We start from the raw sequence: 144179 nt of genomic DNA, 5'->3' as shown, positions 1-144179 counted from the left end.
TCACTTCAATGCTGGTGGTCTTTGCTTCTTCCAGCACTCCGACATTTGTCCACCTGTCTTCTTCCCAGGAGAATTGCAGGATTTTTCGGAGGCAACGCTGATCAAATCATTTCAGGAGTTGACAGTGACATCTGTAAACAGTCCATGTTTCACAGGCTTATAACAGGGTTGGGAAGACAATAGCTTTATAAACAAGCACCTTGGTATCCCTATAGATGTCCTGATCCTCAAACACTCCCTACTTCATTCAGAAAAATGCTGCACTCACAGAGCTTAGTCAATTGTTGCAACTCAGGGTAGCTTTCACCTTGCTCCAGACACCACCACACCAAAGCTGTAGGTTTTGTAGTTTATTGAGAAAAAGGCAAAATCAAAACAAAGTATAAGAAATGCATAAATTCCATAGGCAGGACAAAGGCTTAAATGCAAAAACAAAGTTCCCAAGATCCAAAGGCAAAAACATGAAGCATAATCCTTTAGCAGTGGTCAAACAAGAGTCCATGGAAAACAGTTGAAAACAAGGTCCAAATCCCAGAGTCAGGAAGCTAGAAGCGTGCTGCTAAAAGCCAAAGTTAATCCACAGAAGTTTGCATGGAAAGAGCTACATTGAACTGACAACCCCTGCTTGTCAGCTACAAGGCAAAATACCCTTTGCAGACATGAATGCATTGCGTTGACCTTTGGCACCCTTGGCTTCTCACTTGCTAGCCAAGCGAGTGCTTCTCCGGAGCCTTAATTGCAGACGATCTTGTCTGCTCATTAATTCATTATCTTCAATGCTATGTAACCCCTTATCTTGGTCCAGCAGGACTGGATCACTGTGGGGAGGAAAAGACGTCTCCACCTGGCCGTGTGGGAATTCACTCTCATTATCAGTCTCGCTAACATTCCTTTCCCCTGGGAACTGACTTGCTGTTTCTCCTTCAGCAGCCCCACCGTCAGCCCTGTCTGAAGCATGTGCAGAAATCTGTAACCCATCAGCCTCCTCATCATCCTGTAGAAATTCTGGCTCAGAAGACCCAACGAACTCAGCTTCAGACTCAGAGTCAAGCTGAGTCACAACATCAGTGTTGTATTTCAGTGTCAATGTTGACTTTTGTGGAGAGGTGGCTGCCAAGGTAGCGAAAATAGCGAACCTTTTCCAATGTTACACCATTAAGCTGCATTTCTAGCATTGCAGAGGAATTGACTGGTGATTGCTGAAAGAGCACTTAGGTTTTTTTTAATGTTCAATAACAGGATGAGCTTCTCATATGCTTCTGCAAAGTTTTTAGAGGGGCTTATAGTGTCTTCTTCTGAATGCGCACAGACTACATTATCATCAGCATATTGGAGTTCTATAGCAGATGTTGCTGTGACCTTGGTTTTGGCTTTCAGTCTGCTGAGGTTAAATAGCTTGCCATATGTCTGATTATTTCTGCTGTACATATAAAGCAATCTTCTCTGACCAGTCACTCTTATGATGTGTTGGGGAGCAAAGACTGCGTTTCCAAGATAAATTAGTCATTATGCCTGGAAGTGATCGAAGCTATAGTATGACTGGATTTCATAAGGTTTTCTTAGACAAGGAACATTCAGAAGCGGTTTGCCATTGCTTTCTTCAGAAAGCTAGCCTACAGCAGCAGATATTCATTAGTAGTCTCCCATACAAGTGCTGACCAGAGCTTACCCTACTTCGCTTCCAATATAACACAGGCTCTGGTGCCTTTAGGGCTCAGAAATCCCTGAAAGACACACATGTTGGTAGGGTGAGACCTTTTGCTTTCCATAACTGTTTGTTTTAATCTTCCCCAGCACTGTCTAGACACCCTTGGCATAAGCCAGATTGCTTCCAGTGTGTTTGGTTTGGGTCACGCCAGCTAAAATAAAAAGTGATTACCTTATTATTCAAACAACTCTTAATTGTGAAAATCCAGCCATGGTATCAAGTTGGGAAAATATTGACTCAAATTCTTTTCTGTATTTTTGAAAGGGATTAAAGGCTCAGCTGTACTTGACCGCTCAGCCACTTTCAAATAAGGGACTTTGCGCCCCTTTGGCATCATCACTCGGTGCCTAAACCTGTGGGCAACAACTCCCTGGCTCAGACTTTTGCCATAAACTCAGTAGGTGACTCAAGATAAACAATTATGTATCAGATGTGCAGGGATACACTATGAAGTGTGGGCATCCATTTCAGTAGTCCTTATGCCCACATCTCTAGAACATTTCTTCATTCTCCCACTAAAAATATTGCAGCCATATAAATAACACCCTTTCTGAAACTTTCATGTCATAGAATCATAGAATCAAAGAGTTGGAAGAAACCTCCTGGGCCATCCAGTCCAACCCCCTGCCAAGAAGCAGGAATATTGCATTCAAATCACCCCTGACAGATGGCCATCCAGCCCCTGTTTAAAAGCTTCCAAAGAAGGAGCCTCCACCACACTCCGGGGCAGAGAGTTCCACTGCTGAACGGCTCTCACAGTCAGGAAGTTCTTCCTCATGTTCAGATGGAATCTCCTCTCTTGTAGTTTGAAGCCATCGTTCTGCGTCCTAGTCTCTAGGGAAGCAGAAAACAAGCTTGCTCCCTCCTCCCTGTGGCTTCCTCTCACATATTTATACATGGCTATCATATCCCCTCTCAGCCTTCTCTTCTTCAGGCTAAACAGCTCCTTAAACCGCTCCTCATAGGGCTTGTTCTCCAGACCTTTTATCATTTTAGTCACCCTCCTCTGGACACATTCCAGCTTGTCAATATCTCTCTTGAATTGTGGTGCCCAGAATTGGAAACAATATTCCAGATGTGGTCTAACCAAAACAGAATAGAGGGGTAGCATTACTTCCCTAGATCTAGACACTAGGCTCCTATTGATGCAGGCCAAAATCCCATTGGCTTTTTTTGCCGCCACATCACATTGTTGGATCACGCTTAACTTGTTGTCCACAAGGACTCCAAGATCTTTTTCACACGTACTGCTCTCGAGCCAGGCATTGTCCCCCATTCTGTATCTTTGTATTTCGTTTTTTCTGCCTAAGTGGAGTATCTTGCATTTGTCCCTGTTGAACTTCATTTTGTTAGTTTTGGCCCATCATCTCTCTAATCTGTCAAGATGGTTTTGAATCCTGCTCCTGTCCTCTGGAGTATTGGCTCTCCCTCCCAATTTGGTGTTGTCTGCAAACTTGATGCCTTCTAGCCCTTCATCTAAATCATTAATAAAGATGTTGAACAGGACCGGGCCCAGGACGGAACCCTGCGGCCCTCCGCTCGTCACTTCTTTCCAGGATGAAGAGGAAGCATTGGACAGCACCTCCTGTCCTTCAGGAGTGGGTGTTTTGCAAAGTCATAGGTCCTTAATTGTCCATACAACACCAAGTCACCAGCAATACTTTACACAATTGAGTGCTTGGGAGATAATATTAATCTCACCCCAACCATGCCAAAGTCTATTCCTACGCACATCTCCAAGTTCTGCCTTCCATAGCATGGTTTACTTGCAAAACAAAAAGCGAAAGCGTGTGTCACCCTGAAAAATAGTACAAAAGGTTTGCATAACATTTGTAAATTATCTCATGGCGACAAGGTGTCCTGGATGCCCACTGCCCAGATGCTAACTGTTGTTTGGCAACTTGAAATGTCAGGCTATATCTTAAAGAAGCCATAATCTAGCCAGGATCATGTTGTCGAAGGTTTTCATGGCTGGAATCACTGGGTTGTTGTAGGTTTTTTCGGGCTGTATGGCCATGGTCTAGAGGCATTCTCTCCTGACGTTTCGCCTGCATCTAGGGCAAGCATCTTCAGAGGTAGTGAGGTCTGTTGGAACTAGGGTTTATATATCTGTGGAATGACCAGGGTGGGACAAAGGACTCTTGTCTGCTGGAGCTAGTTGTGAATGTTTCAACTGACCACCTTGATTAGCATACAATGGGCTGACTGTGCCTGGAGCAAACTTTTGTTGAGAGGTAATTAGATGTCCCTGCCTGCTTCCTCTCTGTTGTTGTGCTGTTGCAATTTTTGAGTTTTTTAATACTGGTAGCCAGACTTTGTTCATTTTCATGGTTTCCTCCTTTCTGTTGAAATTGTCCACATGCTTGTGGATTTCAGTGGCTTCTCTGTGTAGTCTGACATGGTGGTTGTGAGAGTGGTCCAGCACTTCTGTGTTCTCAAATAAAATGCTGTGTCCAGGTTGGTTCATCAGGTGCTCTGCTATTGCTGACTTCTCTGGCTGAAGTAGATCTGGCTACCAGTATTAAAAAACTCTAAAATTGCAACAGCACAACAACAGAGAGGAAGCAGGCAGGGACATCTAATTACCTCTCAACCCTGGTCATTCCACAGATATATAAACCCATTTTCCTGGTTCCAACAGACCTCACTACCTCTGAGGATGCTTGCCATAGATGCAGGCAAAACGTCAGGAGAGAATGCCTCTAGACCTTGGCCATACAGCCTGAAAAAACCCGCAACAACCCAGGATCATGTTAGTGACATTCCAGTTGTCAGCTGCATTATTCTGATAGGGCATTTTTATTAAACTTTCTGCAACCTTCATATCTGGTAGAAAGGAATTAAGCCCTAACTAGTGGTGGCATGGAACAACAGACTGGCCATGGAACAACAGACTGGTTCAAGATTGGGAAAGGCGTATGGCAGGGTTGTATCCTCTCACCCAACCTATTCAACTTGTATGCAGAACACATCGTGCGATGTGCGGGGCTTGACGAATCCAAGGCTGGGGTGAAAATTGCTGGAAGAAACATTAACAATCTTAGATATGCAGATGACACCACTTTGATGGCTGAAAGTGAGGAGGAGCTGAGGAGCCTTCTAATCAAGGTGAAAGAAGAAAGCGCAAAATCTGGGTTGCAGCTAAACGTAAAAAAAACCAAGATTATGGCAACAGGAATGACTGACAACTGGGAGATAGAGGGAGAAAATGTGGAGGCCGTGACAGACTTTGTATTTCTAGATGCAAAGATGAGTGCAGATGCAGACTGTGGCCAGGAAATCAGGAGACGCTTACTTCTTGGGAGGAGAGCAATGCCCAATCTCGATAAAATAGTGAAGAGTAGAGACATCAAACTGGCAACAAAGATCCACATAGTCAAAGCATGGTCACCTATGGATGTGAGAGCTGGACCAGAAGGAAGGCTGAGCAAAGGAAGATCGATGCTTTTGAACTGTGGTGCTGGAGGAAAGTGCTGAGAGTGCCTTGGACTGCAAGAAGATCCAACCAGTCCATCCTCCAGGAAATAATGACCGACTGCTCATTGGAGGGAAGGATGGTAGAGGCCAAGATGAAGTACTTTGGCCACATCATGAGAAGAAAAGAAAGCTTAGAGAAGGCAATGATGCTGGGGAAAATTGAAGGAAAAAGGAAAAGTAAGATGAATGGATGGGATCCTTGAAGTGACTGGATTGACCTTGAAGGAGCAACAAGTTATGTGTTAATTTTGACTATATTGGCTTATGTCTAGCAGATGCTGAAATGCAATTAAGTAGAACAAGGAAGATATGTAATTGTTTGATAGTTGCCTTTGCTTGAGGAACAAAATGTTTATAATGTTTTACTTTTTTAAAAAAAAAAAACCAGGGTAGTGTTTAATTGTTGGCTTTAGTTGACAGGAATGGAGGCCTGTAATAAGGTGGGAATATTATGGGATTATGGGGGATATTATGGGAGCCCCCAGTGGCGCAGTGGATTAAAGCACTGAGCTGCTGAGCTTGTTGATCGAAAGGTCGCAGGTTCGATTCCGGGGAGCAGCGTGAGCTTCCGCTGTCAGCCCTAGCTTCTGCCAACCTAGCAGTTCGAAAACATGCAAATGTGAGTAGATCAATAGGTACCGCTCCGGCGGGAAGGTAACGGTGCTCCATGCAGTCATGCCGGCCACATGACCCTGGAGGTGTCTACAGACAATGCTGGCTCTTCGGCTTAGAAATGGAGATGAGCACCACACCCCTGAGTCAGACATGACTGGACTTAATGTCAGGGGACTACCTTTACCTTATTATGGGATTGTTTTGTATTGTTTTTTTATTTCAGTGTCTGTGTTTATTTGGTGGTTTTATTTTTAATTTGTTGTAAAAAATGAATTAAAAAACAGAGGGCTGTGAAATTAAGGACACTTGTCCCCTTCCCTGAATATAGCTACAATATGGGGATAAAATGAGGACATTGCTTTCCAAACAAGAATTGTTTTTCCTTATGAAATTTCCCTGCACTTCCCGCATTTCTGGCATTGCAGTGTAGCATTTTGTCCTTTCCACCAAAAATGGTGAAGAGTGATAGTTCTTGCATTTACTCTAATACACATGTTTAAAGAATGTTTAAAAAATGGTTCCTGGGCATTTTCTGGTTAATTGGCAGGCCTGCAGCAAAAACAATAATGATGCAGATTTCCATACCTGCAGCTTTTCTAGAAGGCTGTGCAAGATGGGTTCATGCTGGAGCAATAGATAAGGATTATTTCCATTTAGAATGCCTGGGAAAATGTTCCTTGTTAATTAGAATGGAGTGATTTCTCCAAAACAGGCCTGGGATGGCATCGGCACTTTCTAGAACAAATTTAGCCCCAAGTCTCCCGTTTTCAAGGGTTGCATGAATTTTCCGCAGAATAGTTCTCATGCCTCACCAAACTACAAATTCCATTATTCCACAAAAAACAGCCATAGCAACTGAAGGGGAATCAAAAAGGTGTAACTGAGTAGTGCATGGGACTCTCCCTAGGCTGACATGCTAGCCATTACACTACAACTCTTCCTCGGATCAACTGAGCCAATACTTACCATATAAAGTCTTGCTTTATTCAGTGCTGTGCATATACCTTCAAGTTGCCTGTTGATGTATGGTGACCCCATGGATTTCATAGGGTCTTGTGCTGGTACAGCTGTACCAGAAGCTCCCACTTTATTTGCCTTGTATTGTTTGCTTGCAGCCCAAGGCTTGGGATTCTGCAGAAGGGTGGCTTCCTGATAAAGTTTGCAGTTATAGGGTAGGCCCTCTGTCCATCATCGTTAAGTTTGATTCCGCCCCCTGTTCAGGACAATTGTGAAGGGAAGGGAGCCATTTTCAGTTAGTCCCAGCAAAGAAAGTCAATGTACAGGACGTGTTCAGACTTTCTCCTGTACAAAGGCTTCAACCCTTAAGACCTCCCGGGGGAGAACAGTCTTAAGAGCTTCTAAAGATTCCCAAAGGTTCCCAGGGAAACAGCCTTACAGCCCCGAGGAATTTCGGAGGGAATAACAGGTTTAAACATCAAGAACTCCAGCTAAGTGACTACAGGCCTACTGGTAGGTCCACTCGGTTCTGAGACGCAGTTCAGTCCGGTAGTGGATCCACATCAGTTAGGTTTAGGTTCACAGTTAGCCCGGGAGAAGTTTGGAAAGGGATTTTCCTTTAGAGTAAAAGTAACAGTTAGAAGTCACCAGTTGCACAAAGCCTGGAAGCATTTGTTTAACCTTTTGAAGACAAAAGAAGTTTCTGTTGATTGTTCACCAATAAAAGACTTTGTTATATTTTACAAGCCCTCTAGAGACTGTTTATGGTGAAAATCCTTACAAATTTCTCTTCTGACCCCCTGGCTTCCCGCTGGGCTAAAGTTGCACGTCCTGTTTTAAAGGCAATTCGTTTCAAGCCTAGCGCGCAACAGAACAGGTCTTCTTAGGCAAGAAAGGCTCAAGGGTGGTTTAGCCTTTTCCTTCCTCCAAAATACAGGCTACAGAACCTTTGGTGAGCTCCCATTCAAATACTAACAAGAACCATGGATTTCACAGGTGGCACAATGGGTTAAACCCTTATGCCGGCAGGACCAGACGGAAAGGTCAGAGGTTTGAATCCGGGGAGAGTGCAGATGAGCTCCCTCTATCAACTCCAGCTCCCCGTGCAGAGACATGAGAGAAGCCTCCCACAAGGATGATAAAACATCAAAACATCTCCTGGGCAACATCCTTGTAGACGACCAATTCTCTCACACCAGAAGCAACTTACAGTTTCTCAAGTTGCTCCTGACATGAAAAAAAGTTGGGCAAGGAAGGCTCAAAGGTGGTTTAGCCATTTCCTTCCTCCAAAATAGAGCCCACATAACCTGGTATCATTGGTGGTCTCCCATCCAAGTACTAACCAAGTATTAACTAAGAAGACCGCATGAACTGCATATGGCCTTCTTAGGGTAGGAAGATTCAGAGATAGTTTTGCCATATCTTCCTCCAAAACAGGGCCTACAGAACCTGGCATTCATTGGTAGTCTCCCATCCAAGTACTACCCAAGTACTAACTAAGAAGATTCCATGAATTTCATAGGGTCTTCTTAGGTAAGGAAGACTCAGAGATGGTTTAGCTATTTCCTTCCTCTGAAATGGAGCCTATAGCATCTGGTATTTATTGGTGGTCTCCCATCCAAGTACAGAGGCGATCCTTCTCAACTTCCAAGATAACACGGGATCTGGTGCCTTTAATACATTTAGGCCCCTTTCAAGTTTAGAGAGATGTATATATAGGGAGAGCCAGTAAGGTATGGTGATGATAACTATTGAAACCAGAGCTCAGTTCTGCATTTGACCATGAAAGCTCACTGGGTGACCTTGGGCAAGTTGTACACTTTCAAACCCAGAAAATCCTGTGATAGAGCTATAATGATTTCTAAACAACTTGAAGGCACACAACAACACTCACATAGGGAAAGATACTCCTTCAATTATCCAAGTCCCAAGCCAATCTGCTAAATATCATCAACATATTGGTGGGACCTTATGTATCACTGCATTGAGTCAAGCTTCTTCCAGCAATTTATTTGAGCAACCTAGCTTCTCTCTTTCACTCTTTCCTGCCAACCATAGGGTTGTGTCACATTGACGCATTAGCTTTCGGGATCCTTACGAGTGAAGCTGAGGAAAAATTGATTCAAATAATGGTTTTGGAAGGCTACACTAATGACTTAATGTCTCAGCTCAGCTGACAGATAGTAAACAACACTGGCAAACAATGTCACCGTGAATCTCCGTCCCGCTCTTTTGCTCAGTCAGTCTGCCAATGTTTTTGTATTGATGCGCAGTGTGTCATCAGCGCTCCGACTGCTCTGATCCTGTTCCCATCTTCTTAATGGCATCCTTGCATCGACCAACAGAGTAACTTTTAGAAAAGCTGAAGCCAAGTTATTAAAGGGGTAGTAGAGATGATAAAGTATGTCTCCTTTTCTGCTAATGGAGCAGCTATATCGTGTGCCACAAGGTTCTGGCGGAGTAACAAAAAAGAAGAGTTGGGAAGGACTCACACAAGATAATAGATGATTGAGGAAGAAGTGGTGGGAACTGAAAGGAATATGATGTGCAGAAAGACTGGCTAATATATAGAAGAAGAAGGAAAAGAAAGAGAAGAAGAGGAAGGGGGGAAGAAAGAGGAGGAGGAAATTTAGTTATAAGATAGACACTCGCTGGAACACCTCAGTAAGCGAGAGTCCAAAAGTGGCAGGCTCAAACCCAGAATCTCAATTCATGGCTGATACCAAATGAGAGACTCCCTCCTGGGCACACAGAAGACTGGGCGACTTGGAAGGCACTGAACAGACTGCACTCTGGCATCACGAGATGCAGAGCCAACCTTAAGAAATGGGGCTACAAAGTGGAATCCTCGACATGCGAGTGCGGAGAAGAGCAAACCACTGACCACCTGCTGCAATGCAACCTGAGCCCTGCCACATGCACAATGGAGGACCTTCTTGAAGCAACACCAGAAGCACTCCAAGTGGCCAGATACTGGTCAAAGGACATTTAATCAACTACCAAACTCACAAATTCTGTATTTTGTCTGTTTGTTGTTCTGTTAGAAATGTAATATAATTGACTGGTTGCCCTGACACGACAAATAAATATCAGAATCATTGACACTATGACTCTGAGATTTCAGCTGAGTCACAACAAAGACTGTGATTTGGCCAGTATCCCCTGGTGGGTTTCAAAACCTATTTTTCAGAGTTGTAGTCCAATGTTAAACCCCGGCATCATGTTCTCTCTCCAGCTCTGTAATAAGCAAAAAAATATATGAAGGCATAAGGTATACTTAAACAGACATGTGCCGCTGACAGGATACTGACCAACATGTGTTCACTCTCCTCATTGCAAAACAAATGTCTCCTTAAAGAGAAAGGCAGTTGTGCCATGGAAATATGAGTCACCAGGAACCATGGTGAAAAGAAAGGAACCGAAAGAATGCTTCTCACTTTATTGCAGTAGACACCTTCATGGGGACATTAAAGTCAATAGAAAAAATGTAATGCAGTTAAATGTTAACAACCTTAAAAATCTAATTTAGTTAAATTTAATTTGAAGGAGAAGGTTCACTGTTCTGCTGATTACCAGCACCGTGCAACCAATGATGTGTCAATTAAGATGCTAGCGGTTTCTGCAACCCCACTGAATGAAGGCCTTGAGATACACACCATCCAAGACTACACAACTATGTGTCTATACCAGTTACTTTACAGAACTCCACATACACAACTGTGAACTGAAGACAGATATTAGATAATGGCCAAAAGAATTGCACCGGGTGTGTATTAGCAGTTACTATGCTATTAAGTTGTTGTTTATTACTGTCAGGTTGACTTCGATTTATGGAGGCCTCATGAAAGAGAGGCCTCTGTATTCTGTCACGCGCTAGGCCTGTAATGAATTGCTTTTAAAATAGGACGTGCAACTTTTGCCCAGCGGGAAGCCAGGGGGCCCTGAAGAGAAGTTCTCAAGGATTTTCCACCACAAATGGTCTTTAGATGGCTTGTGAAGTATAACAAAGTCCTTTATTAATGAACAATCAAACAGAAACTTCTCCTGTCTTCAATAAAGTTAAATAAATTCTTCCAGGCCTTTATGCAACTGGTGGCTTCCTAATCATGTCCACGAGGGACAGGCAACTGTCTTCAATAACTGTTTCTTTACTTTAAGGAAAATCCCTTTTTTACTTCTCCCAGGCTGACTGTAATCTAAGCCTTACTGATGTGGGCTCCGCTACCGGGTTGAACTGCATCTCGAGCACTGAGTGGACCTACCAGTAAGGCCAGTAGATTCTCCAGCTGGAGTTCTTTGGTCTTCCAAACTGTTTACCCTCCGAAATTCCTTGAAGCTTTAGGGCTGTTTCCCTGGAAATCTTTGGATGCTCTTAAGACTGTTCTCCCCTGGAAAGTCTTACGGGTTGAAGCTTTTGTACATGAGAAGCTTGCGCACGTCCTCTAAATTAGCTTTTCTTACTGAGACTTAACTAGAAAAAGCTCCCTTCCCTTTCCAATTGCCCTGAACAAGGGGCGGAACCAAAACTTAACGATGATGGACAGGTTACTTGCCCTACGACTGCAACCAAAGGAAGCCACCTTTCTGCAGAATCCCTGAAACCTAGGACTGCAAGCAAACATTTAATACAAAGCAAATAAAGTTGGAGCTCCTGGTACAGCCGTACCAGCACACTCTGAGTCCGCCTCTCTTCAACAGCCTTGTTTAGGTATTGTAAATTGAGGGAAGTCGTGGCCTCCTTAATTGAGTCTCTCCATCTAGATCATGGTCTTCCATTTTTTTGTACTGCCATCTATTATTATTGTTATTATTGTTGTTGTTGTTATTTTACTGACACAGAAACACAGTGTTTCACAGCAAATGAGATATATATGCTGGATTTCATATCACAAAATCACAAGCGGAACACTTCCCAAGCATCTAGGAATGTGCAATATATTTTCGAATGATGTGCGCAGATACAAGTCAGGTGGCCTTTTGCAGTTGACAGATTGTGATTTTGTCAATGTTTATTGTTTCCAAATGCTGGCTGAGATCTTTTGGCATGGCACCCAGTGTGCCCATGACCACTGGGACCACTTGTACTGGTTTATGCCAGAGCCTTTGCAGTTTGATTTTGAGGTCTTGATAACGGCTGAGTTTTTCCTGTTGTTTTTCCTCTATGTTTGTTGTTGTTGTTGTTGTTGTTGTTGTTGTTGTTGTTGTGTGCCTTCAAATTCTACCTGGCTTATGATGACACTAAGGTGAATCTATCATGTTTCTTTTTTCCTGGCAAGATTTGTTCAGAGGAATTTCCCTTTCTTTCTTCCCTTATAATATCAGATCATTAACCTCCTATTTTCTATATCTTACTGATATGGAGTCTAGTAAATGTTCCAGGATTAAAACTTCAGAATTCTGTTTCCTGCAACAATTGAAGAACCTCAATATGTTGAACATTGAAGAATTCCCTGGAAACAAAGAAGACCTTCATCTACTTCTATGACCCCTTCCACACAGTTGTAGAAAATCCACATTGAACTGGATTATATGGCAATGTAGACTCAGATAACCCAGTTCAAAGCTGATATTGTGGATTATATGCCATGTTATTCTGGGTTATATGGCTGTGTGGAAGGGCCCTAAGATATCCTTCCTGTTTGTTGGGTTAAAGTCTTTTATGCCAGGAAGTGACCACAAACAAACAAGAATAAGACTATGCTATCATATTCTAAACATGAACAAGAAATAAGAAAAGCTTTCTATGGCTATTTGCATTTACTAAAGTGCCAACTTGGAAAAGTAAAAAACGTGTTAGTTTCTCACTTAATTTAATTACTAACTTAATCAATAACTTAATTACATTAAAATTCATTAAGTTGACCTTCCTTGTTTGAAAATATCTGGATTGATAACGTAATTGATTTTAATTAGTTCTTCTAACCACCTACCCCAGTGTGTCCCAATAGTACCTTATTTCTTACTCCTGCCTTGTGTCTTCAGCAGCTATTGATGTTTTGGCTTCCTTAAAGTTATTCAGAGTCAAGTATTAAGTTTAAAAGGATAAAATTCCTGTAAAATGGAAATTCCTCTGAACAAATCTTGCCAGGAAAACATGATGGGTTTACCTTAGTGTCATTATATGCCACATAGAATTTGAAGGCACACAATCATCATCATCATCATTGTGATTTTGTGATCATTGTGAATTTGTGATACAAAATCCATCATATAGATCTCATTTGCTGTGACATACTGTGGTTTTGTGTCAGTAAAAAAATAATAACAACAACAAAAACAACAACTTTATTTGTATCCTATCTCATTTTCCCTCTGGGGACTCAGGAGAGCTCACGACAAAAATGGCAGCCATCTGATGCCAAAAGTACATAATAAATAAACCAAATAATTAATATAACGCAAGTAAGCAAACTAAACAATAACAAATCAATAAAACACAATAGCAAAACAAACAACAACCTCAATAGTCCATGAAGCCCCTTCCAATCTGATTCTGTGTCTGCATGTGAGAAAGACAGAGAAAGATTTAAATGTACTATCACAATTAATAGAGAAAAGACAGTATATAGCCCAAAAGCTGCAATATCATTACTAGGCTTGTGCAATCCAGGTAAACTGCTATCCGTTTCAGTTTCCCAGATTCTGGTAGGGGTCCCAATCCATTTTTCGGGAGCTTCCTGAATTCAGGAGGACATAAATCTGTTTTCTATCTGGGAAGCCGAAATATTCATTTTCTTTCCAGCCCATTATGAGGTGGACATCCCAGACTCCCCTTCCCGTCATTGTAAGCATTGTTTGTCCTTATGGTCTTCATTAACACCTGGATTAAAAATATCTGAGTTAAGATACCACTCTTTCTGCAATCCTTTCCCTTTTGTTTGTAGAGGAGACCTGGATTTAATGCTCTATTAAAGCTGTTCCTACTCCAGAGTGGTGTGCAAATGTGCACACCACGCAGCTCTCCCTGCTGGAGGCAGTTTTCCAAGATATTTCCCAATTTTTTCCCAGGAAAGGAAGAGGGATTGACCTGGAAGGATCCTATCCCGAGCTTCCTGTCTCATTGCTAGGGCTCTACCTTGTTTAGGTAGAGATGAATCAAAACTTCCAGTTTTAACAAACAGTTAAATTAAAACAGCACTTACTTGCTGGCTGTTTTTATAGTCCAAAATATAAAACACAAAGATAGCACGCAGCTACAGAATAAACAAAAACTGATAGCAAAAACAACTGCGTAGTCAAAAGGGACCAGTCAAATGCCGAGAGTTCAATAAACTAAGTCCAGGGATCAAGAGTCTATACCACAGTCAAAAGCCAGTCCAAAGGTTCAAGCTTCCAGGATTCCAAGATTACAGGAGGCAGGTCAGGATACCGAAAAATCAAACAAACCTGGGGGGAAACCCACAGCATCCACCACCAAAATACAACAGATACTTTTCTCCCCAAAAATCAGTCTCAAGGTTAGCTCCTTAAATCCAGTAATACCCAGCTGCAACCCATCTCCTGCACACCTCCACCCTTAATTGTTTTCACCCATGAACTCCCACTCACAGATTACCAAACCCTCTAGAACTAATACTCACATTAATCCTTCCATCACCAATCATCAACTGCAGAACATATGACACTTCCTTTAAAAAGTCCTCTTTTCTCTCTTGATTTGGAGGCCCCAGAAAAGAGAACTAACACCTTACCCCCTTGCACTTCAATCTCCTTTCTGCTTCCAAATCAAGAGAGAAGGGAGTGCTTAAGAAACCTCATTTCCTGGGATCCTTTTCCTTCTACTGGCAACCTCCCTCCCGAACTCCTGAAAAAAACCAAAAGGAGGTGGTTTTCAACAGCCACATTCTGTTTTGACTGGTAGAAAAATGGCTGCAGAGCCCATGCCATTATGGGCTTCCGAACAAGCCAAAGGCAAATATCCAAAACGAATCTGTGCACAAGCCTAATCATTGCTACTGAATTCTAAACTGTAAAGCGGAGTGCTCATTTCTGCCCTGACTTTCTACGAATCTGCATTCATACATGATTTGTTCCATGTTTCTGAATGAGTTTCATCTTTTCTGTGCCAAGCCATCTGTATTCTCATGGCATTTCCCACCAAAACCATACAAACAAAATGTACTCTTCCACTCTTTTGCCAACTACATTCTCACTAGGGACTTCATCACATGGCAGTCCCTGATGCAGGGGACAGTGGGGTGAATCCATCACCCAGTACCCCACATTGCCCACACCACCTGCTTGCCCATTGCACACTGAAAAGCAAACTTTTCTGGCATGCTCCCGCGCTGTCCCCAAGATTTTAAATCTGAATATGAGTAGTTTCCCATGTTCAGATTTCCCACTCCTAGCACACTTTGCTAACTCAGGCGGCACAGAGCCCCAATAGAAGGTGCATCAGGTGCATCAGGTGATGAGTCTGGTTGGTTTGGCCAAAAACAGAGAGGCCATAGTATCCAATCTGGAAGAGTCACCATAGATTCCAGAGTCGTCATCATCTCACTTTGCAGGCTTTTCTCCATCTCTACTTTCCTCTGCCCAAGTGAGCCCTCAAGCATTTGGCCTCCAGGCACAAGCATTTCTCCTTCCACTTCTCAAAATAATGAATTGGATAGACTGAATTGAAGCCTGCTGGCTTTCAAAGGAGCTGCCAGATCTGACACACAAAGCTTTCATGCCAGGCTGGTGTTTGAAAATGACCATGTTTTGAGATATGACTTTCCCAGTGTGATGACCAGCCTTGATAATGCTTTGTCCTAAACACATTATCACTGGAAGGATGCACCAAAAGAGAGGGCAGAACTGACGAGTGAACCTCCACCTCCAAGGAGCTGATTTGCAGGAGATATATTTGCTTGCCCAGCAGGTAAAGTAGACTGTGAATGAAAGCAGACCTCAGTCCTGCTTGGATTTACCATCATGCAGTGCTGCCTATTATCTTTTGTTGGGGACTCATTGCTCTGACCAGCAGTGTTGAGCATCTCTCATACTGTTTTGTCAATAGCAACCTGCAGGAAGCAATTGGAGAATGTGACGGCGCGAGTGGCGCCACCTATATATAAAACTGTTAATTGTAAGATGTAAACTGTTGTATCATGTTTAATCCTGCCCCTTTTGCCATGTTTTTGTATATCTGTATGCATTGGTTACTTGTAGCTGTCAATCAGCACTGTTTGGCTCCACCTCTTCCTGCAAGAGGGGAGAACTTCCTCTTTCTTTTCATTCTACCAAGAGAGTTTCTGCAACATGGACGTGAGTAACAGACTTCATCTTTATGGGACCCTGTAAAGTTACCTCTTAGCAGCAATTCTAAGGTTTCACCCCTGGGACTCATGCTGTATGTCCAGATCATCCTGGACGACTACTGAGGAGACCCAGGCGCCTTCAAGCCAGTTCTTTTGGCATTAGAGGAAGATCCTGCATCTTCAAAATAGGCCATTTGAACTGGGGCTGCGATTTTGCTCCGGCATCGCCAGCCATTGAGGAAGAGGAAACCTGGTGAGGCTTCTCAGCTTCTAAACCCTTGGACTCAGGACTAAGAGAGACCATACAGTGTGTTTTCCTTCACCCCCCCTAGAGTTTTCCAGTTTATTGCATTGAAGAAATGACTTTGTGACAAATAAAACTTGTTTTGAGTTATTTACATCGTTTTGGGTTCTTGGGAGTTCCAGTTTCCTAAAGGAGGGCAAGAAGCACTCCCCTGGGGGAAAAAAGTCACGTCCATCCCTCCATTTGTTGAGAATAATAGCCCCAGGCGCGACGGCACACTGCTAAGAGAAGCCTTCTTTTCCAGAAGTGCAAAAAGGGAAAAGAAGGAGCCAAAGGGTCTTATTTTTGCCAAGCTTATAGTTTTCTAAAGAAAAAATAGAGTCAAAAGGAAGCCTGCCTTTGCCTTCAGAGGGGAAGCCCAGCTTTGCAAAGTGGATACATTTCCCTGGGGTTCCCGCCTTTTTTGCTTCTCAAGCAAGTCACAGCAATTGCAAAGCAACCAGCTTTTGTACCAGCCTCTGCAGCTCTGTGCAAAATTGATACTTTTGCAGGGTTTCCACCAGCTCCTTGCAAACTTCTGCAGAAGTGGGTAAATTGTAACAACCTGCCTTTGCAGCTGCAGCAAACAAACCTGCAAAGCTACTGTTATTTCTGCACAGCCTCCAGCTCTCTGCAGGATTGATACTTTTGCAGGGTTTTTTCAGCCATCTTCTGCAAGCTACTGTTTCTTCTAAAGATTCCCGCCCTTTTCCAGAAGCAAGCCTTCTACAGTAATTGCAACATCCAGCCAGAAGCAAGCAAGCCTTTGCAAAGTCTCCAGCCTTCTGCACTTCCCGCCTTTTTTGCAGAGCCAGCCTTCAGCCCTCCAGGGTTGAGGGGTGGGAGGAGCCAGCCTTCACTTGAAGTCTGCCCAGCAACAGTTCCTGAGAGCCTTCAATAGGCTAAACAAAGCAAGGTTTACCTTTTAAAGAAAGCAACTAATGTGATTGTCTTTTCAAGAATTGCATTGCCTTTTTGTGTGCTTTTTTCATTGTATGCTTAAATTGTATTGCATTTGTACTGTTTAAAGTGTGGGTTAAGTTTCCTTTGAATTTTGCATTATGGCAAATCAAAACTTTGAGGTCCCACAAGTTAGAGTCAAATCCCCCCACCCTGTCAGAGAAAGGCATCCCACAGAGAAGGCCATGTTCGGTTTTTTGCAGCAGGAAAGCCAACTTACACAAAGGTTTAAAAGGGCTTGGCGAAACTTACCCACTTTATATGAGTCAATTAAGGCTTCTCTTTGCCCAAAGGAAAAAGAAGTTCTTAAACAAGAATTTTTGAAGGCCTTCCATGATGGAAGTGCTATTGCAGAGGAAATAATTTATGTACTGAACAAAATTAATACCCCAGAGTCTTTGGATAGAGCTAAAGAAATTTCTTTTACCCTACAGGAAGAGAGGAGGCGCTACAGCGCGGTTCTATTTGAACCAGAGCCTAGTTCCTTATCCAAAGGTGCAGAGGAAAGGGTTCAAGGCTCCTCATGTGTAAGCCTTAGATCCAGTCTGCTTAAGCGTTCCTCTAAGGCTGCCAGCATTAAATCCAAACATTCATCTAGGCATAGCAGTTCGTCCCAATCTGCACATTCATTTATTAGTACATCTTCCAAAGCAGCCTATTATAGCAGAGAGGCTATTCGTTTAGAAATTAGGAAGGAGGTGTTAGAAGCAGAGGCGTCTGCGGAGATGGCTAAGCAAGGCCTCGCCTTCGAAGAGGAGGAGCTCCTCCTTCAACAGGCTAAGGCCCAGCAGGAACTGCTTTTGGCACAGACGAGAGCCCAACAGGAAGCTGAGTTAGCACAGGCTAAAGCCCAAAAGGAAGCTGAGTTAGCACAGGCTAAGGCCCAGAGAGAAATTGAGTTTGCAGTGGCAAAGGCCAAGCAGGATACGCTACAGCGGGACCTAGATCTGCTCCAAGCGAAAAGAGACACAGCTCAAAAGATAGCCAGGGCCAACGTTTTAGCCAAAGCTCTATCACAGGAGCTAACACAAGAAAACCTTAGCCTCCTGCCATCACAAGAGCCCATAGCAAAGGTCTCAGCACACCTGCATCTGGAACCACCTGTAGTACAGGGTCATGTTTCTTTAGACCATCCGGAAGATAGTTCACCTGTTCCAGTGTTCGCGGCTCCAAAGCCAGCCTATTCCCCCAAAGTGCGGCAAAGTATGGCCGGGAGGGTGCCATCGTCTCTGTCAGAGTCCATCCCTGCAATTAAGCCTCAAAAATACCACCTGTCCGCGTGGGAACCAAAGAATGACATCTTTCTACAGGATCCAGTGCCCATCGGACTCAATCCAGTCATCCCCTCAGATTGGCAGGGCATGGCCGGGAGTGAACCACCACATCCATCCCTACATGCCAAGCCAACTGTCCCTAGCAGGACGAAAGCTTCAGAGGTGCTGCCTGCCAGCAATCTTCTGAACCCAGCATCTCCTACCATCATGACGAGACGTGTTCAACCAAAGAACATTGACTTTGTCACACCACAGCAGACTCCTCAGATGTACCCCTACACACCGGATTCACAATTGGGATCCCTCCTGCGGAATCCAAGAAGAGACATCAGAGACAAAGGGGTCCAGAAATTCACTGACCGGCCAGAAGACTACCTTCTGTGGAAAATTACCTTCAAGAGGGCCATCCGAGATTTCAAGCTAGAAGCGGACGAAGAATTGTCCCTTCTTATGGCGTGGCTTGGACCCAGCTCAGCCGAGCAAATAAAGAGACTTTATGCTGCTCATGTGGCAGACCCCCAAAGAGCATTGTCCACAGCGTGGTCTCGTTTGGACCAGCGCTATGGTGCGAGCACCGAAATAGAGGCATCTCTCATGGATCGACTCAACAAATTCCCGTCGCTAAAGATGAAAGATTGTAAACAGCTTTGGGACTTCAGTGATCTTTTGTTAGAGCTATCTTCAGCCAAAGGAAATCCAGAGCTGCCAGGATTGGCATGTCTGGACCAGCACACGTCGCAAAGTCCCATTCTCTGCAAACTCCCCTTTCCCCTTCGAGAAGCTTGGGGGAAAGAGGTGTTCAAATACAAGGAGGCAAATGCAAATATATACCCGCCCTTCAACTTTTTAGTGGATTTTGTTACCAAAGCAGCTCGTGAGAGGAATGACCCTCAAACAGGTCTTCCTGCTTTGTACCAAGGCCTAAAGCCTGAAAAGACCTCCAAAGAAGACAAAGTGCAGGGCAAAGAACTTAAAAGGAATTTGAGTGTCAAGATGACGGACACTACTCCTCCAGCTTCTGCTCAACCAGTCAGCAACAACAGCATCACCTGTCCCATTCATCAACGGCCACACAGCCTAGCTGAATGTAGAGAGTTCGCGAAGAAGCCCTATAAAGAACGGCTCCAAATAGTCCAAAAGGCCAAGGTGTGCTATAGATGTTGCGGCTCCACTATTCACTTCTCCAAAGACTGCAAGGAGAAGGTGAAATGTCAACACTGTAATAGCCTCAAGCATTGCTCTGCAATGCACAACTTCGACTCTACTCAATTCAAAGCAAAATCAAAGTCTTCTGTCAAAGAAGAAACTAAAGATGATCAAAGGCCTGCAGAACCTCAGGTAGCTCTCAAGGCTCCTGCTGTTGCCTGCACCAAGCTATGCCAAAATAGCAACAAGCCCAGGATTTGCCACCCAATCTGCCTGGCAGAGGTGTATCCAGACAAGCAGCCGTGGAACAGAAAAAAGGTCTACGTCGCCTTGGACGCCCAAAGTGATGCTTCTCTTGCAACCCCAGAGTTCTTTGACATGTTTGACCTTCACAGCAAGACAGTGGAGTACACCATATCCACTTGTTCAGGAAAGAATAAAATGTATGGCAGGGTTGCGACAAAGTTCAAAATTTCGCCTTTTGGACAAAAGGCCAGTTATGAACTTCCTGACCTTATAGAATGCAGCCTGATCCCCAGAAACAAAGAACAAATAGCCACAAAGGAGGTGGTACAAGCCCATCCTCATCTCAAAGGCATCCAAGATCTAATTCCAGCTTTAGACTTGGAAACAGACATCGTCATGCTTATCGGCGCAGACTGTCCCATGCTGTTCCGTGTTAGCAACCAGATTGAAGGTCCTAAGGGATCCCCCATAGCTCAGCAGTTGCCTTTAGGATGGACGGTGTTAGGTCCGGTCTGCCTGAACAAGATGTTCCAGCCTGTCACAAAAAGGCCTTCACTGATGCAAGGATGTGCCAGCCACATTTCAGTTTGTTGCCAGGGAGTAATGCCTGATTACTCTTCCATCTTCGAAGTCACAGAGAGAGATGAGCAAACAGCCTTCTCTAAAGATGAACAGAAGTTCCTTGAGATGATGAACAACCAAGTCACTCAAGACCCTCAAGGTAATTGGATTGCGCCTCTACCTTTCAAGCCAGAAAGACCGTCTCTACCCAACAACAGAGATGTTGCCCTTCATCGTCTTCAGTCCTTAAAAAAAAGGATGTTAAAGGATCCCAAGGTGAAAACCCAGATCACCCAGTTTGTGGAAGACCTCTTCAGCAGTAACTACGCTGAGCCAGCTAGTGCATGTGCGGAGGGAGAAGAACAGTGGTTCCTGCCGTACCACAAAGTGACACATCCTCAGAAACCCGACAAAGTCCGCATTGTTTTTGATGCTAGTGCTGAATGTCAAGGCAAAGCTTTAAACCATGTTCTTCTTAAAGGCCCCGACTTGTTTAACAGCCTGCTTGGAGTTCTTTTAAGGTTCAGAGAAAAGAAGTATGCAGTAATAGCCGACATACACAAAATGTTTTATGCATTTTTAGTTTGCCCAGAACATCGAAAGTTCTTGAAGTTTTTATGGTTTAGAGATACTGAATCCCTCTCTGACGTGACCGAATACCAGATGAGGGTCCACGTGTTTGGTAACACTCCGTCTCCGGCAGTTGCCAATTATTGTTTAAAAAAGACTGCAGACAAATTTGGCCATTTGTTTAGCCAATCAACATCAGTGATTGTCAACCAGAACTTTTACGTCGATGATCTTCTTACGTCCTTTGATTCTGCGCAACAAGCTTCAAAGACAGTTAAAGAAATTCAAGAAATGCTGAGCAAGGCCAACATCCGTCTTCACAAGATAAATTCAAATAGTCCACAGATACTTCAGGCCTTCCCACCAGAAGACTTGGTGGAAAAGGATGCATCAAAGTTGTTTCAAGACTTGAATGCTCAAACCAGTCTAGGTTTGTTATGGAACGTAACTACAGACTGTTTTACTTTAAGAGCCCCCAAATTGGGCGGAGTCACCTCCAAAAGACTTATGTTGTCTGCCATCAATGGCATTTACGATCCATTGGGTATAGTGTCTCCAGTGGTCATCGCAGCCAAATTGCTTTTCAAACAAGCAATTCAGCGCAAGCTCACCTGGGACCAAGAGCTTCCCCAAGATCTCATGTCACAATGGAAAAATTGGACTTGCCAAGCACAAGGCTTAGAAAACATACAACTGCCAAGACAGTACATAGCAAACAGTTCCTCACCTTCAAAGATCATGGAACTGCACATATTCTGCGATGCATCCACCAAGGCCATCGCTGCAGTCGCATATGCCAGACAGAGAGGCATCAGTACCTGCTCTCCAGGATTTGTGATGTCAAAAACTAAAGTAGTACCCATGGACTTTTCAGTGCCCAGAAGAGAACTCTGTGCCGCTGTCTTAGCCACTCAGTTGAGTCAAACTATCAGAGAAGAAATAACTTAAAGAAAAGGACACTCCCAGACACCAATTGGGTTAAGGGTTTTGTTTTTTAAGTTATATCTAGCTTGGACAATAGAGTGCGCAAGGCCCAAGTTAAGGTTGTTTCCAACAAAAGGGTTGCCTTGCCCAAAAAAGTTGTTTAAAAGACTTGTACCCCTTCCTAGACTATGAGGGTCTCCTTAGGGTTGGAGGTAGACTAAAGAGAGCAAAGATTAGATCCTGTGTTTATAAATCCTGTTATTTTCTCAAGACCTACAGTCTTAGAGTTATAAAAGTTAAAGGTGTTTAACTTCATTTTTGTTTAGATTTTCGAAAGTCCGAAAATCTAGGCCGGGAGTGTGACGGCGCGAGTGGCGCCACCTATATATAAAACTGTTAATTGTAAGATGTAAACTGTTGTATCATGTTTAATCCTGCCCCTTTTGCCATGTTTTTGTATATCTGTATGCATTGGTTACTTGTAGCTGTCAATCAGCACTGTTTGGCTCCACCTCTTCCTGCAAGAGGGGAGAACTTCCTCTTTCTTTTCATTCTACCAAGAGAGTTTCTGCAACATGGACGTGAGTAACAGACTTCATCTTTATGGGACCCTGTAAAGTTACCTCTTAGCAGCAATTCTAAGGTTTCACCCCTGGGACTCATGCTGTATGTCCAGATCATCCTGGACGACTACTGAGGAGACCCAGGCGCCTTCAAGCCAGTTCTTTTGGCATTAGAGGAAGATCCTGCATCTTCAAAATAGGCCATTTGAACTGGGGCTGCGATTTTGCTCCGGCATCGCCAGCCATTGAGGAAGAGGAAACCTGGTGAGGCTTCTCAGCTTCTAAACCCTTGGACTCAGGACTAAGAGAGACCATACAGTGTGTTTTCCTTCACCCCCCCCTAGAGTTTTCCAGTTTATTGCATTGAAGAAATGACTTTGTGACAAATAAAACTTGTTTTGAGTTATTTACATCGTTTTGGGTTCTTGGGAGTTCCAGTTTCCTAAAGGAGGGCAAGAAGCACTCCCCTGGGGGAAAAAAGTCACGTCCATCCCTCCATTTGTTGAGAATAATAGCCCCAGGCGCGACGGCACAGAGAAGCTTTCAAACATTGGCTTGGCTTCATTAGGTCACAGCTTACTTAATTGTGGAGAAATAATTCTTGGAATGGCAGCTCTCACAGCTAGCATTGCCACTGGAATTTCATGCATTCCTGGTCCCATCTGTGCAAGAAGGAAAACATGTTACATGCATAAAGCAAATTCAGAATCATAGTGGACTAGCTGTTCCATGTGGTCTCTTTCAAATCTATGAGGGTTGAATGAAAAGTAATACCTTCACCTTTGTTACTTTGGGTTTGGGGGGGAATATTTTAATAAATCAAACGCAGAAATAATCTTTAGAATGTGCTCTTTAACTACCACTATTCACTTTTCCACATAATCAACACTCTGTTTCCACAACCAGCATCTCACAGTTCTTTCAACGTCTTCATCAGAAGCATAATGATGTCCCTGCAGATCTTCTTTCATTTTCGGGAGCAGATGGTGGTAAATCTGGATTGAATGGAGTATGTTATACGGTGATGAGATCCCATCTCTGAAGTTTCAAGTCTGTGCGCTTTCATTTCAGGCGTCAGCATCCTGGGTACCCATCATGCATAGATCTTCCGATAGCCAAGCATAGCAATAATGTGACCCACACATTCTTGTGAAATGCCGATAATGCTTGAAATTTATCTCTGAGTGATATGACGATTGTCCTAAATCAATCTATCAACCTTTCACTTGTGAAACTCGGTGGTTGCTGTCACAGGATATCCAACTCTTTGTTTGTCACACAAGTCAGATGTCCCCACCTCAACATCTTTAAACTTACTCGCCCAATGAGACACTGTACTCACATCAACACAATCACCATAAACAGCTTGCATTTTCTGATGAATCTCCTTTGGGGTGACACCTGCTGTCAAGAATTCAATGACTGCACATTGCTTAAGTCACATTGACTGACCATCTGAGCAGGGTTCCATACTTCACACTTTAACAACACAACCATTCAATGCTGAGGCTTCTCGCCAAAATGAACTGTAGAGGAGAGTCCACTGAACAAGCTAGTATCTGCCGCATACTAGTACTGCCATCTGTTGAGGAGTTACAAAGATGGAGGCATTACTTTTCATTCAACCCTCGTATTATTCTATGATTTTGTGGAATAGATCATAAAGGTTTTCTGATCCAACTTTCTGCAAAGCTAGAATACCAAATTACAGCACTCCTGAGAGATGTCCATCAAACCGAGGCATGGGCTGTTAGAAATTGTGGGAATTGGAGTCCAAAACACCTGGAGGGCTGAAGTTTACCCAAGCCTGATCTAACCTCTTCTTAAAGATCTTCAAAGATGGAGAGTCCACCACACACCTATTCTACTGTTATTGGGTGACTTCAGTTCCCAGAAGCCTCATTTGTCATGGTCAATGGCCAGGGATTTGGGTTGTTGTAGTACGGGCGCAGCTTGTGCGCCAGCTGCTCCTTGGGAAGTCTGACTTGGCCACGGTAGTCCACGCTCTGGTTACATCTCGTTTAGACTACTGCAACGCTCTCTACGTGGGGTTGACTTTGAAGACGGCTCGGAAGCTCCAACTAGTCCAACGCTCGGCAGCCATGATCTTAACAGGAGCGGAGCGCAGAGAGCATACAACCCCCCTGTTGCGCCAACTCCACTGGCTACCGATCTGCTACCGGGCTCAATTCAAAGTGCTGGCGTTGGCCTTTAAAGCCCTAAACGGTTCCGGCCCAAGCTACCTATCCGACCACATCTCGGCCTATGAACCCACCAGGACTTTGAGATCTTCCGGGGAGGCCCTGCTCTCGATCCCGCCTGCTTCTCAAGCTCGGCTGGCAGGGACGAGAGATAGGGCCTTCTCGGTGGTGGCTCCTCGGCTGTGGAACGCCCTTCCTACGGACATTAGACTAGCACCATCTCTAATGGTATTCCGCAAAAAAGTGAAGACCTGGCTGTTTGAGCAGGCGTTCGAATAATTAGTGCAATGATTGGTTAATGAACACTGGAATGGAACAATGGATGACGAATCTGGAACATGTTTTTGATGACGAGACGATAATGAATGGTTATTGTAGTAATTGTTATTAGTTATGTAATGTGTTAGGTTATTAACTGTTTTTTATACTGTAGCATTGAATTTTTGCTGTTCTTATTTGTTGTGAACCGCTGTGAGTCCCCTTCGGGCTGAGAACAGCGGTATACAAGTAAGGTAAATAAATAAAATAGTCCAGCAACACTGAAAACAACCCAGTTTGCTAACCTCTGGTATAAAGGCTCTGTTTGTTCATGAAATTACACACAATCCTCCCTGGCCATGTTAGCTGGAGAAATGTGAAAGTTGTAGTTCTAACTATAATATCCTCAAGTTCCAGGTAGGATTGCTATCTTAACTACCTTTTCATTAATGGAAGAACTTGTTGAATCAGGTTTATCCTGAAATCCACTTATTATACTATGGTTTAATCCGGTCCCCTGCTAGTTTATGTAGAAATTGCATGGGAAGCTGCAACAGCGGAGGTTCAAAGTGGATGCACTGGCTCCCAAATAGAAATTCTTCCCCCGGGAAAATTTCCTTCCAACCCCTAAATTTCTAGCACTGCAGCGAGTGAGATACTGAAAATTGTTCACAGCAAGAACTCCTACGTGTGTTGTGTTAGCATTCCCTGAGTCACTTTGCCTGCCCTTTTCTTTGGATGCCTGGATTGCATTTCTACATGGTCATCTGCTATTTTAAATAATTGCAAGGCTCAACTCAAATTTCAAGTTGCTGTTATTTCATGGGGAGCAGGGAAGAATTCTCATTTGGCAGCAATGTTCTCATATTGGTGGGTGGGCAGTAGTTAAGGACCCCTGCTGTGAATACAAAGTGAATGTGCAAGCTCTGCATTGCCTTACTTACACAGTTAACAGGGGTGAAAGTAAATAAAATGCATGACATTTCTAAATTTCGGGTAGGCTTTGTATCAGACTCGGGAAAGGAGCTTATAACCAATTCCGTTAGTGCTGATGACAAAAAAAAATCCTCCTCTGTTATTTAGCAAGACTATTCCTGGCCCATCTGGACTGACCATTTAATGTAGTTTCAAACTGGCATTGAAGAAAGTGAACTCGCTGTGGAGATTTTTGTTTTAATCATGTCAGAAAGTGCAAGTCTCTTCTAGTGTGAGAGAATTGGCTGCCTGCAGAGACGTTGCCCAGGGCACACCTGGATGTGTTACCATCCTGTGGGAGGCTTCTCTCATGTCCCCACATGGGAAGCTAGAGCTGACAGATAGGAGCTCACCCCATCTTGTGATTCGAACCACCAACCTTCAGGTCTTCAGGTCAGCAGTTCAGCTGGCACAAGGGTCACATAGGAAATCCTGGAACCAGTCTGAGATCCGGATGGGGATTGCACAAACCACAGACATTGGTGATTTATGCATTAAGGGCTTCCTTTTGTGCGCTTTTTGTGGGAGTTTGTTGTCTGGCACTGTCATTTTAAACTAGTTTCAGACTGCATTAAATGGTCAGTGTGGATGGGGCCATTGTGACAAGAGGATGGTATTGGTAGAAATAATTAAAACTTTGTGTTTTGCTTTTTAATAAAAGTTATAAAACATGTTATTTATGTGTCAAGAGACTATGAGATAAATTACTCTGTGCTGGCATGATTTTTTGTATTTCAGGACTTATTGTATGCAAAAATGTACAGTATAGATTTGTGCAGGAAATGCTATTACCTATGCAAAACGAGCATGGGTTAATTTTGCACAGGACAAGTTCAAAATTGTGAGTTGGTTTCAAAAATGCTGCAGTTTTTGAAGATTTCTTCAAACTCTATAATTAAAACTTTGCATGGGATGACCACAATTTCCTTAATCAATTATACCATTCTCCTTGCCTTTAGTTTGTGTTGTATTCATTCAAGCCATTCCCAACCTAAAGCAAACCTATCACAAGATATTCTGGGGTTGAGAGAGTGTGACCCAGTGGAATTCCATGGCCAAGGTGGGATTCAAACTCAAGTCTCTAGAAACATAGTTGTGACGGTGCAACTGGCGCCACCTGTATGTAAAACTTTAAGTTGCAAAAGTTTGAACTGTTGTAACATGTCCAGACTTGCCTGTTTACCTTGTAAATGTATAGTTCAATTGATTGGTTATCTAGAGCTGTCAGTCCATTGGCTTGCTCCCCCAGCTCAATTGTTTGGCTCCACCCATTCCTAGGGAGGAGGGCAGTGCTTTCTTTTTCATTCCACCACCAAATAGCTCAACAGATGGACATGCAAAAGGCTTGCCCCAAAGCCCTTGGTCAAGTCATTTCTTACCATCAATTCTCATGTTTATACCCTTAAGATTCATACTTCATGCCCAGCTCATCTGGATGATGCTGAGGAATCTTAAGCGCCTATGTAATGATTCTTACCTCATAGGCCGAAGGAGAAGTCTGGAATATCAGTAAGCCGGCCTCCATTTTGGGAGTGTCGGCAAAGGAAGCAGACATCTTGGGAGTATAAAAGGAGAAGAGGGGAGGAGCTGAAGCTCTCTTTTGATTGGTTAGGACAGATGGGAGGAGCTTAGTGCTGAGAGGGGAAAGTGTCAGCTTGAGAGAGAGGAGGGAGATTGATTTTGGGAACAGAAGAGAAGAGGATTTTTGAGAGCTTAGATTTTTTTCTGTCAGAGAGCATTTGTAATAGGCAAGGCTGCATTATTGGCCAGGAGGGTCAAAGTAGTCGCCTGGGTGCTTGTGTGGGCTTTTACACAAGTGGTTTGCTCTTGTTGCTACTAAGAGGTTGCAACGTAATTTATCTAAGTTGTTGTAAGGATCAATGTTGTTTGTGCTATAACTTTAAGTTGCTGTAAGGTTCAAGGCTGTTTGTGCTACAGCTGTTTCAGTTAATTGAGAGTATTATTTTCATGTGTATAAAGATAGCTACTGTGTGTTTAGTTCTTTGCCATTGTGCCTTTATGCTATTGTGCATCTATGCCTCTGTGCCATTCTGCCTTGTGTAAGCCGGGGACTATCCTGCAAAGACACAGCCATGAGAAGAGGACAAGGATTCCTGCTTATCTCAGCTGAGTAGTGATATCTCTCAGAAGATATTGTTTCATGTTACTTTTGTGGAAACAGTAATCCTGCTACTTTGTTTTTGTATGCTGCCAATACTACAATATTTTCTTTTCTACTTTAAGCCGAAGTCTCGTGTGTTTTTCTTTTATGAGCCAATTCATCACACACACAGTTACCTGGGCTAGAGTCAATCTGCATGCTACTCATGCTAACGCATGACATAGGTTATGGGCCCAGCACGCTTCCGCTGGGTTAGAGTAGATTAGCTTTTAGAGGACTCTTCTTAGAGTGTAGCTAATTGCTCTGTAGACAACCTGGTTAGGTTAGTCTGGGGAACTCACTCCTACTGTGTTATTGTAGAGTGAGGAGTTTTACTCATATCTAAGTCTAATAACCCTCACTACCTCTGAGGATGCTTGCCATAGATGCAGGCGAAACGTCAGGAGAAATGCCTCTAGAATATGGCCATATAGCCTGAAAAAGCCTACAAGAATCTAATAACCTGTTTGAAATAACCATCAAGATTATTGTACCTCAGTAACCATTCAAGCTTGTGCGCCTCATTAAAGAAGATAGTTGTTTGTTCAATATTATAAAGAAACATTTTCTCTAGTTCAACCTTTAAAGAAGCCTCAGTAGTGATTCATTCCTGTGGGAATAGTTCTATCTGTTTTAACATCTTTACATCACAGCCATCTTAAGGAGCTAAGGGAGAGCTGGTGGGCAGGAAGAAGTTTACCTCAGGGGAATCATCCTTAATTTCCTAAAATAAATTAGGTGGTGGCAGCGAATCTACCGAAGTACATACACGTTACCTCATGCACGTATAAACGCTCCATGCCAGAATCATATTCCATCGTATTAGCATACAGCTGTGAGATCAGCAATTAAGATCCTTTAAAGTGGTGACAGCAGTGTGGTTTAGAATAGCACACTTATAGTAACATCATTGTTGGGATCCTTTATAGCCTACAATCCAGTCCTTTGGCATCAAGAGGAAGACTTTGTGTATTCAATATAGGCGATTGGACTGGGGCTGTGAGTATTCCGACCTCATAGCTATTGAGATAGAGGGAACTTGGAAGCTACTCAGCTGGAAAACTCCTTGGACCCAAGACAACCAGAGACTGTAATGTATATTTTCTTTACCCTTTTTGGAACATCAAGTTTAATGCCTCAGAAAGATAACTCTTTGTAAACAATAATGCCTTTTTCGAGTTATCTATAGTGTTTGTTGGTCCTTGAGAGTTCCAGTTCTCTAAAGCAGTGGTTCTCAACCTGGGGGTCCCCAGATGTTTTTGGCCTACAACTCTCAGAAATCCTAACAGCTGATAAACTGGCTGAGATTTCTGGGAGTTGTAGGCCAAAAACATCTGGGGACCCCAGGTTGAGAACCACTGCAGGAAGGCAAGAAGCAATCCCCTGGGGAAAAGTTGCCACGTCCTTGTTTTTTCACTAAGAACTACAGCCCCCAGGCAGCGATGGCTCAATAGTCCTGTACTCAAACTACTGGACTGCAATGCCTTTAAGCCACTGCTGGCATCAATGCTAGGCAAACTTTGGCCCTCCAGGTGTTTTGGACTTCAACTCCCACAATTCCTAACAGCCGGTAGGCTGTTAGGAATTGTGGGAGTTGGAGTCCAAAACACCTGGAGGGCCAAAGTTTGCCCATGCCTGGGATAGACTTTTCAGTTGGCATCCTGCCTGATGAATCTGAATGACAGAGTACGTATATCTATATATATAAATTTGTTAGGGGCATCCAACGAGGAAACAAAACTCAAAAAAACCCCAACGAAACTTAACCAAAATTCCCATGCCCATAACACAACCCACAAGGTACAAACATATCTACTCAAAATGAAAAACAACACAACAACACACTCACAAAACGGCAAAACAACAAAACTCAAAAATCCCCCAACGAAACTTAACCAAAATTCCCATGTCCATAACACAACCCACAAGGTACAAACATATCTACTCAAAATGAAAAACAACACAACAACACACTCACAAAACGGCAAAACAACAAAACTCAAAAATCCCCCAATGAAACTTAACCAAAATTCCCATGCCCATAACACAACCCACAAGGTACAAACATATCTACTCAAAATGAAAAACAACACAACAACACACTCACAAAACGGCAAAAGGATAAAACTCTAAAAAAAACCAACGAAACTTAACCAAAATTCCCATGCCCATAACACAACCCACAAGGTACAAACGTATCTACTCAAAATGAAAAACAACACAACAACACACTCACAAAATGGCAAAACAACTGAGCATGCACATTGGCGCCCAGCCGCAAGTTCCCTGGCGTGTGCACATGCCCTTCCGGCCAACGTTCCCTCTGCGGAAACCATGCCCACTCCAAGCCCCGCCGCGCCGCTTCCCGCACACACACACACCCCTGCCGCACATACACACACAACCCCACACTCCATTACTCCCCCCGCCGCCGCACACACACATGCAACCCCACTCCCCCCGCCACCGCACACACACATGCAACCCCACACTCCATCACTTCCCCCGCTGCCGCACGCACACACGCAACCCCACTCCCCCCGCCGCCGCACACACACACACAACCCCACGCTCCATCACTCCCCCCGCCGCCGCACGCACACACGCAACCCCACTCCCCCCGCCGCCGCACACACACACACAACCCCACGCTCCATCACTCCCCCCCCGCCGCCGCACACACACGCAACTCCATGCTCCATCACTCCCCCCGCTGCTGCACACACACACACAACCCCACGCTCCATCACTCCCCCACCCCAATCTTACCTCCTTTTACTTCACGCCACCTCCAAACCCCACCCCGCCCCTTCCCGCCCTGTCAAAATCTAGGAAAGACAGGAAGGAAGGAAAGAAGGAAGAAAGAGAAAGGGAGGTAAAGAAAAAGGGGGAAGGAAGGAAAGTTAGAGAAAGAAGGAAGAAGAAAAGGAAAGAAAAGGAAAGATGGAAGGAAAGGAAAGAGAGACAGCAGAAAAGAAAGAAAAGGGGGGAAGGAAGGAAAGAGATAGAGAAAGAAGAGGAGAAGGAAAGATGGGAGGGAAGGAAGGAAGGAGGGAAAGAAGGAAAGAGGGAAGATTGGCCACAGCAACACATGGCGGGTAAAGGTTGTTATTTCTATTATTATTATTATTATTATTATTATTATTATTATTATTATTATTATTATGCTATTGTTCCTATGAGACCCTGGAGGAATGGGAGAGGTGTCAGGTCCCAGAGGCAATGCATTGCATTATTGTTATTGTTATGATGGTGGTAAAATAAAAGGAAATAAAAAGTGAAAGAAGGAAGCAAACAGGGAGGGAAGAAAGGCAAAGGAAGAAAGGGGGAGGGAATGAAGGAAAGAGAGAAGGATGAAATCAAGTAGTGAAAGAAAGAAAGAAAGAAAGAGGTAGAGAAGGAAGAAAGGAGAGAAAGGGGGAGGAAAAGGGGGAAGGAATAGGTAGGTACCTCTCTTTCATAATAGTCCAGATATCTACCTCAACTTTGATAAGTTTTACTATAGGCCACAGCAACGCGTGGCAGGGCACAGCTAGTAATATATATAATTGTGTACAAAAATAACCATTCTTGTCAACATCCTGTATCTCTCTGTTCTATTACTTACGAGAGCATATGGAGACTTCAGATGGTGGCAATTTGATCAAATGCATGCGAGGCGCAAACACAAACACAGAGGCATAAACGGAGCCTAAAATTAAAACCAAACAGACCCGCTTCTCTGCATTAACTTCTTAGAGCAAAATAAAGATATGAAATACGCCTGACAAAAGGATATTAGGATGCAGCAAGCGGGAGGGGGAGCTATCACTTGCCAATGAAAGGTTATTTCAGGCCTAGCATTTTAAGCTGCTTGAAAATTTAGCTGCAAAGTTACATAGGAAGCTGCTTTACACTGAGTCATATCATAGGTCCATGTGGCTTGGTACTGAGTCTTAATAGAATCATCTATATAAATAAAAATGTAATGTTTGTTTGTGGGATTAACATAACTCAAAAACCACAGGACCAATTCACACCAAATTTGGACACAAGACACCTAACAACCCAATGAATAACCATCACACACAAAAATTGAGTTTGTCATTTGGGAGTTGTAGTTGCTACGATTTCTAGTTCACCTATAATCAAAGAGCATTCTGAACTCCACTAACGATGGAATTGAACCAAACGTGGCACACAGAACTTCCAATACCAACAGAAAACCGTAGGAGAGTTTGATGGGCATTGACCTTGAGTTTTAGAGTTCTAGTTTACCTACATCCAGAGAGCACTGTGGATTCAAACAATGATAGATCTGGACCAAACTTTGCACCAATATTCCATATGCCCAATGAAAGGGTTAACAGAACTTAGAAATATTGAAATGTTGAAATGCAAACCTAAAGAGGGGTTTGTCCCTCTCCTCTGGCCTGCAGAAGACCAAAAGTCAAGAGGAGATAATGTATCTAGAAGACACAAGATGCTCTATTGTCAAGTACGCCCAGGGAGTACCCAGGGTGGGTTAACACCCGAAATGCTTATCTGTAACAATAATGTGTGTGTTTACGTAGTTTGTAGAGGGTTATCAGTTAAAGACACTGAAGTATGAGAAAAACATGTTTTTGAATGGTTGATCCGATAAGAGGGGTGTGTGCCCATGACACAGTGAAAAGATATGTATATAAGGAGACTGAAAGATCCAAATGGCAGAGACAGCTCTCTTTGAAGACACTGGTCTGTCTTGGCTGTTTCTCCCTGTGTGGCCACACTTGAAATAAAGAGATTTTTGCTTCACCTACGGAGACTGCTTGCCATCTGTCGCCAGCCTTGGGGTGCCTAACTAAAGGGGTACCCTTCACCAACAAGGACACAGATGGAGTTTGGGGAAATAAACCTTGACATTTGGTAGTTGTCGTTTCTGGGATTTATAGTTCACCTACAATCAAAGAACCCCACAAATGACAGAATTGGGGCAAACTTCCCACACAGAACCCCCATGACCAACAGAAATTACTTAAGACCATCCAGTCCAACTCCCTTCACCAGGGCAAGAAAACGTAATCAAAGCCCTCCTGACAGCCATCCAGCCATAGATATAGATACAGAGAGAGAGAGAGAGATAGCATCACAGATTTGAAAGGGACTCCTAAAGAAGGACAATTCTATGTTGCCTGTTCCAGAGTAGGCAAACCAGACAATCTCCACATCGACACTGACAGCAAGAAATACTTTAACCCACAAGCATAAAGAAATTATATATATTAGAAATCAACACTTTTTCATTACTTTATTTTCCAGATCACCAGACTGTGCCACAGCAACGCCTGGCAGGGGACGGCTAGTCTATATAAATAAAGATGTAATGTTAGTTTGTGGGATTAACATAACTCAAAACCCACTGGGCAAATTGACATCAAATTTGGACACCTGTCAGGCCAACCAGTGACCATCAGTCATAGAAACACAGAAAAACACAATGGAAGGGACTTAAAAAGCCTATATATATAACAACGCATGCACATAACCACATACACAAACACACATATATACACAAATATATACACACAGACTGGGCCACAGCAATGTGTGACAGCGGGTGGTAGTAGAGTCATAGAATTGGATGAGACCCCAAAAGCTATCCAATCTGACCCCCCATTCTGCCATGCAGGAACCACACCACCAAAACACTCCTGACAGATAGTCTCTGCTTAAAAATCTCCACAGAAGGAAATTCCCCTTGACTCTCAGGCAGCATGAACAGTTCTGACCATCAAAAGGTTCTTCCTGAGGCTTAAGTGGAATCTCTTGTTCTATAAATTGATTCCATTGCTCTGTTGTGTCCTAGTCTCTAGAGCAGTGGTTCCCAACCTTTTGGGGAGGTTTTTCAGGTTGTATGGCCATATTCTAGAAACATTCTCTCCTGACGTTTCACCTGTATCTATGGCAGGCATCCTTAGAGGTTGTGAGGTTTGTTGGAAACTGGAAAGTTGGGTTTAAATATCTGTGTAAGTTCCAGGGTGGGAGAAAGAACTCTTGTCTGTTGGAGCTAGGTGTGAATGCTTGCCACAGATGCAGGCAAAACGTCAGGAGGAAATGCTTCTAGAACAGTGGTTCTCAACCTTCCGAATGCCGCGACCCCTTAATACCGTTCCTCATGTTGTGGTGACCCCCAATCATAACATTATTTTTGTTGCTACTTCATTACTGTAATTTTGCTACTGTTACAAGTCATAATGTAGAGATCTGATATGCAGGATGTATTTTCATTCACTTGACCAAATTTGGCATTTGGGAGTTGTAGTTGATTTTTGCCATTTGGGAGTTGTAGTTGCTGGGATTTATAGTCCACCTACAATTAAAGAGCATTCTGAACTCCACCAATGATGTAATGGAAACAGTTTTAGCACACAGAACTCCCACAACCAACAGAAAATACTAGAAGAGTTTGGTGGGCACTGACCATGAATTTTAGAGCTGTAGTTCACCTACATCCAGAGAGCACTGTAGACTCAAACAATGATGGATCTGGACCAAACTTGGCAGGAATACTCAATGTGCCTAATTGTGAACACTAGTGGAGTTTGGGGGAAATAGACTGTGACATTTGGGAGTTGTAGTTACTGGGATTTATAATTCACCTACAATCAAAGAGCATTCTGAACCCCAAGAAGGATAGAATTGGGCCAAACTTCCCACACTGAACCCCCATGACCAAGAGAACATACTGTGTTTTCTGATGGTCTTTGGTGACCCCTCTGACACCCCCTGGCGACCCCTCCAGGGGTCCTGACCCCCAGGTTGAGAAATGCTGTTCTAGAACATGGCCATACAACCCAAAAAACTTACAACAACCCATGGAATTATTGCCTATCTGTAAGCCGCCTTGTGTACCTTTCAGGGTAGAGAAAGGCAGGATATAAATATAGTAAATAAATAAATACTTGTAGCAATTTTAACTGGAGGGTTCCTCCCCAGGTTGGCTGAGACATCACAATGTATTAGACTTTATTAAGCAGCTGAAATCATCACAGTGGGGTCACTTGCCAACTATGCATTTACTATACCACAGACTGCCAAAAAGACAATGAATGGATATTAGAGCAAATCAAGCCTGAATTGTCCCTAGATGCCAAGAGGATTAAATTGAGACTGCCATATGTTTGTTTATTTAGGGCATTTATATCCCATCCATGGCGGAAAGCGAGAAGGAGCTGAGGAGCCTTCTAACCAAGGTGAAGGAAGAAAGTGCAAAAGCTGGGTTACAGTTAAACATCACAAACACCAAGACGATGGCAACCAGACAGACTGAGAACTGACAAATTGAGAAAACGTGGAGGCTGTGACAGACTTTGTATTTCTAGGTGCAAAGATTACTACAGACGCAGACTGCAGCCAGGAAATAAGAAAACGTTTACTTCTTGGGAGGAGAGCAATGACCAATCTCAATAAAATAGTGAAGCGTAGAGACATCACACGGGCAACAAAGATCCGCATAGTTAAAGAAATGGTATTCCCTGTAGTAACCTATGGACATGAGAGCTGGACCATAAGGAAGACAGAGCGAAGGAAGAGAGATGCTTTTGAGCTGTGGTGTTGGAGGAAAGTTCTGAGAGTGCCGTGGACTGCGAGAAGATCCAACCAGTCCATACTTCAGGAAATAAAGCCCGACCGCTCATTGGAGGAAAGGATATTAGAGGCAAAGATTAAGTATTTTGGCCACATCATGAGAAGACAGAAAAGCTTAGAGAAGACAATGATGCTTGGGAAAATTGAAGGAAAAAGGAAGAGTGGCCGACCAAGGGCAAGATGAATGGATGGCATCCTTGAAGTGACTGGATTGGTCTTGAAGGAGCTGGGGGTGGCGATGGCTGACAGGGAGCTCTGGCCTGGGCTGGTCCAGGAGGTCACAAAGAGTCGGAAGTGACTGAACAAATAAACAACAACAACAACAACAACAACAACATGGCATCCAACAAGACATTCAATGGGACAAGCTTGGATTAGTCCTATCAGCCTGCATGAGCCCTGAGATCATCAGGAGAAGCCCTTCTCTTGGTCCCACCACGTCACAAGTACAGTTGCGGGAACGAGAGACGGGGTCTCCTCAGTGGTGACCCCATGGCTCTGGAACTCCTTCTCCAAAGAGATGCATTTGGCCCTCTCATTACTAGCTTTTCACTCACAGGTTAAAACCTTCTATGGAAGCAGGCCTTCCTCGGCAACCCATAACAAGCAGGCTATTTCACTCTGGCAAGGCTCACACGGCCAAAGATTTGGAGCTTCGAGATTTTTTAGTGCTATGTTTTAAGGATAACCTCAGTGGCCTAAGGCTCAAGGACTTTTAATGCTAATGATAAATGTAATTATTTATTATGCTTATTTTATATGGTTTATGTAATATATTTATACAATGTCTTGGTTTACTGTTTATTTGCTTAGGTTGGGGGGGTGTGATGTCGTGTTTTTGTATTAACCATTTGTTCTCTGCTTTGAGTAACACTCATGTCCCAAGCAGAATATAAACAAATAAATAATATAAGGGAATATTTTGTAAATTTGCAGTATTTCCACATTCATGAGGGTCTTGTGTCTCCAGTCCCAATGAATCTGGAGCATTATACAATACTATCAGTACCGAATTGCTACTGTAATTATCCAGTACATCTCACTATAGAAAGGAAGAAGTCTCTTCTCGCAGTCTCTCTTAAACACAACCGCTTAGGGACTTAGTGCATCTTAATTAGGTCATGATCCGCCTCCTTCCCTTCCTAATTAGCACTGCTGTGAGGCAACGGCAATCCCGATTTGAACAGATCTTGCCAAGGAAACCCCAGGATAGGACCGCCTTAGGGTTGCCATAAATCAGAAGTGATCTAAAAACACACAAGAGCAACAACAAGAAATGAATCTGCAGCGACAAAAGGATTTAACAGCCCTCCTTCGACATTATATCCCAACATCTCCTCCTGCTGCAGCCACAGAAGGCTACTATGGGAATTTAGTGAGACAGTTTTCATTGGAGAAGTGGAGGAGATCAAAATGGAGAGGCAGACGGCTTTGGGTATCCATCACCATAAACGACATTTCTGCGGAAAACATTTTCATAGGTAATAACAACAATAACTCCCAGTAATGTTTTTACTTTGAAAGCTCTGTTGTGAAGCTTCCTCCTGCTTAGAAACCCCCTTGATAGGTTCATTTTATGGTCACCATAAATCTGAAATGTCTTGAAGACACACAACAACAAACATGGAGAACGTTGTCTTGTTGATTTGCCATTTTGTGAACACTTGGCTAATATCTGGCTACCAGTATTAAAAAACTCTAAAATTACAACAGCAAAACAGCAGAGAGGAAACAACCAGGCACATCTTAACACCTCTCAACAAAAGATTTTCCCAGGCTCAGCCAGGCCTTCAAATCCTAATGAAGGTGGTCAGTTGAAACATTAACACCTAGCTCCAGCAGGGAAGAGCTCTTGGCCCCACCCCAGCCATTCCACAGATATATAAACCCATTGTCCTAATTCCAATAGACCTCACTACCTCTGAGGATGCTTGCCATAGATGCAGGCGAAACGTCAGGAGAAATGCCTCTAGAACATGGCCCTATAGCCCGAAAAAACCCACAAGAACCTACTTGACTGATAATTTCTAAACCAGCTATACATGTGTTTGATAAAGAAGGCTTTCCTTCTTGTGCTTCCTTCTTCGTTCATCATTGCCTTTTCTAATGAGCCACACCTTCACATGATGTCCAACATGGTTCCAGCCCAGCTTACTTATCCAAACGTATCTCCCTCTATGATCCATCTTGGAGTTTAAGATTGTCACGGGAGGCCCTGCTCTCAATCCCACCTCCTTCACAAGTGCATTTGATGGGGACGAAGGACACGGCCTTCTCGGCGGTAACCCCCCCCCCCCCCCATCTGTGGAACACACTCCCTAACAAAATCAGGTCAGCTCCCTCATTCCTGTTCTTCAAGAAGAAATTGAAATCATGGCTGTGGGGTCAAGCTTTCGAGCAGAATTCGCATCAGTAACAATTATAAATGAATCATGTGATTGACAATGGATGGATTTTGGATTATGATTCTGGGCTTGGACTTGGATTTGTCTCTTTTAAATGGTCTTTTAACTTATGGTGATGTTTTAATTAATGTTTAGCTGTCTTTTTGTTGTTGTTGGCATCTCATGGTTGCCGGTTTTAAGCCACCCTGAGTCCCCTCCGGGAGTGAGAAGGACGAGATATTTTGTTGTTATTTATTTATTCAGTTGCTTCCGACTCTTCATGACCTCCTGGACCAGCCCACGCCAGAGATCCCTTGGTCGGCCCCTCTTCCCTTTTCATGGCTACCATGTCCCCTCTTCACCTTCTCTTCTCCAGGCAAAATGTCTAGCTCTCCACAGGTTGATTGTTGTTTATTGATTCCATTGCTTCTGACTCTTCGTGACCTCCTGGACCAGCCCACGCCAGAGTTCCCTGTCAGCCATCACCACCCCCAGCTCCTTCAAAGTTAAATCAGTCCCTTCAAGGATACTATCCATCTATCTTGCCCTTGGTTGGCCCCTATTCCTTCTTCTCTCCATTTTCCCCAGCATCATTGTCTTCTCCAAGCTTTCCTGTCTTCTCAGGATATGGCCAAAGGACTTCATCTTTGCCTCTAATATCCTTCGTTCCAGTGAGCAGTCAGGCTTTATTCCCTGGAGTATGGACTGGTTGGATCTTCTTGCAGTCCAAGGCATTCTCCAAATTTTCTTCCAACACCACAGTTCAAAAGCATTTTCCTTCACTCAACCTTCCTTATGATCCAGCTCTCGCATCCAGAGGTTACTACAGGGAATAGCATTGCTTTGACTATGTGGATCTTCACTGCCAGTGTGATGTCTCTACTCTTCACTATCTTACTGAGATTGGTCATTGCTCTCCTCCCAAGGAGTAAATGTCTTCTGATTTCCTGGCTGCAGTCTACGTCTGCAGTAATCTTCGCTCCTAGAAATACAAACTGTCACTGCCTCCATGTTTTCTTCCTCTATTTGCCAGTTATCAATCAGTCTGGTTGCCATCATCTTGGGTTTTTGTGATATTTAACTGCAACCCAGCTTTTGCACTTTCTTCTTTCACCTTAGTTCTAAGGCTGTTCAGTTCTTCCTCTCTTTCAGCCATCAAAGTGGTATCATCTGCATATCTAAGATTGTTAATGCTTTGTCCAGCAATTTTGACTCCAACCTTGGATTCATCAAGCCCCACACATTGCATGATATGTTCTGCATACAAGTTGAATGGGTCAGGTGAGAGTATATAGGTATATTTATTTGTCGTGTCAGGGCAACCAGTCAAATATATTACATATATTACATTTCTAACAGAACAAAGCAAACAAACAGACAAAATACAAAATATGTGAAATTTGGTAGTTGATTAAATGTCCTTTGACCAGTATCTGGCCACTTGGAGTGCTTCTGGTGTTGCTGCAAGAAGGTCCTCCACTGTGCATTGCAGCAGGTGGTCAGTGGTTTGCTCCTCTCCACACTCGCATGTCGAGGATTCCACTTTGTAGCCCCATTTCTGAAGGTTGGCTCTGCATCTTGTGGTGCCAGAGCACAGTCTGTTCAGCACCTTCCAAGTCGCCCAGTTTTCTGTGTGCCCAGGGGGGAGTCTCTCATTTAGTATCAGCCATTGGTTGAGGTTCTGGGTTTGAGCCTGCCACTTTTGGACTCTGGCTTGCTGAGGTGTTCCAGCGAGTGTCTCTGTAGATCTTAGAAAACTATTTCTAGATTTAAGTCATTGACGTGCTGGCTGATACCCAAACAGGGGATGAACTGGAGATGTCTCTGTCTTGGTCCTTTCACTATTGGCTGCTACTTCCCGGCAGATGTCAAGTGGTGCAATACCGGCTAAGCAGTGTAATTTCTCCAGTGGTGTAGGGCACAGACACCCTGTGATAATGCGGCATGTCTCATTAAGAGCCACATCCACTGTTTTAGTGTGGTGGGATGTTCCACACTGGGCATGCATACTCAGCAGCAGAGTAGCATAGCGTAAGGGCAGATGTCTTCACTGTATCTAGTTGTGATCCCCAGGTTGTGCCAGTCAGCTTTCGTATGATATTGTAGCACCCACTTTTTGCTTGATGTTCAGGCAGTGCTTCTTGTAGGTCAGAGCACGGTCCAGAGTGACTCCCAGGTATTTGGGTGTGCTGCAATGCTCCAGTGGGATTCCTTCCCAGGTGATCTTCAAAGCTCGGGATGCTCTTCTGTTCTTAAGGTGAAAGGCAGATGTCTGTGTTTTAGATGGGTTGAGGGTCAGCTGGTTTTCCCTGTAATAGGCAGTAAGAGCACCTAATATATAGGTAAATTTAAATGATTCAATAGTCTCCTCAGGATTAATAAAGTCAGCCTCCACATTAGTGGGTTTCTTTTTTATGGATTTATTTATTCCCAGATGTAATTAATATGTTTTGTCTATGAATTCTTAGGTTCTCCAGGGCAACTCTGATAGAAGTTAGCCATAAACTTGCACTGAAGAACCTAGAGATAACACTTTCTGGGCATTTGTAGATCCTTCTATGTGAATCTATGGTCAATTTCATGAATCTCTAGGTTCTCCAGCCTAACTCTGTGGTCAGCTTCTGCTAGAAGTTGGCCATAGAGTTGGGCTGGTGGACCTAGTGATTCATAAAGAGGTGTTCTCTCAATTAAAAGAAATAGTGGTTTTTTTATTTATGTCTTTCCCACCTTCATATTGGGGGGGGGGGGGGTCCTTTGGCACAGATTTCAAGTGAAGCCCATTCATGCAAAATAAACATGCATCCTTATTCTCAAGGCGCGTGAAATCAAGATTTCTTGCATCACTGGCTAGATCGAGTGTATGATTCCCCATCGGAAGAACACCCTCTGGCAAGAAGGATCCTTTCAAAGGCTTAACGGTGCTTTAAATGGGTTTTGAAGCTCTGGTGGTGGATGTCGCCCCAAGGGGACCAGGCAGCAGCCACTGGCAGGAAAGATGCCTCATTCGAAGAAGAAAAAACCCACTATTAGCTGGCTTTGCTTTCTGTCTGTGGGAAAGAGACCTAATTGTGTAAACAAGGCTTAGCTAGACATGCCAAAGCGCTTGCAATTCCAATCTGTCATAACAAAGCCATGGAAGTAACTTTTTCGTTTACTCCTAGCTTGTTTTCAGACTGTTAATGGTCCTATGAATCCTACACATGTGCTGTACTGTGACTCCCATCATCCACAGCCAGCATGGGGCTAGCCAGTGTGGTAGGATCTGGGATTAGAGAACAGAAGGGAAAAGTACTTGGGAGGAAGTGTTTATGTGGGAAGAAGGATTGCTTTATCTTGGGGTGATGGGAACAGTAATACCAGGAGATTTCTAGACTGGATCAGACCGATCTAATATTCAAGAAGGAAAGAAAGATGGCTCTTGGTGTTAAGAGACAGAAAGGTGACCTTGGAGACATTGATAGTAGAGTGAATATGGGGGGGATCATGGCAATACTATACCATGCAGGAACATGAGATAATGGAGTCCCTGGTGGCGCAATGGGTTAGAAAGCAAAACTGAAGACCCAGAGATTTCAGGTTCGAATCTGGGGAGAGAGCATATGAGCTCCCTCTGTCAGCTCCAGCTCCCCATGTGGGGACATGAGAGAAGCCTTCCACAAGGATGGTAAAGCATCAGAATATTCAGGTGTCCCCTGGACAATGTCCTTGCAGACAGCCAATTCTCTCACACCAGAAGTGACTTGTAGTTTCTTAAGTCACTCCTGACACAAAAAGAAAAAAAGAATGGCAATACTAGATTTTACCCAATCTGGAATCATACTCCAAATAAAGAATCCTGGTTTTGCTTTAGAGTCGTGGCTACATTTTGCTTAACAAAAACAATAGTTGGTGGATCCCTGAGTTGAAGAGCAAAGCTGTTACAGGTTTTAGGCTGAATATTAAAGAAGCCACTCAAGGTGCTGAAATAATTTTGAGAATGGGATCCAGCATGTTGGATAGTTCCTTTGATGTGTGTACCAAAACCCAGGATTAATTGATCACCTAATTCACAGGGAAGCCCACAACCACCTCTGCCCAGAAATCTGAACATGCCAACCATGTCATCGCAGATGCCCAAAGACATTTCCAAGAGTCCCTTTTCTTTGAAGCCCAGATTGGAGAGGGGAATTCACTCCAAACTTTATTTATCGTGTCAGTATCAACCAGACAATTGTATTAAATTTTTAACAATTTTTTAACAAACAGACAAAACAGAGTTTGCAAACTTGGTAGTTGATTAAATGTCCTTTGACCAGTAGCTGGCCACTTGGAGTGCCTCTGGTGTTGCCGCAAGAAGGTCCTCCATTGTGCATGTAGCAGGGCTCAGGTTGCATTGCAGCAGGTGGTCAGTGGTTGGCTCTTCTCCACACTCGCATGTCGTGGATTCCACTTTGTGGCCCCATTTCTTAAGATTGGCTCTGCATCTCGTGGTGCCAGGATGCAGTCTGTTCAGCACCTTCCAAGTTGCCCAGTTTTCTGTGTGCCCGGGGGGGTGGGGGAGTCTCTCATTTGGTATCAGCCATTGGTTGAGATTCTGGGTTTGAGCCTGCCACTTTTGGACTCTTGCTTGCTGAGGTGTTCCAGCGAGTGTCTCTGTAGATCTTAGAAAACTATTTCTTGATTTAAGTCATTGATGTGCTGGCTGATACCCAAACAAGGGATGAGCTGGAGATGTCTCTGCCTTGGTCCTTTCACTATTGGCTGCTACTTCCTGGCGGATGTCAGGTGGTGCAATACCGGCTAAGCAGTGTAATTGCAGACACCCCATGATAATGCAGCATGTCTCATTAAGAGCCACATCCACTGTTTTAACATGGTGAGATGTGTTCCACACAGGGCATGCGTACTCAGCAGCAGAGTAGCATAGTGCAAGGGCAGATGTCTTCACTGTGTCTGGTTGTGTTCCCCAGGTTGTGCCAGTCAGCTTTCGTATGATGTTGTTTCTAGCACCCACTTTTTGCTTGATGTTCAGGGAGTGCTTCTTGTAGGTCAGAGCATGGTCCAGAGTGACTCCCAGGTATTTGGGTGCGCTGCAATGCTGAAATGCACACCAAACTGAAAAGAGGCTACTTTTGCCTGTGATCTACAAAAGCATTTTGGAAGGAAATGCAGTGGTCCTACTTTCCAAAGGAAAGTGAATACTGGGAAGGGGACAACTGAGGACAAGCTAATGGACATTGTTGTTGACTATTGCCTTCCATTCATTTCTGACTTATGGCAACCCTAAAGTGTCATCTTGACCACACATTGATGTATGGCTAAGTGTGTTCCCATTTTCACCTATGAAACATTTGATGCCACCCCGTTGTGAGTTCTATGTGGCCATGTTCCAGAAGCATTCTCTCCTGATGTTTTGCCCACATCTATGGTAGGCATCCTCAGAGGTTGTGAGACCTCACAACCTCTGAGAATATCTGCCATAGGTGTGGGCAAAATATCAGGAGAGAATGCTTCTGGAATGTGGCCATACAGCCCAGAAAACTCACAGCAACCCATTATTATTATTATTATTATTATTATTATTATTATTATTATCGCCTCTCCTCACAGCTCAAGGTGGGTTACAAAACAAGTAAAACACATTTAAAATATACTATAAAAATACATAAATAAAAAACTTAAATACATATATTAAAATACATCAATGCTGGGTGCACAGCCATAGCAAAGTAAGTGTCTCATGAGACCTGGGGATGAAGCAGGGAGAGAAGGCGAATTGCTAATAGCAAAACAGGATGAAACGTAGCTTTAATATCTGAAAGCCTTGTATACAAAAGTACCTTGGCATTCTGAGTCACAAGATCCTCTGGGGAATTGTCCCCAAAGACTTGCACAGCTTTGTTCCTCCTTTTCTAAAAACAAAACAAAGCAACAAATGGTACACAAACGATTAATCTTCACCTACACAATTTTGAAGACATGTTGAAAAGGGGAGCTCGAGTTTCCTTTTTAGACGTGGCTTCTCCATGTCCCTTCCATCTAATATGCAGTCCTCTGCCTGTTTGGAAACTAACATTTCCATCATTCTTCACCACTGGCTATGTTGGCTAAGAATGATGGGATCCAAAGGGTGATGCCACCCAGCAGCAGCCAAGGACAAGGTGGTCATCATCCCCACCCCAGAAATGATGATGATTCTTTGATATCCTGCTCCTCCCCCCCCCCCCCCAATTATGCAGTTCAAAGTGGCTTACAAATACGTGTCCAGAGGAGGGCGACTAAAATGATCAAGGGTCTGGAGAACAAGCCCTATGAGGAGCGGCTTAAGGAGATGGGCATGTTTAGCCTGAAGAAGAGAAGGCTGAGAGGAGATATGATAGCCATGTATAAATATGTGAGAGGAAGCCACAGGGAGGAGGGAGCAAGCTTGTTTACTGCTTCCCTGGAGACTAGGACGCGAAACAATGGCTTCAAACTACAAGAAAGGAGATTCCATCTGAACATGAGGAAGAACTTCCTGACTGTGAGAGCCGTTCAGCAGTGGAACTCTCTGCCCCGGAGTGTGGTGGAGGCTCCTTCTTTGGAAGCTTTTAAACAGAGGCTGGATGGCCATCTGTCAGAGGTGATTTGTATGCAATATTCCTGCTTCTTGGCAGAATGGGGTTGGACGGGATGGCCCATGAGGTCTCTTCCAACTCTTTGATTCTATGATTAAAACTAATACAGATTACAGCCATGCAAAAACATTGCTACATGCATGTATACAGGTTATCCCAAAAATGTATAACCCTTTAACAACCAATCATAGTTATGGTGGTTATTTGAAGGCTATGTTTGTAAAATGAAAACTTACATATTTACTTCCTTAGGTGATCCCTCATTGTTGAAGTGTAGCATCTTTGTGGTGGATCCATAGGTCCATAGGTGGCTGTGGAGCCCTATTCTTAATCCTCATGTTCTCCCGCAGTGAGGGCATCGGTTTCCAGGTAGAAGGCAGTCCCAGTCAGGGTTGGCTTGACACACCTTACTCTTGGCATGTTTCTCCCTTTCACCCTCCATTTGTGCCTCTTCAAATTCCACAGCACTGCTAGTCAGAGCTGACCTCCAGCTAGAGCACTCAAGGGCCAGGGTTTCTCAGTTCTTCATATCTATGCCACAGTTTTTAAGATTAGCTTTAAGCCCATATTTAAATCTCTTTTCCTGTCCAGCAACTTTCAGTTTTCCATTCTTTAGTTGTATAGTAACTGCTTTGGGAGACGGTGATCAGACATTCGGACAATGTGGCCAGTCTAGTGGAATTGATGGTGTAGGAGCATCTCTTCAATGCTGGTGGTCTTTGCTTCTTCCAGCATGCTGACATTTGTCTGCCTGTCTTCCCAAGAGATTTGCAGGATTTTCCAGAAGCAACGTTGATGGAATCGTTCCAGGAGTTGGGTGTGACGTCTGTAGACAGTTCATGTTTTGCAGGCATATAGCAGGGTTGGGAGGACAATAGCTTTATAAACAAGCACCTTGGTATCCCTATGGATGTCCCAATCCTCAAATACTTTCAGCTTCATTCTGAGAAATGCTGCACTCGCAGAGCTCAGGTGGTATTATATTTCAGTGTCAATGTTGACTTTTGTGGAGAGTTGGCTGCCAAGAGAGTGGAAATGCTCAATATTTTCTAACGTTACACCATTAAGCTGTATTTTTGGCATTGTGGAGGGATTGGCTGGTGAGTGCTGGAACAGCACTTTGGTTTTCTCAATGTTCAATGAGAAGTTGAGCTTCTGCAAAGGTGTTTAGAGTGACTTACAGGTCTTCTTCTGAATGTGCACAGACTACATTATCATCAGCATATTGCAAAATGAATATTATAATAATAATTTAATCAGAGTAAAAAATTCTATTTGTAAGGGGTTCAAAGTATCGTTCCTGTGCAGCAATGTCTGGCTCACTGGATGCCCCCCTTTGATTGTGTATCTTTTCTAAAGTATTTTTATGTAATGCTTTTGGCTGTATATTCCAGTGTTGGACTTAATGGCTCTTTTGCTCTCTTCTACAATGTGATTCTACAATTTCCCCCTCCAGCCCACCTTAAGAGACAGCAGTCAGTTCAGTGTTAGAGGTTTATTTAGCTTCTAACTGTGGGCACAAGGAAGATGATTGTTTGTTGTAGGTTTTTTCAGGCTATATGGCCATGTTCTAGAGGCATTCTCTCCTGATGCTTCGCCTGCATCTATGGCAAGCATCCTCACAGGTAGTGAGGATGCTTGCCATAGATGCAGGTGAAACGTCAGGAGAGAATGCCTCTAGAACATGGCCATATAGCCCAAAAAAACCCTACAACAACCCAGTGATTCTGGCCATGAAAGCCTTCGACAATACAAGGAAAATGATGTTCTCACCTCCTCTCATCAGCGATCAAAGGTGTGACATGGGGTGGTGACAAAGGCCGTGTTGTGATTGTTACAGCTGCGTTCGATGAGAAAATAGGGTGAAAACAGTGTCCTTCTTCAGCTCTAATCAGAGTCTGAACAGATCTCCTTTGCCTGATCTGGCTGTAGGCTGTTAAAGCGGTCCGGAGTGGCATTTATGTAATTTTACAGTAAGATTATGTAGTCTTGCTAAATAGAGGGCATCTAAGGATCTGCAATCCTAGGTTATGAATCCCTAAATGCAATATTGGATGCCAGACCAAAATTTTATGATGACGATGATAATAATAATAACAATAACAATAATAATAACAATAACAACAACTTTATTTTTATACCCTGCCTCCATCTCCCCGAAGGGACTTGGGGCAGCTTACATAGGGCCAGGCCCAACAATACATTTAAAACATAGTGCATTAACATGTAAAACAACAGTATAAAATAAAACAAAATAAGAACAACATTATAACAAAAAAATAAAACAATGAACAAACCAACAACCAATAGCAGAGTTGAATCATAGAATCAAAGAGTTGGAAGAGACTTCATGGGCCATCCAGTCCAACCCCATTCTGCCAAGAAGCAGGAATATTGCATTCAAATCACCCCTGACAGATGGCCATCCAGCCTCTGTTTAAAAGCTTCCAAAGAAGGACCGTCCACCACACTCCCTCTGGGGCAGAGAGTTCCACTGCTGAACGGCTCTCACAGTCAGGAAGTTCTTCCTCATGTTCAGATGGAATCTCCTCTCTTGTAGTTTGAAGCCATTGTTCTGCGTCTTAGTCTCATCATGGGTGGGCGAACTGGTGCCACAACATTTCAGAGGATAGGGTTAGTGAGTAAAGTCATATAGCATCTGCAAGGATAAGATTAATATAAAATAGGTCCTCTCACCTCTGCAGGAGTTTACCGTGTACCATGCAGCTATGGACAAGTCTACATAGGGACCACCAAACGCAGCGCCCAAACATGAATCGAGGAACATGAAAGGCACTGCAGACTGCTTCAACCAGAGAAGTCAGCCATAGCAGCCATATGCTGGACACAGCATAGTATTTGAGAACACAGAAAGGCTGGACCACTCTCACAACCACCATGTCAGACTACACAGAGAAGCCATTGAAATACACAAGCATGTGGACAATTTCAACAGAAAGGAGGAAACCATGAAAATGGACAAAATCTGGTTACCAGTATTTTAAAAAACTCTAAAATTATAACAGCAAAACAGCAGAGGGAAAACAATCAGGGACATCTAATCACCTCTCAACAAACTATTGCTCCAGGCAATGCTAATCAAGGTGGTCAGTTGAAACATTCACACCTAGCTCCAGCAGACAAGAGTCCTTTGTCCCACCCTGGTCTTTCCACAGATATATAACCAATTTTCCTAGTTCCAACAGGCCTCACTACCTCTGAGGATGCTTGCCATATAGATGCAGGCAGGCCCGTAGCCAGGATTTCGATTCCGGGGGGGGGGGGGGGGGCTGAGTTTGTTTTGGGGGGGAGCTGAGTCCGAGTGAAAGAAGGTCTACCCTAGCAAACCTTTTGTATTGTTACCCCAATATCCCCATGCATATGGGATATAATGAGTAGGGTGATAAGATCATGATATGAATAAACAGAATAAACAGTTTAAATAATGCACCAGTAAGGCCTTTTCGCGAACCACCATGAGAATTTCGGGGGGGGGGGGCTGAAGCCCCCCAAGCCCCCCCCCCCCGCTACATGCCTGGATGCAGGCGAAACGTCAGAAGAGAATGCTTCTAGAACATGGCCATATTGCCCGAAAAAACCTACAACAACCTAGTGATTCTGGCCTTCAACAATACATAAAATATTTCATTATAACTTTGGGTGCAAAGGGCACAATGTACAACTATACTAGAGGATTGTGAATTTGCACAACAAGGGAATTGCACAAAATACCCATTTGTGCAACAAGGCTCCTGTTGTGAAACTAGACACATTGCGCAATGATATACATTGTGCATCAAGGGTGCATTGTGCATTCGATAGTGTTGTGCATTGAGATAGTTGCACTATGGCTGGACTGCCATTGCTGTGTGTGCTTTCACTCCATTCATACCAACACAAATATTGAACAAAGGCACAATTCTACTTTGAGCAACTGTATTTTGGTTAACACTGACACGGCATCCCTTCCAGTTTGTTTTTGTTTTCTTTGGAATGATTTAGGCTGATGCAGAGTTCTGCCGAACTCCAAAGCCTGCACCATCCTGGAGATTTTTTGTCAGTCCTGATAAACATGTTGCCCACTTGTGTATTCAGGGCTTGTTCTGTTGTAGCAGACCTTTCTTTTTATAGCTGCTCCCCAGTATTTACTTGCGAAATAGAAGGACTGAGTTTATGTCGGTGCAATCTGTTGTCCCCCTCCACCAAAGTGTAAACAAATCAAACGGTTTCCGGTTAGCACTGCAGGGCTGACCAGTCTTCTTTAATCAACCATCAAAAGAGGGTGGCAATTGGGGGATAGGGGGGTTCTTGGGGAATCTTGTCTCAGAAGTATGTCATTTCCCCAGGCTTCCTTTGCAGTCAGGCTTGACGCCTTCTGTCCCTGAAAACCTACACTTACTAAATCACCAGACTCTAGCAAATCCAAATCCACTCAAAGATAATGTTCTCAGCTAACATCCCATCCTCCTTACCCCTCCTTTCATAGCTGATTCCTCCTGCAAAACTGCTAGACCTCAAGAAGCCCACCTTCTCTGCCCCAGACCCCAGATAGTGAAGCAGGGCAGAGGGAGACAGGAAAGGACCTCATCACACTATTTTTATTTATTAAAATATTTACACAGTTCTTGTGGGTTTTTTCGGGCTATATGGACATGTTCTAGAGGCATTTCTCCTGACGTTTCGCCTGCAACTATGGCAAGCTTCCTCAGAGGTGAGGTCTGAGGTCAGACCTCACCTCTGAGGAAGCTTGCCATAGTTGCAGGCGAAACGTCAGGAGAAATGCCTCTAGAACATGGCCATATAGCCTGAAAAAACCCACAAGAACTGAGTGATTCCGGCCATGAAAGCCTTCGACAATACAAAATATTTACAGCTTTTATATTCCATCCTTCTCACTCCGCAGGGGACTCAGGGCAGATTACATGATAGCCATGTATAAATATGTGAGAGGAAGCCACAGGGAGGAGGGAGCAAGCTTGTTTTCTGCTGCCCTGGAGACTAGGACGCAATGGAACAATGGCTTCAAACTACAAGAGGGGAGATTCCATCTGAACACGAGGAAGAACTTCCTGATTGTGAGAGCTGTTCAGCAGTGGAACTCTCTGCACCGGAGTGTGGTGGAGGCTCCTTCTTTGGAAGCTTTTAAACAGAGGCTGGATGACCATCTGTCAGGGGTGATTTGAATGCAATATTCCTGCTTCTTGGCAGAATGGGGTTGGACTAGATCACCCATGAGGTCTCTTCCAACTCTTTGATTCTATGATTCTATGATTTATTTCACTCATTTCTACCCCGCCCTTCTCAACCCCCAAGGGGGGACTCAGGGCGGCTTACAAAAGGCACAATTCGATGCCAACACAAACAATAAGATCAAACATATATAAACAGCCATTAAAAACAATTAAAACAATCAATTATACATCATAATCAATAAAACCAATCTAGTGCTCAACATTTGCCAGCTCAGAGTTCATAAATTCATTCCACATTGTCAAATCCTATCAATTGTCCTATCAATTGTCCTATCCTATCAATTGTCTATCTGCCAGATTACGCTAAAGCCTGGTCCCATATCCATGTTTTTAATTTCCTTTTAAAAGAGAGGAGGGATGTCGATGACCTAATTTCCCCAGGGAGTGAATTCCACAGGTGAGGGGCCACCACCGAGAAGGCCCTGCTCCTCGCCCCCACCAATCTCACTTGTGATAGAGGCGGGGCTGAGAGCAGGGCCTCCCCAGAAGATCTTAAACTCCAAGGCGGGATGTAGAGGGAGATACGTTCGGACAGATATGCTGGGACGGAACCGTATAGGGTTTTGTAGGTCAAAACTAGCACTTTGAATTGTGTTCGGAACTGGATCGGCAGCCAGTGGAGCTGACATAACAGAGGATTAGTATGCTCCCTGTATGATGCTCCGGTGAGTAATCTGGCTCCCGCCCGCTGGACTAATTGAAGTTTCCGAACAGTCTTCAAAGGCAACCCCACGTAGAGTGCGTTGCAGTTATCTAGAGAATGAATCCACTTTAAACCCTCCTCATGTCTTCCCTCCTCCATCGGAGGTCTGATCTTCGTCAGACAATGCTTGCAAAACAAAAACACCTGCAATTAAAAAAAATAGTTCTCCAAAATAGTCTACGTGCCAAGTCATGTTAAGAGGGAAAACACCTGCAGTTTAAAAGGGAATTCCCTGAAATGAAAGGCTTTAGGAAGGCAGGCATCCTCTGATCATAGGATTCTTGTTGTTGCTGTGTGTCTTACGGTGACCCTATTAGAAGAGGTTTCTTGGAAGAACAGGTCCAGAGGGGGTTTGTTTGCTTTTGCTTTCCTCCAAAGCTGGGAGAAAGGTGGCTTATTTATTATTGTTATTATTATTGTGTTGTCAAAGCCAATGGGATGTTGGACTGCAATGTTTTAAATTGTTTTTAACTTACCGGGATTGTGGCGCAGCTGGCTGAGTGTCAGCTGCATTAAAAGATCACTCTGACCAAAAGGTCATGAGTTCGCAGCCAGCCCAGGTTGGAGTGGGTTTCTAACCAATTGTGTGTAGCCTGTTGTCAACCTTTGCAACCCGAAAGACAGTTGCATCTGTCAAGTAGGAAAATTAGGTACCACATTAAAGTGTGGGGAGGCTAAATTAACTAATTTATGAGGCCATAGAGAAGACTCCAGCAAAGCATTCCAGCGGGGAAGCATGCAAGGAATGCGGAAGTACTTTATCAGCGTCGCAGATGGACGATGAAAGCGACAGCTCCAGCAGTCAGAAAAAGTTAAATAGCCTCTGTCTATGTCTGTATATGTCTGTATGTCAAAAATCGGCATTGAATGTTTGCCATATATGTGTAGACTGTAATCCACCCTGAGTCCCCTGTGGGGTGAGAAGGGCGGAATATAAAAGCTGTAATTAAATAAATAAATAAATAAATAAATATTATTTACTGTTTTAAATTGTTATTATATCTGTTATAATTGTTTTGTATGTTGTGGCATCGAATTTTTGCCTGTGTAAACCGCTCTGAGCCCGCCCCGCCCCCTCAGGGGTTGAGAAGGGTAGGGTAGAAATGTTGGAAATAATAAATAAATAAATAGGAATGTAGTGTCTATATCCAGGGAAGTCACACTATTCTTCTTTGGTCGGACCACACCTGGAATCACACTGTGTCCAATTCTGGCCACCACAATTGAAGGGAGAGGTTGACTCTAAGCTGGAATGTGTCCAGAGGAATTTGACTCCAAGAATCAAGGGTCTGGAGAACAAGCCCGATGAGGAGCAGCTTAAAAAGCTGGGCATGTTTAGCCTGAAGAAGAGAAGGCTGAGAGGAGATATGATAGCCATGTATATGTGGGGGGAAGTCATAGGGAGGAGGGAGAAAGCTTGTTTACTGCTGCCCTGGAGACTAAGATGTGGAACACTGGATTCAGACTACAGGAAAGGAGATTCCATCTGAACTTGAGGAAGAAATTTCTAAGGGTGAGAGCTGTTCAGCAGTGGAACTCCCTGCCCCAGGCTCCTCCTTTGGAGGCTTTTAAACAGAGGCTGGATAGCCATCTGTTGGAGGTGCTTTGAACGCGATTGTCCTGCTTCTTGGCAGAGAGTTGGACTGGATGGCCCTTTTCCAACTCTATGATTATATGAAAGCTAATCCTATGATGGATGGATGGATGGATGGATGGATGGTATCCTTGAAGAAGGAGCTGGGGGTGGTGACGACCAACAGGGACCTCTGGCGTGGGCTGGTCTGAAGGAAACGACTGAACGAATGAACAACAACAATCCTATCTCAATACACCTAAGTTTCTGTTGATTATGAACTGCACTTTAGGCACTCTAATTAGATGGATGGATGGATGGATGGATGGATAGATAGATAGATAGATAGATAGATAGATAGATAGCAGAGATAGACAGACAGACAGACAGATAGATAGCAGAGGTAGATAGATAGATAGATAGATAGATAGATAGATAGGTAGGTAGGTAGGTAGGTAGCAGAGACAGATAGACAGGCAGGCAGGCAGGCAGACAGATAGATAGCAGAGGTAGATAGATAGATAGATAGATAGATAGATAGATAGATAGATAGATAGATAGATAGATAGATAGATGATAGATCGATAGATCGATAGATAGATGGCAGAGACAGACAGACAGACAGGCAGATAGATAGCAGAGGTAGATAGATAGATAGATAGATAGATAGATAGATAGATAGATAGATAGCAGAGATAGACAGACAGATAGATAGCAGAGATGGATAGATAGATAGATAGATAGATAGATAGATAGCAGAGATAGATAGCAGAGATAGATAGCAGAGACAGAAAGATAGATAGCAGAGATGGATAGATAGATAGATAGATAGATAGATAGATAGATAGATAGATAGCAGAGATAGATAGCAGAGACAGAAAGATAGATAGCAGAGATGGATAGATAGATAGATAGATAGATAGCAGAGATAGATAGCAGAGATAGACAGACAGATAGATAGCAGAGATGGATAGATAGATAGATAGATAGATAGATAGATAGATAGATAGATAGCAGAGATAGACAGACAGATAGATAGCAGAGATGGATAGATAGATAGATAGATAGATAGATAGATAGATAGCAGAGATAGACAGACAGATAGATAGCAGAGATGGATAGATAGATAGATAGATAGATAGATAGATAGATAGATAGATAGCAGAGATAGATAGCAGAGATAGACAGACAGATAGATAGCAGAGATGGATAGATAGATAGATAGATAGATAGCAGAGATAGACAGACAGATAGATAGCAGAGATGGATAGATAGATAGATAGATAGATAGATAGATAGATAGATAGATAGATAGCAGAGATAGATAGCAGAGATAGATAGCAGAGACAGAAAGATAGATAGCAGAGATGGATAGATAGCAGAGATAGATAGATAGATAGATAGATAGATAGATAGCAGAGTGCCTTAAGCATATATATTGTGGAATCACCCCAAATGATTCCAAATGAGCATTATTTTGAGTCTAATAGCTCCTCTTCCCAACATTATTTGCCCAAGGTCACCAAATGCGCCTCTCTAAGCCGGGCGGGGGATTCGATCCCTAGTCCTGGTTGAACCTGAAGTCTACTCCAGTCCTACAAGAGCCGGTTCATTAGGATTCGAGATGCGAAAAGATGACCAAGCGAGTAGTAAGTCTGCGAGGCCAAGAGCAGCCCTGCCTTTTGCTGTCCCCTAGCGGCTTCGGTGCGCTCAGCGGAGGCGCTGGAAATCCTTCAATGAATCTATTTTGGGCAGCAGCTCCAGCCTCCCCCTCCTCCTCCTCCCCCTCCTCCTCCTCCGCCTCCCCTCCCCTTTTGACCCAGAACGTGTTTCCTCCCCCCTTCTCTTCCCTCCCCTTCCCCCCACCCCAAACGCCAGGCGGCTTCTTCCCCTCTCCATCCACTTGGTTGGGCATCTTGGCAACTGCAGGGCGCAGAGTCTGTTGCAGGGGGTCCCTCTTTGCCTGCGTCTCCTCCCAATTGGGGGGCCGCTGAGAGCCAGAGAAGGAGCGTGTCCCCATCCTCTCCCTTTGGGCTTCCTGTTTCCGTGCACAGCGAGCCCCCCAAAGGTGTATCCATCCAGCCCTCCATCCCGCAAGAGCGCCTCCTCCTCCTCCACCACCGCACTCCGCCTCCTGAATGCAAAGTTTCTTCTTCTCCGCGCCTGGAAGGATTGCGACTTTTCTGCCTTTCCTTTCCTGTGTCGGAGGCAGCGCCGTGGGGCAGTGAAGGCTGGTCTCCCTCCTCCAGGATTGCATGGCAGGCTGAGTCGCAAGGAAAGCGGTTTTTTCTCCAGTGGGGATGCTCTTCCTTCTCCTCCTCTTCTTCCTCCGTGCGCCCCGCTTGGCGCATCCCTTTGGATCCCGGTGGAAGTGACGCCTCCTCCCCAATCCTCTCCCTCATCTTCTCTGGATGAAGGCACAAGGAAGAAGAAGAAGTCAGTCCTTCCTCTCCAGAAATCCTCTTTCTTGCTACCTTGAGCTTCCCTCTCACTTTTTACCTGCTCTGGTTGAGATGAGCCACCTTTCTGCTTGAGGGAATTTGGTACCCAACATTTGGAGAGGCGCAAAGAAGAGAGAAAGAAAGAAAGGGGGAGAAGGTTGTTTTCCTTCTTCGTTGCGGGTGTTTCCTTCCCTCCCCCGCACGAGTGGGCATCTAGACCATTTTGCGAGTTGTTGTGATTGCAGGAATTGGCTGAAGAGGACCTTGGATGGAAGAGGAAGCAGGGGCGGAGGAGCCCAAGACATAGGAGGGGAGCTCCTTCCTTCCTTCCTTCCTTCCTCCCTCCCTCCCTCCCTCCCTTCCTTCCTTCCTTCCTTCCTTCTCTTTCTCTCCCCTCCTTGCTTCACAAACCGGGGTCCCTCTGTGGTAGGGAAGATGGGCTCCTCGAGATCCAGCAGCTTGGCAAGGGAAGCCACTTGCCCCTGGGGATTTAAGGAGGGAAAAGAAGGATGAAGGTGTCTTTTACTGAAGGGCATCCCTGGTAGGTTTAGATTTGCAGAGTCTGGAGAATCTTGATCCAGAGTTGCAGAAGAAGGGAGATCGGGACAAGTTGGGAAGAGACTTTCCTCCTGACAGCATGCACCTCAGAAGAGGAATGGGTTCAGTTCCTGATGCGAGACTGGGAGTTTGGGGTGAGTGAAAGCCCATGCCTATGCCCTTCTTCTCCTCTGTCCCTCTGCCACGCTGAGCCATCCCACGTCCCACCCCATGGAGACCGGACCTTGTTGAAAAAGAATGACTTTCTCTGACCGGATTAATGCCAGCTTGAATGGGAACCACTCGGGAGAGGCTGGGGGTATTAATGGGACCGGCGGAGAGGAAGATGTCCAGGCCAACAACGGCACCTCCTTGGCTCTGAAGCTGACCCTCCAGTCGGTGAGTGTAGGGGTCTTTCTGGCCCTCTTCGTCCTCTCGGCCATTGTGGGCAACATTTTGGTCATCCTCTCCGTGGCCTGCAACCGTCACTTGCAGACGGTCACCAACTACTTCATCATCAACTTGGCCATCGCCGACTTGCTCCTCAGCACCACCGTCCTGCCTTTCTCAGCCACCTTGGAAGTTCTGGAGGACCTCTGGGTCTTTGGGCGCATCTTCTGCGACATCTGGGCAGCGGTGGATGTCTTGTGCTGCACGGCCTCCATCATGAGCCTCTGCATCATCTCCGTGGATCGGTACATCGGGGTCAAGTACTCTCTGAAATACCCCACCATTATGACTGAGAAGAAGGCGGTGATCATCATGGTGGCCGTCTGGATCTCCTCCATGGTCATCTCCATCGGTCCCCTTCTGGGATGGAAGGAGGCACCTCCTGAGAACGACCAGCACTGCAACATCACGGAAGAGCCAGGGTATGCCATCTTTTCCTCCCTCTTCTCCTTCTATTTGCCCCTGGCCGTCATCCTGGTGATGTACTTCAACATCTATGTGGTGGCACGGAGGACCACCAAGAGCTTGGAGGCCGGGGTCAAAAAAGAGAGGAGCAAATCCATGGAGGTCGTGCTCCGGATCCACTGCCGCAGCGTTGTGGAGGACTCCCAGGCCAGCACCAAGAACAAGGGACACACTTTCCGGAGTTCCCTCTCCGTGCGACTCTTGAAGTTCTCCCGGGAGAAGAAGGCCGCCAAAACCCTCGCAATCGTGGTCGGGGTCTTCATTCTCTGCTGGCTGCCTTTCTTTTTCGTACTGTCTTTTGGTGAGTGGACAGTTGATATTCTCATGCTTTGTTTCTCATCTGTGCCATTAAGTGCTATCATTCTATTTTTATTACTTTATCACAGTGTGGAGGATAAAGCTTGGAGCTTGTGTAACTCCTCTAACATTCAGACTATTGCCCAGAATGGGTATGCTGGCAGTCATTCATCCATAGAGGATCACTCTGTCAATGTGAAATGTTGATTCTGGTCTCAGTATAACTGAGATTATAGCCCAAGAGTTTGGATAGTTCCGTTACTGTTCAATACCAAAACTTAGAGTGGAGTTCTCTGCAATTGTCAAACTGTAGAGTCGTGTTTCTCAACCTTCCTAATGCCATGGCCACTTAATACAGTTCCTCATTTTGTGGTGGCCTCCAACTATAAAATTATTTTGTTGATACTTCATAAGTGTAATTTTGCCACTGTGATGTAATCGTAATGTAAATATCTGATATGCAGGATGTATTTTCATTCACTGGACCAAGTTTGGCACAAATACCCAATATGCCCAAATTTGAATACTGGTGGGGTTGTGGGTGGATTGATTTTGTCATTTGGGAGTTGTAGTTACTGGGATTCATAGTTCACAAAAGAGCATTCTGAACTCCACCAATTTGGAATTGAACCAAACTTGGCACACAGAACTCCCATGACCAATGGAAAATACTGGAAGGGATCAGTGGGCATTGAGCTTGAGTTTGGGAGTTATAGTTCACCTACATCCAGACAGCATTGTGGACTCAAACAATGATGAATCTGGGCCACACTTGGCATGAATACTCAATATGCCCAAATGTAAACACTGGTGGAGGTTTGGGGGAAATAGACCTTGACATTTGGGAATTGTAGTTGCTGGGATTTATAGTTCACCTACAATCAAAGAGCATTCTGAACCCTAGAATTGGGCCAAACACATAGAACCCCATGCCTTGAAGGGACTTGCTGTCACGTCCTCCCTCCAGCCTCGCATGCTCTCTCTCACCCATATATGCGTACCGTGCTGCCATGCGTTGAACCCTACTAACTATAGAATTGGACCAAACTTCCCACACAGAACCCCCATGACCAACAGAAAATACCGTTTTCTGATTATCTTTGGCGACCCCTCTGACACCCCCTCATGACCCCCTCCCAGGGGTCCCAATCCTCAGGTTGAGAAACGCTGACCTAGAGGATGTGCCCATATCACCTTGGTGCCTTTTAGCCAAATATTCTATTGCAGTTTTGGCACTCTAGTTGAAGGAAAGGAATAGCTGTAGTTCCTTCCAAAGTAATTGTGAATGTCATTATTTGCGTGGTTGTTGGTGATTTTGAAGTCAGTGAGGGGATGCTTGTGCTTTGGATTTCATTTCAAACTTGAAAGGGAACTATACGTGCTGTTTATCCCTAAAATAGGTTCAATTCTCTTTTCGAGTTTGGATTGAAACTCAGGGCAGGTTCACCATTCCTCATTGATGCCACCAGCTTCACCCACATGACTCTGAAGGGACATGACGTTAAGAGAACTATTTATTTTTCTTCTTTGGAAATATGTGTGTCCTGCTGAGAAGCTGATGGTTCTCAGGATGGTGCACAGTGTGTCTTTTAGACAGATTTCATTTTTAAAGCCATCAAAGCAAGTTTATTGTGGAGCTAGGGAGAGGTGAATGCAGCAATCCATTCCATCTTCCCTACTTTGAAACCTGGTATTTGGGGGAAGATGACCCTCCATCTGGGCTGGCTTATGAGCAGAGTTTGGAAAGACAGCCTTTAGGTTGGACTACAACTCCTCGAACCATCACCCTTCAGGACTGGCTGGGAAATACTGAGAACTGGAGTCCAAAAGAAGAATTGATTCCCAAGATGGCCAGCTGGGGGAATTTTGTAATTTGTTCGTATAGCTAACCCACCAAAGAGAAAATAAGGGCTCTGTGACCACGAAGGGGAAACCAATGACTACCCTTGGGCTGATATGAGAATATTGGAGGCACTGGGGGCTGATGCTGCTTGTTGCCACAGCATCCTTTCTGTCCCATGATTTGAATGGTTTCAAAACCACCAGTCTAGGGTAGGTATGGAATCATAGCATCTAAGTGTTGGAATGGATGCCCAAGTATATCTGGTCCAACTCTGTGCCAAAGCAAAAGCCCACTGCTCCAGCATCCTTGGAAAGGTGACCACCCAATTTCTCTTGAAATCCTCTAACAGAAAATCCATCACTTCCCCAGACCATGTCTCCCATTGTATATCTATGTAATTGAGATTCTAGATTGTTGTAGATTTTTCGGGCTGTATTGCCATCTTCTAGAAGCATCCCCTCCTGATGTTTCACCTGCATCTGTGGCAAGCATTCTCAGAGGTTGTGGGGATGCTTGCCACAGATGCAGGTGAAACATCAGGAGAGAATGCGTCTAGAACATGGTCATACAGCCCGAAAAACCTATAACAACCCAGTGATTCCAGCCATGAAAGCCTTCAACAATAAATTAAGATTCTGCCTAAACATTAGGAAGCATGTCTTTAGTGAAAGAACTGTTTGACAGTGGAATTGATTGCCTGGAAGATTTGTGACCTCTCCTTCTTTGGTGGTCTTCCGAGGAATGCTGTAGCTGCACATTCCTGAATGGGAGAATGGTGATAAACTGGATGGCCCTTGGGACTGTTTCCAACTCACAATAAAATCCTTAAGTTGGAAGAGACCACAAAGACCATCTAGTCCAACCCATACAGAAATGTACAATCAACTGCCCTTCCACACAGCCCTATATCCCAGAATATCAAGGCAGAAAATTCTACAATATCTGCTTTGAATTGGGTTATCTCAATCCACACTCAGATAATGTGGGATTTTCTGCCTTAATATCCTGGGATATAGGGCCCCAAAGCATCACAATGGATGGTTTAAAAGCCTCCAGAGAAGGAGACTCCACCAGCCAGATCTTCATAGCTGCCTGAAGCCATCACACACATGCTCAATTGCACATTATGTACAGCACTGGTTCATTCCTCCTAAGTAGTATCAGAGGAACATCTGGCAGGACACAGATGGAAAAAATGAGCACCAAACTTTGATATGGGAGTGAGCAAGGGATTTGGGACAGGCTCATAAACTGAGTATTAGGTAGTGGTGGCTTCTATGTCCTCCTGACTGGTACTGATGTACAAAATGGGGGACGCCTCGCTCGAGAGCAGTACGTGTGAAAAAGATCTTGGAGTCCTCGTGGACAACAAGTTAAACATGAGCCAACAATGTGATGTGGCGGCAAAAAAAGCCAATGGGATTTTGGCCTGCATCAACAGGAGCCTAGTGTCTAGATCTAGGGAAGTCATGCTACCCATGCTCTATTCCGCTTTGGTTAGACCACACCTGGAATATTGTGTCCAATTCTGGGCACCACAATTCAAGAGAGGTATTGACAAGATGGAATGTGTCCAGAGGAGGGCGACTAAAATGATCAAGGGACTGGAGTACAAGCCCTATGAGGAGCGGCTTAAAGAGCCGGGCATGTTTAGCTTGAAGAAGAGAAGGCTGAGAGGAGATATGATAGCCATGTATAAATATGTAAGAGGAAGCCACAGGGAGGAGGGAGCAAGCTTGTTTTCTGCTTCCCTGGAGACTAGAACGCGAAACAATGGCTTCAAACTACAAGAAAGGAGATTCCATCTGAACATGAGGAAGAACTTCCTGACTGTGAGAGCCATTCAGCAGTGGAACTCTCTGCCCCGGAGTGTGGTGGAGGCTCCTTCTTTGGAAGCTTTTAAACAGAGGATAGGTGGCCATCTGTCAGGGGTGATTTGAATGCAATATTCCTGCTTCTTGGCAGGGGGTTGGACTGGATGGCCCATGAGGTCTCTTCCAACTCTTTGATTCTATGATTCTATGATGTTGTTATGTATCATCAAGAAAGCTTAGAATTGAATGACAGACATCCAAGGGTCCCAGTCATCAGCAATCCTGCTCAGTTCAGAGCTCTGCTTAGAATCGCAGAATCCTAAAATTGGAAGAGGTCCCAAGGGCCAACCCCATTCAGCTATGAAAAGAAACACAATCAAAACAATGTATTGTTGGAGGCTTTCAAGGCCAGAATCGCTGGATTGCTGTGAGCTTTCTGGGCTGTATGGCCATATTCCAAAAGCATTCTCTCCTAACAATCAAAACATTCTGAGTGGATAGCCATCCAGCATCTGTTTAACATCCAACACTACACTTCCAGGTAACACATTCCAGTGCCTTTCTTGGTTGAATCATTTTACCTGCTTTTCCCTTTTGCCTTCTACTTTCCTTAACATGATGGTCTTTTCCAGTGAGTCATGTAAGCATGTCATCTCTTAAGATGTCCAAGGTTCAATAGTCACAAGCTTAGTCACCTCAAGTTCTAGCAAGAGTTCATTTGCCTTGTTAGCATAGAATCATGGAGTTGGAAAAGACCTCCAGTTCAACCTCTGCCAAGAAGCAGGAAAATTGCATTCAAAGCACCACCGACAGATGGCCATCCAGCCTCTGTTTAAAAGCTTCCAAAGAAGGAGCCTCCACCACACTCTGGAGCAGAGAGTTCCACTGCTGAACAGCTCTCACAGTCAGGAAGTTCTTCCTAATGTTCAGATGTTGTAGGTTTTTCGGGCTATATGGCTATGTTCTAGAAGTATTCTCTCCTAATGTTTCGCCTGCATCTATGGCAAGCATCCTCAGAGGTAGTGAGGTAGTGGACCTCACAACCTCTGAGGATGCTTGCCATAGATGCAGGTGAAATGTTAGGAGAGAATGCTTCTAGAACATGGCCATATAGCCCGAAAAACCTACAACAACCCAGTGATTCCAGCCATGAAAGCCTTCGACAATACATTGAAAACCATCATCTTTGCTGTCTTCTTTTGAGCTTCTATGTAAAAGCATAAGCTAAGGTAAAGATAGAGTTTTCCCCCGACATTAAGCCCAGTCATGACCAACTCTGGGGGTTGGTGCTCACCTCCATGTCTAAGCCAAAGAGCCGGCATTGTCCATAGACACCTCCAAGGTCATGTGGCCAGCATGACTGTACGGACAGTTATTACCTTCCCGCCAGAACAGTACCTATTGATATACTCACATTTGCATGTTTTCGAACTGCTAGGTTGGCAGAAGCTGGGGCTAACAGCGGGAGCTCACCACGCTCCCCGGATTTGAACTGCCAACCTTTCGGTCAGAAACTTCAGCAGCTCAACAGTTTAACCCACTGTGCCACCAGGGGCCCCAAGGTTGACTTATGCCACATCCATATTTCCATATAAAGCAGTTTCAGAATGAAGTTTATATGGCAGTGTAGACTCAACTGCCACAGCTCAATCATGTGTTGTAATCATGGGAGTTGTACTTTAGTAAGGCACCAGTACTCTTGGGCTAAAGAGAAGGCTAAAGCCCCCCTAAAACTACAGCTCCCATAGCACTGAGTTGTGACCATTACAGTGATGTCAAACTGCAACCATTCTACAGTGTAGATGCTCCTTTAATGTGCAGCAATTGAACCTATTAGTATGCACAGATTCAGACTAGATATTTTTTTAGACCAGGAGGGCTGCCAATTCAGGATTGTCCCAGTTCTTCGTAGTGGTATCTCTAGGGCAGAGGTTCTCATCCTGTGGGTCCCCAGATGTTTTGGCCTTCAATACCCAGAAATCCTAACAGCTGGTAAACTGGCTGGGATTTCTGGGAGTTGTAGGGCAAAACACCTGGGGACCCACAGGTTGAGAATCACTGCACCCAATCAGGTGCAAATTGCAATGGTTGGCACCATCAGAGAGAGCTAATAAAATGACTCCATATAATTTGTTTGTGGAGTGTTTCAGCCAATATGTATTTTTCTTTATAGAATGTATATATGCCACAATATATATCAATATAGTACATGTAAGCTGGGCATATAAAACCAAATTTGTCAACCCAACTTACATGCACTGTATCAAGATATAGTCACCCAACTTACATGCACTGTATCAAGATATAGTCACCCATACACATTTGCATTTTTGACTTTTGCAGATATGATTATTGGCATATTTCATTAAAAACCTTTCTCTAGAAATGCTAAAGTTCTTCGGCTCATCTGCAGTACTCTAGTTTCCAGCTTCAGAGAGGAATATGTTGGCACAGAGAGAAGGTCACAGTATTGGCACCCACAGTGTTGACCATTCCTACACACCCTGAGGTTTCCTATGTTACTCCGCAAGTATAGCGTAGTGGTTTGAGTGTTGGCGTACAACTCTGGAGAGCAGGGTTCGGATCCCCACTTGGCTGTGAAAACCCACTGGGTGGCTTTGGGCAAGTCACACACTCTCAGCCTCAGAAAAACCCCATGAGAAGCTTGTTTTAGGGTCGCCCACCAACCAGAAATGGCTTGAAGGCAAACAACAATAAACAAGAAAGGATTTTGCAGCTCTTGTAAGAAAGGCAGAGCTTTGAAAAGTTGAACTTCAGCTCTTAATAGTTGGAAAAAGCTGAGAGTTATTATATCAAAGAAATAACATTTCCCTCCAAGCTTTGGAAACTAGACTACTGGAGAATTTGCAGAAGTGTTTGTTTGAAGGAGGGATGCAAAAGGCCAGCATTTACTTTTGATCATGGCCTGAATGCCTCAACTTCCTACACTCTCTGCTCTGGAGTGTAATGATGCCGTCTTGAGAGGTACCCAGGCAATTAATCAGGCATGTTTGCATGGCTAATGAGGCAATTTAAGGAAAGCTGTTTGTTCAACAAGGGAGGGAATGCTGATTAGATGGATCCCCTTCCCCAGCCTTAGAGGTTAAGTACTGGTGGTAAGGGATGCCCAGAGATCCTGCAAAAGAGACTCCTGCAAATTGACTCCGTCCATTACCTGTACTATATGGCTCCGTGGTTGGCACGTCCGATCTCACAGCTCCATCGACTTTTAAGTACATGCCTAATCAGTCTGGATGCATACACAGGAGACATTTCTAGCCTATCTGCTCATCTAATGATGGAGGAAGAGATTATGAAGAATGTATATTCCTTGTAATAAACCTGTGCCTTCTCTCCCATGAGATTTCTTCACTTAGCAATCAAATTGAGCCCAAATTGACCTTTCCATAACTATTAATGCAAGATACACATATGAGGAAAACCACGTGTTATGACAGACATATTTCACCACTTAAGGGAGCATTTCTAGGGAGTAAGTACTAACTGTGCAGGTACAGCTGTACCAGGAGCTCCAATTTTGTTTGCTTTGCATTGAATGTTTGTTGCAGTCCTAAGTTTCAGGGACTCTGCAGATAGGTGGCTTCTTTTGGCTGCAATCATAGGGCAAGCCACCTGTCAATTATAGTTAGGTTCCCTGGTCCCGCCCCCTTTTTGAGTTTTAGAGGGAATACGAGCCATTTTGAGTTCAGTCCACACAGAGAAGCCTTTCACACAGGACATGAAACCAAGAGCTCCTGTAGAAAGCTTTGTATTCTACAGCTTGGCCAGGGAGAAAAGGCCCCACGGCTTGGCCGGGGAGATATACAGCCTACAGCCTGACTAGGGTTGCACAGCCTTACAGCTCCTTTGCTGAAGGACTTCATTCAGCCATCACGGAAACCTGAGTTCTTTCCCCCTGGAAGTCTACAAAGCTCTGCTTGGTAAGGGTCTCTCGCGGAAACCAGAAGCAGTTGGTACCGAGTGTAGGGGCTCCACGCCAACAGAGGCAAGTACAGACTGCCAAGATTAGAAGTTAAGGATTTCCCCATTAGTTACAGTTAAGAAGATAGTGCCTGTTCCCTGTGGACAAGATTGAAAGAGCCAATAGACTGTTAAGAAAGCCTTGAAGTTCCTGTTTGTTTTCTTTAATAAAGAACTTTGTTGAACCTTTAAGTATTCTAGAGACTGTGTTTTAAGGAAATCCAAAGGCTTTTAATCTGAGGCAGCCCCGGCGTCCCGTTGGGCACACAGAATTTATGTCCTGTCTACAGTCTGATGCACAGGCCCAGCGTGCAACAGCACACTAACCAAATAATTTAGCTTGTAAGTTTTTTCGGGCTATATGGCCATGTTATAGAGGCATTCTCTCCTGACGTTTTGCCTGCATCTATGGCAAGCATCCTCACAGGTAGTGAGGTCTGTTGGAACTGGGAAAAAGGGTTTATATATCTGTGAAATGACCAGGGTGGGACAAAGGACTCTTGTCTGCTGGAGCTAGGTGAGAATGTTTCTAAAATTAGAACAGCACAACAACAGAGAGGAAACAAACAAGGACATCTAATCACCTCTTAACAAAAGATTGCTCCAGGCACTGTCAGGCCATTATATGCTAATCAAGGTGGTCAGTTGAAACATTCACACCTAGCTCCAGCAGACAAGAGTCCTTTGTCTCACCCTGGTCATTCCACAGATATATAAACCCTTTTTCCTAGTTCTAACAGACCTCACTACCTTTGAGGATGCTTGCCATAGATGCAGGCGAAACGTCAGGAGAAATGCCTCTAGAACATGGCCATATAGCCCGAAAAAACCTACAACCCAGTGATTCTGGCCATGAAAGCCTTCGACAATACAGAAAAAGGGAGCCTTATAAATTCCCCATTCCTGTATCTTTCGGCTACGTAGCCGAAAACAGAATTTTCCATTAGCCGTTTTTCAAGAGGTTACCAAAAACAGATCTGGATACCAACTAAATTTCGATATCAAAAACAGATCGCCCTCCAGCCAAATTGCACAAGCCTAAAAATGTGTACAAAGAGGAGGAAAAAACAGGGATATTGCAAAAGTAGAATGCTAAAAAAAATGGGACCATCCTAGCCAGTAAGACAGTCGATGGGTATAAAATATAGATCCCCACATTGGCAGAGTGAGTTCAAATAGTGCTAAACTTTTCTTCTTTGAGTTAAACCTTTTTTCCACGAGTTGCAAAGTCTTCCAGGTCTGTTTGCCAACAGGCCATTGTTGGTTATTTGTAAACCACATTTATATAAGAACCAGGGACAAGAACAGTGTTAGGTTTGTTTGGAATTCATACTGGCAGAATGCAGTGACCTCATGCTGAACTTGTAGCTATTGAATGGGAAACAACAATCACTCTAAGGATAAGTAGCAAGGCCAAAGGGAAAAAAATGAGAAAAACAAATTATAGTGTGTGTTCAGAACCCATTTCTACTGGATAGATACTCCCTGCCCCAAGTACAGAGTCCAAAGATAAATTTGTACAATCTACTACATATATAAATGCCAATGTACAGGATGCATGCATGTTGGTTGGTCGGTTGGTTTGTACCCCAAATACTCCTATGCGCCTTGATGCATATAAACCAGACTTGGCACACATACTCTTCATGATCCAACTTAAAATATGAGGTGGGTTAGAATTAAAAGAAATTGGTCCTTTTCAAGGCAGGGCCACAAAAACTAAAAAGGTGTGCAGTGAACTAAAGCAACCACAAGAGGGAAGTATATAGATAGAAAGACTACAATAGAGGGAGAGAGGATGAATGAAAGATCACTAGAGCATCACCAGAGCATTGCCATAAATACATTGTGAGGGAGGCCTTTTCAGAGGGCCAGGCAAACAAAATATGCTAGTATTTTAAATCATTTTGTGCACGAAAGTTTGCATTCATTGAACCATAAGAAAGCACAAGTGTCACTGGGTTGTTGTAGGTTTTCCGGGCTATATGGCCATGTTCTAGAGGCATTTTCTCCTGACGTTTCACCTGCATCTATGGCAAGCATCCTCAGAGGTAGTGAGGTCTGTTGGAAGACTGTGGACAATTTTGCATTTCGGGATATTTTGGGATTCCAGGTGCAAATGCTCAACTTGTATAATTAGTTTGATTTTAGAAAGTGCCTCTGCACATTAGAGTTTTGTGCAGAATTCATTTCTCCCATTTCTTTCATTACTTTGGGAGCACGGAACGGGAAAGCCCCTCCTGGTACAAAAATCAGCTCAACACGAAAGCAAGTGGAAGCAGGTACTGGCTCCTGGCCTGCTTTTCGGCATCATGGTTTCATCTTTTTTTATTAATCCCCATACAAACAAAAAGTAAACCCTCATTCCCTGAAAACTACTCTCCTCTTCCAGGATATCATCTCTCTTCCTTACCTGGAAGTGGGAAGCCTCCTTAAAATGCCTTGGAAAGTGCATGGCTGGCTGATGTGGTAAAGCCCAGGAGAGGAAGTGTAGGCTCCTGCAGCCAAGTGCCTCCCAGAACTTGCCCCTTTCCTTGGAAAGAGAGTGGGTGTGTGGCATGCAGGCTCTAAAAGCACTTGCGCTTGCGAGTGCCTGCAGCCAAGCACCTCTTACTTGAGGCACTTGGCTTCAGGCACCCAAAATTCCACCCAAACTTTAGGAAGAACTTCCTGATGGTTAGAGCTGTTTGATGATGGAATATGCTGCGTGGGAGTCCATTGGAGTCTCATTCTTGGGGGGGGGGGGGTTTAAGCCGCAGCTGGAAGGCCATCTGTTGGGAGGGCTTGGATTGTGTCTTCCTATATAGCAGAAGGGGGTTGGACTGGATGGTCCTTGGGGTTTCTTCCAACTCTCTGATTCTATGACTTTATAACCCAGCATTTCTCAACTTAGGGGTTGGGACCCCGGGAGGGGGGGGGGGTTGTGAGAGAGTGTCAGAGGGGTTGCCAAAAACTATCAGAAAACATATATTTCTGATGGTCTTAGGCAGAGAAGACTGAAGATCTCTCAATCTCTCTTTCTCTTTGTGCTGTCACGCGCTGTGCCTATAGCAGTTGGCTTTTGAACAGGACATGCTCTTTGTGCCCAGCGGGAAGCCAGGGTGCCTCAAGTGAGAGGCCCTAAGTATTTTCCTATGCAGAGTCTTTAGAAACTTGAAAGGTTTAACAAAGTCCTTTATTATTGCTTAAGTCTTCAACAAACAATCAAATACTTCTTAGATCTTCAATAAATTAAACAAATGCTTCAAGGCTTTGAATCAACTGGTGGCTTTCTTAATCTTGTCCACAAGGGACAGGCAACTGGCTTCGTGAACTGTTTCTTTTCTTTAAGAGGAAAACCCTTTTTAACCTCTCCTGGGTGAATCTACTTTCTAAACTTTGCTGGTATGAGCTTTACTCCCGGCTCCAAACAGCTTCTTAGGTCCCGAGTAGACCTACCAGTCAAGGCTTTATAGATTCTCCAGCTGGAGTCCTTTGGAACTGTTTTCCTCTGAAATTTCCCCGGGATGCTGTGAGAAACGAAGCTTCTCTACAGGTGGAGCTAATCCAGGTCCTGTAGCTAAGCTTTCCAGTGCAAGACTGACCTAAAATGGCTCCCTCTCCTCCCAGAGCCCTGGGGAAAGGGGCGGAACCAAAACTTAACAATGATTGATGGGTCATTGGCCCTATAATTGCAAACCAAGGGAAGCCACCTTATTGCAAAATGCATGGAACTTTGGAATACATGCAAACACTCAAAGAAAGAAAAGGAAGTTGGACCTTTTGGTACAGCCGTACCAGCACACTCTTCCTTTCTGGAAACAGACAATGAATCCTCCCATCAAAAGACCTCCTCCACTGTGATAGGCCAACCTCTCAGCCAAGGGGAGGGCTGTTTCTGAGACTCCAAGTGTGGAGGGGAGAGCAGGCATGCTCGGCTCATTGCAGCATGGTGCACATGTGTAGGCAAGGGAGAGCATGTGTGGCTGAAGGGAAGCTCACACCAGCATGGAGGTTTTGTGCGGGAAATTTGGCCCAATTCTGTCATTGATGGAGTGCAGAATGCTCTTTAATTGTAGGTGAACTGTAAATCCCAGCAACTACAACTCCCAAATGTCATTGTCTATTTTCCCCAAACTCCACATTTGGGGATGTTGTGTATTCATGCTAATTTTGGTCCAGATCTATCATTGATTGAGTCCACAGTGCTCTCTGAATGTAGGTGAACTACAACTCCAAAACTCAAGGTCAGTTTTCCCCAAACCCTTCCAGTATTTTCTGTTGCTCGCGAGAGTACTGTGTGCCAAGTTAGGTTCAATTCCTTCACTGGTGAAGTTCAGAATGCTCTTTGATTGTAGATGAACTATAAATCCCAGCAACTACAACTCATAAATGACAAAATCAGGTATCGGGTATTTGTGGCAAATTTGGTCCAGTGAATGAAAATACATCCTGCATATCAGATATTTACATTATGATTAATAACAGAAGCAAAATTACAGTTATGAAGTAGCAACAAAAATAATGTTATGGTTGGGGGTCACTACAACATGAGGAACTGTATTAAGGGGCCACGGCATTGTTGTTGTTGTTCATTCATTCAGTTGTTTCCGACTCTTCATGACCTCATGGACCAGCCCACGCCAGAGCTCCCTGTTGGCCATCACTACCCCCAGCTCCTTCAAGGTCAGTCCAGTCACTTCAAGGATGCCATCCATCCATCTTGCCCTTGGTCGGCCCCTCTTCCTTTTGCCTTCCACTTTCTCCAGCATCATTGTCTTCTCTAGGATGTGGCCAAAGTACTTCAACTTTGTCTCTAGTATCCTTCCCTCCAGTGAGCAGCCGGGCTTTATTTCCTGGAGGATGGACTGGTTGGATCTTCTCGCAGTCCAAGGCACTCTCAGAACTTTCCTCCAACACCACAGCTCAAAAGCATCTCTCTTCCTTTGCTCAGTCTTCCTTATGGTCCAGCTCTCACATCCGTAGGTGACTACAGGGAATACCATGGCTTTGACTAGGCAATGGATCTTTGTTGCCAGTGTGATGTCTCTACTCTTCGCTATTTTTATCAAGATTGGTCATTGCTCTCCTCCCAAGAAGTAAGCATTGTCACAGCATTAGGAAGGTCAAAAAACACTGCTATAACTACTTCTTGTGAACTTTTAGTCTAGCAAAAATCCTGTATTAAGAGCCCTGGCCAGGAACTGTAAAGAACCTTACTAATGAAGCAAAGACATAATATGGAATCAATACAACACACAGTCTAAATCTCATTTCTGCAATATCAGAGCACTTTTCCATCTGTTAAATAGGGATAAAGATGTCAGGCTGATCAATAAAGTGCATAACAGTATTTTCAGCACATAGGAGAAAATACTAAGCATAATAATCCTTATAGTAAAAGTAGTATATGAATGATAAGCATTATTACATACACCTTGGAAGGCTGCCCCACAACTATATCTCCCCATTACATCCCTTCATTTCTTTCCCTGCTCAGGTATAATAATCAGGTGTTAATATACCATACAATGCGCCTGAATTTAATTTACTTGCTGCCTGATAAAATGGCTGGCTTGGCATTAAAGCATTTCAGAAAGGACATTCTGTTTCTAAAGTGCCAGATAATAAAAGGCTTTGATGGCAAGCTTTGTTTTGTTGGGCTCAATACCTTTGTCAAATAAAAATCCCTACTTCGCCAGCAGACTGTTAACTCTGGACCTTGTGTGTGTGTGTGTGTGTGGGTGTGAGTGTGGGTGTGTGTGGTTGTTGTCATTGTCTTGAGACCATCCATCTATTTCTGCTAGGGATTAGAGGCAGAACATATGCACTGTTGAAAATACCCAAATAATTCAGTAAAGCTCTACAGAAACAATTGCTTTCCAAGCTTGGAAACATCGTTGTTTATTACACTGATTTTTTAAAGGCAGAATAAATTAATGTTTTGGAGAATTCTGTTGGTTCCCGCGGTGCTAGAAAAAGGATGTATAAATACCAGGAACAGCTGCAAAAAAACACTGGTTCAAAGAAAAGAGTTAAGTCTTATCAACTATTCAACTCTGCAGAAATAGGTTGGGTATTCCTTATCGGAAATGCATATGGTGATTTTATATAATACTAGCTGTCCCCTGCCATGCGTTGCTGTGGCCTAGTCTGTGTATATGTGTTTTGTGTGTGTGTATCTATATATATAAAAATGCTCTGTGCATAATGAGTACCTTAAAAACAAAAGAACCAATGAACGAAATCACACCAAATTTGGCAACAAAACATCTCACAACACAAGGAGTGACCATCACTCAAAAATTACCCTCTATCAGCTCCAGCTCCTCATGCGGGGACATGAGAGAAGCCTCCCACAAGGATGACAAAACATCAAATCATCTGGGCGCCCCCTGGGCAACGTCCTTGCAGATGGCCAATTCTCTCACACAAGAGAATTGTGTCGCTCTCGACACAAAAAAACCAAAAAAATCCCACTTTTTTCACTTTTATAAAAAAAGTCCAGACTTTTCTTTCTTCCTCCCCCTTTTGCCCTTTGTTTTTCAGCTGACTTAAGTTGCTGCAAACTGACTTCAGCTGATCTCAGTTGTTATAGCTTGTCCTCAGAAGTGGGGAAAGTTGGATTTATTTAATCTAGCCCTTTCCAGTAGACTCAGGCAAAAGCAAATTGCTGCAGCTTCCCTTAGCTTGTCTGTTCTCCCTTATGAATAACTATTGCTACCTTAATCACACTCTGATGCTGTTTGGCCCCATGAGTCCCAGTTTTCAGCTATGAAATATTGGATGGACTACTTTTCATTGATGCTTAAACTTTATTATTATTATTTATTATTTATTTAAAAGTTTTGTATACCGGCTTTCTCACCTCTCTTGAGGGACTCAGACCGGTTTCCAACCATAATATCACATACAATCAATAATACATCATAATACATATTACATTAAAACATTAAAACAGCAATTACAGTCATCACACTAAAATCGTTGCTCCTCATCCTCCATCCATATCTCAGGGTATTGGCTCACTCGTCGAATGCCTGTCTCCATAACCAGGTCTTCACCTGTTTCCTAAATGTCAGGATAGAAGGGGTGGTTCTGATCTCCAGTGGGAGAGAGTTCCAGAGTCAAGGGGCCACCACCGAGAAGGCCCTGTCCCTCGTCCCCACCAGATGCACTTGCGAGGCCGGTGGGACCGAGAGCAGGGCCTCTCCAGACGATCTTAATAATCTTGATGGTTCATAGGGGAGAATACGTTCGGAGAGGTAAACAGGGCCGGAGTCATTTAGGGCTTTATAGGTTAACACCAGCACTTTGAATTGGCAGCCAGTGGAGCTGGTGTAACAGTGGAGTGGTGTGCTCCCTGTACCCAGCACCCGTTAGTAGTCTGGCTGCCAAACGTTGGACTAGCTGCGGCTTCCGGGCAGTCTTCAGAGGCAACCCCACGTAGAGAGCGTTGCAGTAGTCTAAACAGGATGTAACCAAAGCGTGGACCACCGTGGCCAAGTCAGACTTCCCAAGGTATGAGAATATTTAACATTCCTCCTTCTAAGCTAACATGGTGGCATAGAGAGGAAGGGACAGAATTCCCCGTGAAGCAGCTACAAAGGAAGTTGGTGCCTTCTCATTCATTTCCCCTTTGGCTTTTGGCTCGTCTCAGTAGCTTCATCTGTCCAGATCCCTCCATCCTTATTTGAGATAGGTAAAAGCTGACTCATATCCATTCAGGCAGACTGTATAAAAATAGCCAAGTCATTTTTGCCTCTTTTCAATCAGATAAAAGGTCTTTGTTAAATATATCCAAACGAAGCGAGAGGGTTCCAGACAACTGCCTCCCATTCCAATTTTTTTCCGCCCCCAAATTAAAATCCTCCATAAACTGGGGTTAAGAGATATCTGATCTCCTATTTTTGCTCCAATTTCGTGGCCAAATAGGACACCCTGCTCCTGATTTAGACAACTATCGCCTCACTGCTTCCTTAGAGACTTGTAGCAAATCTACATTGTAGAATTAATGCAGGTTAACACCACTTTAACTGCCATGACTCAATGCTACAGTATCAAGGGAGGTGTCAAGGAGTGTTAGTGTATCAAACAACAACTCCCAGAATTCCATAACATTGAGCCTTGGAAGCTAAAGTGGTGTCAAGCTGTATTGATTCTATGGTGTAGACGCAGCCCAAGATATGTATGGATAGGAAATAAATGAATTTGTGTTTAGATTTGGGTACCATTTCCAAGTGTTGTCAAATGCAGTTTGACAACACTTTAACTGCAGTTGCTCAGTGCCATTCAGTCATGGAGATTGTTGTGTTACAAGTTCTATAGGTTTCTCAGCTAATGAGTGTGGGTACTTCACCAAACTACAAATTCAGCAGAAGTTGAACATATAGTCATCCTGGAGAAGCTAGAGATTCCTAACCAAACCAATGAATAGTCAAATCCACAACTGTACTCCATTTGAGGTATGCTGAGGGCAATGAATGTGTCCAGTGGAGGGTGACTCAAAGGATCAAGGGTCTGGAGAACAAGCCCTATGAGGAGTGGCTTAAAGAGCTATGTTTAGCCTACAGAAGAGAAAGCTGAGAGGAGACATGATGAGGGCCATGGATCAAGAGGTGAGGGGAAGTCATAGAGAGGAGGGAGCAAACTTTTTTTCTACTGCCCTGGAGACTAGGGTATGGAGCAATGGCTTCAAACTACAGGAAAGGAGATTCCACCTGAACACGAGGAAGACCTTCCTGACTGTGAGAGCCGTTGAGCGGTGGAACTCTCTGCCCCGGAGTGTGGTGGAGACTCCTTCTTTGGAAGCTTTTAAACAGAGGCTGGATGGCCATCTATCAGGGGTGATTTGAATGCAACATTCCTGCTTCATGGACTGGATGGTCCATGAGATCTCTTCCAACTCTAGGATTCTATGATTCTATGAGGCTGGATGGACATCTGCTGGGGGTGCTTTGAATGCAATTTTCCTGCTTTTTGGCAGAAAAGGGTTGGACTGAAAGAGACCCACAAGATCTCTGCCAATTCTAGGATTGTATGATTCTAAGAAAGAGAAACTTTCAAAGACATTTTGAAACCAGCAGGTCTGTCTCTGAAAAATCTGAACAGTAAGCAAATTCTCAATTTTGGTCCAATTTCTTCAACTGATTGCAACAGCATCCACAGAAGATACTCACTCCCCACCTTTACTCTAGCCACTCTACTGCATGGCATAAACATCCCAGTTACTCACGGAGTCTAGATAGAGAATGCATCCTTCTTTTTTCCTCCTGCAATTCCTTCCATCCAGACAAAGTCTCTCGGCAAAACGGAGAAAATTGCATTTCATAATGCCCCGTAATTGATTGGCATGAGAAAGGTCAAACATGATTCTCCTGGAGGAAACAGCTCTTTAATTTTAATCCTTATGGATAGCTCTCTCTCTCTCTCTCTTTCTCGATATGGCCATTCACTAATGCATTTGGTCAAAAGCCAAAAGGCTGCAATCTTCTGAGAGCAACATTCAGGCACACATCCGCGCACTGTCCCTCTGATAGGTAGCAAGAGAGAAGCCATTCTGTTTGCCTGTCATGCTCTCCAAGAACAAAGCTTTGCAGCAGAGAGATACCATGTTCTTGGAAAGCGTTTTGGCCAGATTGCTAAAAGGACGAGCAAATCGTGAGGTGCAAAAGACATCAGAAAAGAACTGCAAAATCCCAGAAATCTAACAATGATCCTATATTTTTACTCCTGCTTTTGCTTTTACTTTGGCGTTATTATTTGCAACCCATGACAACTGATAATTGATCCACCTCTACGGAACTCAGTTTTTCTATGTCTGTGAAATGGTGAGAAGGCCATATAATGGTTTGCATTCTATTAGTGGCATAGGCAGGCGAAAGTCATTTCTTTTGTGGTTGTTTTGTGCCTTTACATCATTTCTGACATAGGAACCCTATGGTAAACCTGGTGGAGCAGCGGGTTGAACCACTGAGTTGCTGATCTTCCTGACCAAAAGGTTGGCGGTTCAAATCCGGGGAGCTCCCGCTGTTAGCCCCAGCTTCTACCAACCTAGCAATTTGAAAACATGCAATTGTGAGTACTACACTTGATCTTAGCCAAAAGGCTGAGAAGTGTGAGTAGATCAATGAGTACCGCTTCTGCAAGAAGGTAATGGCGCTTCATGCAGTCATGCTGGCCACATGACCTTGGAGGCGTCTATGGATAACACTGGCTCTTTAGCTTAGAAATGGAGATAAGTACCACCCCTCACAATCAGGCACAACTGGACTTAATGTATTGTCGAAGGCTTTCATGGGTTGTTGTAGGTCTTTTCGGGCTATATGGCCATGTTCTAGAGGCATTCTCTCCTGACATTTCGCCTGCATCTATGGCAAGCATCCTCAGAGGTCTGTTGGAACGAGGAAAATTGGGTTTATATGTCTATGGAATGACCAGGGTCTATGACCTCCGAGCCTAGGAGAGTCCCGAAATGATGACCCATTTCCAAGGTTTTCCAAGCTCTGCACTGATGAACGCCTTCAAAGCAAAACATTTAATTCGGGTTGGCTCCCCAGAGAGCAACACCAGCTGATTTCCATGTGTCTGTCATGGCTCTCCAGAGGCCCCATATACTCGTTTTATTGCACTGAGGGATGCTTAGCGCCAGACAGGGGGAAGGCAGCTGCTTCGGAGATCTGTGCCAGGTGTTCCTCCCCCAGAGCATCTGCTACAGCAGGAAAGCAACCAGCAAGGTGCTTCTGAAGAGCATCAGCAGGAAATCTCCCTCTGGGACCTCCCTCTAAGATGTGAATTTTATTCTAAATTTTAATTTAATGGAGCTATTCAAGGAAGCCTGTTGCCACCACCACCCCTACTAAGTTCAGCACCTTGAACACATAACCTGAGCAGGAGCACTGCCCACTGGGAGCCATGATTGCTGTCAACTTAACTTTTGCTGCCTGCTCATTTGGATACTTCTGGTTTCATTTGTGTGTCTTTAGTCCAGCATTTCTCAATCTGGGGTCAGGACCCCTGAGGGGGTTGTGAAGGGGTGTCAGCAGGGTCACCAAAGACCATCAGAAAACACAGTGCTATCCAGAGATAGGTGAACTACATCTCTCCTAAATCACTGTCAATTTCTCCCAAATCCCTGCAGTATTTTCTGTTGGTCATGGGGTTCTGTGTGGGAAGTTTGGCCCAATTCTATCATTGGTGGGATTCAAGTGGCTCTTTGATTGTAGGTGAACTATAAATCCCAGCAACTACAACTCCCAAATGTCAAGCCCTATTTTTTTCCAAACTCCACCAGTGTTCACATTTGGGCATATTGAGTATTTGTGCCAAGTTTGGTCCAGATCCATCATTGTTTGAGTCCACAGTGCTCTCTTGGTGTAGGTGAACTACAACTCCAAAACTCAAAGTCAATGCCCACCAAACCCCTCCAGTATTTTCTGTTGGTAATGGGAGTTCTGTGGGCCAGTGTGGTTCAATTCCATCGTTGGTGGAGTTCAGAATGCTCTTTCATTGTAGGTGAACTATAAATCCCAGCAACTACAGCTTCCAGATGACAAAATCAATTTGTCCTCAACCTCACCAGTATTCAAATTTGGGCATATTGGATATTTGTGCTAAATTTGGTCCAGTGAATTAAAATACAACTTGCATATCAGATATTAACATTAAGATTCATAACAGTAGCAAAATCACAATTATGAAGTAGCAATGAAAATAATTTTATGATTGGGGGTCACCACAACATGAGGAACTGTACTAAGGGGTCGTGGCATTAGGAAGGTTGAGAACCACTGCTTTAGTCCTTTCCAAAATAAGGTGACATTAAGTTGGCCTTATCACAGAATTTTCTGCCCTGAGTCCCTTCGGGGAGATAGAGCGGAATATAAATATATTATTATTATTATTATTATTACTACTACTATTATTATTATTATTTTCCAGACAGGATTTCTCCAGACAGGGGTTGCCATTACTTTGCTCTGAGGCTGAGAGGGTGTTGTTTGGGTTTCAATGGCTGAGAACGAGTTCAAAACCTAGCCTGCCAAATGGTCTACTACAGTGTTTCTCAACCTTCCTAATGCTGCAACCCCTTAATACAGTTCCTCATGTTGTGGTGCTCCTCGACCATAAAATTACTTTTGTTGCTACTTCATAACTGTAATTTTGCTACTGTTAAGAATTGTGATGTTTGTCAATATCTGATTTGCAGGATGTAGTTTCATTCACTGGATCAAACTTGGCACAAATACCCGATACGCCCAAATTTGAATACTGGTGGGATTGGGAGGGATTGATTTTGTCATTTGGGAGTTGTAGTTGCTGGGATTTATAGTTAACCTACAATCAAAGAGCATTCTGAACTCCACCAACAATGGAATTGGACCAAAATTGGCACACAGAACTCTAATGACCAACAGAAAATACTGGAAGGTTTTGGTGAGCATTGACTTTGAGTTTTGGAGTTGTAGTTCACCTACATCCAGAGAGCACTGTAGACTCAAATAATGATAGATCTGGACCAAACTTGGCACAAATATTCAGTATGCCCAAATGTGAACACTGGTGGAGTTTGGAGAAAATAGAGCTTGACATTTGGGAGTTGTAGTTGCTGGGATTTATAGTTCACCTACAATCAAAGAGTATTCTGAACCCCACCAATGATAGAATTGGGCCAAACATCCCACACAGAACCCTCATGCCTTAAAGGGACTCACTGGTGTGAGCCTCCCTCCAGCCTAGTATGCTCTTCCTCACCTGCACATGCGCCAAGCACACCTGCTCTCCCCTCCTCTCTTTGAGTCTCAGAAAGAACCATTCCCTTGGCTGAGAGGCCAGTCAACCGAAGCAGAGGAGGGCTTTTGGTGGGAGGATTTGCTACCTGTTTCCAACGAGCAAGAAATGAACAGGTGGAGAGATCTTCAGCCAAAGAAGTTCCTAAGACACAAACCGCCCCCACCCCCAGGTTGACAAACACTGGTCTAGTCAATGTCTACAATGTCTATGGAGAACAAGCCCTATGAGGAGTGGCTTAAGGAGCTGGGCATGTTTAGCCTGAAGAAGAGAAGGCTGAGAGGAGATATGATAGCCATGTATAAATATGTGAGAGGAAGCCACGGGGAGGAGGGAGCAAGCTTGTTTCCTGCTTCCCTGGAGACTAGGACGCGGAACAATGGCTTCAAACTAAAAGAGAGGAGATTCCATCTGAACATGAGGAAGAACTTCCTGACTGTTAGAGCCGTTCAGCAGTGGAACTCTCTGCCCCGGAGTGTGGTGGAGGCTCCTTCTTTGGAAGCTTTTAAACAGAGGCTGGATGGCTATCTGTCAGGGGTGATTTGAATGCAATATTCCTGCTTCTTGGCAGAATGGGGTGGGACTGGATGACCCATGAGGTCTCTTCCAACTCTTTGATTCTATGATTCTATGGTTTCATTCTCACTGAGATGATTAAGTTGACACTAAACTGGATTGTGGATGGAATCTCAAATGACTGGACACTATTTAAAGTTTTTTAAGAGTCTCTTCTTATAGACACCCAGTTAAGGAATGTTTTAGGCTATCCATATCCCTGAAGTGCTGGTTTTCTGTTAATTGTGGATTTATCCCCCTACATAGGGGAGTTTTCCATTCCATGAAATCCTCCTTCAAAATGCCAGGTAATTATCTCCAAAATGAGATCATGATAGATGCATGATGTTGAGTCCGTGACAGTCCTCTCAAAGCAAATTGAGACAGCTGCTGACATTTGCAGCACAAACATACTCAAGGAAGGCTTTCAAATCCTGTAGTTATGATCGTCCAGGTGAAAGAGCTTCCAGTCCGATAATCCTTTTCATGTTATCCAGGATTTCAAATGTCAAGACCAAAGGGCAAGGTCAAAAATCCAAATCTGAAATGTTGAAATGGCATTGCTTTCAGTTTCTCTGAGAGATGCTGTTTTCTTCTTTGCTTTTTGCAAGTCCAGAGGCATCAATATGGGACGTGAAGGTGCAAACAGCCCCAGGTGACAACATCATTTGGGGAAACACCAACATGGCTGCCTATAAAAATGTGTACATTGTTCCAGCAAAAATGTATTATTTTGGGAGTTCTTGGCCGAGAATTCAAAATTATCTCTCAAAACTATGAATCTAGGATGGAACCACGGTAGCCAAAGCAGAATCATTGTGCTATGATTTTATAGTGTGGTAAGTCCTTGTTTTGGTGGTATGGTTTTGCTCTGCTGCCTGGTTTTCAGCTCTCCTCAGAGAACCCTTGAACGTGGAAATGAATACTACACCATTTTATAAAGGAGTTGAATCTTTCCCAGTAAACGTGTCAGTGCAACTTATCACACATCATGTTTTCCCAGATAAGCTCCCATTTGGTGCAGCTGTTTAATCAAGGAGAACAAAAAGGAAAGGGGATACGGGTACCCAAAAAGATTGGGAATCTTGGAGGGAAGATTGATGTGGCACAGCCATCCTTTAACTACCTGATGGTTTATTTGCACAGTCATGATTTAGGATCTTGGCTTCCATTTTTGGATGCCAGACAGAGGCGGCCCTAGGTAATTTTCAACGGTAAGCAAACAGTATTTTGGCGCCCCCCCCCCAAACAATCTTTGATATATATTTTCGGTTTGTCGTGGGAGTTCTGTGTGCCATATTTGGTTGAATTCCATCATTGGTGGAGTTCAGAATGCTCTTTGATTGTAGGTGAACGATACATCCCAGTAACTACACTTGCCGCACTTGCTCCCTTGCTTGACCCACGTTGGGTCCGGAGGCGTGCCTGAAGACCCCGGCGTGTGCACCAAAAGTCACCTCTTCTCCTGACTTTCTCCTCAGCCATTGGGACCGACAGAGAGAGAGAGACAGAGGTGGAGATGCCCACCTTTCCTGAAGGTAGGTGCAAAAGCAAAGGAGGGAGCGGAGGTGGGAGATACCTCCAGCTGGAGGGGCTCTCTCTCTCTCTCTCTCTCTATTGGTCCCAATGGCTGAAGAGAAAGTCAGGAGAAGAGGCAACTTTTGGTGCACACGCTGGGGTCTTCAGACATGCCTTCGGACCCAAAGTGGGCCAGGCGCGGTGACTCCGCCCCTTGGCCCACCCGCGGATTGGGGAGAGGAGAAGAGGTGGGTGGAGCGCGGGGGGATCGGGAAAGAGAGCCGGTCATGGGGAAGGGATCGAACGCAGAGAATGATTGAGCGCTAGCTCTACTCACGCACCCGGTGGCCGGGAATGGCTGTTGTGAGCTGAGCGGGCGCTCCTCAAGTGGCAGTCGAGGGGCATTTACAGAGGCGCCTCTGCGCCCCTGGCAAAAAAGTCTTCTGCGACCGCTTACTTCGCGTAATGGACGAGCCGCCCCTGATTCCAGACAGCTCCCACATTTTGGGAGTTGACACTGCAAAATGTAACATTTCTCATCTCTATTACATGTAACATGTTCCTTCTTCAATTCACTTGGGACCATCTGTGCCAATTATCTATGTAGGGCACTATGTAGTTGGTTGACCTACAAGGTTATCATATGACCCACCTATGTAAGTAATCTAACATTTGGATCCTTGCTGGATTACTGAGTTAGCTGACCTGTGTAGGCATCAGGCAAGCAACGTGTTATCACAGAACAGGGCTAGATATAATATATATCTCCCAAGAGAGAACTCCTATTGAAAAAGAGTCTTGGGCCAAGGGAAGGATTTGCAACAGTGACTGCCAGGCTAAATCCGTCACTTGGACTCGGAGGGAGATGCCAGGCCAATAATTAGGTTCCTGTTTTTAAAAGCTCTTTCTTGTATTGCTACCAAGTACTAAAGGGGTGAAGATACTGCGGTGGAAAGAGTCTCAGAAAGCATCAAAGCGAGCTGCTGTGGAAATGGGGAAAGCAAACTTATTAGAAGAGGGACTGAAAGTAAGACATCAAAACTAATGCTGTTATATAAACGTATAACACAACCACATTGGAATACCATGTTCAGTTCTGGTTGCACGCACCATCTAGAAAAGGATAACCAGGTTCAGAAGAGGGTGGCTGAAAAGACTAACTTTGTGCTGTATGCTCCCCAGAAAAAGTAGCTGAACTGTTCAGAGGATTTTTAAAAAATAATATTGAGATGGGAAAAGATGTTCAAGGGAAGACATGCAATTTTTCATATTGCCGTTGTTATTTGTCATCAGATGGTTTTGACTCATAGCAATCCTATAATGAACAGGATTGAGAACAGGGCCTTCATAGATGATCTTATTTATTATTTATTTATTTACATTCTTTCTATCCTGCCCATTTCAGCCCGAAGGCGACTCAGGGCGGTATACACAGTCGGCACAATTCGATCCCGAAACAAAATACATACATTGATAAAGCAAAAACATCAAGTGCAATTAAACATAAACTACAGTGCATAATAAACAATTTAAAAAGAAACTATGTCTTCTCATAGAAATAATGTAAATAAAAATAAATAAATATGTTCCCTGAGCGCTGCTCCCATTAGCAACCTGGCTGCCGACTGCTGGAGCATTTGAAGCTTCCGAACAGTCTTCAAAGGCAACCCCATGTAGAGCGCATTGCAGTAGTCTATACAGGATGTAACCAGAGCATGGACTACCATGGCCAAGTCAGACTTCCCAAGGTACGGGCACAGCTGGCACACAAGATGTAATTGAGTGAATGCTCCCCTGATCACCAACGAAACCTTGGGTTCCAGGCTCAGCGATGAATCCAGGATCACTCCCAAGCTGTGAACTTGCATCTCATGAGAAGACATTTATGACTCACTAGAAAGCAGAAGGGGGAAAGGAAGACTGGAAAGGTTCAGTCAAGGAAATCATCGCTGACCTGAGTTTGCAAGACCTGAACAAGACTGCTGGTGATAGAATAACTAGAAAGTCTCTCATTCATAGGGTCAGTGTAAATTGAACCCTGACACCAGTAAATAATAAACATTTTTTTCCTACTGCCTTCCCATTTTCCCAGCATTATTGTCTTTTCCAAAGAGTCATGTCATGAAATTGTGGAATCACAGAGTTGGAAGGGACTCCAAAGGCCACCTTGTCTATCATGAACCTAAAGCAAATTCATCACAGGGTTTTGTTTACAAGACTCAAGCAGAGAGGCTTTGCCATTGCCTTCCTTTTACTTTGAGAAAGAGTGACATGTCCAAAGTCATCCCATGGACTCTCTCAGGGTGGAGCAGAAATTCAAACCTTGGCTTTCAGGATCCTAGTCTAACACTCAAACCACTATACTATTCCGACTATTTTCTTTCTCTCCTTAGAAGTTCAGGATTTTGAAAAATGTTCCTTCATCCAAAACACAATTAATATATAGAATTCAGTGTTGCAAGATGTGGTTCCTGAAAGACTAGACAAGTATCCTGGTCATTGGATACTAGACTAACCCAAGAACATCCCAGTAGTTTGCTAAAGAATTAGGAGTTTGACATGTCTTGGAGGAATGATAATAAAAGGTCTCCTTGGCTGAACAAAAAACAAGGAGATAGTATTATCACAACTTTTAAAAAATGTTGGACAGTTCACATTATTGGGTTCACATCCCTTCAATATTAAAGCGGGGTGAGAAATACCGACCAACATTCAAAATGGAAACATCATACCCACGAACTATCCAAATCTAGCAGGGAAGAACTATCCAAATTTGGCATTGATCCTCTGCCATCCCACTTCTTCAGCTGCTTTTGAAAGGTCCCATTTTCTCTCTCCTCCCTCATTTTTGTCGTGGTCTATTAGTACAACTATATTCAAAGAAAATAACAACTGGAAGCAGAAGAATGGGGTGAGATCTTTTGCTTCCCAGTAAGCTCAGGCAAAATCAAACTGCTACATATTCTCCAACATTATATCTTATTATTGTAATTATTATTATTTGAAACACAACAAGGTGAGTCCACAGCAGACAAGACCACTCTGCTGGCTGTTGTATTGGATTCCCAAGTGTCTAGGACTGTGTGATTTATTGGCAAATAATGCGTGCAGATCCCAGTAAGGTGCCCTTCTGCAGCTGGCAGGTGGTAATTTTGTCAGTGCCAATTGTGTTTAAGTGCAGGTCAAGGTCTGTAGGCACTGGACTCAGTGTGCCGATCACCACTGGGACCACCTTTACTGGTTTGTGCCAGAGACTTTGCAGTTCGATCTTTAAATCCTCATATCATGTCAGCTTTTCCGGTTGTTTCACTTCAATTCTGCTATCACCTGGGATTGCAACATGGACGATCCATACTTTGTTTTTTAACACAATCATGAGGTCAGGAGTATTGTGCTCCAAAACTCTGTTAGTCTGAATTCGGAAGTCCCAGAGTAGTTTGACGTGTTCATTTTCTGTAACTTTTTCAGGCTCGTGATCCCACCAGTTCTTTGTCGCAGGCAGATGGTATTTGTGGCACAAGTTCCAATGAATCATCTGAGCAATGGTGTTATGCCTCTGCTTGTAGTTTGTCTGCGCGATCTTCTTGCAGCAGCTGTTGTTGTTGTTGTTGTTGTTGTTGTTAATTCTGGCTATCTTGATGGAATTGATCAAGGCTGTGGTTAAGATTGCTGGAAGAAACATTAACAACCTCAGATATGCAGATGACACCACTCTGATGGCCGAAAGCGAGAAGGAGCTGAGAAGCCTTCTAATCAAGGTGAAAGAAGAAAGCGCAAAAGCTGGGCTGCAGCTAAACATGAAAAAAAACCAAGATTATGGCAACAAGAATGATTGACAACTGGAAAATAGAGGGAGAAAATGTGGAGGCCGTGACAGACTTTGTATTTCTAGGGGCAAAGATGACTGCAGATGCAGACTGTGGCCAGGAAATCAGAAGACGCTTACTTCTTGGGAGGAGAGCAATGACCAATCTCGATAAAATAGTAAAGAGTAGAGACATCAGACTGGCAACAAAGATCCGCCTAGTCAAAGCCATGGTCTTCCCTGTAGTCACCTACGGATGTGAGAGCTGGACCTTAGGGAAGGCTGAGCGAAGGAAGAGAGATGCTTTTGAACTGTGGTGCTGGAGGAAAGTGCTGAGAGTGCCTTGGACTGCGAGAAGATCCAACCAGTCCATCCTCCAGGAAATAAAGCCCGACTGCTCATTGGAGGGAAGGATACTAGAGACAAAGTTGAAGTACTTTGGCCACATCATGAGGAGACAGCAAAGCCTAGAGAAGACAATTTTGCTGGGGAAAGTGGAAGGCAAAAGGAAGAGGGGCCGACCAAGGGCAAGATGGATGGATGGCATTCTTGAAGTGACTGGACTGACCTTGAAGGAGCTGGGGGTGGTGACGGCCGACAGGGTGCTCTGGCGTGGGCTGGTCCATGAGGTCACGAAGAGTCGGAGACGACTGAACGAATGAACAACAAATCTTGATCACACCCTGACATTGCTCAGCCTTATGTGTCCTGAAGGTATGAAACGGCATTGAAAATCTTCACTCCTGTATGCTCCTTCCTACCCCCAATGGTTTACTTGCAAGGTGAGCATTGGGCACAGCTGCGTCATCCCTGCGAATCTCATTCCTTAATAAGCCCTAGCATTCCAGTGGCACCATGGCCTTCTCGGAGCTCTTTCGGTCTTATTAAAATAGCCCTGTCAGTCACGACGAGAAATACGAAAAACACGGGCTTTTTCAGGCTGCCTACGTCTGCCTCGGAAACTTCCCTGACCCTTCCTTGTCGGGACAGATGGAAGATTTTGCAAACGCTCCACGCTGGTGCCATGCCTCCTTCAAGAACCCATTCAGAGTGAGTCATTGCCTCGGCTGGTCCCAATGGGCACCGTCACCATGGAGACTGGGTCAAATGGCGCATGAAAACATCAGCCGAAGAAAACGTCTATCCTTTCCCCCCTCTTGTCTCCATTTCTTGATTTTGGTGTCCTTTTTAGATAGGCACGCTTGGAAGAAAATGGAAAGAACGGCTTCCTATTAAGAGGGAGAAGTAGAGCATGAAGTAGTGCCTCATTGAGGACATCCCTATGGGAGGCTGGTAGGTTAAAAGTCCAGAACCTGGGAATGCACTACAGAATTAAAGCAGTATGATTCCTCATTATCAGCCATGGCTGCATCCAATATAATTCTGGGGTTGCCTGGTGAAGGCTGGAACTCTTATAGACAATGCTGAGGAATGCTGGGAGGTGAACTGCAATGACCTGTGGAGAGGTAGACATCTCACCTGGAGAAGAGAAGATGAAGAGGGGACACGGTAGCCATGTGTAAATATTTGAAAGGATCTCATATTCAGGAATACCACTTTGATGACTGAAAGTGAGGAGGGGCTGAAGAGCCTTCTAACCAAGGTGAAAGAAGAAAGTGCAAAAGCTGGGTTGCAGTTAAACATGAAAAAACAAGATGATGGCAACCAGAAGGATTGAGAACTAGCGAGTAGAGGGAGAAAACATGGAGGCTGTGACAGACAAGGCTTGAAGATTACTGCAAACACAGACTGCAGCCAGGAAATCAGAAGATGCTTACTTCTTGGGAGGAGAGCAATGACCAATCTCAATAACATAGTGAAGAGTAGAGACATCACACTGGCAACGAAGGTCTGCATAGTTAAAGCAATGGTATAGATGTGAAAGCTGGACCATAAGGAAGGCTGAGCGAAGGAAGATAGACACTTTTGAATTGTGGTTTTGGAGAAAAATTCTGAGAGTGCCTTGGACCATGAGAAGATCCAACCAGTCCATACTTCAGGAAATAAAGCCCAACTGTTCACTGGAGGGAAGGATAGTAGAGGCAAAGATGAAGTACTTTGGCCACATCATGAGAAAACAGGAAAGCTTAGAGAAGACAATTATGCTGTGGAAAACGGAAGGAAAAAGGAAGAGGGGCCAACCAAAGGCAAGAATGATGGATGGCATCCTTGTAGGAGCTGGGGGTAGTGACAGCCAACAGGGAACTCTGGCCTGGGCTGGTCCAGCAGGTCATGAAGCGACTGAACAAATAAACAACTAACAACCTGTGGAGGACTAGACATCTCATCTGGAGAAGAGAAGGTGAAGAGGGGACATGGTAGCCATGTGTAAATAGTCAAAAGGATGTTGTGCGTTGGGCCTGTGAAAAGGTCTGTAGACAGGATGTGTTCTGTATGCCCAACAGGACGCCGGGGCACCCGAGGCACCCCGAGGTGCCTATAGATTTCCCCCCGCCTCGGATTAGAGGCCCTATAGATTTCCCTAAACAAAGTCGTTAGAAACTTGGAAAGTTTAACAAGATTCTTTGTTAGTGCTTAGGTCTTCAATAAATCAAACAAATACTTCAAGGCTTTAAATCAACTGGTGGCTTTCTTAATCTAGTCCACAAGGTCAGGCAACTATCTTCATGAACTGTTTCTTCATTTTCAGGGAAATCCTTGACCTCTACCTGGGCAATCTGTCTTAGGCTCTGTTGGCAGGGCCCCCTACACCCGGTCCAAATCGCATTATGGCTGTGGTCCTTACCGAACAGAGTCCTTTTGTAGATTTCCAAGAGGAAAGAAGGTCTTCAATTCCCAGCGAAGGCTGGCTGTAAACCTGTGGGACTGGATCCCCCAGCAAAGGCTATTCTTCTCTGTAGAGCTGTGGGACTGAATTCTCCCCAGCAAAAGCTGTAAAAGACGAAGCTTTCTACAGGTGGAACTGATTCACATCCTGTACAAAAGGCTTCTCTGTGTGAACTGAACTAGAGGTCTCCCTTTTCCCTCCTTAACCCAGAAAAAGGGGCGGAACTGAAGAACCTAATGATGATTGATGATGATTGATGGGTCATTGGCCCTATTATTGCAAACCACCTTCTTGCAAAATGCATGGAACTTTGAAATACATGCAAACACTCAAAGAAAGAAAAAGAAGCTGGAGCTCCTGGTACAGCTGTACAAGCACAGATGTCATATTGAGGAAGGAGCCAGCTTGTTTTCTTCTGCTCTAGAGCAGGCGTGGGCAAATATTGGCCCTCCGGGTATTTTGGACTTCAACTCCTACAGCCGGTTAGGAATTGTGGGAGTTGAAGTCCAAATACCCGGAGGGCCAAAGTTTGCCCATGCCTGCTCTTGAGCCTGGGACACAATGGAGCAACCAGTTCAAACTACAGGAAAAGAGATCCCACTTAAACCTTAGCAATAACTTTCTGAAGGCAGTGGAATATGCTGCCTCAGAGTGGAGTCCCCTTCTTTGGAGAGTTTAAACAGATATTTTAAATAGAAGCTGAATGGTCATCTTTTGGGAATACTTCAGTTGTGTCTTCCTGCATGGTAGAATGGGATTGGACCGGAAGACCCTTGGGGACTCTTCCAACTCTGTGATTCTAAGTATTAACATAGTTCCCATTGATTCCAGGAGTCTCTTCTGGTTGTGAATAACAACAGTATTTAGGTATTTAGGTCAGGATATTGAGGGAAACATCCCTCAGGCATAATGTGCAAAAGGAGGTACTTCCCAGGTAGTTCTTGTGCTGGGAATTATTAAAAATAAAGGAGCATGCCCTCCTATTCTCCTCCTCCTCCTCCTAGCTCATTATAGCTTCCTAACCTTGCCAAATAGTGGTATCATTTGCATTTGAAGGGAGGCCTGCAGAAGCAGATACTGCCGAATTAGACCCATCTAGGACACCATGAACGTGACAGGTGCATCTCTTGATGCCAATAGCATTCACTCCCCTATCTAAGGCAACCAGTCAAATACACCATTAAAAACTAGCATTATTTTTTGTATTATTATTGATGGCTTTGATACCTAGACAATGGCAGGAGGGATGCCATTGAACTGATGAACTGGTAGGTAGATGGAGTCCAGCCGCTTTGACTTTCTGTAGTCATTTTGGGACACGATCTTACATCCTTAGCTAGAAATTATCAGGTACAAAACAGCAGCAGCAGCCAGGTGACCTTTCTTGACTGCTTTATCCAAGATGTGATGAATCTGAAGCCATTTCCCCAAGGCTGTTGTGGAAGCTGGCAGCTGCCTCGGTGGAGACAGGCTTACTCCGTGGAGAAAAGCATTTTGCCTTGGGCTTTCAAACATCAGGAGTGCTAAAAAGTCAGACTCAAAGTTGGTTCTTGTTATTGGACAATCAGCAATGGCTGAGTTATAGAAAAATAGAATCACAGAGTCCTAGGGTTCGTGGCACAGAATGAATGCAGTTTGGCTCCACTTTGACTGTCATGGCTCAGTGATATGGGATCATGTAAGTTGTAGTTTTACAAGATTTTTGTCTTCTCTGCCAAAGAGTGCTGGGGCCTACATCAAACTACAACTCCCATGATTCCATAGCATTGAGCCATGGCAGTTAAAGTGGTGCCGAACTGCATTCATTCAACAATGTAGATGTTCCTCTCGAGTTGGAAGAGGCCCTCAAGGACCATCCAGTCCAGAGTTGGACATTGATTGTCTATTTCATGCAAACATAGACAACCAAAGCCCATCCATTCAAAACTTCTAAAGAAAGCAACTCTTTTAATATTTTGCTGTGATGTCAGTGCGCAGTGATGTCAGTGCACACTGATCAGGTCAAAAGTGTGAGCAACTGAAGTCCACAGTGCTGAACAGTGCACTTTCTATGAGGAAACGGAAGTGTCAATACAAATAATGATGATGATGATGACAATGATGGTGATGATGATGATGATGATGATGATGATGATGATGACAAAGAGGGAATACCATTCTGGAGTTGAATTCCAAAACACCTGGAGGACCAAAGTTTGTGGGAGTTGAATTCCAAAACACCTGGAGGACCAAAGTTTGTAGGAGTTGACGTCCAAAACACTTGGAGGGCCAAAATTTGGGGGAGATGAATTCCAAAACACCTCAAGGGCTGACGTTTGTGGGAGTTGAAGTCCAAAACACCTGGAGGGCAGAGGTTTGTGGGAGTTAAATTCCAAAACACCTGGAGGGTCACAGTTTGGGGGAGATGAAGTCCAAAACACCTCAAGGGCTGAAGTTTGTTGGCATTGAATTCCAAAACACCTGGAGGGCCAAAGTTTGTGGGAGTTGAAGTCCAAAACACCTGGAAGGCCAATGTTTGTGGGAGTTGAAGTCCAAAACACTTGGAGGGCCAATGTTTGTGGGAGTTGAAGTCCAAAACACTTGGAGGGCCAAAGTTTGTGGAAGTTTATTTATTTATTTATTTATTTATTTGCTTCATTTTTATACCGCATTTTTCAGCCCTTAACAGGCGACTCAATGCGGTTTACAGTGCAATTAAAACACAACAATGCAACAAACAGGATCGACAACGTCGATCCACAACAATTAACAATCAGACAGGACAGATCAACAAACAACATATATAACGCCTCAGTTGAAATCAGATCCGTTCTCATAGTCATTGTGCCGTTCCTATGTTCCATTTACCGTCTTCCTTGATTAGTTGCATTGCTTAGCGTTTGGCTTGTTCGTAAAGCCAGGTCTTGACCATTTTCCGAAACTTCAGCAACGAAGGTGCCTGCCTGATGTCTGCCGGCAAGGCATTCATAGTTTGTGGGAGTTGAAATCCAAAACACCTGGAGGGCCGAAATTTGTGGGAAATGAAGTCCAAAACATCTGGAGGACCAAAGTTTAAGGGAGTTGAAGTCCAAAACACCTGGAAGGCCAATGTTTGTAGGAGTTGAAGTCCAAAACCCCTCAAGGACTGAAGTTTGTGGGAGTTGAAATCCAAAACACCTAGAGGGCCGAAATTTGTGGGAGATGAAGTCCAAAACACCTCAAGGGCTGAAGTTTGTGGGAGTTGAAGTCCAAAACACCTAGAGGGCCGAAATTTGTGGGAGATGAAGTCCAAAACCCCTCAAGGACTGAAGTTTGTGGGAGTTGAAATCCAAAACACCTAGAGGGCCGAAATTTGTGGGAGATGAAGTCCAAAACACCTCAAGGGCTGAAGTTTGTGGGAGTTGAAGTCCAAAACACCTGGAAGGCCAATGTTTGTGGGAGTTGGTCCAAAACACTTGGAGGGCCAAAGTTTGTGGGAGTTAAAATCCAAAAAACCTGGAGGGCTGAAATTTGTGGGAGATGAAGTCCAAAACACCTCAAGGGCTGAAGTTTGTGGGAACTGAAGTCCAAAACACCTGGAGGGCTGAAGTTTGCCCATGCTTGCCTTAGACAAACATTTAGAGCCCTGACTAATCTGCAACCATATACACTTACAATGAACATGGTTCTTAATTTATTACTTTGGTGCAGGACTATGGAAAGAAACCACAGAAATAACTTCAAGATCAGAAGACCAACAAAACCGTTTTCAATAGATTCTCTTAACAGGCAATCCAATTTAAGCCTCTGTATCGGGTTGTCTCCTTGTTCTTTAATGTCCACCTGATTTTCGAGCCATGTTTCCTCCTCTTTGTGTTCACCTGACAATGGCATATGAGCCACCTTTATCTTCCCCCTCTTTTAAGTGCCATTTCCCCCTCCTTCTCCATGCTCTTCCATTCTTCTGCCCCCTCATCCACCGTGGCTGTTCTCCAGGCGATTGTTCATTCAATCTGTGAACTTCTTGTAACTCTTTCTTAAGAGAAGATAATTGCCGGTTCTGCATTTCTAGGGGGAAAATATTTTACATTGTGCGGATGAACTGCATGGCAGTACAACAAGGCTGGGAGGCCCCAGAGCTATGGAAATGAATCTTGGGTTGCAACGTTGCACTCCGTTTTAATTACTGATTCCATAGGAGACGCTTAATTAAAATCTGGAGACATGATCAAGCAGAAGGGAAAATGCAACATCAGATAAAATGACTGGTGTCGGATTAGTGTCACTCTGTTGCTTTGAACATCTGGTTCAGAAAGCCTTCCCTTTATTACATCCTGTTACAGGGATACCTCACATAGCAAAGCCTTTGAGAGTGAAGCTCCTTTTGAAATTGGATTTATTCTTTTCCTCGTCTCTTTTCCTACCTTGTTCTGTGTATAACTGGCATGGGATTGACAGCTGGAAAAATGCATTCGGTCCTGTGGTGGAATGAAAATCACACTTAGTTCACGCTTTTACCAGGCTACACACTGTATTACCAGAGAAAAGATATGCCAATAAAGAACATTTTACTCTTTAAAATGCAGTGCAACATATATACAGTCATGTGAAGAGTTGCATTGACTCACACAATGTCCTTTGAGAGAGATTCAAATGGTCTTTAAGTGTCCATATGGAAGACCCTCTTCCAGCAGCCCAGAAGCAAAACCTGTCTCTGTAAGCTCCAGCACAGCTAACAGTCTAAATATGTAACTGTTACCAAAACTCCCAGGTTCAGCTAGTTTTTTGGGCATAGCCCAACCAATCAGCTTCACTCAGCATTATTCAGTTAACACTTACCAATATATTTTTACATGCTCTAACTGGTCCTCTACTTTTATGAATTGTGAATTGAATATGTTCTCTTTAGGAATCTCTAGGTCCTCCAGCACAGTCTGCTGGGAATTGTGCATACATTTGCACTGAAAGACCTAGGCCAGAATATATGGACAGTAGGGTTGTGCATTTGGGGTAAACTTTGACCCTTTGGTGTCCCGGCTTTCAATGAAGGCCCAGATCCATTTTTGGGAGCCTCCCAAAATCGGGAGGGCAGATATCTGTGTTCGCTCTAGGGTGCCGAATGATCCATTTTCTATCGTCCCATTATGGGGAGGGGGGAGGGCGATTCCCGCCCAGGCTCCCCTTCCCAGCACATGCTTTAAGGAGGTTTCCTCTTACCTGCTGTTTCAGCTGTAGAGGAGGCACTTGGCTGCAGGCACTGACAGGCACAGGCACTTTCTGGAGTTCTAGTTGCTGGGATTTATAGTTAACCTGCAATCAAATACCATTCTGAACCCCACCAATGATGGAATTGAACCAAACTTGGCACACAGCACTCCCGTGACCAACAGAAAATACACTGGAAAAGTTTGGTGGGTACTGACCTTGAGTTTTGGAGTTGTAGTTCACCTACATCTAGAGAGCACTGTGCACTCAAGCAATGATGGATGTGGACCAAACTTGGCACAAATACTCAATATGCCCAAATGTGGACACTGGTAGAGTTTGGGGAAAATAGACTTGACATTTGGGAGTTGTAGCTGCTGGGATTTATAGTTCACCTACAATCAAAGAGCATTCTAAACCCCACCAATGATAGAATTGGGCCAAACCTCCCACACAGAACTCCCACAACTAACAGAAAATACTGTGTTTTCTGATGGTCTTTGGCGACCCCTCTGACACCCCCTCACAACCCCCCAGGGGTCCCAACCCCCAGATTAAGAAACGCTGATGTAAGGCCTGAAGCTGAGGCCTGAACCTCAGCTATGTTCTTTTTTTCAGCCATATTGTTTTGATGTTGTTTACGATTGTGGTTGTTTTTATATTTTATCTGATGTTTTTAATTGTTTGTGTTTTATTTCTAATTTTTTGGGCTTGTCCCTTGTAAACCGCCCTGAGTCCCCTTGGGGAGGTATAAAAATAAAGTATTATTATTATTATTATTATTATTATTATTGCATTGTCGAAGGCTTTCATGGCTGGAATCACTAGGTTCTTGTAGGTTTTTTCGGGCTATAGGGCCATGTTCTAGAGGCATTTCTCCTGACGTTTCGTCTGCATCTATGGCAAGCATCCTCAGAGGTAGTGAGGTCTGTTGGAAATAGGAAAATGGGTTTATATATCTGTGGAATGACTGGGGTGGGGCAGATATTATTATATCTTGAAATTTGCTTGCTGTTTCTATGATCGAAGCAAATGGTTCATTTAAGACCCTGGGGAGTAACTGTACACTATCCAAGAATGTGCAACTGTATGTACAAACTTACTCTTGCAAAACATCATTTAGGCAACTGTTAACTAACTGTGGATGTTACGCCAGGGCCACACGAATGTATCATTAGATGAGTGAGGAAATATACATCAATGAAAAACACTGATAGGATGCCAGCCTTATCTTTCTAACCCTTACAGCCGTGTGGGTATAGTATGGCACATAGGCCATGTGCCGTTAGCTCCCAATGCTCTTTGTGTGGTCCCCCAAACCCCACTTCCCCTGAATTGATTTTCAACAGAGAACCATGTGCTTCATGGTCTCCAGTTGAAAAGAATGGGAGTTGCTTCCTTTTTGGCTTTGTCACACCCCTAAGCTGTCTTTCACAGCATTCAATATCTGGAACAAGACGCCCGTTTTGCGGTTCGATAATACGCATCTGTCTTTGAGAATGGTTTGCTTAAAAAGGCAGGTGATTGAAGAACCTCAAATGCTTTCAATCAGTAGAAAGCCGGAGCGGAGGGATGAAAAGGAGGAGGATTTATTCAAGGAGAAAAACCTCCCCGAGTCGAAATCAGAATGGCTCCAATGTAATGGGAGAAGGCTTGAAAGCAGCATTCATCCCGATACAGCCGAGCATGAAAGTAGCCGTGATTGCTCCTCGCTCAGGTTGCAGGCGCGATAAGAGAATTGCAAATATTGAAAGATTCCTGAGGAGCAGGCAATTTCTTTGGTGCTGGAAGGCATTACCCTTTGGTGAATGCGTCATTATAGCTATCATGGAGGGAAAGGCAATGCAATTTCCCATTTGGGGGTGAAACAGAAAGGTCAGTGTCCAAGAGGTGTAGGTGTTATTTTGGCACCCTTCTTATTAAAGGTAGTGGCTGTGCCTCTCCACTGCCAGTCATTATCCTGGCTGGGTTTCTGTGAGTTTTCTGGCTGTATGGCCATGTTCCAGAAGCATTCTCTCCTGATGGCTCACCCACATCTATGGCAGGTATCCTCAGAGGTTGTGAGGTCTGTTGGAAACTAGGCAAGTGAGGTTCATACACCTGTGGAATAATGTCCAAGGTGGGAGAAAGAACTCTTGTCTGCTTGAGGCACATGTGAATGTTGAAAATGGTCACCCTAATTAACATTTATTTATTTATTTATTTATTTATTTATTTATTTACAGCTTTTATATTCCGCCCTTCTCACCCCGCAGGGGACTCAGGGCGGATTACAGTGTACACATATATGGCAAACATTCAATGCCAATTTTTGACATACAAACATATACAGACATACACAGAGGCTATTTAACTTTTTCTGGCCACCAGGGGAGCTGTCGCTTTCATTGTCCATCTGCGATGCTGATGAAGCACTTCCGCATTCCCCGCATGCTTCCCCGCTGGAATGCTTTGCTGGAGTCTTCTTTATGGCCTCATAAATCAGTTAATTTAGCCTCCCCACACTTTAAGGTGGTACCTTATTTTCCTACTTGACAGATGCAACTGTCTTTCGGGTTGCAAAGATCGACAACAGGCTACACACAATTGGTTGGAAACCCACTCCAACCTGGGCTGGCTTCGAACTCATGACCTTTTGGTCAGAGTGATCTTAATGCAGCTGACACTCAGCCAGCTGCACCACAATCCCGGTTAATTAAGGCCTGACTAGTTGTTGCCTGGGGGAGTCCTCTGTTGGGAGGTGTTATCTGGCCCTGATTGATTCCTGTCTGGAATTCCCATTTTTTGAGTGTTGTTCTTTATTTGCTGTCCTAATTTTAGAGTTTTTTAATACTGGTAGCCAGATTTTGTTCTTTTCATGATTTCCTCCTTTCTGTTGAAATTGCCCACGTGCTTGTGGATTTCAATGGCTTTTCTGTGTGTAGACTGACATGGTGGTTGTGAGAGTGGTCCAGCATTTCTGTGTTCTCCAATAATATGCTGTGTCCAGGCTGGTTCATCAGGTGCTCTGCTATGGCTGACTTCTCTGGTTGAAGTAGTCTGCAGTGCCTTTCATGTTCCTGGATTCATGCTTGGACATTGCTGCTGTATTTGGTGGTCCCTCTGTAGACTTGTCGACAGCTGCATGGTATACGGTTGACTCCTGCAGAGGTGAGGGGATCCCTCTTGTCCTTTGGCTCCTTGCAGTGATGCTCTGGTCCCACTTGCTGACTGATGAGTTACTTTGGACCTTATCACACAGCCTTATGATACCCTTGCCTTCTTGTGCCTTTGGATTCCATCACATGATTCAAGGTCCATTCTGTTGAGCACTCATAGGAAGGGGTCATCCACTAGTGCCCGTCATAAACCATGTAAAACATTGACATCATTCATATTTAATTTCTCCACCTGTGTTACTAGTGTTGGAGCATGCAAGAAATCAGTTAGAGTGTGTGTCAACTATAAAATAAGATGCACAAAGCTGATTGGTTGAGCAATGACTGGAGAGATAGCTGAGCCTGGGACTTTTGAATACTATTACATTTTTCAGGTTTGAGCTATACAGGTTCTTGTAGAGAGGAGCAGAGACAGAATTTGGAGTGTACTCTTGCTTCATGAGCTGCTGGAGGGAGATTTTCCACATGGACAAAAAAGACAATTTTTAAATCTCTCATAAAAGGACATTATGTAATTCAGAGCAACCTATTTACAATCATGTGATCAGATGCATCAACACCTTATTTTATTTTTCTGGTTATTTAATATTTAATGTTTATTTTACTTAAGTGATATTTGTCTTTACTGTTCTAATGTAGCACAAATCCTATGTAAAATCATACTAGGTATTTTTGACATTAATATTGAAATCTGAAAAATATACAGAAAGTCTTTGATGCATCTGATCACATGATTGTAAATAAGTTGCTCTGAATTACGAAGGGTAAACTACTTGTTCTTTATTGGTGATCTGCATGGCATATTTTCTTTCTCTGGCAAGGCAGTGTGTGGGCTGCTCAAACATGAACTACGCATGGTTTTCATTTCATCACAAGTAGTGTGTCTTTTTTTGCATGTGATGTAGGTTGGCTATGGGTTGGCCTCTGTGCCATTGCTATGTCTCTTGGGATGTGTTTTGCAGGTAGCTTTTTCTTACCACTTTCCTGAAAGTCAGCAGTACACTTCCAGTGGCAGTTGGAGAATGATTCCGATTTAAACCAGTTAATGTTTTCTTCTTTATCTTATTTTTTTGTTTGTTTGTTTGTAATACATTTTGGAACTGCGCAACTCCGGAGAACAGAAAATATATTTTTGGGTTTCTCTGCTGGCACGAACAAGTAGAGTTGCATAGCTGTGCAAGATCCACCCCTCCAAAATTAAAAAGTGTGGGGATGACAGTGACGTATGAGAACATTGGACAGATTGGAAGGAACTGTAAGATGAGTGAAATGCACATTATTGTATTTGATACATAAAGGTCAAAAGTGGGTGTGATGAGGTGGATATGTATATCCAGCCTTCATCTAGCCTCCTTTCACCATGGATTGCCTACTTAGCAGACGTTTTGTCCGCTGTGTGTGATAAGGTCCTTTATCTGTTCAAACAGAGTTTTTTCCCCTTTCAAGTTGGAAGGAAACAAAAGTGACTTTAAGCAGCAGGTGCACCAGGCGGGGGATCTCTCCAGGGCAATGGAACTCCAGATGGTCCAGCCTTCTCCAAAATTGATTTCAAAATTGACTCATCTTGACGTGAAGGTAACAGAGAACAAACCAAGTGCTGAGAAATTATGCCTTAATAGACTCATTCCTAGGGCAGCTAGGACAGCACCCTCTTTGTTTTCCTTCTGCCTCAAAGTGAAAGATACAGTAGAGTCTCACTTATCCAACATTGGATAAGCGGAAATGTTGGATAATATGGAGGGCTTAAGGAAAAGCCCATTAAACATCAAATTACGTTATGATTTTACAAATTAAGCACCAAAACATCATGTTTCACAACAAATCAACAGAAAAAGCAGTTCAATACACGGTAATGTTATGTAGTAATTACTGTATTTACGAATTTAGCACCAAAACATTGCAATGTATTGAAAGAGCTGTGGTTCCAGGCAGAAGGCAGACTGCGTTGGATAATACAGAACGTTGGATGAGTGAAGGTTTGATAAGCGAGACTCTACTGTAGTCGTTACTATGCAATCAGTAGAAAATCCTAGCTTCCATGGTGACAGGGAAAGGGAAAGTGCATCTACACTGCAGAATGAATGCAATTGCGTTTGGCGGGGAAGAGAGACAGGGCCTTCCCAGTGGTGGCCCCTCAGCTATGGAATGCCCTTCCCAGGGATATAAGATCAGCTCTCTCCCTTCTAACATTCCGCAAAATGGTTAAGATCTGGCTCTTTGAGCAAGCTTTTACTACTGGAGCATAATTAGGTGAAAACGAATATATGTAATGACCGACGATGCAATTGGACAACGATTTTAGTAAGGAGACGCCGAAGATTTTGTTTTTACAGACGTTATTTTTTCTTTTATATTACAATTTAATGTTGATTTTTTTTTTGTAATTTAGAACAACATATTTATAATCATGTGATCAGTTGCATCGACTCACATAATGTCCTTTTATGAGAGATTTAAAATGATCTTTCTTTGTCCATGTGGAGAATCTTCCTTCAGTAACTCATGAAACAAGAGCACACTCCAAACTCTCACTCTCTCTCTCTCTCTCTCTCTCTCTGAGCTGTGTGCGAAGCACCTGCACACAGCTCAAACCTGATGAATGTAACAGTATCCAAAAATCCCAGGCTCAGCCGTCTCTCCAGGCGTAGCCCAACCAATCAGCTTCATGCATTTTATTTTACAGTTAATTGATTTACACATTTTACACATTAATTGATTTCTTCCATGCTCCAACACAGGTTGCCATTCAGCACAAAGGTTGTTGTTGTTGGGTTGTTGTAGGTTTTTTTGGGCTATATGGCCATGGTCTAGAGGCATTGTCTCCTGATGTTTCGCCTGCATCTATGGCAAGCATCCTCAGAGGTAGTGAGGTCTGTTGGAACTAGGAAAAGGGGTTTATATACCTGTGGAATGACCAGGGTGGGACAAAGGACTCTTGTCTGCTGGAGCTAGGTGTGAATGTTTCAACTGACCACCTTGATTAGCATTTAATGGCCTGACAGTGCCTGGAGCAAACTTTTGTTGAGAGGCGATTAGATGTTGTTATTGTTACTGTTGTTGTTATATGCCATCAAGTTGTTTTGGGATTCCATAGCATTAAGTCATGGCAGTTTAAGTGGTGTCAAAGTGCATTCATTCTAGTGTAGATGTATTCGATGTTGTACTTGCACACCAGTCTGGCATAAAAGATGAGGAATTTGAATTTAGCACCAGAAACGTGACTGGGTGAATAGGAATCTCAAATGCAGTATACTTGTTCAGTATTCACATATCTATAAATTGGGTTTCTTTCATATTCATTTGTGGAGTGGGGGAGGAATCATTCAAATCCAAATACATTTGCAATAATTTGATAAATCTGCCATTCAAATAAATTTGAATTCTCTTTGAAATTTTAGAAAAGTCACTCTGACTCCATCATTGTTGGTTTGGGGCAAGCTGCCAAAGCATTCATCTTCTCTCACACCTTTAAGCTTTTGTTTCTGTTTCCTCTGCAGAATAAGATTTTATCATGTGTTGCTGGTGGGTTCCCCAGTGGGCAGAAAAGCCATTTATAAATGCTTTTAATAAGTTATGTAAAAAGGGGTCCATGGCAGCGAAAACAAAAACAAGCTACTGGCAAAGTTCCAAAGATACACACATTTTTCATAGCCTTAGCTTCCGCAGATGAGAACCTTCTTCCTTGGATGCAGAGCAAACCATTTGAATTGCAGGTTGAGATACCTATACAGCAGGCACGAACAAACTTTGGCCCTCCAGGTGTTTTGGACTTCAACTCCCACAATTCCTAACAGCCTACCGGCTGTTAGGAATTGTGGGAGTTGAAGTCCAAAACACCTGGAGGGCCAAAGTTTGCCCACACCTGCTATACAGTATATGTACGCAAAATTGACTGTGTGCCGTCACACCCAGACCTATAAAAATAAACCAAGATGTGCTTCTCTCTTTGTCTGGGCGGACTGCAGGGGTCTTTCTTTAGAAGCTTGAGATTTCCAGCAACTGAGGCTATTACAGGCTTTGAACATCAAAACAGAATATTTATTTCTCAAAGTCCTTGCAGACTTGGCACAGCTTGTTAAAGTTACAAACAAAACAGTCAATTGGTGAAACAATAAAGATGATCTTTCTTTCCTTTTCTTCAGTTACTGAGGTAACTGTGCAGGTACAACTGCACCAGGAGCTCCAATTTTGTTTGCTTTGCATTTAATGTTTGTTATAGTCCTAAGTTTCAGGGACTCTGCAGATAGGTGGCTTCTTTTGGCTGCAATCATAGGGCAAGCCACCTGTCAATTATACTTAGGTTCCCTGGTCCCGCCCCCCTTTTTGGGGTTTTGGAGGGAAAATGAGCCTTTTTGGTTCAGACCACACAGAGAAGCTTTCCATGCAGGACATAATACCAAGCGCTCCTGTAGAAAGCTTTGTCTTCTACGGCTTGGCCAGGGAGATATACAGCCTACAGCCTGACCGGGGTTGTACATCCCTACAGCTCCTTTGCTGAAGGACTTCATTCAGCCATCACGGAAGCCTGAGTTCTTTGCCCCTGGAAGTCTACAAACCTCTGCTTGGTAAGGGTCACTCGCGGAAGCCAGAAGCAGTTGGTACCGGGTGCAGGGGCTCCACTCCAACAGAGGCAAAGACAGACTGCCCAGATTAGAAGTTAAGGATCTCCCCATTAGTTACAGTTAAGAAGATAGTGTCTGTTCCCTGTGGACAAGATTGAAAGAACCAATAGACTGTTAAGAAAGCCTTAAAGTACCTGTTTGTTTTCATTAATAAAGAACTTTGTTGAACCTTTAAGTATTCTAGAGACTGTGTTTTAAGGAAATCCAAAGGCCTTTAATCTGAGGCAGCCCCGGCGTCCCATTGGGCACACAGAATGTATGTCCTGTCTACAGTCTTATGCACAGACCCAGCGTGCGACAGCACAGTAACTTTTCCCCAAAAGGTAGAAGAAAATCCTGGGATCTTTTCACCCTAACCCTGAGCTGCTATGGTTTAGAAAAAAGCAGGGTTTTTTCCCCCTATCTACATGTTATCTCAATGTTAGCTTTGGAGATGAAGCAAATAGTGCTCAGTAACTATTTCTCAATAACTCAATATCTATCTATAACTCAATTGCTCAATTACTCAATTGCTATTCTATCTATCTATCTATCTCAATTTGCTTCTTAATCTATATAACTCAATAGCTCCTCTATCTAAATAACTCAATCTATAGTATCTCAATCTTCCTACCTAGTTCTCAATCAGTATCTATGTCTTAATTTCAATCGTTCTTATAATGGTTTTTTCAGAGTTACCTGCCTGACCAACAGCACATCTGAAGCTTTCTTTCCTACTGAAGGAGGCAGGGGAGATTTCCAAAATGGAGATCTCAACCCAGGAAAAAGGGCGGTCCCTAGACCCAAAGAGATACTTTCTGAACCAATAGCTGCAAAAGGGGCCTGCAGCCTGGCTTTCTAGCCTCTAATGCTGTTCATTTTCTGAGTGCAGCTGAGATTGTAGCAACCCTGGGGAAATGCAAAGGAACACTATCCCATGCAACGAAAAGGTAATGCAAACTATGCTCCTGGAAGACGGAACAGGCTGGTTACTATATCTGTTCCAGTTTTTAGTCTGAACTTTCAAGGATGTTGCAAAGAGGATGAATCCCATTCCCAGAATAAATCTGACATTTTGGAAAGTGCATTCAAAGTTCAGACTAAAATCCAGAGTGGATGCTATGCTATACTGCTGTCCAAATGCCTTACAGCTCACACAATATTCATAACTCTTTGCTTTCCCTATAGATCAGTGGTTCTCAACCTTCCTAATGCCGCGACCCCTTAACACAGTTCTCTGATGTTGTGGTGACCCCCAACCATAACATTTTTGTTGCTACTTCACAACTGTAATTTTGCTGCTGTTATGAATTGTCATGTAAGTATCTGATATGCAGGATGTATTTTCATTCACTGGACCAAATTCGACACAAATGCCTGATACGCTCAAATTTGAATTCTAGTGGGGTTGAAGGGGAGATTGATGCTGTCATTTGGGAGTTGTTGTTGCTGAGATTTATAGTTCACATACAATCAAAGAGCATTCTGAACTCCACCAATGACTGAATTGAACCAGTTTTGGCACACAGAACTCCTATGACCAACAGTAAATAATGGAAGGGTTTGATAGGCATTGACCTTGAGTTTTGGAATTGTAGTTCACCTACATCCAGAGAGCACTGTGAACTTAAACAGTTATGGATTTGGACCAAACTTGGCACGAATACTCAACATGCCCAAATGTGAATACTGGAGGAAGTTAGAGATAATAGACCTTGACATTTGGGAGTTGTAGTTGCTGGGATTTATAGTTCAGCTACAATCAAAGAGCTTTCTGAACTCCCAACAATGAGAGAATTGGGCTAAACTTTATACACAGAACCTCCATGACCAATAGAAAATACTGTGTCTTCTGATGGTCTTTGGCGACCCCTCTGATACCCTCTTGCAATCCCCCTAGGGGTCCCGACCTCCAGGTTGAGAAACACTGCTATAGATCGAATACTTGTCAATGTGTTGTGAGTCAACAGTGTGATGCAGCAGCTTAAAAAGCCAATAGACAGTGGTTCTCAACCTGTGGGTCCCCAGATGTTTTGGCCTTCAACTCCCAGAAATCCTAACAGCTGATAAACTGGCTGGGATTTCTGGGAGTTGTGGGCCAAAACACCTGGGGACCCACAGGTTGAGAACCACTGCAATACGATTCTAGGTTGCATCAATAGGAGTGCGTTCAAGGAAAGTAATAGTCCTACTAATTTGCTTTGGTCAGACTTCAGCCAGAATAATAACTGTGTTTTGGGCACCAGAATGCAAGAAGGATATTGAGGAGCTGGATGGTATCCAGAGGAAGATTACTAAAGTGGTCAAAGGTCTGGAAACCATGACTTTATGAGAACCAGCTTATGGAACTGGGTACATTTAGCTTGAAAAAGGTTAAGTGGGGACATGAAAGCCACGTTTAAATATTTGAAAGAATGTCATAATTGAGGAGGGATGAAGCTTATACTCTGCTGGCAATGGATTCAACGGCAGAATGAGAGATTCCACTTAAACATAGGGAAAAACTTGCAATAGTAAGAGCTGTTAGAGAGTGGAATACGCTGCTGCAACAGAACATGGTGGAGTCTCTCTTTTTCAGCAGAGACTGACTGGATGGCCATCTGCTGGCAGTGCTTGGTTTGTGTATTCCTGCCTGGTAGAATGGGGATGGACTGGCTCACCCTTGAAATCTCTTCCTACTCTATTCAATGAAGATGATGATGATGTGTTTTCGTGTCAGTAAAATAATAATAATAATAATAATAATAATAATAATAATAATAATACAATGAACGTGTCAAACTACTCTGGGACTTCCGAATTCAGACTGACAGAGTTTTGGAGCACAATATTCCTGACCTCACGATTGTGTTAAAAAACAAAGTATGGATTGTCGATGTTGCAATCCCAGGTGACAGCAGGATTGAAGAGAAACAACTGGAAAAGCTGACACGACACGAGGATTTAAAGATTAAACCTGTGCCTTAATTTGTGCCTTGCCTTAATATCCTGTGACTTAAATTGGGATCGGAAACTTATTGGTGGCCAGTCGAGCTGTTTAAACAGGGGGGTTGACTGCTCCCTGTAGTTTGTTCCAGTTAATAACCTGGCCACCGCCCTATGCGCCAACTGCAATTTCCGAACCGTCTTCAAAGGCAGCCCCACGCAGAGCGCATTACAGTAGTCCAATTTCATAGAATCATAGAATCAAAGAGCTGGAAGAGACCTCATGGGCCATCCAGTCCAACCCCCTGCCAAGAAGCAGGAATATTGCATTCAAATCACCCCTGACAAATGGCCATCCAGCCTCTGCTTAAAAGCTTCCAAAGAAGGAGCCTCCACCACACTCCGGGGCAGAGAGTTCCACTGCTGAACGGCTCTCACAGTCAGGAAGTTCTTCCTAATGTTCAGATGGAATCTCCTTTCTTGTAGTTTGAAGCCATTGTTCCGCGTCCTAGTCTCCAAGGAAGCAGAAAACAAGCTTGCTCCCTCCTCCCTGTGGCTTCCTCTCACATATTTATACATGGCTATCATATCTCCTCTCAGCCTTCTCTTCTTCAGGCTAAACATGCCCAGTTCCCTAAGCCGCTCCTCATAGGGCTTGTTCTCCAGACCCTTGATCATTTTAGTCGCCCTCCTCTGGACACATTCCAGCTTGTCAATACACAGTCCAGCTTGAATTGTGGTGCCCAGAATTGGACACAATATTCCAGATGTGGTCTAACCAAAGCAGAATAGAGGGGTAGCATTACTTCCTTAGATCTAGACACTATGCTCCTATTGATGCAGGCCAAAATCCCATTGCCTTTTTTTGCCGCCACATCACATTGTTGGCTCATGTTTAACTTGTTGTCCACGAGGACTCCAAGATCTTTTTCACACGTACTGCTCTCGAGCCAGGCGTCACCCATTCTGTATCTTTGCATTTCATTTTTTCTGCCAAAGTGGAGTATCTTGCATTTGTCCCTGTTGAACTTCATTTTGTTAGTTTTGGCCCATCTCTCTAATCTGTCAAGATCGTTTTGAATTCTGCTCCTGTCCTCTGGACTATTGGCTATCTCTCCCAATTTGGTGTCGTCTGCAAACTTGATGATTATGCCTTCTAGCCCTTCATCTAAGTCATTAATAAAGATGTTGAACAGGACCGGGCCCAGGACGGAACCCTGCGGCACTCCGCTCGTCACTTCTTTCCAAGATGAAGAGGAAGCATTAGTGAGCACTCTCTGTGTTCGTCCACTTAACCAATTACAGATCCACCTCACCGTAGTTTTGCCTAGCCCACATTGGACTAGTTTCCTTGCCAGAAGGTCATGGGGGACCTTGTCAAAGGCCTTACTGAAATCCAGGTACGCTACATCCACAGCATTTCCCGCATCTACCCAGCTTGTAGCTCTATCGAAGAAAGAGATCAGATTAGTCTGGCATGACTTGTTTTTGATAAATCCATGTTGACTATTAGCGATGACTGCATTTGTTTCTAAGTGTTTGCAGACCGCTTCCTTAACAATCTTTTCCAGAATCTTGCCCGGTATTGACGTGAGGCTGACCGGACGGTAGTTGTTTGGGTCGTCCTTTTTTCCCTTCTTGAAGATTGGGACCACATTGGCCCTCCTCCAATCTGCTGGAACTTCTCCCGTTCTCCAAGAACTCTCAAAGATGGTTGCCAATGGTTCCGAAATGACTTCCGCTAGTTCCTTCAATACTCTTGGGTGTATTTAGAGGTAACTAAGGCATGAACTGACCACAGAACAACAGACTGGTTCAAGACTGGGAAAGGCGTCCGGCAAGGCTGCATACTCTCACCCAACCTTTTTAAGTTGTATGCAGAACACATCATGCGAGGATGTGCGGGGCTTGATGAATGCAAAGCTGGGGTGAAAATTGCTGGAAGAAACATTAACAACCTCAGATATGCAGATGACACCACTCTGATGGCCGAAAGCGAGGAGGAACTGAGGAGCCTTCTAATCAAGGTGAAAGAAGAAAGCGCAAAAGCTGGGTTGCAGCTAAACATCAAAAAAACCAAGATTATGGCAACAAGAATGATTGACAACTGGAAAATAGAGGGAGAAAATGTGGAGGCCATGACAGACTTTGTATTTCTAGGTGCAAAGATTACTGCAGATGCAGACTGTGGCCAGGAAATCAGAAGACGCTTCCTTATTGGGAGGAGAGCAATGTCCAGTCTCGATAAAATAGTAAAGAGACATCAGACTGGCAACAAAGATCCGCCTAGTCAAAGCCATGGTCTTCCCTGTAGTAACCTACGGATGTGAGAGCTGGACCTTAGGGAAGGCTGAGCGAAGGAAGATCGATGCTTTTGAGCTGTGGTGTTGGAGGAAAGTGCTGAGAGTGCCTTGGACTGCGAGAAGATCCAACCAGTCCATCCTCCAGGAAATAAAGCCCGGCTGCTCATTGGAGGGAAGGAGACTAGAGACAAAGTTGAAGTCCTTTGGCCACATCATGAGGAGACAGCAAAGCCTGGAGAAGGGAATTATGCTGGGGAAGGTGGAAGGCAAAAGGAAGAGGGGCCGACCAAGGGCAAGATGGATGGATGGCATCCTTGAAGTGACTGGACTGACCTTGAAGGAGCTGGGGGTGGTGGCGGCCGACAGGAAACTCTGGCATGGGCTGGTCCATGAGGTCACAAAGAGTCGAAGATGACTGAACGAATGAACAACAACAAGGCATGGACCACCATGGCCAAGTCGGACTGCCTACTCTATAAGCCTATGATTCAATAAAGATTATTCATCATTAGCAAAGTTATTGCAGGAATGATTCTTCACAACAATGTCTGTAGTTTGGCATCCTGTGGAATAGCTGCAAGTATGTAAGATAGGCTGAAATTCATATTTCTTTGGCGTTTATGTCTATCACCATGGGGCTATTGCAACAATCATGGTTTTGTAGAAGGGGGGGGCTTCAGCAAGTGCTGCTGTTTACTGATTGCAAGGCAAGCAATAGCCTCTTCCGTGAAAAACACAGGAGCTTGCCCCAGTTTTCACACTAGCGATCTTAAGTGCCAGCCATGTTCTTCCCTGAAGTCAGTTGGGCCAAGTTGTATCTTTTGGGTCTCTTCCCATCATCCTGAGTGAAGGCACACAGGCCAGGGACCCAGCCAGTTCATGCTGAGCTGATAACTGGACAACGACGGCGGGCGACGGCAGCGGCAGCAAATGGAGCCATTCAAAGAGGTCCCTCAAGATAGTCGCGCAGCTCTCCATGGCCGTGCCAAGAGAACACAGTGTTTCCCTCAAAGCTCAGCCCAAATTCCATTGACCTGAGCAATCTCAGCTCCAACAAGGAATAATTTCCTCCCCAAAGGCCCAAGGAGTTTCAGGACAAGGCTTTTCAATTGGCCACATCTTGAAAGTCAAATCTGGGTGTCAGGGAGAAGAAAGACAGCGTTTGGGATTAAGCAGAGACAGAATTCAGCCCTTCTCTCTGTGTGTGTCTTCTTTAAATATTTATGATATGCTGCTCCTTTCTCCAAACACTTGACCCCAAATTCTAGAGAAAGGTGAACTGTTTGCTTAAGGGAAAATTAGGGTTGTTAACTTGAAGTTATGGCTTCTTGCTAACGGAGCTTCAGAGTTCCACTTCTGTTCTGTAAAAGATCTCCAATGTTGCATTGACAGTATAGAACTGATGCAGTTTGACACTGCTTTAATTGCCATGGCTCACTGCTATCACAAGATTCATAGTTTTATAGATACCAACATTCTTTGGCAGAGAAGGCTAAAGATATTGTAAAACTACAACTCCCAGGATTTCATAGCATTACAACTTGGCCATTAAAGCTGCATTGATCCTAGTAGTGTACCCTTAGGGTGGAGCTACACTGCCCTGTCTGATCCCAAGTTATCTGCTTTGAATTGGATAACCTGGGATTTGGGATCCAACAATAATCTATCTGGACCAAACTTGGAACGAATACTCAATATGCCCAAATGTGAACACTGGTGGAGATTGGGGGAAATAGATCTTATAGAATCACAGAATCATAGAATCAAAGAGTTAGAAGAGACCTCATGGGTCATCCAGTCCAACCCCCTGCCAAGAAGCAGGAATATTGCATTCAAATCACCCCTGACAGATGGCCATCCAGCCTCTGTTTAAAAGCTTCCAAAGAAGGAGCCTCCACCACACTCCAGGGCAGAGAGTTCCACTGCTGAACAGCTCTCACAGTCAGGAAGTTCTTCCTCATGTTCAGGTGGAATCTCCTCTCTTGTAGTTTGAAGCCATTGTTCCTTGTCCTAATCTCCATGGAAGCAGTAAACAAGCTTGCTCCCTCCTCCCTGTGGCTTCCTCTCACATATTTATACATGGCTATCATATCTCCTCTCAGCCTTCTCTTCTTCAGGCTAAACATGCCCAGTTCCCTAAGCCGCTCCTCGTAGGGCTTGTTCTCCAGACCCTTGATCATTTTAGTTGCCCTCCTCTGGACACATTCCAGCTTGTCAATATCTCTCTTCAATTGTGGTGCCCAAAATTGGACACAATATTCCAGGTGTGGTCTAACCAAGGCGGAATAGAGGAGTAGCATTATTTCCCTAGATCTAGATACTAGGCTCCTATTGATGCAGGCCAAAATCCCATCTTGACATAGAGTTGCTGGGATGTATAGTTCACCTACAACCAAAGAGCTTTCTGAACCCCACCAAGGATAGAATTGGGCCAAACTTCCCACACAGAACTCTCATGCCTTGAAGGGACTCTCCCTCTCCCACATATGTACACCATGCTGCCATGCACCAAGCACGCCTGCTCTCCCCTCCCTACTTGGAGTCTCAGAAACAGCCCTCCCCTTGGCTGAGAGGCAGGCCAATCGCAGTGGAGAAGGGCTTTTGGTGGGATTATTTGCCGCCTTGTTTCCAAAAAGGAAGAGAAGGACAGACAGAGAGATCTTCGGCCTTCTCTACCAAAGGGGTTCCTAAGACCATGAGAAATATATGTTTTCTGGTGGAGTTTGACAATCCCTCTGAAACCTTCTCACGACCCACTGAGGGCTCCTGACCCCTAGGTTGAGAAATGCTGATCTAGATGCACTTGGTTCATTGTTGATGACAAACATTGGTAGAGACCCAAGACAGCTTCCTTAGATCAGGGGTGGAAAGAAGCAGTTCTTAGGTCTTTCCATCTGGAGATGCCAGCACTTGAACTCTGGATCTTTGAAAGCCAAACACTTGCTCTGCAATTGAACTTGCCTCAGTTGGCTGGCCATTCTTGCTGGCTGAACGGAGAGTCTCCAGTTGGCTCGAGGCTGCAAATATCTAAAGTGGATGAATAGTTCCAAGTAAGAAGGCACAGACGAACAACAATCCTGAGACAAAAGGCAATCTGGTCCATGCGGAGCCGAAGAATCCTAGAGGAAGTTGCTTGTCATCGACCAAAGCCTAGTTCCATCTCATGGTTGTTTTGAAACAAAGCTCACCCTGTCTTTCCTTTGGCAGAAGGGGGTGAACCAGTGATGGAGCAAAGCAGATTCATTCACAATGTTCTGGCTTTGCCCACTTTCCCCTTTCAGAAGGAAAAATGGGGCAGCCCTTCTGTCGCGCCTTGGCCTGGCCGGAAGGTGAGAGCGCAGATCTAAAGTGAAAACCTCCGGAGAATGTTAAGGAAAGGAGAACAAGCTATATCAGAAACTAAGGTGGAGAACAAGCTCTGTCTGAAACTAAGGTGGTTGTGGGTTGCTGTGAGTTTGCCAGGTTGTATGGCCATGTTCCAGAAGCATTTTCTCCTGACATTTCCCCCACAACTATGGCATCCTTGGAGGTTGTGAATCTAGATGAGTTTTGTGGACTAATGTCCAGGGTGGAAGAAAGAACTCTTGTCTGCTTGAGGCAAGTGTGAACGTTGCCATTGGCCAGCTTAATTAGCACTGGATAGCCTTGCTGCTTCAAAGCCTGGCTGATTCCTGCCTGAGGGAATCTTTTGTTGGGAGGTATTAGCTGTTCTAATTCTGGAGTATTAAATAACTCCAAAATCAAGACAGTAAATAAAGAGCAACACTCAAAAAATAGAGGAATTCCAGACATGAAACAGCAGGCCAAGATTGTTTCATGTCTGGAATCCCCATTTTCGGAGTGTTCCTCTTTATTTACTGTCCTGATTTTAGAGGGGTTTTTTAATACTGGTAGCCAGATTTTGTTCATTTTCATTGTTTCCTCCTTTCTGTTGTAGTTCACCAAATGCTTATGGATTTCAGTGGCTTCTCTGTGTAGTCCGACATGTTAGAGTGTTCCAGCATTTCTGTGTTCTCAAATAATATGCAGTGTCCAAGTTGGTTCATTATGTGCTCTGCTATGGCTGACTTCTCTGGTGGAATTAATATTTCATGTTCCTTGATTTGTATTTGGGCAATGCTGCTGCATTTGGTGGTCCCTCTGTAGACTTGTCCACAACTTCATGGTATACAGAGGTGAGAGGATCCCTCTTGTCCTTTGCTGAATGTAGCATTTGTTGGATTTTCTTTGTGGGCTTGTAAGGCAGTTGTGCTCACATGCAGAGCCCTAAATACCAAAGGATCACAACATTTGAAGATATATAACCATCAACATTTCACATATGAAAGCCAAGACATGTATGTAGCTGAGCAGCATCAGCATTTGGTCAAAAGGACAATGTGGAAGTTGAGTGCAAACCTTTGCACTTACAATTCAATTCCCAGCAGCTAAAATAATATGAGGACAAAGTAGGAAAGGAAGAGAGGGAAACTGGAACATTTGGGAAAATAGGAAAGCAGAAGTTTCAGTCTGGATGATTTAAAGTGTTTATGCTGCTTAATCCGTTTGCTGCTCTGAGATTTCGTGATAAAAAAACAGCATGCAAATATCAAATAAACAAACAGGCAAACAAGGAAATTTGGAAATGGGGAGGAAGAAAAAGATATTTCGCCACTGTCATTACTGTCAAAAAGTTTGGGAAATGATGTGCATTTTTTCACACGGAATCAGTCAAGGGAATGGCTGGGACTTGGCAAGTCCTCCCTGTTCCTTTTGGCAAGATATCATGGCTGATCCTAAAAAGGAGAAAAATGGGAATATGTTCAGCTAACAACTGTTTGAAACCCAGGGCACACTTTCCCACCCAAAATCTGTTGCCATCACATAATTCTCTCTTTTCTGGGGCTCCCCATCCAATTTTCCAGATCTAGAAATATAGTTTATTGGTACTTCAGCCTCAATGTGTTGGTCAGTTGACTGAATGATTCAATAATTGATCTGCTAGTTTGAAATTACAGGAGAGTTCCTTGAATTGATCATTAGAAGGAACTTCTTGACAGTAAGTACAGGTTGGTAATGGATTGAATTTGATAGGTCTCTTGCTCTGGATGTTTTCAGAAAGAGGTTGGATGGCTAAATGCTGGAGATGCTTTAACTCTGAGGTTCCCAACCTGTGCTCTGTGGACCACCAGTGGTCTGCAAGAACGAAAATATGGTCCATGGCCTCACCATTACTACACTGTTGCCTCAAAACCACACGGCAACGAGAGCAACTGGTCTTGCAAAACCCTCTTAGAGTGCCAAGGCAATGGGGATCTTGGGAGAGGAGAGGTTGACTATGCATGAAAGAGTACTACTACCACATCAGCTCTAGATTATGGTTTTCTGTGGGTGAGCAGATGGCAACTATTGGATGGCATATGTTCTGTATCAGAAACTAGAGCTAATGTGGTCTATCCAATGCAATTCTCTGAATCAGCACCCCAAATAACTAAACTGAATCTAAAGTTGGCCAAAAACCGATTCTGTGCTGTTGCACGCTGGGCCTGAAATAATGTCTGTTTACAGGATATGCCTTCTGTATGCGCAATGGGTGGCAAGCATCAGAGGTAGTGACGTCTGTTGGAACTAGGAAAATGGGTTTATATATCTGTGGAAAGACCAGGGTGGGACAAATAACTCTTGTCTGTTGGAGCTAGGTGTGAATGTTTCAACTGACCACCTTGATTAGCATTTGAAGGCCTGGCAGTGCCTGGAGCAATCATTTGTTGAGAGGTGATTAAATGTCCCTGATTGTTTTCCCTCTGCTCTTTTGCTGTTTTAATTTTAGAGTTTTTAAATACTGGTAGCCTGATTTTGTTCATTTTCATGGTTTCCTCCTTTCTGTTGAAATTGTCCACATGCTTGTGGATTACAATGGCTATCTACAAACTATCTACAGACCCACCAGGAAAATCCAACAAATGCTATGTTCAGCAAAGGACAAGAGGGGTCCTCTCACTTCTGCAGGAGTCTACCGTATCCCATGCAGCTCCAGAGGGACCACCAAACGCAGCAGCATTGGCCAAACATGAATCAAGGAACATGGAAGGCATTACAGACTACTTCAACCAGAGAAATCAGCCATAGCAGAGCACCTGATGAACCAACCTGGACACAGCATATTATGTGAGAACACAGAAGTGCTGGACCACTCTCACAACCACCATGTCAGACTACACAGAGAAGCCATTGAAATCCACAAGCATGTGGACCATTTCAACAGAAAGGAGGAAACCATGAAAATGAACAAAATCTGGCTACCAATATTTAAAAACTCAAAAATTACAACAGTGAACAGCAGAGGGAAAACAATCAGGGACATCTAATCACCTCTCAACCAAAGATTTCTCCAGGCACTGCCAGGCCATCAAATTCTAATCAAGGAGGAAACATTCACACCTAGCTCCAGCGGACAAGAGTTCTTTGTCCCACCCTGGTCTTTCCACAGATATATAAACCCATTTTCCTAGTTCCAACAGGCCTCACTACCTCTGAGGATGCTTGCCATAGATGCAGGCAAAACGTCAGGAGAAAATGCCTCTAGAACATGGCCATATAGCCCAAAAAAACCTACAACAACCCGGCCCCTTAGATTTCCCAACACAAAGTTCTATTGAGGCTCAAAATAAGTTCAACAAAGTTCTTTATTTGGGCTTAAATCTTCAAACAAATGAATTAAATGCTTTATAATCTTGGAAAACCGGTAGCTTCCTCAATCTGCTATCAAGGGCAGGCAACTGGTGGTAAACCGTTCCTTTCTTCCTTAGGGAAATCTTCTGACCCCTCCGTGGGCAATCTTTCTTTACCTTGCTGGCGTGAGGCCCCTACTCCAGCCTCCAAGCTACTTTATGGATAGCCCATGTGGTCCCTTACCAAACAAGGTTGCTGTAGATCTGCCAAGCTGAAAAGTGTCCTTTAGTTTTACTCCATGAAGGCTGTAGGAACTGTCCTGTTGCCCCAGCAAAAGCTGGCTGTATTCCCCCAGCAAAAGCCGTGGGACTATCCCTTTACTCCCCCAGCAGAGCTGTGAGTAGTGAAGCCTTTGTGCAGGTGGGATAGAGAAACCCACATGTCCTGCTGTTAGGCTTCAAACAGTGAGACTGAACAAAAGTCCTCCTTTGCCTCCAAAACCCAGGGGAAAGGGGTGGGTCTAAAGACTAACGATGATAGCCAGGTTGCTGGCCCTATGGCTGCAACCTGGGGAAGCTACCTGATTGCATGGCTAAATAAATTCATACAAACTAGCAGTGCAAGAAAAATAAATTCAAATCTCCTGGCACTACCGTGCCAGCACAGATCTGTAATCCTTTTAGTACTAATGTTGGAGAGTGGTCCCTGGTCAAAGTGGTCCCTGCTCAAGTTGTCCCTGGTCAAAGTGGTCCCGGGTCGAAAAACGGTTGGGAACCACATCTTTAACTGGAGATCCCACATCGAGCAGAGTTAAACTAAATGGTCCAGCTCTATGACTTTAAACCATGCTTCACTTTCCACCAGCCAGTAAATGTCCCTTTTGGGGATTCTCCAGGAATTAAAAGGTGGATTTGAGATAAAGTCATCATATGTTTGGTAGGAAATTACCAAACATAATTTCTGGAACAAGTCAAAAAGTGAATTATGCTAGCAGGATATGAGTCATCAATGTAAAAAAAAGGCATACCTGAGTTAGAAGAATTATAGTTTTCTGCACCAAATTGCTATCCTTCCCCCCCCCCCCCCCGATGAGGATATACATTGTGAAAAATGAACATAATGACTAGAAACCTTGATTAGAATCATCAAATCAGTTCTTGCATGGTGAGACAACTCATGTAAATCCCATTGTTTCAATGGGTCTATGGCTTATTTATTTATTTGTCATGTCAGGAGCAAACCAAAACAGTTGTATTGCATTTTTAACAAACAAAAAAACAAAACACAAAGTTTTCAAGCTTGGTAGTTGATTAAATGTCCTTTGACCAGTAGCTGGCCACTTGGAGTGCCTCTGGTGTTGCCGCATTGTGCATGTGGCAGGGCTCAGGGTGCATTGCAGAAGGTGGTCTGTAGTTTGCTCTTCTCTACACTTGCATGTCGTGGATTCCATTTTGTGGCCCAATTTCTTAAGGTTGGCTCTGCATCTCGTGGTGCCAGAGCGCAGTCTGTTCAGCGCCTTCCAAGTTGCCCTGTCTTCTGTGTGCCCAGGGGGGAGTCTCTCATTGGGTATCAGCCATTGGTTGAGGTTCTGGGTTTGAGCCTGCCACTTTTGGACTCTCACTTGCTGAGGTGTTCCAGCGAGCGTCTCTGTAGATCTTAGAAAACTATTTCTTGATTTAAGTCGTTGGCGTGCTGGCTGATACCCAAACAGAGGATGGGCCGGAGATGTCACTGCCTTGGTCCTTTCACTATTGGCTGCTACTTCCTGGCGGATGTCAGGTGGTGCAATACCAGCTAAGCAGTGTAATTTCTCCAGTGGTGTAGGGTGCAGACACCCCGTGATAATGTGGCATGTCTCATTAAGAGCCACATCCACTGATTTAGCATGGTGAGATGTGTTCCACACTGGGCATGCATACTCAGCAGCAGAGGAGCAAAGGGTAAGGGCAAATGTCTTCACTGTGTCTGGTTGTGGTCTATGGCTAATTATGCTATAATAGAATAGTGTCCTGAGGTGGTTTTTAAGCAACAGATTTTAAAGTGGATATAAGTGATTTGAATTTTTGTGTATATTTATGGTTTTATGTCCCAGCATTAAATGTTTGCCATATATATGTTTGTCATATATATATTATACTCCACCCTGAGCCCATTTATTTATGTTTCGGATAAATAAATGGCACAATAAATAGGATTTAGGCACCACTTGAGTGTTAATCAACTGTTTGATCAGTGTCAATGGCTTCTAGCAGATCCCATGCCCAGGAGGTCAATTCATCCACTTTGGGTTTTAGTCTGAAGTTTAAAGGACTGACACAGGATGCAAGACCTATTTTGGGAGTAGGATTTAGCACTTAGAGTGAATTCACTACCCCACTAAAGATGCATCCACACTGTAAAATTACTGCACTTTGGCACAGCTTTAACTGGCATGACTCAATGCTATGAGAGTCTGAGATCTCTGCCCAAGAGTGCTGGGGAATATCTAAACTACAAATCCCAGGATCCCATAGCATTGGGGTCAAACTGCATTAATTCTATAGTGTAGAACCAGCCCAACACGTAAGCCACGATCACAACTTAAATAGAAATAAATCATTCCTTCCTCCAGCTGCAAATACATTTTCTATCATTTTTGGTGCATTCCAGGGCCAGCTAGGTCTGATCCGTGTATGCTTTAGACCAGAAACGGCTCAGCCTCCTAGTCCACATTCTTCGAAAACCAAGGGAGGGGAGGGGTTTGAAGCTGGAAAAACAAACAGAAAATATTCCTGGGAGAGACTCAGTCGTTGCCCCGTGTTCCCTCCCAAGTCTCCAAGCAAAGGGCCGGAGCATCTGCTCCCTGGACCTTTTGATTCATCTCTTCATGTAAGGCCCAAGCATCACCCACCTCTGCAGATTCCCAGGTTGGCTGGAAGGATTCCCCCAGGTCCACCGCAAGAAGGAAAAACATGCCTTGTTGAAAGAAAGAGTTTGCTTTGGAACAGGAGGAGAATATACAACACAGGAAAAAATCAGGGAACAAGTACAGAGGAAACATGCTTTTCAAAGCTGCATTGCTTATGGCCCGAATCATATTAATACTCCCAACCAGAATAGTCAGGAGCGACTTGAGAAATTGCAAGTGGCTTCTGGTGTGATAGAACTGGCTGTCTGCAAGGATGATACCCAGGGAACGCCCAGATGTTTGATGTTTTACCATCCTTGTGTCTAGATCCAAGGAAGTCATGCTCCCCATGCTCTATTCTGCCATGGTTAGACCACACCTGGAATATTGTGCTGGTACAGCTGTACCAGGAGCTCCAAATTGATTTGCTTTGTATTAAATGTTTGCTTGCAGTCCAAGGTTCCTGGGATTCTGCAGATAGGTGGCTTCCTTTGGTTGCAGTGATAGGGCAAGACACCTGTCCATCATCGTTAAGTTTTGGTCCCGCCCCTTGCTCAGGGCAATTGGGAAGGGAAGGGAGCCATTTTTTAGTTAGTCTCAGCAAGGTTAACCAATGTACAGGACGTGTGTAAACTTCCCCTGTACAAAAGCTTCAACCTTTAAGAATTTCCAGGAAAGCATCCCCAAAGCCTTTAAGAATTTCCAGGTAAACAGCCCTAAAGACCAAAGAACTCCAGCTGGAGAACATCTACTGCCTTGCTGGTAGGTCCACTCGGCGTTCGAGAAGCAGTTTGACCCGGTAGCGGAGCCCACATCAGTAAGGGTTAGATTACAGTCAGCCTGGGAGAAGTTAAAAAGGGGATTTTCCTTTAAAGAAGAAGTTATTGAAGACAGTTGCCTGTCCTTCGTGGGCAAGTTTAGGAATTTACCAGTTGCCTAAAAGCTTGGAATCATTTGCTTAACTTTACTGAAGACAAGAGAAGTTTCTGTTTGATTGTTCATTAATAAAAGACTTTGTTGTACTTCTCAAGCCATCTAAAGACTGTTTGTGGTGGAAACCTCTGAGAACTTCTCTTTGGGCCCCCTGGCTTCCCGCTGGGCAAAGCTTGCACGTCCTGTTCTAAAGAAAATTCTTTACAGGCTCAGTGCGCGACAGAACAAATATTGTGTTCAATTCAGGGCACCACAATTCAAGAGAGATATTGACAAGCTGGAATGTGTCCAAAGGAGGGTGACTAAAATGATCAAGGTCTGGAGAACAAGCCCTATGAGGAGCTGCTTAAAGAGCTGGACATGTTTAGCCTGAAGAAGAGAAGGCTGAGAGGAGACATGATAGCTCCTTAAGCCGCTCCTCATAGGGCTTGTTCTCCAGACCCTTGATCATTTTAGTTGCTCTCCTCTGGACACATTCCAGCTTGTCAATATCTCTCTTGAATTGTGGTGCCCAGAATTGAACACAATATTCCAGGTGTAGTCTAACCAAAGCAGAATAAAAGGGTAGCATTACTTCCCTAGATCTAGACACTATGCCCCTATTGATGCAGGCCAAAATCCCATTGGCTTTTTTTGCCACCACATCACATTGTTGGCTCATGTTTAACTTGTTGTCCACAAGGACTCCAAGATCTTTTTCACACATACTGCTCTCGAGCCAGGCATTGTCCCCCATTCTGTATCTTTGCATTTCGTTTTTCCTGCCAAAGTGGAGTATCTTGCTTCAATTTAAGATTGCTTCTTCAAGTTGCAAACAACTTAAGGACATACAACAACAGAGGACAATCAGAAAGGAAATTGCTCATTCAAAGTCCATTCAGAATACAAAGTTATTGTCCCCACTCTAGCTTGGCTTTGTGAGGCTGTTACATAAACCAAATCAGATTGCTGACATAACTAAACAAATTTGTTGGCATTGTGTTTATTACATTGCCCTTGATTGGGTAGACTCTCTCAGGGAAACACTCCAGTGGTTGATTATACCTTCCATATTGGTTAAGTTTTGATTTTTTACCAGTATTAAAAAACTCTAAAATTACAACAGCAAAACAACTTAGAGGAAACAATCAGGGACAGCTAATCACCTCTCAACAAAAGATTCCCCCAGGCACTGACAAGCCACAACTAAACTGCCATGCCATCAAATGCTAATCAAAGTGGTCAGTTGAAACAGTCACACCTAGCTCCAGCAGACAAGAGTTCTTCGTCCCACCCTGGACTTTCCACAGATATATAAACCCAATTTTCCTAGTTCCAACAGACCTCACTACCTCTGAGGATGCTTGCTATAGATGCAGGCAAAACGTCAGGAGAGAATGCCTCTAGAACATGGCCATATAGCCCGAAAAAACCTACAACAACCCACTGTATTAGCCACTGTCTTGCATATCAATAGCCGCTAGGAAAGACGAACAGATGAAGCCATATCATCAGCCATATCATCAGAAAGAACAATTCACCGTGTGAATGTGAGAAAGCAATTGAGAATGAGAAAGAGAGTAATTGAATTCGTCAGGGAGCATTTTCGCTTCCCTGAAACCTTTCCCCTTTCAACCCAAACATAGTTCAGGCCAAAAACAAATTAGCCAAAGCTTTAAAAGAGCACAAGGAGTTCACTTGCTCTAAGGCATGTAGATCTGCCTTAGCTCACTTGGGAAAAATGTTTTTGCGTCCCAAAGCCATTTGAGCAAACATCTCACACTGTCCCTCAAAACGTGCTGTCATTACATTTTTGCAGATGCAATAAGGACACCACAGGGAACATGACTCTCCTTGGCATTACAGTACACTCATGAGGAACATCATTTTCACCACCAAAAAAAATCTGGAATCCTTTTTTTCCAGAGAAGAACTTCACCAGTGAGGTCTTTCCCCTGGTTGGCATGCTGTTGAAAGCTAGAAGCACTGTACATAGTCAAAATATTTATGTCTTTATTCACCTGCTGCCCATGAAGAGGAAAGTAGCCAAAAAGAAGACCCACTTGTTGAGGCAAAGGCTGCCTGCTCTGGTTTCCCAAACATAGCCCCACCATTATAGACTACACCTGAGAAAAGTAGGATGGAAGGGTTCCCCTATCACCACACCTGAGATAGGTAGGGTGTAAATGTTTCCTGACACCACACCTGAGGTATGTAAGGTGGAACTGTCCCCCACCTTACCCACCTCAGGTAAATAGGGTAGAAATTTTTTTTGTCGTGTCAGGAGCAACCTTAGAAACTGCAAGTTGCTTCTGGTGTGAGAGAATTGGCCGTCTGCAAGGACGTTGCCCAGGGGACGCCTGGATGATTTTGATGTTTTATCATCCTCGTGGGAGGCTTCTCTCCTGTCCCCACATGAGGAGCTAGCTGATATAAGGAGCTCATCCGCCTCTCCCTGGATTGGAACCTGCGACCGGTTGGTCTTCAGTCCTGCCGGCACAGGGGTTTAAGCCACTGCGCCACCGGGGGCTCCTTTTAGGGTAGAACTGTGATTCCCACACTACACCTGAGACAGGTAGGATGGAAATGCACCCACCCTACATCACACCTGAAGTAGGTCAAAAGTGGAAATGTCCCTCACTCTACACCACACCTGAAGTAGGTAGGGCAGAACATAGCCCCTTCCTAGGTGCCGAATCCAACATGGCATGGCATGGAGCCACACAACTCTTTCTGTCAAGGAAGAGTATCTGGGCTTTCATCGCTTCTCTTAACAGAAGAAGGAGGCAAGCTCTGTCCTCTGCTGAGAGAAGCAAAGCTGGGCTTCCCTTACTTCTCTTAACAGAAGAAACAGACAAATGCTTTCTGGGCCAGAGTGAAGAGAGAGGGGGACAGGGGACAGTTCATTCTTGTCTCCTGCATATGTCATCAGTTGGGGATGCCTACCCGCAGCACCAACCTCTGCTCTGGGCCAGAAGACAGTTCCACCTTGTCTCCTGTGCTATGCTAATAATATAATATAATATAATATAATATAATATAATATAATATAATATAATATTGGAGCCTCTGGTGGCTCAGTGGGTTAAAGCGCTGAGCTGCTGAGCTTGTTGACCGAAAGGTTGGAGGTTCAATTCTGGGGAGCAGCGTGAGCTTCCGCTGTCAGCCCTAGCTTCTGTCAATGGTGCTCCATGCAGTCATGCCGGCCACATGAACTTGGAGGTGTCTATGGACTTTGACTTAAAAATGGAGATGAGCACCACCCCGCAGAGTCAGACGTGACTGGATTTAATGTGAGGGGACAACATTTACCTTTACCTATAATATAATATAATTATTGTATATACATATAATATTTATAATATTATAATGTAATATAATATACTACTAATAATAATATGATATTATAATTATATATTTTATATTACATGTAATATTACTAATAATATTACAATGTAATGGTATAGTACAATATAGTAATATATAATACTGATATTGTACTATGCTAATAATATAAAATATTGTATGTATATATCTTGTAAGCCACTCTGAGTCACCTTCAGGGTGAGAAGGGTAGCATATAAATGTTGTAAATAAATAAATAAATTTACTGAGAAAAGCACAGCTGGGCTTCCATCACTTCTCTTTGCAGAAGAAGTAGGCAAACTCTTTCCTCTGCTGAGAGAAGCAAAACTAGACTTATCTTGCTTCTCTTGACAGAAGAAGCAGACAGACTCATTCCTCTTCAGAGAGAAGCAAAACTAGACTTCCCTTGCTTCTCTTGAAAGAAGAAGCAGACAAACTCATTCATCTGCTGAGAGAAGCAAAACTAGACTTCCCTTGCTTCTCTTGACAGAGGAAGCAGACAGACTCATTCCTTTTCAGAGCGAAGGTGAGCTGGGGTCTTGTCACTTCTCTCAGCAGAAGAAGCAGATACATTCCTTCTTCTGCTGAGAGAAGCAAAGCTGGGCTTCCATTGCTTCTTGTTGCAAACCCCTTCCTCTGAAGAGACTTCCATTTTTTATTATTATTATTATTTGCAGCAGAGGGAACAGTCAAACTCATTCGTTTGCCGAGAGGAGCATAGCTGGGTTTCTGTCACTTATCTCAGCCAAGGAAGGAGGCAAACTTCTTCCTCTGCTGAGAGAAGCACATGGACTTTTCACCAGATTTGATACCAAGTAAGGAGACTTCTTTTGGGAGCTCAATGCAAGCAGCCTGGTTGCCCACTACCCTTGCTTTCATCCACAGGGATGGCCTTCACATATATCTCATATAATATGCAGGCCTACAATTCCTTTTATAAAATAATCCTTTTTAGCATTTGTGTCGGACTTTGGAATATGCAAAGCGTGTCAGTTTCACAATTCTTGCAACAACCCCTTGAGATAATCCAGTTGTCAGACTGAGGGGATTGTGGGGAAAATACCTGAAAGCTAGGGAAACTATCTTGCTTTGGGCCTGGAGGAATCATAGTATCATTCTATGAGCTTGTGGTGATGACAAAGTTCAAGCTAGGGAATTCATTTGCCTTGTTTCCTGCCAGCTCTTCTCAGCTGAAAATGTAGGAGATGCAGATCATTTCACAACATTGCTTGTAGATCAAATCTGGAGGAGCTGTCTGCAAGGACGTGACAGACGGCAGTCCCCAGGCCTTCAACTTGGGTTCAGCCATGGTCAACTCAAGTTTAATTTTCTCTTTCTACTAAAAATAGTCTGTTAGAAATAAACATACATATAGGGGTAAAGTGGGGAAGGCTCTGAGTAAATTGGGTATGTGCATGTGTGTTTTAGATCCTCTTGGTATTATACGTAACATCCATTCCTTTATGTATGTGCTTATCCATCATGCAACTGCTGTATTCAATTCAAGATTGCATGAGCATTATTATTATTATTATTATTATTATTATTATTATTATTATCTTTATCTATACCCTACCTTTCTCCCCATGTGTACTTAAGGTGGCTAACAATCCCACACTTAGTCATAGAATCATTGAGTTGGAAGAGATGTCATGGGCCATCCACTCCAACCCCTTTCTACCAAGAAGCAGGAAAATAACGTTCAAAGCACTCCCGACAGATGGCCATCCAGCCTCTGTTTCAAAGCCTCCAAAGAAGGCGCCTCCACCACACTTTGGGGCACTGCTGAACAGCTCTCACAGTGAAGACATTCCATGTATTGTTGAAGGCTTTCATGGCCAGAATCACTGGGTTGTTGTAGGTTTTTTCGAGCTATATGGACATGGTCTAGAGGCATTCTCTCCTGATGTTTCGCCTGCATCTTTGGCAAGCATCCTCAGAGGTAGTGAGGTCTGTTGTAACTAGGAAAAAGAGTTTATATATCTGTGGAATGACCAGGGTGGGACAAAGGACTCTTGTCTGATGGAGCTAGGTGTGAATGTTTCAACTGACCACCTTGATTAGCATATAATGGTCTGACAGTGCCTGGAGCAAATTTTTGTTGAGAGGTGATTAGATGTTCTTGTTTGTTTCCTCTCTGTTGTTGTGCTGTTGTAATTTTAGAGTTTTTTTTAATACCGGTAGCCAGATTTTCTGTTGAAATTGTCCACCTGCTTGTGTATTTCAATGGCTTCTCTGTGTAGTCTGACATGGTGGTTGTGAGAGTGGTCCAGCATTTCTGTGTTCTCTGTGTTCTCTGTGTTCACAGAAATGCTGGACCACTCTTACAACCACCAAGTCAGACTACACAGAGAAGCCATTGAAATACACAAGCATGTGGACAATTTCAACAGAAAAGAGGAAACCATGAAAATGAACAAAATCTGGCCAAAATCCCATTCGTATTTCTTTTTTGCCGCCGCATGACATTGTTGGTTCATGTTTAACCTGTTGTCCATGAGGACTCCAAGATCTTTTTCATACATTCTGCTGTCGAGCCATGTGTCCCCCATTCTGTATCTTTCAATTTCATTTTTCAAGTTTAAAAAGCCAATACAAAAGTTTCACAAGGTATAACAGATTCACTAAATCCTGTAGTTAGTCTTGATGAGATCATAGACCCATTGAATCATGGATTTCCCTCTGTATTGATTCTGCATCCAACAACTGATTGAATGGGTCTACTCTGGTTGGGAGTAACCAACAGGTTTTCAGCCACGCCATTGCACACTCTTGAATGGTGCTTAGCTATTTGTCAGTGCCTTCAATGTCTGACTTGATGCCCTGAGATTATGGAAAGAGACCCTGTTTTTTATTCCCCATTTCACTAAAGGGACAATAAACAGGCACGCTAGCAGATACGCCATCAGTTGCGCAACCATCGCATAAAGACATCAGACCACAAAGCAAGATGCAGCCTTTCGGCCATCACCATTATCGAGATTCAAAACAATGGATTTCTTTTTCAGGAGAAATGTAACAACATTTTGAAAAACCAGCCATATAATGTCATGATAAAGACATCAGGAAAAAGAAATCCAATTAATGAAAAGAAAGGCATTTAATTTGGGCTGTTCAGAGGCAGCCTGAACAAAACAAAGTTAAGTTTCATGACTTTCAGGTCTGCAGCTGGTCTGACTTCAGAGATCAGGCTGGAAATACTGCAATGTCCTGAAAGGGGTTTTGTGTGTGTGTGTCAGGAAAGACTTGAGAAACTGTAAGTTGCTTCTGGTGTGAGAGAATTGGCCATCTGCAAGGACGTTGCCCAGGGGACGCCCGGATGTTTTACCATCCTGCGAGAGGGTTCTCTCATGTCCCCGCATGGGAAGCTGGAGCTGACAGACTGGAACTCATCCAACTCCCTGGATTCAAACTGCCAATCTTTCAGTCAGAAGTCCTGCTGGCACTGGGGGCTCCTTGATGTCCTGAAAGTGCACAAATGTAATGGGAAAGCTCATGTCCGTACTGCTTTATGCTTGTACACTCTGGATTATTTGCACATATAGGTTGCCCGTTGAAACAGTCAATATCAAGAAATCTGCATACATAAACCAACATCCTGTTTGTGTCATAGAGAGTTGCATGTAGAGTAAATTGTATGGACTACATGCCACAATCATATCTAATTGATAAAGTATATCCATGAGACCCTGTATTGCCTACTCCTGATATAAAATCATAGAGCTGGAAGAGACCCCCAAGGGCCATCCAGTCCAACCTCCTGCCATGCAAGAAGGCAGAATCAAAGCACTCCCAATAGACAGCCTCTGCAGAAAAGCCTCCAGAGAAGGAGACTCCACCACACTTCCGGGCAATCTATGCCACTCTGCTACAGCTCTTACTCTCAGGAAGTTCTTCCTAATATTTTCAGTTGAATCTCTTTCCCTGTCATTTGAAACCATTGCTCCTTGTGTCCTGGTCTCCAGAGCAGCCAAAAGTCAGTTTTCCTCTTCCTCCTTCTCCTCCTCCTCCTCTTCAATGGAACGCCCTCATGTTCCCTCTCAACCATCTCCTCTCCCAGCTAAACATCCCCCAGGAGGAAAGGAGGAAAGAAAAAGAGAAGGAAGGAGGAAATGGAGGAAGAGAAGGATGGAAGGCAGGAAGGGTGGGAGGGAAGGGAGGGAAAGAAGGAGGGATGAGAGAAGTAAAGACAAAATAAAGGAAGGAAGGAAGGAAGGAAGGAAGGAAGGAAGGAAGGAAGGAAGGAAGGAAGGAAGGAGAAAGAGGGAATTAGAAGGGAAAGAGGAAAGTAAGGAAGAAAGAAAGGGTGGAAGGAAGGAAGGAAGGAAGGAAGGAAGGAAGGAAGGAAGGAAGGAAGGAAGGAAGGAAGGAAGGGGAAAGAGAGAGGGAATAAGAGAGAAAAGAGGGAAGTAAGGAAAAAAAAGGGTGGAATGAAGGAAAGAGGGAGTAAGAGGAAGGTAAGGAAGGGAGGGAGGGGAAGAGGAAGGAAAGAGAGGAGGAAGGATAGGATGGTGAGAAAGAGGAGGGCCTGAGAAAAGAGCCCAAGGGGCCAAGATCCGCACCCGGGCCTGAGTTTACCCATAGAGAGAACATATTTTCTTCAGGCATAGGTAAGTGACCTATGGGCATCAGTTCTGTGGATACCAGATCTCAAATACATTTATGGTTACACATGTTTCTACAAAATCATTTAAATGCTAATTTAAAAAAAAAACAATTGGCAAAATCCATGGAGCTGTAATGCAAGGGGTCATGCTTCTTTAGACTAATTGGGAAGAGCCTTAAGGCAGGAAGAAACAAGTAAATACAAATGGAATTTCAAATACACACACAATAATTTTCCTATCTCTTGGCATCTTTCTCCATTTTCTTTGCTCGTGCCTGGGTAGTTATGCAAGGTTTGGAAGGCTGCTGAAGGGCAGAATGAAAGATCCTAACATTGGGGCTGTGCTGGGGAGGGAGGCAAAAAGAAATCTTAAAAGTGTGGGATCAAACTGCTAGAGCAGCGTTTCTCAACCTGGGGGTCAGGACCCCGGGGGGGGGTCGCAAGGGGGTTTCAGAGGGGTTGTCACTGATCATCAGGAAACATATATTTCCGGTGGTCTTAGGAACCCCTTTGGCAGAGAAAGTTGAAGATCTCCCTGCCTGTCCTTCTCTTCCTTTTTGGAAACAGACGGTGAATTTTTCCACCAAAAGCCCTCCTCCACTGTGACTGGCTGGCCTCTCAGACAAGGGGAGGGCTGTTTCTGAGACTCCAAAAGAGAAGGGAGAGCGAGTGTGCTTGGCGCATGGCAGCATGGTACACATATATGGGTGAGGGAGAGCATGCAAGGCTAGAGGGAGGACGTGCCAGCAAGTCCTTCCAAGGCATGGGGGTTCTGTGTTGGAAGTTTGGCCCAATTCTATCATTGGTGGGATTCAGAATGCGCTTTGATTGTAGGTGAACTATAAATCCAGCAACTACAACTCTCAAATGTCAATATCTTTTTTCCCCAAACTCCAACAGTGTTCATATTTGGGCAAATTGAGTATTCATGCCAAGTTTGGTCCAGATCTATCATTTGAGTCCACAGTGCTCTCTAGATGTAGGTGAACTACAACTCCAAAAATCTCAAGCTCGTTGCCTACTAAACACTACCAGTGTTTTCTGTCAATCATGGGAGTTCAGTGTGGCAAGTTTGGTTCAATTCAATTGTTGGTGGAGTTCAGAATGCTCTTAGATTATAGGTGAACTATAAATCCCAGCAACTACAACTTCCAAATGTCAAGCTCTATTTTCCCCAAACTGCACCAGTGTTCGCATCTGGGCAAACTGAGTATTCATGCCAACTTTGGTCCAGATCTATTGTTTGAGTCCACAGTGCTCTCTAGATGTAGGTGAACTACAACTCCAAAAATCTCAAGCTCATTGCCTACTAAACACTACCAGTGTTTTCTGTCAGTCAAAGGAGTTCGGTGTGGCAAGTTTGGTTCAATTCCATTGTTGGTGGAGTTCAGGATGCTCTTTGATTGTAAGTGAACTATAAATCCCAGCAACTACAACTCTCAAATGACAGAATCAATCACTTCCCCCAAAACCCCACAAGTATTCAAATTTGGACGTATCAGGTATTTGTGCCAAATTTGGTCCAGTGAATGAAAATACATCCTGCATATCAGATATGTACATGATGATGCATAACAGTAGCAAAGTTACTGTTGTGAAGTAGCAACAAAATTAATGTTATGGTTGGGGGTCACCACAATATGAGAACTGCATTAAGGGGTCGCCACATTAGGAAGGTTGAGAAAGACTGTGCTAGAGCCTTCATTCCCCGTTCTCTTCCTTAGTAACTCGGGGATGAGACTGCAAAGTGATGTGCATGATCAGGATGTTAAATACTTTTCACTTAGAGGATAATAAATATCACAGGCCCCATTGCACCAATACATATTTTAATCTGCAGGAGAACGCCAGGGCTCTCTCTCCTGCTTTTGTCGGACAAGAGCCAATTTCTCCTCCGGAGGAGGAGGAAACTCCTCCACTGCAGAGGGGTAGCTTTAAAGATGAATGTCGCCCCGAGGATGAATGAAGCCAGGAATAGTGTCTCACTTGGGTAGATCAGGAATCGGAGACTATGAGGCAAGGCGCTCTCTTTTGTAACATGCAAGTAATTTATTAATGCGTGCTCTGATTCACAAATCACACATTCGCACACTCAAAAACACACACAAGGAGGGACCCGTTCATTGGCAGAGCAGGGAGGTGGAGAATGAATAAATCTCACTTTGCTTAACAGGGCATTGAGCAGAGCCCAGGAAAATACAATCGTAAATACTCTCCGCAGCAGTGCATAGGAAGGAGGAGCTGGCAGGCTGTATTGCAGAATTTGTAAACTTGCTATCAGGACTGAGGTGTTGAATGCCACTGGTGGGCAAAGTGTGGCTCATAGAATCATAGAATCAAAGAGTTGGAAGAGACCTCATGGGCCATCCAGTCCAACCCCATTCTGCCAAGAAGCAGGAATATTGCATTCAAATCACCCCCGACAGATGGCCATCCAGCCTCTGTTTAAAAGCTTCCAAAGAAGGAGCCTCCACCACACTCCGGAGCAGAGAGTTCCACTGCTGAATGGCTCTCACAGTCAGGAAGTTCTTCCTCATGTTCAGATGGAATCTCCTCTCTTGTAGTCTGAAGCCATTGTTCCGCGTCCTAGTCTCCAAGGAAGCAAAAAACAAGCTTGCTCCCTCCTCCCTGTGGCTTCCTCTCACATATTTATACATATTTATACATAGGTTAAACGTTTCCATTCCTGAGCAAAACTGAATTGTGCATGGTGCACTTGGCATGAAGGCCATCCTCCATGAGTTTCAGCCCATGTCTCTGATGGTGCCTCAGGCACATATTCGTAGAGCCACGTGTCATGGCTCTTTGTACTGTGATAATGTCAAGAGGAAAATTACTCCAGGCAGGGGAGGACTGCTGATGTAATTCCTCTGCCACACTCTCCATAAGTGTTGATAGTGTTTATTGCTTATCTTCCATTCCATTTTGCACCTGAGGAGCAAATGAACTGGCAGCTGATGCCTTGGCATCACTAGCTGAGAATCTGTATCATTATTACATAGTGTTCATATAGTTACTTGGGCCTCATCTACACCAGCTGCTTAACATGCTGGCCACATGCATCAAGCTGAACTATCTTCAGCACTATGTTGGTATCCTGCTATTCCAGCTGTGCTGTGACCGCATTGGTCTCAGAGGAAGTATATTGAAGAGGTATAAAGGCCAAACATTTGCTGATAATAAATCAGTATTTGTAAGGCTTTCCAAACACACCAGTTTTCCTTTTGATGAAGTATAGTTGAAGCATTTTCTGCAGATTACGCTGCAGATGCAACAATGATTTCATTGTTGCATTTGCAGTGGAATCTGCAGAAATTGCTTCAGGTGGTCCAGATGGCTTTTGTCTGTTTCATGGCAGAAAGTACAAAGAAGGGGAGAGCTGGCACCCATACCTGGACCCCCAAGGGGTGATGTACTTTCTCTGATGCACTTGCTCCCAGGTATCTTGCAAAAGTTTGTTTGGACTGTCTGGTGGGAACAATCCTTTTCTTCATTCTTGAATGAAAGTCTAATGTTGGGAGTGGACAACTTGGGGGCGGGAGGTTCATTGACCTACCAGGAGAATTTGGAAAGACAATGTCTTGACAGAATTCCCTGCAAGACAGATTCCCCTTTGTCCTCTTTACATGGCATGGAGGCATTTGATCCAGTGAAACTTTAAAAAAAGGGGGGGGGATGCAAAAGTCACTTTCTGACTATATAAAAAAGTGTCTTTTGTACCAAAATTGCAAAATATGCTTCCATGCCTCAGAGAAGGCATATGGTGCAGATTTGGGCAACTTAAGGGTGTGTTCTTTTTATATCTTCAAAAACTGAATTTTCTCTTTACGGGAACCACAAATCAACTTCAGCTAAAAAAACACAATGGGATTTTGGCCTGCATAAGGAGGAGTAACTTGTCTAGATCCAAGGAAGTCATGCTACCCCTCAATTCTGCATGGCTATCATGTCTCCTCTCAGCCTTCTCTTCTTCAGGCTAAACATGCCCAGCTCCTTAAGCCACTCCTCATAGGGCTTGTTCTCCAGACACTTGATCCTTTGAGTCGCCCTCCTCTGGACACATTCCAGCTTAGAGTCAACATCTTCCTTCAAGTGCACTGCCCAGAATTGGATACAGTGTGATTCCCTGAAACCCAGTCTTTGGAAGTCCAGAAGTTGACCCCCCCCCCCAAAGGGGGAACATGCACACACAGTTTTCATAACCCCAACCTTGAGCTAAGGGGATCTCATTTGGGGTTGGAACCCATGATTTAAGAGGCATCTAGAATATCCAAGGGCTTTGTGGCCATCTGGATCAGATTATTTTTGGTCATGATCAGTTGTCCACACATAACAACAACATGTGGCACTTGTGCAATCGGCAAGGAAGTGGGCAGAGTGACCAGAGGATAACAACCACAATAACCAAGAGTAGTGAGACACTCCTTTCCACAATCACCAGGGGGAAATGGTAATGTATTGTTTGGATTAGACCGAAATGAGCCTAATCCAGTTGTGCAGGTGGCCACAAAGCCCTCAAATACTCTGGAGGTTCCTGCAAATTCTGGATATACCAAACTGTGCTTAGTGGAGACAAGAGGAAGAGGTAGTTATGCACCATCCAGGAATGTCAAACCTTTTGTGTGTGTGTGTGTGTTTGCGTGCAAAAAAAAGGAGCTGGGATCCTGTTAGTTAGGCACAGCTAAAGTAAACCCTTTTTAAAAAAAATACTGAATAGTAACATTTACATACATAAAATCCAGTGAATTCAGTGGATCTAATTTAGTTAGGATTGAAATCTAAGTCCCTTTGAAATGGCAATATCCATCGATTCCCTCTTTCACAACCATGAAGCAAATGCATCCATTGTTCAATGGCCAAAGGAGTGCACCCGTATGTGGAAGGGGACCATGATAGTATTGTGTCATCAACAGGATTCCCGCCACGGTTGATTCCTGCCACTTCAGATGAATCATCTGGAAACCCAGTCTTGGGAAGTCCATAAATTCCCCCTGGGTGCTACTTACTTACTGACTGAGTAGGATTCTCTTCCAGGATCGGTGTACTGGTGGTGGGTCCGTAGGTGACTGTGGAGCCCTATTCTTGACCTTCATGTTCTCCTGCAGTGAGAGCATTGGTTTCCAGGTGGAAGGCGGTCTCGGTCTGGGTTGGCTTGATTCGCCTTCCTCTTGGCACGTTTCTCTCTTTTGCCCTTCATTTGTGCCTCTTCAAATTCTACAGCACTGCTGGTCACAGCTGACCTCCAGCTGGAGTGCTCACAGGCCAGGGCTTCCCAGTCCTCAGTGTCTATGGCAGAGTTTTTAAGGTTGGCTTTGAGCCCATCTTTAAATTTCTTTTCCTGCCCACCAACATTCCGTTTTCCGTTCTTGAGTTTGGAGTAGGGCAACTACTTTGGGAGATGGTGGTCGGGCATCCAGACAACGTGGCTGGTCCAGCAGAGTTGATGGCGGAGAAGCATCGCTTCAATGCTGGTGGTCTTTGCTTCTTCCAGCATGCTGACATTTGTCTGCTTGTCTTCCCAAGAGATTTGCAGGATTTTTCAGGAGCAACGCTGATGGAATCGTTGCATGTGACACCTGTAGATAGTCCACATCTTGCAGGTGGTTAGCAGGAACATGCACACACGTGTCTGCAAAGAAAGGGCATTTCTGGATCTCTTCCCAGACCCCAGTCCTTCTACTGAGTTTACCCAATGCCAAGGCACCAGGCCAGTAGTGTAAACACAGAGGTGGACGTTTGCCTTCAGTCCCAATATTTCATAACACACGTCCTTCTGGTTTGGGGCATGCCTTCTTTTTCAGAGCTAAAGCTGTAGCAATCCATACTCAGTCATGGAAAACCACTTGGGCAAGTCACATTCTCTCAACCTCAGAGGAAGGCAAAGAAAACCCCATGATACGTTCACCTTTGGGTTGACGTAAGTTGGAAATTACTTGAAAGCTCTCAACAACAAACTTATTGCAATGCTAGAAACTGAATGCAGTGTCAGGACTACAAGTTTCAGAATTCCCCAGCTAGAATGGTGACCGGGAAAACCAAAGATAATGGGAAGGAGAGCAGAGAGGGGATCCAAAGGAAGAAAGCCTACATCACAGAAGGGCTCTAGGTTTGAGTTTTGAGTCTCTCCTACATTTATGTAGGACTGACAAAATGCTCTTCCAATCTAACCCACCTCTTGCCGACTTACTATAACCCTAGATGGGATTCCAGAATTAAAATCAGGCTCTTTTTGTGTTTGCAAGAGAGGTGGAAAGAGAGCAAGCATGTTGCTTTCTTTCTTCTTAAAGACATGCATGCGATAGCTCCCTGAACTTTCTCACCTTGTGTGTCTCAGACTGCTGAGAATGACACTAAGTCTTCTCCCTAAGGATAATAAATTAAAGCGGAGAGTTTCCAAAAGTTTGGAGAGTGGAAAAGGAGAGATAAACAACTGCAGCAGATTTGATGGCCTGTCATCTCCCTTTAGACCAGCGTTTCTCAACCTGGGGGTCGGGGAACCCTGGGGAGGTTGCAAGGGGGCTCGCCAAAGGGCTCGCCAAAAACCATCAGAAAATACAGTATTTTCTGTTGGTCATGAGGTTCTGTGTGGGAAGTTTGGCTGAATTCTATCGTTCGTGGGGTTCAGAATGCTCTTTGATTGTAAGTGAACTATAGATCCCAGCAACTACAATTCCCAAGTGTCAAGGTCTATTTTCCCCAAAGTCCACCAATGTTCACATTTGGGCATATTGAATATTCGTGCCAAGTTTGGTCCAGATCCATCATTGTTTGAGTCCACAGCGCTCTCTGGATGGAGGTAAACCACAACTCCAAAATGCAAGGCCAATGCCCACCAAACCCTTTCTTTGTTGCTCATGGGAGTTCTGTGTGCCAAGTTTGGTTCAGTTCCATCATAGATGGAGTTCAGAATGCTCTTTGACTGTAGGTTAACTATAAACCCCAGCAATTACAATTCCCAAATGACAAAATCAATCCCCCCCCCCCCCCCAAATCTTCACATTTGGGCATAACGAGTATTTGTGCCAAATGTGATCCAGTGAATGAAAATACATATCAGATATTTACATGATGGTTCTTGTAGATTTTTTCGGGCTATATGGCCATGTTCTAGAGGCATTTCTCCTGACGTTTCGCCTGCATCTATGGCAAGCATCCTCAGAGGTAGTGAGGTCTGTTGGAAATAGGAAAATGGATTTATATATCTGTGGAATGACTGGGGTGGGGCAAAGAGCTCTCTGCTGAAGCTAGGTGTGAATGTTTCAGCTGACCACCTGCATTAGCATTTGAGGGCCTGGCTGAGCCTGGGAAAATATTCTGTTGAGAGATGTTAAGATGTGCCTGGTTGTTTCCTCTCTGCTGTTTTGCTGTTGTAATTTTAGAGTTCTTTAATACTGGTAGCCAGATTTTGTTCATTTTCATGGTTTCTTCCTTTCTGTTGAAATTGTCCACATGCTTGTGGATTTCAATGGCTTCTCTGTGTAGTCTGACATGGTGGTTGTTGGTGTGGTCCAGCATTTCTGTGTTCTCAAATAATATGCTGTGTCTAGGCTGGTTCATCAGGTGCTCTGCTATGGCTGACTTCTCTGCTTGAAGTAGTCTGCAGTGCCTTTCATGTTCCTTGATGCGTTTCTGGGCGCTGCGTTTGGTGGTCCCTATGTAGACTTGTCCACAGCTGCATGGTATATGGTAGACTCCTGCAGAGGTGAGAGGATCCCTCTTGTCCTTTGCTGAACATAGCATTTGTTGGATTTTCTTGGTGGGTTTGTAGATTGTTTGTATGTTGTGTTTCCTCATCAGCTTCCCTATGCAATCAGTGGTTCCCTTGATGTATGGCAAGAACACTTTTCCTCTGGGTGGATCTTCATCTTTAATCTCGTGGCTTGTTCTCAGTTGTCTTGCAGCTCTTCTGATGTCTGAGGTGGAGTCTCCATTGGCCTGGAGAGCCCAGTTGAGGTGGTTTAGTTCATCTTGGAGGAGGTGGGCTTCGCAGATTCTTTTTGCACGGTCTGCCAAGGCTTCAATGGTGCTTCTTTTTTTACTTGGGTGATGGTTGGAGTTTTTATGTAGATATCTATCTCTGTGTGTGGGTTTTCTGTAGATGGTGTGACCCAATTGTTGATCTGGTTTGCGGATGACTAGGACATCTAGAAAAGGCAGTCTTCGACAATACATTGACATGATGATTCATAACAATAGCAAAATTACAGTTATGAAGTAGCAACGAAAATAATCTTATGGTTCAGTTCTTGTGGGTTTTTTCGGGCTATATGGCCATGTTCTAGAGGCATTTCTCCTGACGTTTCGCCTGCATCTATGGCAAGCATCCTCAGAGGTAGAGGTCTGTTGGAATTAGGACAATGGGTTTATATATCTGTGGAATGGCTGGGGTGGGGCAAGGAGCTCTTCCCTGCTGCAGTTAGGTGTGAATGTTTAGCTAATCACCTTCATTAGCATTTGAAGGCCTGCCTGAACCTGGGAAAATCTGTTACTGGGAGGTGTTAATCTGTGCCTGGTTTCTTCCTCTCTGTTGTTTAGCTGTTATAATTTTAGAGTTCTTTAATACTGGTAGACAGATTTTGTTCATTTTCATGGTCTCTTCCTTTCTGTTGAAATTGTCCACATGCTTGTGGATTTCAATGGCTTCTCTGTGTAGTCTGACATGGTGGTTGTGAGAGTGGTCCAGCATTTCTGTGTTCTCAAATAATATGCTGTTTCCAGGCTGGTTCATCAGGTGCTCTGCTATGGCTGACTTCTCTGGTTGAAGTAGTCTGCAGTGCCTTTCATGTTCCTTGATGCATGTCTGGGCGCTGCGTTTGGTGGTCCCTATGTAGACTTGTCCACAGCTGCATGGTATACGGTAGACTCCTGCAGAGGTGAGAGGATCCCTCTTGTCCTTTGCTGAACGTAGCATTTGTTGGATTTTCTTGGTGGGTTTGTAGATTGTTTGTATGTTGTGTTTCCTCATCAGCAATTCACAATTTCAACAGAAAGGAAGAGACCATGAAAATGAACAAAATCTGGCTACCAGTATTAAAGAACTCTAAAATTATAACAGCTAAACAACAGAGAGGAAGAAACCAGGCACAGATTAACACCTCCCAGCAACAGATTTTCCCAGGTTCAGGCAGGCCCTCAAATGCTAATGAAGGTGATTAGCTAAACATTCACACCTAAATGCAGCAGGGAAGAGCTCCTTGCCCCACCCCCAGCCATTCCACAGATATATAAACCCATTGTCCTAATTCCAACAGACCTCTACCTCTGAGGATGCTTGCCATAGATGCAGGCGAAACGTCAGGAGAAATGCCTCTAGAACATGGCCATATAGCCCGAAAAAACCCACAAGAACTGAGTGATTCCGGCCATGAAAGCCTTCGACAATACAATCTTATGGTTGGGGGTCACCACAACATGACGAACTGTATTAAGAGGCTATGGTATTAGGAAGGTTGAGAAACACTGCTTTTTGAAACCACTTGAACTGGCATGGCTCAATGCTATGAAAACTTGGGATTTGTAGTTTAATGAGGCACAAGTACTCTTTGGCAGAGAAGTCTAAAAATATTGTTAAATTATTTCTCCCCAGATTCAATATCATTGAGCCGTGGTGGTTAAGGTGGTGTCAAATTGCATTAATTCTACATTGCGGTTCATAATTTTGGGTTTTGTGAAGTTGAGGGTACTTTAAGCCATGATGTTGTTTTCTCTCAAAAGCATCCAGAAACTTTGTGTGTGTGTTTCAGTCTTGTCTTTGGGACTTTCATCTTCGCATGCCCACCTAATGCTCCTGCCACGCTGTTTTGACTCTTCGTCTTTGCGCCGATCCCTTGGAAGCGCATGTTATTTACCCATCATACACATTATCACCCCAGTCACGCAGAGTCATGATTCATCTAAAATTAAAAGATACCAGGGTCTGAGTCAGGCGGTTATTCTTAGAGTTCTCTGGGCAAGGGTCCATTCAGAGCCAGAGAGAGAGCCAGAGCGGCCCCTGCTGGATAGAGTGGGACAATGGCACGCGGTGGAAGGAAGCAATTAATGAGTGCGGATTAAGAGGGACAAATGAGGATTAGCCTCCCCAGGGAAACCATTCCAAATTTTCCCTGCATATCATGCCGCAATCAAAAGATTGGCTTTGCGGCTTTGATTTCCTATTTCTGAAGATAAGCTCTGGGAGGATAACACTATTTAAGCCAAGTTCTCTCAATTACTTTTGCAACAAGGACAGGAAAGTTTGGCCTGTCTGCACGAGAATACCTCTCCAACACAACCAGAGAAATGTTGCATCCAAAGGGAGTAATGCGAACATATTACTTAAACAGATATTTATTTACTATATTTATTTACCGCCCCTCTCAGCCCAAGGGCGACTCAGGGCGGTTTACAAAACCGGCACAATTTGATGCAACAGTAATATAAACAGTTAAAAGCATATAAACATCCATAAAATTCCATAAACAATAAAATCAATAAAACATAAATCCTCCATATCTAATTTCCAGAATCTTCATCCAATTGCATTGTCCAGCCGTTCCGAGGTCAAGTAATTATTTACTACATTGCATTCAAGAAAGCCTGCTTGCAAAGCCAGATTTTGATTTTTTTTTGGAATGTTAGGAGAGTGGGAGCCAATCTAATATCTTTGGGGAGGGCGTTCCATAGCCAAAGGGCCACCACTGAAAAGGTCCTATCTCTTGCCCCCACCAATCGAACCTATGGAGAAGGTGGGACAGAGAACAGGGCCTCTTCAGAAGATCTTAAATTCTTGGATGGTTCATGAGGAGATAGGTCTCAATATGTTGTGATGTTATTTCTTTAAAAATAATAATTTTATTATGTTTTTAGTTGAAGAAAAAAGAGAAAAAACATCAAAAGTGTGAGAACAATTTCCAAATAATAGTAGTAGTAGTAATAATAATAATAATAATAATAGGTAAAAGGGTAAAGGTTGTCCAGTCATGTCTGACTCTGGGGTGTGGTGCTCATCTCCATGTATAAGCCAAAGAGCCAGCGTTGTCCATAGACACTTCCAAGGTCATGTGGCCAGCATGACTGCATGGAGCACTGTTACCTTCCCGCCGCAGCGGTACCTATTGATCTACTCACATTTGCATGTTTTCGAACTGCTAGGTTGGCAGAAGCTAGGGCTGACAGCGGAAGCTCATGCCGCTCCCCGGAATCGAACCGGCAACCTTTCGGTCAACAAGCTCAGCAGCTCAATGCTTTAACCTAATGTGCCACCAGGGGCTCATAATAATAATAATGTTTTTAGTTTGGACTATGGACAGGCTTTGGACTGGATCAGTGGTCGTTGAATCAAACTCGGATATGGCTATATGGTTAATAATAATGTTTTAAATGGATTTTAACTTAATATTTTTATTTACTATGTACTGTTGTATTGTAATGCTTTGTATGTTGGCGGCATCAAATTGTTGCCGTTGTAAGCCGCCCTGAGTCCCCCCTCAGGAGTTGAGAAGGACGGGATATAAATGTTTGAAATATATATATAAATAAATTCTTACGTTATATCTTTTTGCTTTCTTCTCTGTTCAGGTTCCTATTTCCCTTCCATAAAGCCCGAAGGAATGTCTTTCAAGATCATCTTCTGGCTGGGATACTTCAACAGCTGCGTAAACCCTATCATCTACCCTTGTTCGAGCAAAGAGTTCAAAAGAGCCTTCATTCGCCTCCTGAAGTGTCAGTGTCGCCGGAGGAGAAGACCCATCTGGAGGGTCTACGACAACCATTGGCGAGGTGCCTCCGTCAATGGCTCCGGCCAAGATTCGGAGAGGGATTTGCAGTCCAGAGTTTCGACCATCAACGGGTCGTTCATATTGAACTCCAGCAGCTTGGAGAGCTCGAGCAAAAGGAGAACTCTGAACTTCAAGCGGTGGAGGATGTTTTCCCCTTTCCAAAAGCCGACAACGCAGCTGAAAGAAAAAATGAACAGCCTCTCAAACAAGATCCGGGGAGGGTCTGTCAAAGGCGGCGTGTCGGCCTCCTACAAGACCGAGGTGGAGTCAGTCTCCATAGGGATCCCAAACGAGTTCATGGAGTGCATTGACTATCAAGTCTACGATGACTTAACAGACTCCGAGTCCTCTGGGCTGAAAGAAACAGATATTTAACATTAGCAGGGATAAACATTAGGACCCCCTTGGGGTTTCATTTTGTTGTGTCTGTGTCTTAACATGCGGGTCAGCTGTCAGAGGTGGATGGGGTCCATACTTGAGACAGGTAGGCTGGAGGAGCCCCAAAGCTCACTTGAGAGAGCTCAGGCTTGGCCTACAGAAGGTTGAAGGCCAACATCGCCAACATCTCCAGTCAACAAAGGGGCTTGGCCTAGTGATGTTGCGTAGGAAATCCCCTTTGCTCAGACCTCCAAAAACTACTTGATATCAATGTCAACCATACTGAGCTGGAAAGATCCATGGTCCGACTCAATATGGAGCATTGTCCTCTGAGCTTTGGGGAGCATGATATAGCACTTTGTATATGGCCAGGTACCTCATGGAGGACAAAGTGCTATTGGCCATGAAACAGGCAAGAATTCTATGAATTCTGGGGTTGGTCAATGCGTATGTCGAAGAGGTGGACCAATGTATACTACAAAGCAATGAGAAATGGCTCATTCCTTCGTGGTTTGGATAAGGGTGAAGTCTTGGTATCCAGGCAAAAGTCCCCATTTTATTTTCAACAGGAACATCTGGCCCCTCAAAAAAATGGCAATGATGTGTTGAGATGTCCAACAATAAATTATGCAGATTCATAAATGAGGGTTTGCTTAAGCTCACCCAACAACATTGATTATTAGGAATTAAGTTATCTGCAGAAATCTGGATCTGAAGTCACGGGAGAGGAGAAAGCCAATGAGAAGACTTCAAGTAGAGTTATAAATAACTGAACACCAGATATTTGGTCAAACTGCTAGATTTCTGGGATAGTGGGTAATGAGTTTCTCAATTAGCACAACATGCCCCTGTTGGTTTTGCTGTTGTTTGTAAGGATCACTAGGAGAGGGAGGTATTTTATGGAAGAATAAGCAGAACTCCCAATGGATTGAACATAACCATAACTCATATTTCAATCATTACTATTATATCAGTGAGGGCTGGAACCCTGTTTTTGGAATAAGGGCTGGAAACGTGTGTCAGTTTTTTTTCAAGGATTCAGGAATCCAAAGTTGATGATGACTAAAATTTGCTTTTTTATTAAATACTGAAAAACAGTAGCTCCCCCCACTTTCACATGGGTTAGAGGACCCCAATGAAAATGGGGAAAGTTTGGATTTGAAAACCACGACTTCAATTTACTGGAAAGAACACCAATCAAGGAATCTCTAGTTCCTCCAATGAAACTCTGGTCAACTTCTGGTAGAGTGGGGGACCTAGAGATACAAAACAGAAGAAAACATATTAATCAAATCTTCAAATAATCAAATCCCACCTACAAATGTAGATGACCAATGATCTAGGGCAGTGGTTCTCAGCCTTTGGGTCCCCAGATGTTTTGACCTTCACCTCCCAGAAATCCTAACACAGTGGTTCTCAACCTGTGGGTCCCCAGATGTTTTGGCCCACAACTCCCAGAAATCCTAACAGCTGGTAAACTGGCTGGGATTTCTGGGAGTTGTAGGCCAAAACACCTGGGGACCCACAGGTTGAGAACCACTGTCTTAACAGCTGGTAAACTGATTGGGATTTCTGTGAGTTGTCAGCCAAAACAGATGGGGACCCACAGGTTGAGAACCACTGTCCTAACAGCTGGTAAACTGACTGGGATTTCTGGGAGTTGTTGGCCAAAACAGATGGGGACCCACAGGTTGAGAACCACTGTCCTAACAGCTGGTAAACTGACTGGGATTTCTGGGAGTTGTAGGCCAAAACACCTGGGGACCCACAGGTTGAGAACCACTGTCTTAACAGCTGGTAAATTGACTAGGATTTCTGTGAATTGTCGCCCAAAACAGATGGGGACCCACAGGTTGAGAACCACTCATCTAGGGCAATCCCAGCAGAATGATCCCACAGTGGCCACTGGATTTAAAAGAAAAATATAAGGAGTGGGAATAATGCATTGAAAAGGACAGGAGCTAAAAACACTGGAGACTTCATAGAAGGGATTTACCCATGTCACCAAGATCCCATTCATTAATTATCCTTCCAGAACTCCCAGCATTTACAACCAATTGCAGAAATGTGGAAGAATTCATTTCGGCACAGTGAAAGGACACAACAAACCAACATCTCTCCATTGAGCTGTTTGTAGTTCTGCTCCCTGTTTCCCAAAGATGTAGAAACTGGCAATGTTTCCTTGGTGGAGAGGGGAGCACGCTCTGCACATGTTGTTATATTTTAAAGCACATATTCCAAGTATAAAACCTGAGCCTTTGAAACAATCTGCAGAATAGAACAAATCCAACCTTTTGACAAAGTAAAGTCAAATGCTGAGAGGAGGTGGTGAGGTGTTGGCATTGTCCTCTGCTACCAGTGCTAGCTTGATGCCTTCAGCTATGGTCCAGAATGTTCTCTCCTTGCTGGTATTGCAGAAAACACTCTGCCTTTTTGTACAAGTAAAGAACCAAGAGTACTATTTTGTTCTTTGTCTCAGGCAGCAAAATGCCTTATGCTTTCCATGCTCTACAAAGAGCCCACAGGTGTCAGGTAAAAGATGAAGCAAGCCTGGTTTCTGCTGCTCCAGACACTAAAACGTGAACTAATGGACAAGAAAAGAAAATAAATGCCACCTAAACATTAGGAAGAACCTTTTTTTTTTTACTATAACCTGCCTTGGAGAAGTGGGGAAGTGGGTCTTCCTTCTCTGGAGGCCTTGAAACAAAGTTTTCATGGGCATCTTTCTTTTAACTGCCATGACTCCATATTATAGAATTATGGGAGTTGTAGTTTGGTGAGGTGCCAACATGCTTTGCAAGAATGCTAAAGGTCGTGTGAAACTGCAACTCTTACGACACCATAGCATTTAGTTTTTTGAAACACACTAGAGAAAAAATCCACTGAAAATCCGGTTTCTGCCTCCTGCAGAATTTTGGGGTTTGTAGTTTAGTGAGGTTTTTAAAGGCTCCTCCCTAAACGACAAACTCTAGAATTCTGCAGGAGACAGAAAACAGATTTTCAGTGGATTTTTTTCTCTAGTGTGATGAAGTGGATAGAATCATAGAGTTGGAATCAAACTTACTCTTTGCATAAATTTGAGGAAAGAAATCTTTTGATTCACCAAACATGGCCATTAAAGAAACCCTGAAAATTATTGAATATCCATTGCAATCAAATCCTGTAGAATTATATCAGTGTACCACCACGGCATTGCCACTGCATGCCATAAACGTTGCACATTTTGAACTCTCTTCAGAAAAAAAAAGCCTGTGGTTTTCATAGTCATTCAAATGAACCTTTTCAAAGAAATGCTCTCCTTGGGTTGTTGTAGGTTTTTCCGGGTTATATGGCCATGTTCTAGAGGCATTTTCTCCTGACGTTTCGCCTGCATCTATGGCAAGCATCCTCAGGGGTAGCGAGGTCTGTTGGAACTAGGAAAATGGGTTTATATATCTGTCTTCTATGTTGTTGTTGTTCATTCATTCAGTCCTTTCCAACACTTTGTGACTTCATGGACCAGCCCACGCTGTGGGTCCCCGGCTGTTTTGGCCTTCAACTCCCAGAAATCAGAACAGCTGGTAAACTGGCTGGGATTTCTGGGAGTTGTAAGCCAAAAAACCTGGGGACCCAAAGGTTGAGAACCACTGTATTAGAGGCCAAGATGTACTTTGGCACATCATGAGAAGAAAGGAAACCTTAGAGAAGACAATTATCCTGGGGAAAGTGGAAGGAAAATGGAAGAATGGCTGACCAAGGGCAAGAAGGATGGATGGGATCCTTGAAGTGACTGGATTGACCTTGAAGGAGCTGGGGGTGGTGATGGCCGACAAGGAGCTCTGGCGTGGCTGGTCCATGAAATCATGAAGGGTCAGAAACAACTGAATGAATGAACAACAACAACATAGAAGACAGATATATAAACCCATTTTTCCTACTTCCAACAGACCTCACTACCTCTGAGGATGCTTGCCATAGATGCAGGCGAAACATCAGGAGAAAATGCCTCTAGAACATAGCCATATAACCCGGAATAACCTACAACAACCCAGTGATTCCGGCCATGAAAGCCTTCGACAATACAATGCTCTCCTTGCTCAGGACTTCCCCGTGGTTTCATGCAAAAATTTGGCCAGAGGCCAGTGCAATTTCAATAGCCCATCGAAAACTTTGCCCAGGAAAACATCTACAGGCGATGTTCAATGACCCTGGTGCTATTTCCAGCTCTCGGGTTTGATGCACAGTTTCCATACGACTTAATTTGCTGGCTCCCGCCCAAGTTCAGATACATAGCAGAGGTGGGGCTGGAAGGAGAGTTCCCATCAAGAGGAAATGCGGCCATTGGCTTAAGCAACATGAGGTTCTCAGGGTTTACTTATCCTCTGGTTGTTGCCTTTGAGTATTACTTGATCCAGCTGCCCATTTTCTCTAAAACACACACAGAGGAATGGTGGACCAGAGGCGGTTGTGCCAGGCCAATGTTGCCAGATCTATTGGGAAAATATTTTGACAAACAACAGATTAGCTGCCTGTAATTCATCCAGTCGGTTCTGGCTTTGGCTGAGAAGGAAACAAAACATATAGGGATAGACTTCTCTCTGTGTCCCATGTTTTGTTTTCTTCCAAAAGGTATCAGAAGTTTTGCACAAAACATCTTTTTTTGCCGAAAAGGCCCCAAAGCACTAAATCTCATTAAAAAGGGAGCAAAAGCCTCTTATGAATCCACCCAGCGTGTAGGTGATTCTGGAAATCGTTTATTCTTGCATGCGAGAATGAAATGTGAGTAAAGATTTACTACATTATCTGGAATTGTCCAGGCAGCAGCCTTCGGTATAAAGCAAACTCAGGAAGTGAGAAACGTGTCTTTTTGGGCACTGGACCAGCAAAGGATAGACAAATCAGTAGCTAACTCCTGAAAGCAACAGAAACGAAACCCACCTCCAGCCCTTAACCACTAAGTGCATTGTGATTCTAAAATATACAAAGCTTGGATCATAACAACAAAGAAATATGTTTAAACTCATGAATGAAATTCGTTTTTGCCATCCCCTAATGCAATTGGCCTTTGGTTAGGGTTAGGGTAAGAACAGTCAGTTCAGGAACATATTATCCCCTGCTGTTATGGGGTTTGTTCTACATGGAGGACCTGAAGGTGTACAGAAATTATCCAGAGACAGATCCAAAGGCTATATATTTTGGTTTCCCTGCCCTACTAGAAGGGTTATTATCCTTTTATGGTGATGGTGTTGCTTCCCATCCGGTCAATTTCAACTTATGATGAGCCTAAGAATGAGAGACCTCCTAGCTAGAGCCTCTGACATCAATTGCCTGCTCAGGTTTTGCAAACTCAGGCTTCCCTGATAGAGTCTGTCCACCTCCAATGCAGTCTCCCTCTTTTCCTACTGCCTTCCACTCTATTGAGCGAGCATTATTGTCTTTTCCAGTGAGCCACACCATCTCATGATATCTCCAAAGTTTAATAACCGCCATTTAATTCCAAATGGCCATGACCTCTCCATGTCTGGTATCCAATGGGCAGTTGAGATGCCAACTCACACTTCCATGGAAAATAAGAGCCAATTGCTTATATGAAGGCAGATGTAGGTTTTCTTAAGGACCCCTTTCACATAGCCACCCAATCCTTTGGGTCAACAAGGTTGGGCAATCCAATGCCCCACCTTGTCATGGGTGGCCAATTTCATGAGATGTTCATGCACGATTTACCAGGAGATCACAAGGTTGCAACTCGTTCCAATACATCCAGCTATGGCTTGTTTGCGTGTGTTTGTGCGTGCACCAAAAGTGGCAGGGCTCCCAGCTTCTCGTGAGATGGTCGTGTTAAGCCTGTCTTGTGAACGCTCCCGGATCATAAGAGACCAATGTACAAAAACTACTCACTGCAGAATAGGTTGGTGGAACCGGTCTCCATCAAAGCAAGAGGTAAAAGGGATCATATAACAATCCAACCAAAATCAACAGAGAAACAGCACTTATTCTTACCTTTAGCAACAGGTTGACAATAAATAGTTGGCATGATTGTGCACTGAATCTAAGGCCTAATCTGTATGGATAGTGTGCTCAAGGATCTGTGGCCATTTGTCCAGGCCCTGATTCAAAAGAAAAGTCATGCACAAAGTAGGAAAGAACCACCCGCTAAGCAAGACCTTCTCTTGGTCCTTCTTTGATAAAGAGACAAGCCACTTCTCTGTTCTCCAAAAGATTTGTCTCTTTGACAATAGGACCAAAAGAAAAGACCAACTGAAGGTCCTGCTTTCCATCATGGAAATAACAGGATGGAATAGTCAATGTTTCCTTTTCTGTTATATAAGACTTGGATCGGTACAGTTGGCTGGAGTCCATGCGTCAGCCCGATCTCGCAACTAACGCAAAAGATGTAAGAAGACTTCATCTGCAGTTCTGCCGGACTGATATTTTATAACCTTTCTATTTTATGGTTTACAGATATGTACATAGGTGTACATTTCCTTTTAATGAATCTTTGGGTATTTTATGTCTCGTTATCTTTTTTCCCCTCCCCTTCTTTTTTGGAAATCTGCAAGTGTATTTATTAGCTGGAGTGAGGTTTTCTTTCCTATGGCTTGATGCAAATTCTGCTGGGTCGATTTATGTAAACCTTTGCAAAGCCAGAATGCACATTATCTTTTGTTTATTTGTACCAAATACACAAACGAGTCCGCCTAAGGAAATGCATTGTTTTAAATGTGTGGTGCTTTTATTTATTTTTATCAGCCATACGGCTGTGAAATTTCCCTAACATGAGCGTTTTCTGTGAAATCCAAACCAAATCTATAGGTTTCTAACCACCTTATCACGTTGAGAAATGTCCTAGTTGTAGGACACTTCAGCTTCTTTTCAAGCATGGAGAGGCATGGAGCTCATCACATGAGTTAAACTACTTCTGATTGTCGTGCATAGCCCTCTATGGTTGAAAAGAGGCAGAAGTGTCCTGAAAGGAGGGAACTCTGGCAACCAACCTCATTACATTGAGACACTTCCCCCTGGTAGGACACTTCAGCCTCTTTCCAAGCATGGAGAGCCACGGAGCTCATCACATGAGCTAAACAATTTCTGGAAATGATGCATAGCCCTCCATGGTTGGAAAGAGGCAGAAGTGTCCTGAAAGGAGGGAACTCTGGCAACTGACCTCATTACATTGAGACATTTCCCCCTGGTAGGACATTTCCAGCCTCTTTCCAAGCATGGAGAGCCATGGAGCTCATCACGCGAGCTAAACAATTTCTGGCCATGATGCATAGCCCTCTGTGGCTGGAAAGAGGCAGAAGTGTCCTGAAAGGAGGGAACTCTGGCAACCGACCTCATTACATTGAGACATTTCCCCCTGGTAGGACACTTCAGCCTCTTTCCAAGCATGGAGAGCCACGGAGCTCATCACGTGAGCTAAACAATTTCTGGCCATGATGCATAGCGCTCTGTGGCTGGAAAGAGGCAGAAGTGTCCTGAAAGGAGGGAACTCTGGCAATCGACTTCATTACATTGAGACACTTCCCCCTGGTAGGACACTTCAGCCTCTTTCCAAGCATGGAGAGCCACGGAGCTCATCACATGAACTAAACAATTTCTGGAAATGATGCATAGCCCTCCATGGTTGGAAAGAGGCAGAAGTGTCCTGAAAGGAGGGAACTCTGGCAACTGACCTCATTACATTGAGACATTTCCCCCTGGTAGGACATTTCCAGCCTCTTTCCAAGCATGGAGAGCCATGGAGCTCATCACGCGAGCTAAACAATTTCTGGCCATGATGCATAGCCCTCTGTGGCTGGAAAGAGGCAGAAGTGTCCTGAAAGGAGGGAACTCTGGCAACCGACCTCATTACATTGAGACATTTCCCCCTGGTAGGACACTTCAGCCTCTTTCCAAGCATGGAGACCCACGGAGCTCATCACGTGAGCTAAACAATTTCTGGCCATGATGCATAGCCCTCTGTGGCTGGAAAGAGGCAGAAGTGTCCTCAAAGGAGGGAAAACTGGCAATCGGCTTCATCACATGGAGACATTTCCCCCTGGTAGGACACTTCAGCTTCTTTCCAATCATGGAGAGCTACAGAGCTCATCACGTGAGCTAAACAATTTCTGACCATGATGCATAGCCCTCTGTGACTGGAAAGAGGCAGAGGTGTCCTCAAAGAAGGGAACACTGGCAATCGACTTCATCACATGGAGACATTTCCCCCTGGTAGGACACTTCAGCCTCTTTCCAAGCATGGAGAGCCACGGAGCTCATCATGTGAGCTAAACAATTTCTGGCCATGATGCATGGAAAGCCACGGAGCTCATCACGTGAGCTAAACAATTTCTGGCCATGATGTATAGCCCTCTGTGACTGGAAAGAGGCAGAGGTGTCCTCAAAGAAGGGAACACTGGCAATCGACTTCATCACATGGAGACATTTCCCCCTGGTAGGACACTTCAGCCTCTTTCCAAGCATGGAGAGCCACGGAGCTCATCATGTGAGCTAAACAATTTCTGGCCATGATGCATGGAAAGCCACGGAGCTCATCACGTGAGCTAAACAATTTCTGGCCATGATGTATAGCCCTCTGTGGCTGGAAAGAGGCAGAAGTGTCCTGAAAGGAGGGAACTCTGGCAACCGACCTCATTACATTGAGACATATCCCCCTGGGAGGACACTTCAGCCGCTTTCCAAGCATGGAGAGCCATGGAGCTCATCACGCTAGCTAAACAATTTCTGGCCATGAGGAATAGTCCTCTGTGGCTGGAAAGAGGCAGAAGTGTCCTCAAAGGAGGGAACACTGGCAATCGACTTCATCACACGGAGACATTTCCCCCTGGGAGGACACTTCAGCCACTTTCTGTCACGTTGCTAGGGCTCTACCTTGTTTAGGTAGAGATGAATCAAAACTTCCAGTTTTAACAAACAGTTTAATTAAAACAGCACTTACTTGCTGGCTGTTTTTATAGTCCAAAATATAAAACACAAAGATAGTACGCAGTCACAGAATAAACAAAAACAGATAGCAAAAACAACTTCATAGTCAAAAGGGTCCAGTCCAATGGTCAAATGTTGAAAGTTCAATAAACAAAGTCCATGGATCAAGAGTCTATACCGTAGTCAAAAGCCAGTCCAAAGGTTCAAGGTTCCAGGATTCCAAGATTACAGGAGACAGGTCAGGATACCGAAAATCCAACAGATCTGGGGGGGGGGGGGGGGGGGACCAGCAACAACCACCACCAAAATGCAACAGATACTTTTCTCCCAAAGATAAGTCTCAAAGTTAGCTCCTTAAATCCAGTAACACCCAGCTGCAACCCATCTCCTGCACACCTCCACCCTTAATTGCTTTCACCCATGAGCTGCCACTTACAGATTACCAAACCCTCTAGAACTAGTACATTAACCCTTCCATCACCAACCATCAACTGCAGAACATATGACACTTTCCAAGCATGGAGAGGCACAGAGCTCATCACATGAGTTACCTCTTCATTTTATCTGGGCGAGGTTGTAACCTCACAGTAGTTCTGCCACTAAACAAACAAAAATGCAACCATTTAACTTCAGTCCCTTTACATAAGTTGCCCATCTTTGGAAAGGTGAACTTTGGAGTCTCTACCTTCTATAAACTCCCAGACAACATGACTTCCAGCAGAGCAGTTTAGATGCAAAACTATGTAGGGAAGAAGGCACCCCACCACCACCTCTTGTAAAAAAAATTGAATTCTGCCTCCCCAAATGAACTGTTCCTTCATTCACCAAATCTCTAGCATTGGAGTCACTTAAAAAATCAGTTTAGGCATTCATATAAAAGGAGAAGACAAAGCCACCAAAAGAATACCAACACAACAAATAGGAGTCAATTAATGCAGTTTAACGCCATTTTAAATGTTATGGCTCAAAGCTATGAAATCCTGGGAGTTGTAGTTTTGTAAGGTTTTCTCTGGCAAAGAGATGACCGTGCCAAAGGTCCGCACATTTAAGTTCCCAGCAGGCCC

At 44.0% G+C, this 144179-nt stretch overlaps 1 protein-coding gene across 1 annotated transcript; it reads left to right on the top strand.

Annotated features, from left to right (window-relative positions):
- Positions 1 to 55028: 55028 nt before the first annotated feature.
- On the top strand, positions 55029 to 137591 carry ADRA1D (adrenoceptor alpha 1D). Its single transcript, XM_060779420.2, has 2 exons — positions 55029 to 56434; positions 133631 to 137591. Exons 1-2 carry the CDS (start codon positions 55477 to 55479, stop codon positions 134203 to 134205), a joined length of 1533 nt encoding a protein of 510 aa, XP_060635403.2. The 5' UTR covers positions 55029 to 55476; the 3' UTR covers positions 134206 to 137591.
- Positions 137592 to 144179: the final 6588 nt, after the last annotated feature.

Source organism: Anolis sagrei, chromosome 5 (genome assembly GCF_037176765.1).
Source record: "Anolis sagrei isolate rAnoSag1 chromosome 5, rAnoSag1.mat, whole genome shotgun sequence".
Lineage (NCBI taxonomy): Eukaryota > Metazoa > Chordata > Lepidosauria > Squamata > Dactyloidae > Anolis > Anolis sagrei.
This window is presented reverse-complemented; position numbering and strand designations above follow the sequence as displayed.

Bases quoted from the DNA above. Each gene is read 5' to 3' on its own strand.
- ADRA1D (XM_060779420.2), top strand. From the start codon at position 55,477: ATGACTTTCTCTGACCGGATTAATGCCAGCTTGAATGGGAACCACTCG. The intron at 56,435-133,630 runs GTGAGTGGACAG...TTCTCTGTTCAG, and splicing joins CTTTTTCGTACTGTCTTTTG to GTTCCTATTTCCCTTCCATA.